Source organism: Cottoperca gobio, chromosome 16 (genome assembly GCF_900634415.1).
Source record: "Cottoperca gobio chromosome 16, fCotGob3.1, whole genome shotgun sequence".
Lineage (NCBI taxonomy): Eukaryota > Metazoa > Chordata > Actinopteri > Perciformes > Bovichtidae > Cottoperca > Cottoperca gobio.
This window is the reverse complement of record NC_041370.1, coordinates 24,743,883-24,882,876: the sequence shown is the minus strand read 5'-3', so window position 1 is coordinate 24,882,876 and position 138,994 is coordinate 24,743,883. Positions and strand designations below refer to the sequence as shown.

The 138,994-nt window shown below is 41.4% G+C and overlaps 2 protein-coding genes and 1 long non-coding RNA gene across 18 annotated transcripts; 2 read left to right on the top strand and 1 right to left on the bottom strand.

Moving 5' to 3' along the window:
- The first annotated feature begins 34,299 nt into the window (after window positions 1-34,299).
- On the top strand, window positions 34,300-66,743 carry cep162 (centrosomal protein 162). 16 transcript variants are annotated; one of them, XM_029451929.1, is made up of 31 exons: window positions 34,300-34,432; window positions 36,419-36,522; window positions 38,877-38,988; window positions 46,051-46,107; window positions 48,426-48,674; window positions 49,910-50,047; window positions 50,503-50,680; window positions 51,641-51,717; window positions 51,797-51,867; window positions 52,149-52,179; window positions 52,646-52,720; window positions 53,390-53,596; window positions 53,952-54,033; window positions 55,144-55,390; window positions 55,703-55,907; window positions 56,026-56,192; window positions 56,782-56,916; window positions 57,583-57,705; window positions 58,425-58,537; window positions 58,653-58,752; window positions 58,864-58,990; window positions 59,088-59,251; window positions 61,128-61,232; window positions 61,335-61,574; window positions 61,904-62,137; window positions 62,230-62,548; window positions 63,735-63,867; window positions 63,945-64,086; window positions 64,168-64,266; window positions 65,534-65,668; window positions 66,262-66,743. In XM_029451929.1, the coding sequence occupies exons 2-31, from the start codon at window positions 36,463-36,465 to the stop codon at window positions 66,451-66,453; spliced, it is 4,317 nt and encodes a 1,438-aa protein (XP_029307789.1). In that variant the 5' UTR covers window positions 34,300-34,432; window positions 36,419-36,462; the 3' UTR covers window positions 66,454-66,743. The 16 variants fall into 16 exon arrangements, with proteins under 16 accessions (XP_029307789.1, XP_029307790.1, XP_029307799.1 ...); XM_029451930.1 differs by having other exon boundaries at window positions 46,048-46,107; window positions 51,806-51,867; XM_029451939.1 differs by having other exon boundaries at window positions 46,048-46,107; window positions 56,029-56,042.
- A 10,769-nt stretch (window positions 66,744-77,512) lies between these two features.
- Window positions 77,513-96,938, bottom strand: cyb5r4 (cytochrome b5 reductase 4). The gene is given in 16 exon segments (XM_029452177.1): window positions 77,513-77,860; window positions 78,297-78,458; window positions 79,229-79,315; window positions 80,822-80,972; window positions 88,417-88,560; window positions 89,777-89,917; window positions 90,268-90,352; window positions 90,354-90,388; window positions 90,503-90,535; window positions 91,390-91,483; window positions 92,494-92,551; window positions 92,651-92,732; window positions 93,351-93,426; window positions 93,932-94,032; window positions 95,954-96,107; window positions 96,446-96,938. Coding segments are annotated over 16 exon segments (1,542 nt in total). The 5' UTR covers window positions 96,530-96,938; the 3' UTR covers window positions 77,513-77,805.
- Window positions 92,384-98,999, top strand: LOC115021631 (uncharacterized). Its single transcript, XR_003833746.1, has 3 exons — window positions 92,384-92,485; window positions 92,630-92,771; window positions 98,801-98,999. It is a non-coding gene; the product is annotated as an uncharacterized LOC115021631 (long non-coding RNA).
- The last annotated feature ends 39,995 nt before the right edge of the window (window positions 99,000-138,994 follow it).

The window sequence follows — 138,994 nt, the reverse complement described above, 5'->3', positions numbered from 1 at the left end:
CTAGCATTGTATAAATAACCAAAATACTAGACAGTAACAAATGAATTAATAAAACAATCTAAAAGTAAGTGCTACAACAAATGATAAACTGTGAAATAGTGAACATAAAAACTAATATCACAATTTAGCTTACAAAAACCACAAGAATCGTCATACTTACGAGTTTGAACAATACAAAAATACAACCAGAAAACCTGGATCATTAAACCAAAAATATTTAAAAAAATTAATCTGATAACTAATACAAAATTATCAGAAATTAAAACAATAAACTTTTAATAAAAACAGTAATTAGTATAATAAACCCACTCATCATATAAAAACATAAAATACTAAAACCTACAACACCAAAAAACGTAAAAAAAAAAAAAACAAACCAACGGAAATACAAAAAAAAAAACCATGGCCGGTGGTTTACGAGTTAGGTACAAGTTAAAAAATTCTACAAGAATATCACAATACCTAACTACATACCACAGATTGTCATGCCACATCTCATTTATTGTGAGAAGCTGGCGGAGTCCCCCCAGAGCAGCCATTCCATAGGCCAGAAAACAGTGCTCAAACACGATTGCATCTCTCAAACAAATAAAGCCATAATGAAAATTGTGAGAGGAAAGGAATGCAGTGGAAACAATAAGTGACATTTGCTCCTGTAAGCTCTCTCCATCTGTGCAGAGTAAATATGAAGGGCATAATGAAAAATACATTTCAATTTAAGAATCATTCCTCCGTTTCACAAAACCATGGACGTTGTGTCAGACGTGAGAAATTAAGTTACAACAAAACCAAAAACATTGTTTGTACAGAGGCTTTTTAGTTATGCAAATAATGTGTCAGACTTGTTCTGAAGGAGACATTAAAACAGAATAAAAAATAAATCTCAAATGTTACGATAAACCTGATGAGTAGATATAGAGAAACACAAAAATCCAAACTTACCAAGTGGCAAACTTAAATGTCAAAGATGGAATCTCAAATATGAAAAAACAATAACACAGACCAATGGCTTCTTCCATTCATCCAAATCAATGCATTCATGCATTGGAAGGTCAGCAGGTCTCTGTAGATCAAATGTTGATGGATTTGTCCTCCTCCCTCACACTTTCACTTAGTTTGGACATTTTCTGGGACTTAGGAATTTTTTCTTCCTGGGACTGGGCAAATAAATACTGTATTGCAATCATTGCACAGTGTCCCATGTGTAAGAGAACTGTGTGCTGTCTGTGTCTTTTATAGACAGCCAGGTTGTGATGTTCCAACAAAATTGACGGTAATGTGAGACCAAAGCACCAAAACTGAAAGCATTTGGCTTTTCATCTTTGAAGCCTCATGAGCAATGTAAAGGGTCGCTCATAGTAACTAACAGACAGATAGACAGAGGTTAGTTACCGCAGAAAATCTCCTCACTTTCTTACGTCACTAAGGTTTTTCCCACCACCAATAAGATTAGATCTGCCTTCAGAACAGCTATTTGTCAGCTAAATGTGGCACTTAAAATCCCAGCGTGTCATTGTATCATACAATGACAACTTTGTTTCTGGTCAGTGAGAGAAACTTGTCCTGAAACTGAACTCAAAATGATGTTTGTATATATATTGGAAGTGTGTGTGTGCGTGTGCATTTGTGTGTGTGTGTGCAGTGTGTGTTAATAGGGCTCAGTAAGTGATTGGGAAGTATCTGGCTGGAGGGCTGCCAGCTCTGTCGATTCTGTAGATAAAACCAATGTGAAGAAAATGAGAGCAGGGGCTGATTGGACTGAGCGGGCCCTGGCCATAAAAGGAAAAATGAAGGCTAATGGGTATATGATTGGCCTTGGAGATGGGACACAAATGAGAGGCTGCTGGGGAGGGTGGCCAGCCTGGACAATGACTAATGACAACTCCATCCCACAATCAGGACATCCACCTACTGAGAGGATCATGGCCTTTTGGGCTGGATGGCAGGCCCATCGACCGCAAACCCCCTACACACACACACACACACACACACACACACACACACACATACACTACACACACACACCACACACACACACACACACACACACACACACCTACACACCTACACACACACACCTACACACACACACACACACACACACACACACACACACACACACACACAACACACACACACACACACACACACACACACACACACACACACACACACACACACACAGACGTACGCCAGATGGACACAGCATGAAGGAGAGACTAAACACATGCACACCACACTCAGCATTTCACTAATGTCAGTTAATAGGAATATTTGTCACCACTTAAAGTTATTGTTAACATCACTATCTGATACAAGAGCCTGCCCTCTTCTTCACTATAATCACCAACAGAGAGTCAATAGAACATTTTAAGACCATTATTATTCAATGATACATATTCCGAATATGTTAGTTCTTAATTAGATTATCAGGAACTAATTTGACACAGAGAAAAGCTTGGCCCAGGTAACAAAGTGCCACAGGGCGGGTGTTAGAGATAAAGCTGTATGCACATTTCATATCACGATTATAGTGACCATTATCTAGTATTGTCGCTGTATTGTTAAAATGTGATCAAATGTTCAAAAAGTAATGATATACACAGTTACATTATTATTATTATTATTATTATTTTTTTATTTTTTTATTTTTTTATTTTTTTTTCTCACACTCATGTCTATATTCTGTGTTGTATTGAATAATTTTAATGAGCACAACAATTGACATAAAAGCAGAGGGGTACTGCAGGTCCAACTTAAAAGTCAGTCCACCTTAAGACTACATTCTAGCTCTGGGTACAAGGTATCCACAAAATACTTCACTTTCATGATACAAAAATAAGTGATGAAGTTATTAAATCCAAAATGCAGCTAATCCTTGTTGCCTTCTCTGAAGATAGCTCTAGCATGTGTGCTGCACTTTGTTCTTGCTGTTCTGTCAACATTCATTTTTTAAAACGTACACAAATATATTTTCATATCAGCCCGGACACACAGGCAGCTATCATGTTGACTTGTTTTAGTAAAGGCCGGAATATTGCATCCTAAACAGATGAGATGGACTCTGTATAAACTGTGGAACTGTGTAAAACTCTGTAATATCTCATGAAACATCTTTTTTTTATGAATATGCCAAACCCCCAATCCTCCTTTTTCTCAGCTCGCTGTAACATTAGGTACAGAACTCAAAAAACACTTAACTAATAATGAACTATACATTTATATGACCTTGATTGTGCATAATAAGGTTTAGATCAGGCGTCGGGAACATATGGCTCGCGAGCCATATATGGCTGTTTCGATGACGCCATACGGCTCGCAGACAATTTTGAGCTCTGTTCAGCGAAGGGTGGGGCTTCGCTCCTGACACAAACACACGTGCACACACACCTACTGTCAGAGACAGAGCGGAGGAAAGGAGAGAAGTGAACAAAAAAAATATCCACGCACACACGCACAAAATCCTTGATGCGTAGAGAATGGGGGTAATCAGGGGTCACTTGAGCCTCACAGGTCATCTTAGCTTGAAGCCCCCATTATAGTTTAACAAGCTTCAAAAATAAACATAAGCATAAATTCGAGCTGCGCATAAAAGCAGTTGCACAGAAACATAATTTTGTGTTTTGTTTGATTTGCAGGTGAAATGTTTGATCATGAGCAGTAAGATATACAACAATGAGTGCTTAGCAGCACCGGGAGGGAAGAAGCAATCCATCTTGATGATTACCATTTCAAGGATGAACATAATTACACATATTTCGTTGTCATGTTGCACTACACAGCATATAATATATTCCGTCACTGTAGACTTCGAAGTGTTCTGTAGCTTTAAACACACTTCCTGTTTACTAAAAGCAGAGCGTGACAGAGAGCAGACAGGAGGATGGATCCTCTGCTCTCTTTGTCACTTTTTACAGGCTGTTTTTTTCAATGTTCCATGGCCCTCTTTCTCAGAGAGCCGTCTGAATGTGCAAAACTTGTCATTCTCTCTGATTAATTAGCTGGGCTTTTTCAACACTCTGGCCTGATAGCAGCAGTGGGAGCTCAGTAATGGCAATGTCATTTTCATGCTGCTTTAAGTGGGACTATTATCGGAAATGAAGTGGCGAGTACAGCTATAAAGTAGCTGAGTGAAGAGAGTGGCATTCTGCTCTTATATTCCTGCTATACATAGATCAGGACAGGAGCACATTTGTTCTCCTGTTGTAAATGGAAACTACATGTACTGGAGCAACAGTGGACATACAGTTTAGCTGTAGTAAATAATAACGTGAGAGTGCTCTGAAGGGGATAACTGCTCTCTTTTTAATAGAGGGAATAACTTCACAGACATTATTTTCTTGCAATCTCAATGATTTTGTTCTATGAATGTGAATAGTGAATGCAACAAGCAGAACTGTTAGGACGGGTGTGCTCTCTGCACAGATAGGGTCAATGAGGAGTTTACCATGGAGGTCATAATGTAAGTGTACTGTGTGTTCCACCACACACAGCTGATTATTAAGTCCCACCTCAATGCAGCTTAGAGCAGACAGCAGCGTAGCAATATGAGTATGTTATGAATATGGCTTTAATTGTGACATTTTGCCTTATCATACATTTTCAAATAAAAGACTGTACCCAAATAATGGCAAGGGATGTGGTCTATATAAACAATCAAATGTCAGTAACTGAATGAAGGTGAAGTAATTCTTATAGTGCTCTCAAGTCAATTTCACAAATTTGCCTCAAGGGGCTTTATGGAGGAAACTACACACCCGGTAGTTAAATGGAAACTATCAAGGTTCTTACTATACTGTATGTAACTCCTCAAACAGGAAATAACTTGGAAGTTGGCACATAAACACTGTGAGTTCTGTGCCCTTACTTCATTGTCACCTTTTGACCTTCACATTCTTGTGAGCCTTATTTATAATATGGTTCTGGCTTAAGGCAGGATTATGTTATAATTATGTTGGTAAACTTTAGAGAGTGTACATACTGCTGTGTAACTGACATTACTCAGACAGTTTGATGACTTTATGACTCTTCTGTATTTGTGCTACTGTTTGTTTCACTATGTTGATGTATTACACTGATAAATAATCAATGGCTTTATTACAAAAGTAAAGTAAGAGTAATCTAGAGAAGTGTATTCACTAGAGTGCAGATCTCGTGTCTGACTCTCAGGGTTCAACACAAACTGTTTCCACCATCCTGAAGTGAATGTGAACCTTTGTTATGATCATCTATAGTTGTTAGTTGTTATTAGTGCCATAATAAAAACACCATCAAAATGTTGTAATAAATAATTGTATTTATTGTGTAGCCATATAGAAAAAGAGTGACACTAATACATAAGTATTTAACAGGATTGATTGTCGTTTTATATTTAGTTCATGTAAAGCCAGAGATCAGCTGTTGGAGTGTTCCACCAGCTGTCTCAGCTTCTTTAGTATAATGAATAAATACAATAAACTCACAAATTCAAGAAAACAAATGTTCTTACATTCTTACTCCTTATTAAACAGAAAAAAACAAGTGTAACACTGCACCTTCTGAATTCAAGTTTCTCTCCTCCACCAAACTAAGACCATCTTATTTGCCTTGTTAACTGATCATAAAACTAAATAATTAGTCTTCCCACTGATTCCACAATCCCCAACTCTGCTTTGATTGAGATAAACATTTAATTCACCTCATTAGATGTGGAAATATGTTTTTCTCTACAGGCTGCTTATCCCACACATAACAACCAGATACTTTCCTGGAGTAAATAAAGATGTTGTGAAAAACGTTATGTTGAAAGATCTTTTTCTCACACTAATACTATCAGACTCACAATCAGTTGAATGCTTGAAGCTTGAAGTTCTTTTCTTCACACTGTATCGTTCATTGTATTTTAATTTCTTTTTAGCAAAATGCATGTGTCTTGGCACAAGTGCAAAAATACAATTTGTTTACAATTTGCACAATAACAGCTTATGATGATGATTTTGTTGATCAAAACTGATGAGTTGATTCTCAGTGTAATCTGTGAATTACAATATTACTTAACATGGAAGGGCGGTGTTCTGTTTACAGTGCATGTAACACATTGCCACACAAATACATTCAGTAGCTACAGCAGATTTGTATTTAAAAAAACATTTCAAGGTGAAAATACATCCAAACGATGACAAAACAACTTTTCATTTTGGTGGAAATTAACTGACAAAATATTTAGGTTTTGAAAATAGAATGAACTCTAATAGATCAAACCAATACCTCAGCTCTTATCTTTCTCAGAAACCTTTCAAGTACACAACAGAAACCAGAATGACCTTTCAACTCCTGTTACTCAGTCAGTTTCCAGGGAGCAGGCCACTGCGTCATGTCTTGCTACTTTTCCAACCTGAAAGACATATGCACATGAAAAATTTGGAGTTACAATTTATTTTTGAGGACTGAAAGAATGTAAATGTGAAGGATGGAAGCTAAAGTAGATAGTTAGAGTGGAGAGGAGACAGAAATGGTAAATTAATTCATTAATTCATTAAGGGTGTGATATGACTGAATTCTGGACTTTCTCTTGACTCAAGAGAATCTTGGGAAATGGGGAGAAATGTAATGTTCCAGAATCCTGTCATTTCTATCACGGTGACCAATTTCAGCAAAAGTGACAAAGGAACATGACACACACTTTAAAAGGGACAGCGTGAAGGTTTTGGCAGCGTCGAGTGTTGCGGCAACTGAATGCCCCCTGTGACAGCCTCAGAGGTGGCTTTCCTGTCCTTCCCAGGCTGTGTGCTTAACATGTGTTTCAAAAGGTTGATTGGTGGAGCTGAGACCTCGTCAGTGATGCAGCACACCTGAGCAGGCTGGGCTCAGGCTTTAAAGCAGACCTGCAAGATCTTCTCGTCTCTTCTTCACCTTGGGCTGCTGACTGATCCTATTATTTGCTTGTGCTTTGTGCTTTGTGTTCCTGTCATTCACTTAATTAAACCATAGAGCAAAGTTATGGATTGTGTGGTCTCCCTCCTTGTCGTCTCCTTACGAGCCAGGTTGTGACACCCCCCTGCTCACCCCTTCCTTTAAAAGACTGCGGTAACGAACTGCGGAACTCAAATCTATCACGGAGTTACTCAGGCACCAGCAGGAAGTGGACCCAAAAGGATGACGCACAGACAAAATGCTTTAAGTAATAGACATTACTTGCAAGGAAAGAAAAAAAAACCGAAACAGACAGAACGGAGTTACAAAATAACACTTGACTAACTATTGTTAGTTATTTCTTGTGGAGATCAGGACAAACATACAAAATGATAAAGACTTTCAGATATGAAATGAGAAGATTTATTAAAGATAATATAGTAGATGATATAGTAGATGATACAAAAGATGATATAATAGATGATATAATATGATGATATTATAATATGATGATATAGTAGATGATATAATAGATGATATAGTAGATGATATATATAGATGATATGATATAATAGATGATATAATAGATGATCTAGTCCTTATGCCTCTCCTCGCTGCTATCCATCTCTGCTCGTCGCTGCTCTCCTCGCTGCTCTGCTCGCTGCTCTCCTACCCGGCTCTCGTCCCTGCTCTCCTCGCTGCTCCTCCCTGGCTGCTCTCCTAGCTTGCTCTCGTCGCCCCTCTCCTCTGCGCTCTCGTCGCCGCTCTCCTCGCTGCTCTCCTCGCATCCTCTCCTCGCTGCTGTCGTCGCTGCTCTCCATCGCTGCTCTCGTCGCTGCTCTCCTCGCCTCTACTCGCTGCTCTCAGTCCGCTCTCTCCTCGCTGCTCTCCTCGCCTGCTCTCCTCGCTGCTGCCTCGCTGCTCTCCTCGCTGCTCTCGTCGCTGCTCTCTCGCTTCTCGCCTCTCTTCCCGGCGTCGGCTGCCTCTCGCGCGCTTCATTCGTCCGCGCTCTCGTCGCCGCTTCTTCGCGCTCTCCTCGCTCTCTTCTCTTCTCTCTTCTCTACTCTCTCGCTGCTCTCTCGCTCTCTCCTCACTTCTCTGATCTTCTCTCTCCTCTCTCTCTCTCCTCTCCTCTTCTCTCCTCTCTTCTCTCTCTCTCTCTCTCCTCTCTCTCTCTCCTCTCTCCTCTCTCTCCTTCTCTCCTCTCCTCTCTCCTCGTCTTCTCTCCTCTCTTCATATCCTCTCTCTCTCTCCTTCTTCTCTCTCTCGCTTCTCTCCTCTCTCCTCTCACTCTCTCTCTCTCTTCTCCCCTCTCTCCTCTCTTCTCTCCTCATCTCTCTCTCCCTCTCTCTCCTCTCTCTCATCATCTTATCTCCTCTCTCTCTCTCCTCTATTTTTCTCCTCTCCTCTCTCCTCTCCTCTTGATGGTCTAGACTATCATGATTAAGATTATAGACCGCTGTATATCATATGAAGCTCGTTATTCATCTCGATTCTATGTTCCGATTAGAGTCTAGGCATCGCGAGCTAGCACTACAAGAAATAGCACATATCTTCATATCAAGTCTCATAAGAAGCATCAGTGTAGATCATGCTAACTCCTATCCGTGGCGGGTAGATCTGGCGGCCTAAAGGAAGGTAGTATAAGCTATTTGGCGGGACCTGGGGCAGGCCATGGTGAGATATCTCTATGTAGATCCATCTAGGCGTATTCCAGTCATTTTAATAGCAGGAGTAACTAGGGGTTTATCACTAATTCACTGCTAATCATCAGTATTCAGTACACCATATTCTAGACAACGAGAAAGGTCTATATTCAAAAGTCATATCAGTAATCCATCAACTTAATATCTCATCTACATCATATCATCTGGCTCATATCATCAAGGTACTACTATCTTATCTCATAATTCTTTATAAATTATCATCTTGACATCATTCCATATACCTAATTATTCATCTTAATACTAAAATCATTTACTCTATATTTCTTTAGATCCGTACTACTAAACTACATAAGACTACAATAAATTCTCTAAGTTCTAATCCTCATTCATTGGAAGGACGTTCTAATGTTGTTGGGACAAATCCCACAGAAAACAACAATATGTAGTGGATTTTACGCTCGGTGCTGTGTTTTTTCTGGCATTAGGACTCGAAACGGTCCGCGCATGGGTGCGGGCTAGTACCGTGATATAAGTTCCATTCGTACAGGTCTTTAGAAGGTCGGGTGGTCACTGCCTAGAACGCAAGGCCTAACTTGTTATGGATATTAAGAATGCGACCAAGCCAGCACAAGTAATAGATCATGAGCCATGTGAGGAGAACTAGAGCGTGCAGTCTTGACCTGGCCAGCTGTCAGTGCTGTCATGCGTGCTCTAGCTCCACCATCACCTTTTGAAACACATGTTAAGCACACAGCCTGGGAAGGACAGGAAAGCCACCTCTGAGGCTGTCACAGGGGGCATTCAGTTGCCGCAACACTCGACGCTGCCAAAACCTTCACGCTGTCCCTTTTAAAGTGTGTGTCATGTTCCTTTGTCACTTTTGCTGAAATTGGTCACCGTGATAGAAATGACAGGATTCTGGAACATTACATTTCTCCCCATTTCCCAAGATTCTCTTGAGTCAAGAGAAAGTCCAGAATTCAGTCATATCACACCCTTAATGAATTAATGAATTAATTTACCATTTCTGTCTCCTCTCCACTCTAACTATCTACTTTAGCTTCCATCCTTCACATTTACATTCTTTCAGTCCTCAAAAATAAATTGTAACTCCAAATTTTTCATGTGCATATGTCTTTCAGGTTGGAAAAGTAGCAAGACATGACGCAGTGGCCTGCTCCCTGGAAACTGACTGAGTAACAGGAGTTGAAAGGTCATTCTGGTTTCTGTTGTGTACTTGAAAGGTTTCTGAGAAAGATAAGAGCTGAGGTATTGGTTTGATCTATTAGAGTTCATTCTATTTTCAAAACCTAAATATTTTGTCAGTTAATTTCCACCAAAATGAAAAGTTGTTTTGTCATCGTTTGGATGTATTTTCACCTTGAAATGTTTTTTTAAATACAAATCTGCTGTAGCTACTGAATGTATTTGTGTGGCAATGTGTTACATGCACTGTAAACAGAACACCGCCCTTCCATGTTAAGTAATATTGTAATTCACAGATTACACTGAGAATCAACTCATCAGTTTTGATCAACAAAATCATCATCATAAGCTGTTATTGTGCAAATTGTAAACAAATTGTATTTTTGCACTTGTGCCAAGACACATGCATTTTGCTAAAAAGAAATTAAAATACAATGAACGATACAGTGTGAAGAAAAGAACTTCAAGCTTCAAGCATTCAACTGATTGTGAGTCTGATAGTATTAGTGTGAGAAAAAGATCTTTCAACATAACGTTTTTCACAACATCTTTATTTACTCCAGGAAAGTATCTGGTTGTTATGTGTGGGATAAGCAGCCTGTAGAGAAAAACATATTTCCACATCTAATGAGGTGAATTAAATGTTTATCTCAATCAAAGCAGAGTTGGGGATTGTGGAATCAGTGGGAAGACTAATTATTTAGTTTTATGATCAGTTAACAAGGCAAATAAGATGGTCTTAGTTTGGTGGAGGAGAGAAACTTGAATTCAGAAGGTGCAGTGTTACACTTGTTTTTTTCTGTTTAATAAGGAGTAAGAATGTAAGAACATTTGTTTTCTTGAATTTGTGAGTTTATTGTATTTATTCATTATACTAAAGAAGCTGAGACAGCTGGTGGAACACTCCAACAGCTGATCTCTGGCTTTACATGAACTAAATATAAAACGACAATCAATCCTGTTAAATACTTATGTATTAGTGTCACTCTTTTTCTATATGGCTACACAATAAATACAATTATTTATTACAACATTTTGATGGTGTTTTTATTATGGCACTAATAACAACTAACAACTATAGATGATCATAACAAAGGTTCACATTCACTTCAGGATGGTGGAAACAGTTTGTGTTGAACCCTGAGAGTCAGACACGAGATCTGCACTCTAGTGAATACACTTCTCTAGATTACTCTTACTTTACTTTTGTAATAAAGCCATTGATTATTTATCAGTGTAATACATCAACATAGTGAAACAAACAGTAGCACAAATACAGAAGAGTCATAAAGTCATCAAACTGTCTGAGTAATGTCAGTTACACAGCAGTATGTACACTCTCTAAAGTTTACCAACATAATTATAACATAATCCTGCCTTAAGCCAGAACCATATTATAAATAAGGCTCACAAGAATGTGAAGGTCAAAAGGTGACAATGAAGTAAGGGCACAGAACTCACAGTGTTTATGTGCCAACTTCCAAGTTATTTCCTGTTTGAGGAGTTACATACAGTATAGTAAGAACCTTGATAGTTTCCATTTAACTACCGGGTGTGTAGTTTCCTCCATAAAGCCCCTTGAGGCAAATTTGTGAAATTGACTTGAGAGCACTATAAGAATTACTTCACCTTCATTCAGTTACTGACATTTGATTGTTTATATAGACCACATCCCTTGCCATTATTTGGGTACAGTCTTTTATTTGAAAATGTATGATAAGGCAAAATGTCACAATTAAAGCCATATTCATAACATACTCATATTGCTACGCTGCTGTCTGCTCTAAGCTGCATTGAGGTGGGACTTAATAATCAGCTGTGTGTGGTGGAACACACAGTACACTTACATTATGACCTCCATGGTAAACTCCTCATTGACCCTATCTGTGCAGAGAGCACACCCGTCCTAACAGTTCTGCTTGTTGCATTCACTATTCACATTCATAGAACAAAATCATTGAGATTGCAAGAAAATAATGTCTGTGAAGTTATTCCCTCTATTAAAAAGAGAGCAGTTATCCCCTTCAGAGCACTCTCACGTTATTATTTACTACAGCTAAACTGTATGTCCACTGTTGCTCCAGTACATGTAGTTTCCATTTACAACAGGAGAACAAATGTGCTCCTGTCCTGATCTATGTATAGCAGGAATATAAGAGCAGAATGCCACTCTCTTCACTCAGCTACTTTATAGCTGTACTCGCCACTTCATTTCCGATAATAGTCCCACTTAAAGCAGCATGAAAATGACATTGCCATTACTGAGCTCCCACTGCTGCTATCAGGCCAGAGTGTTGAAAAAGCCCAGCTAATTAATCAGAGAGAATGACAAGTTTTGCACATTCAGACGGCTCTCTGAGAAAGAGGGCCATGGAACATTGAAAAAAACAGCCTGTAAAAAGTGACAAAGAGAGCAGAGGATCCATCCTCCTGTCTGCTCTCTGTCACGCTCTGCTTTTAGTAAACAGGAAGTGTGTTTAAAGCTACAGAACACTTCGAAGTCTACAGTGACGGAATATATTATATGCTGTGTAGTGCAACATGACAACGAAATATGTGTAATTATGTTCATCCTTGAAATGGTAATCATCAAGATGGATTGCTTCTTCCCTCCCGGTGCTGCTAAGCACTCATTGTTGTATATCTTACTGCTCATGATCAAACATTTCACCTGCAAATCAAACAAAACACAAAATTATGTTTCTGTGCAACTGCTTTTATGCGCAGCTCGAATTTATGCTTATGTTTATTTTTGAAGCTTGTTAAACTATAATGGGGGCTTCAAGCTAAGATGACCTGTGAGGCTCAAGTGACCCCTGATTACCCCCATTCTCTACGCATCAAGGATTTTGTGCGTGTGTGCGTGGATATTTTTTTTGTTCACTTCTCTCCTTTCCTCCGCTCTGTCTCTGACAGTAGGTGTGTGTGCACGTGTGTTTGTGTCAGGAGCGAAGCCCCACCCTTCGCTGAACAGAGCTCAAAATTGTCTGCGAGCCGTATGGCGTCATCGAAACAGCCATATATGGCTCGCGAGCCATATGTTCCCGACGCCTGATCTAAACCTTATTATGCACAATCAAGGTCATATAAATGTATAGTTCATTATTAGTTAAGTGTTTTTTGAGTTCTGTACCTAATGTTACAGCGAGCTGAGAAAAAGGAGGATTGGGGGTTTGGCATATTCATAAAAAAAAGATGTTTCATGAGATATTACAGAGTTTTACACAGTTCCACAGTTTATACAGAGTCCATCTCATCTGTTTAGGATGCAATATTCCGGCCTTTACTAAAACAAGTCAACATGATAGCTGCCTGTGTGTCCGGGCTGATATGAAAATATATTTGTGTACGTTTTAAAAAATGAATGTTGACAGAACAGCAAGAACAAAGTGCAGCACACATGCTAGAGCTATCTTCAGAGAAGGCAACAAGGATTAGCTGCATTTTGGATTTAATAACTTCATCACTTATTTTTGTATCATGAAAGTGAAGTATTTTGTGGATACCTTGTACCCAGAGCTAGAATGTAGTCTTAAGGTGGACTGACTTTTAAGTTGGACCTGCAGTACCCCTCTGCTTTTATGTCAATTGTTGTGCTCATTAAAATTATTCAATACAACACAGAATATAGACATGAGTGTGAGAAAAAAAAATAAAAAAATAAAAAAATAAAAAAATAATAATAATAATAATAATAATGTAACTGTGTATATCATTACTTTTTGAACATTTGATCACATTTTAACAATACAGCGACAATACTAGATAATGGTCACTATAATCGTGATATGAAATGTGCATACAGCTTTATCTCTAACACCCGCCCTGTGGCACTTTGTTACCTGGGCCAAGCTTTTCTCTGTGTCAAATTAGTTCCTGATAATCTAATTAAGAACTAACATATTCGGAATATGTATCATTGAATAATAATGGTCTTAAAATGTTCTATTGACTCTCTGTTGGTGATTATAGTGAAGAAGAGGGCAGGCTCTTGTATCAGATAGTGATGTTAACAATAACTTTAAGTGGTGACAAATATTCCTATTAACTGACATTAGTGAAATGCTGAGTGTGGTGTGCATGTGTTTAGTCTCTCCTTCATGCTGTGTCCATCTGGCGTACGTCTGTGTGTGTGTGTGTGTGTGTGTGTGTGTGTGTGTGTGTGTGTGTGTGTGTGTGTGTGTGTGTGTGTGTGTGTGTGTGTGTGTGTGTGTGTGTGTGTGTGTGTAGGTGTGTGTGTGTAGGTGTGTAGGTGTGTGTGTGTGTGTGTGTGTGTGTGTGTGTGTGTGTGTGTGTGTATGTGTGTGTGTGTGTGTGTGTGTGTGTGTGTGTGTGTGTAGGGGGTTTGCGGTCGATGGGCCTGCCATCCAGACCAAAAGGCCAATGATCCTCTCAGTAGGTGGATGTCCTGATTGTGGGATGGAGTTGTCATTAGTCATTGTCCAGGCTGCCACCCTCCCCAGCAGCCTCTCATTTGTGTCCCATCTCCAAGGCCAATCATATACCCATTAGCCTTCATTTTTCCTTTTATGGCCAGGGCCCGCTCAGTCCAATCAGCCCCTGCTCTCATTTTCTTCACATTGGTTTTATCTACAGAATCGACAGAGCTGGCAGCCCTCCAGCCAGATACTTCCCAATCACTTACTGAGCCCTATTAACACACACTGCACACACACACACAAATGCACACGCACACACACACTTCCAATATATATACAAACATCATTTTGAGTTCAGTTTCAGGACAAGTTTCTCTCACTGACCAGAAAACAAAGTTGTCATTGTATGATACAATGACACGCTGGGATTTTAAGTGCCACATTTAGCTGACAAATAGCTGTTCTGAAGGCAGATCTAATCTTATTGGTGGTGGAAAACCTTAGTGACGTAAGAAAGTGAGGAGATTTTCTGCGGTAACTAACCTCTGTCTATCTGTCTGTTAGTTACTATGAGCGACCCTTTACATTGCTCATGAGGCTTCAAAGATGAAAAGCCAAATGCTTTCAGTTTTGGTGCTTTGGTCTCACATTACCGTCAATTTTGTTGGAACATCACAACCTGGCTGTCTATAAAAGACACAGACAGCACACAGTTCTCTTACACATGGGACACTGTGCAATGATTGCAATACAGTATTTATTTGCCCAGTCCCAGGAGAAAAATTCCTAAGTCCCAGAAAATGTCCAAACTAAGTGAAAGTGTGAGGGAGGAGGACAAATCCATCAACATTTGATCTACAGAGACCTGCTGACCTTCCAAATGCATGAATGCCATTGATTTGGATGAATGGAAGAAGCCATTGGTCTGTGTTATTGTTTTTCATATTTGAGATTCCATCTTTGACATTTAAGTTTGCCACTTGGTAAGTTTGGATTTTTGTGTTTCTCTATATCTACTCATCAGGTTTATCGTAACATTTGAGATTTATTTTTTTATTCCTGTTTTAATGTCTCTTCAGAACAAGTCTGACACATATTTGCATAACTAAAAGCCTCTGTCCAACACAATGTTTTTGTTGTTGTAACTTAATTTCTCACGTCTGACACAACGTCCATGGTGAAACGGGAAATGGATCTTAAATTGAAATTGTATTTTTCATTATGCCTTCATATACTCTGCACAGATGGAGAGAGCTTACAGGAGCAAATGTCACTTATTGTTTCCACTGCATTCCCTTTTCCCTCTCACAATTTTCATTATGGCTTTATTTGTTTGAGAGATGCAATCGTGTTTGAGCACTGTTTTCTAGGCCTATGGAATGGCTGCTCTGGGGGGACTCCGCCAGCTTCTCACAATAAATGAGATGTGGCATGACAATCTGTGGTAAAAGGCTCAGGTCATAATAAGTGCCCTCATACATAAATTACCTAGTTAATGCACAGCTAATCATCCAGACAGACGGAGGGCAGCACCCGCAGGCAATGTGTATTTGCAGTTACATTGCATGAAATAGGATTGACATCAGCAATCAGACAATAATGATGGAGGTCTGCATGTGTCTCTGTAGGCAACTCTTATTGCTGGCTACATGCATCCACAAAGGAAAACAATAATTGGGCTCAAAGTTTGTGGAGTTTATTGTACATTTAAGACATTTACATAGTTTCACTAAGTACATTATTTCGCATAAAAAAACAAAAGTTTGATTTCTAAGCAATAAAAATGATGTACCACACCCTCTCCACTCTCTGCTTGGACTCACTCCATAGCAGTAAGTGGTGGTAGTGAGTCACTTCATTGTTTGTCAGCCATCATCTGACTATCTAACTATAAAGCAAGGTATCTCAGTCTGCATGTCATTACGTCCTTCACATTTCTCTCGAGCCGTTTATCCGATCTACTTCACTTCACTTATATGGGGCTGAAGTGAGGGATTGGCTATCCTCCTGTGCAGGGAACAAAGGTGGCTGAGAGCCTAAAGAACGCTCAAGGGTGACATACCTGTCACGTCACTTGATAAGAAACTATGAGCGTATTTGACCCAGGACAAGTGACTGCTCCAGGCTTTCCAGGAGGGTTTCCAGGCTGTAACAGAGTGGAGCTCCAAGGTCCTGGTTGACCTGTTCCTCCTGACTTTTGGTCTGTGGATGATAACCAAATGACAGACTAACAGTAGCTCCTGGAGCCTTACAGAATGCATTCCATACCTGGGTGATGAATTGTAGGCCTCGATGGAAGGTTTTGGAAAACCTGTCAAGCACGGTGAGAATGACTGGTTGAATGAGAACAGATGAAGTGGAAACTAATCTCGTAAGCTCAATAAGAGCACCATCTGGGGTCCAGGAGAAGGGGATAGCTGAAAAAGTGAGCTGGGTAAGAGGAGCGGCCATATGACTGTAGTCTTAGATGAATCGTTAGTAAGAGATAGCAAAGGCTAGGAATCACTGGAGCTGTTTAAGGGATGTGGGTATGGGCCACTCTGCCACCGCAGTCTTTTCAGGACGTCTACTCTTGATGATGTGACGTAGAATTCACATTTCTCAGCTTTGATAAACGATTCATTTTCAAGAAGTCTTTGGATAACTTGCCTCATATGCTGGATACGTTATTCCCTGTTCCGGGTGAAAATGAAGATGTCACCCAGTTAGACAAAAACTAAAACTGACCAGTGCGTTGGGCAGTCCAAAAGCCATGAAGAGCTGCTTAACCAGCCCCTCTGGGTCGGGGGACTGAAATGGAGGTGGTTTGGCTTAAGCCTTGAATTTCAGCCGCACTAAATGCACTTTCCCCCTTAATTATTATTATTTGTCATTTAGCAGATGCTCTTATCCAGAGCGACTTACAGTGAACTAACTACAGGGACAGTCCCCCTGCAGCATCTCAGGGTTAAGTGCCTTGCTCGGGGGCACAATGGTGGCTGCCCTGGTATTGAACTCACAACCTTCCAGTGTTCCATTTGGAAGCCTAACCAGTAAACCACTAAACCACCAACCAGGGAGGTGTTTAGCTGGTGTAAGATGAGCCCTGCCCAGTTGCATTGGTTCCTTAGTTGGGTGGTGTGAAGACAGGAGAACTAGGAAGTGGACTGAGGCTAGGAGAAAGATCATGACTAAGACTCGTAAGAGGTGGAGGGAATGAGCAAGAGGGAGGAAGAGTTAAAGGACTACTAGCTTTCTCCCTACGACTCTCACAAAGGAGATTATCAAATTTAATTGCCAAGCAGAAAAGCTGCAATTGCATCTAAAATTCATGAGTCACCCCTGGCCACTAACTCATCCTTAACTGAATCACATAACCCATTGCGAAAAAACCCTTGAAGTGACACATCATTCCAACCTGAATCTGTCGCTATGGTTCCGGAATTCAAGCCGCTGGGATATCAGTGCTTTGGGCACGATCTAGTGCCTGCCCCGCTATCATTGTCCATGGAAGGCTCTACACACACATATATATATAAACTATACCTTTTCACAATAGCTTTATCTAGATCTCTTAGAAATTCACGCAAAGTTGATGGAATATTAAGTATCCTGTATGCTTTGTTAAAACAGCTAAACTTTAAATCGTTTTAAATATTTCATGGCATCATCTTTTGTTTTACAACTTACATAACCCATCACAGCTGGATCCAGCATCTTGTTTATTTACTATAGAAGTTGGCTGTAAATCCAGTTCCAGGTGGTTGTAGTAGGAAAGCCTTTAATTTGGCTTTCTGAAACCTGCAGATACCCTTTGCAAACACACACACACACACACACACACACACACACACACACACACACACACACCATTTGCAGTTCCACTCCGCAGTGTCATCATGTGCAGTGATATTAAACACTTTGGCGTCATTATTGGGGCTGACATGTGCAGCAGATTTAATGGGAGTCCATTTAGTGGGGGGAAAACATGGTGTAAATCGACTGTGCTGGGTAATTTCAGAAGTGTCTGTGGGAGCAGGCTGACACTGCAGTAAAGGGATGAGGTATAGAGCCAGCCCCGGGGTGCCTGGCAGCTCCTCAATAGAAGTATCAGACTGAGTCACAGGGGAAGTTTTACTGCCAGTCTGACTCAGTCAATGTCGATGCTCCATCGAGGAAGCACAAAAAGCACAGATGTACTTATGTCTGCCAAGTGTGACAATGTCAATGAAATCCTCTCTCCCTCTCTCTCTCTCTCTCTCTCTCTCTCCCTCCCTCCCTCTCTCTCTCTCTCTCTCTCTCTCTCTCTCTCTCTCTCTCTCCCTCTCCATCTCTACCTCTCTCTCTCTCTCCCTCTCCATCTCTCCCTCTCTCTCTCTCTCTCTCTCTCTCTCTCTCTCTCTCCCTCTCCATCTCTCCCTCTCTCTCTCCCTCTCTCTCTCTTTCTCCTGCGTACACAAACACAAACCAGTGGAATTTTTCCTTTTTATTGGCTACATCCATCACCATGAACCTAAAACTTAAACCCTAAGTAAATCGTATCATAAAGGGCAATTCTTCACTGATTTAAATTCTATATTGGATTCACATCCTTATGTTTGGCAGTGCTCTCTGTATCTTGTTAGATGGTTCCCTCTGCCACTTCAAATCCTACACCTGGTGACATAAGCACATGGGTTACTGAGCTAGCTCTCTGTTAGAGGTTTGAATTCATCTTAAAATGTATCTGGAGCTTAATTACTGAAGCTCATATGAACCGTTCCTATTAAAACAGGACTGATGAAATAACATTTCAGAATAATGAATTGAGTTTTAATAATCTTTCATTCATTATTTCACAATTTAGTGGTTCATTTAAGTGTTTCAAAAGAGAGCAGCAGAGAAGAGGTCTTGAATGAGAGAAACAAGAGCGTTGTAAAGAAGAAGAAGAGAGTGATCTGTAGGCTTCTTATTTTATAGTCTTCTGTCCAGAGGGTCCAGTGTCATTAGTCCAGTGTCATTGATGCAAAACATTACCCCTCCTATCAATAAAAGGATCATGCTTGATTTGTTCCCGTTAAACTGTCTATCACACACATGTAGTTTTTCCAGATTTGGAAGTTGGGCTCCCTCAGTTGCTGAACGATACCAAACATCTGATGTCACCCACTGAATAAAACCTGATACATTGAATTTAATGAATTACACAGGCTCATAACGCATAACGTACAGCCTCTGTTATTAGACAATACATATACACATATACAGTATATGTGTATACTTGGATATGTATATCTATATGCACAGCAAATGAATAAGTTCTAAATATATTAGTATTAACATTAAACACAGGTCCTTCTCAGCCCTCAGTGTCCCCTAATCCATCGCATGCTGTTCACTTGTCTTTGAGTCCACTTGTAATTCCCTCTACCCACTCAACACCTTAGGGTGCTGGTTGACCCACCACAACCTGTCAACACCGGTTGAGACAACAACAGAAGAAGAAAAAAAGTGTGCTACACTTGCACAATAATTGCTGTGGGCAGAGACGTTACCTAGAGATAGATGCATCGCTCTTTCATGTATTTCCCAGGAGAATGCCTTTTGGTGACCAGTCAAAGTTTTTCCACACAATGTGATTTAGCTCTTTGTCCTTGCAGCTGTGTGTTAGATTGTTATCATAGAAGCTGGAGTTGTTTTAGCAATATCCATATTGTGCATATCAAAATGATTTAAATATGCCATGTGTGATTCCCCTGCATGTCTCCACAGCCAGGTGTCAATTTCACTTTCCTTTTTGTGGCTAATTTTGCATCACGCCCTACCGCCCCGCTGTGAATAACGAGCATAGCCTCTGCGGGGCGAGGTGCAGTACGCGGCGATGACATCTCATTTAGAGAAGAGGTGCAGGTTCAGCCCATTAGCCTCAGTCCTCTGAAGGCTACCCCATTGTAGGCTGTGTCTTTTAAAGGACAGTCTCTCAGCTCAGGACGCCTGAGTGACACAAACTCATCCTGAGTAACTATGCCTGACTTACACCAGAAAACCCATAAACTATCAAATACAATAGCTTGATTGGAGAAAAGATCATTGCTGCACTGACTTCTACGGATGGTAGATGGTAGATACCTTTTTACACTCAAGTGAATATGCACGTTTCATATGAATGTTTCCTTTTAATACTTATATGGATTTTTGGATTTAAGTAATCAATATTTTCAACATTGGATGAAATGAGTATGTGTAATGTGAATGGTGTTGCTTGCAATGACAAGAGTTGTCATCTCCTCTGCAGTTCCCCTAAGCTCATCGCTCACATTAACCTCAATTCAAGAAGTAGCAGGCAGCTGTTTTCAGAGAAGAAGCTCTAAAAAGCCACGTCCTGCACCGAGTCAGAGACTAGCTGGTGAGAACACAGTGGAGTATTTCAAAGCTAAGGAGAGTTGGAGTCTAAAGCAAAGCTAAAAGGAGAGTGAATATTAGAATAGTGTATGCTAATGTTGCTCTTTGTATGCTAGGTGTGTACATAGGCATATGTGTGCTGACACCCCAGGTAACAGAATCATGTGTACACTTGTTTGCCAACATTAACTAACCAAAGTGTAATCCTGACTATTTAAACATTAAACTGTGGCAACCAAAAAAGGACATTTCCAGGATATATTGTGTGATTTGGTTATTTGGTTATGGTTAAGTAGTGTTATAACGTGGCCAGAAACACGACTCCAAATGAATGCTCCATGTCTGCTGGATGTGGAGATAGGCGACTCTAAACATGTTCACCAACTTTACATCTTGTTCTGCTGCCAAAAATGGGGAAAAGTGGGATTCTGGTTTAATCTATTTATTATTATTACTTATTACTAAATGTTCTCTTATGTCCTAAGTTGGTGCCTGTATGTGAGGTGGGATTCTTATTGTTATTTGCTCATCAACCCAAATTCCTGTTTACTATTTTGAAATGGCAATAAAGTACTGAATCTAGAATCTTGATCTTCAAAAACTAAACTATTGCTTCTTTAATGTGTCCAGTTGAGATTCTGTGTCCGGTTTAAACCTGCTCCACAGCAAGAAATTGGATCACACAATGTGCTTGTTTGACATGCAGGGCTGCACTACGCACTGTGGAGGTTAGGAGGGTGTTCTTGTTGACTACTATGCAAGCCTCTGAGAACTACATTTACCCATTACATTCTTCTCTGCACAAGTCTACAGATGAAACAGTGTTTTTACAAGTATAATTGCTGCAATAGTGTCTAACTTGATTTGAAAATACGGTCAAGACTTTGTCTTTATAAAAAGTCTTTTGAGATAACTTCTGTTATGATCTGGCGCTATCTAAATAAAATGTGACTTGACTTGTCTGACTTAAATTGATGTTAAATTATAGTTGGGTGCTCTCCCACCAAGGGTGTTAGCACACGCAGTTACTGTAAGTAGGTGGTGGATGCTGGTGTTATGCTGTTGTTATTCTTCTATGTGATTGCCGAGCCGTTGTGCTGTAGGCTTATTCATTTGACAGCAGATGTGGGAGTGACAGCGGAAGTAAAAAATTATACCATTCGTGCTCTCAACCACAAAGTCATGTGAGCCTGATTCTTGCTTGTCCCCCTCAATCACAATGTAAACTCAGTGTCTCAATTTAAACCACACTTTTTTGCAGATCCCAGCTGCATAGCAAACACAGAACTTCCTCTTTCATAGCAAATAGAGAGTGAAAAAAGTTCTTCCTCTGTTCAAAATAACAAGGTTCATCCTGCACACACAAGACAGTGAGAAGTCAAACACAGGGCCCAGCAGCTCTTTCATCTGAAGCAGAACGTATAGACTTAAACTGTAGTTGCAGGCCCATTTGGATACAGCTCTTACAGACAAACTTGCTTCTTTTATTACCAACTAAGAGGTAAGTTGTGAGAGGATACAACTGTACTGTACACTCATGTACAGTGGAAGGCTTTCAACAAGATATTGTGATGTTTTTGTCTTCATAGATAACCTCGAGAAGATGAAGCTTTTGTTTCATTTTGCGTTGGTGTTGTCAGTTGTTCTGACCTCAGCTCTGAAAACCTTAGACTCCGACCAAGAGCTGCAGAAAAGCGGGTTTGGTCAACCGCCGCCTCGCCATGGCCTCAAGTTGCTGGTGTGGTACGTTCAGGACTGCCTGGACAACAACATGTTGGCTCTGTGTGATCCCATTCGAGGAGAGTACGGATTTCACCCTTTTCGGAACCGAGGGCCCAGGAATCTGCTTCCAGTAATACAGGATAAAAAGCAATACAACTACTACACCATTGGAAACCTCCACGCTTCCCATGCCGAGGACCTGCCAGATGCAGTCAAGAAGTACTACAACCATAGCAACCCTGAAAGTAACAAGGACAGAGTTTTGGTGAGATACAACAACAACAATAAACACATTGACCAAATCTACGCATCTGCACATTATGATCCAAAAGAGACCTACATAATTGGCCCGGATCTTCTTGCCTCTCTTCGACGTCCCACATTAGCATATAAATGTAATGTCTCCTCAAAACAATTGTGATGCAATTTCAAAATGTTTTGGTTGGTTGACATATTTGGCTGAAAGAAAGTGCCAGACTACTTTTGATGTTCTTATTTCAAGGCTTGAGTATGAGTCAGGAAAGTACCCCTGCACAGCACGCCTGCTTGTAGAATATAGTATAAAATGCAACAGAGAAAGTTTCTTTGACCAATAAAATGAATTTTCAAATATATTGCCTAAGAATACTTTTTCTTCAATAACCAACAAATGTGTGTGTGTGTGTGTGTGTGTGTGTGTGTGTGTGTGTGTGTGTGTGTGTGTGTGTGTGTGTGTGTGTGTGTGTAGGGGGTTTGCGGTCGATGGGCCTGCCATCCAGACCAAAAGGCCAATGATCCTCTCAGTAGGTGGATGTCCTGATTGTGGGATGGAGTTGTCATTAGTCATTGTCCAGGCTGCCACCCTCCCTGTGTGTGTGTGTCTGTGTGTGTCTGTGTGTGTCTGTGTGTGTGCGCATCTTTTAGTTAAGATAACTGTATTATTCACAAAGGTTGAGCTCATCAAACTGTTGAGGTCTGGGAACAACTATTGCATCCAATGGGTGGAGCAACATCATATGAACTAGCACGTTTGATTTGCTCAACTTCTCATTGAACAGAGAAACTTTGCATACACAACGCTGGTAAGTACAGTGGGTCAAAGATAAACCAGAGAGTTATAGTTTGGCAGTTTGGATAATCATGTTACAGTTCACCTTCGTGTTCACTTAAACAACTCAAACAGGTTTGGCTCACCCAGGGATTAAAAAACAGCTTTACAATGTTTCAAGACTAAAGCATCCCAATGATATTAAACCAATGATATGATTGTAATCACACAACCCACACACTCATCTGTAACCGTGACCAAACTACTGCCGTTTTTAAATTATAACTCCAAATGAGAGTTATACATGTAACTACAATTCTTTGTTCTATTTTTGCCTTTTGCCTTTATTTGATGGTAGAGATAGAGGCAGGAAATGAGGGGTAGAGAGAGGCGGCGTTGCAGTTATGTCTCAACCATTAGGGCGCCTGCCACAGGCCATACACCTGCAGTTTTATGAATTTTGGATCACTGCCAGTGATGGTATATGAAACATCTACACTTCCACCATCTCTGGCAGAAGAATGAAATGAAAATTTCCACACTGCAGATTTGGATTTTTTTAATTGTTGATTTTGTGGGGGAGAGGTGTCAATAATATGGATTATACTGCTTATACCATGAACCTTACCATAACTTTGTAACAGATCAAACAGTAAACCTTTCTGGTAAGATCAATGATGAGAGCACCAAACCTAAGCTGTGCAGTCATTTAATGTATACCCTCCTGCCAATCACAATGTATTATTATTTAGCTTTTTCTTCTTTAAAACAGCCACTTAAAATACTTGTACAAGCTTTTTCATAATTGTAAATCGGTGCTCATCGCACCCTAACCAGCATTTTGTTTCCGATATCAGGACATCTTGTTGTCGATCATTACTAACTTATTACACCTGGACACTCAGAAGCAAGTGTAGAAATAGCTAAACTAGCTTACAAGTAAAGGCAGAAGAAAAAAAACTCAAATGAATGATGTTATAGACGAGAAGTAATGATGATTCTACTACTTTTAGATGTTGTGTCCTTCACAGTAAACATGTACCAAACATATAACTCTCAATATGAACGTTCCACAGAGATTTAGAAATGTGTATGAACTCCAATATCAGCTTGAATAACAGGCAGTCAATCAAAGTGTTGACTCTAATGAGTTGTGAAACAAGGCAGCGCATACCTTCATGGCCAAAAGGCACAAACTCTTGCAGAACTCACTTTCAATATTATGATGACAAAGCACCTTCATGCCTGCAGTCCTCGAAACCCCCAGAAAGGCCTCATTCATCTTCTTCTCTCCTCTGATGCCAATGGGAGGACACCATTTGGACCGCTGTGCGCTCACAGGTTGAATTCAGATTTGATTTGATACTCCCACTGAAAATATACCAGGGATCTTAAAAAGGCCCATGAACAAGCAGCACCAATCTTAGGAGATAAGAGAGATTTCTAGGCTCCTCGCTTTGTACAGAAACATGTGGAACACTGTCTGATTTTGTTATCATACCTACAGATCCTAAACTCTATCAGCTTACTGTTGATATGTTAAAACTTAACTCTGAACTTTTGTGTCCATGCACAATTAAAGTTAAACTCCTTAAGATGAGGTTTAAGGTTGATTAGGCTACACCTAAGGTGTTGCAACGAACAATCCCCATTGAGCCAGAAAGCCTTATTCTATAGACCTCCAGCTATAAACATGGTCAACTATTAATTGTTCTTTTTCATACATCTATGTATTTAGATTTTGCAATTATTAGTCACTTTGTTCTCAAACTAAATTATTTTCTTAATCTATATATTAGCCACAGATGTTTTATAATTTACAGTTTTCTTCAGGGTATTTTAATTATGTATGTACTGTCAATTACCTCATATGTGATAGTTTATATGAAATGCATGTGCCAGCACTTTCTCACCCTTGTCTTATTTCATAAAATATATTTTCTCTAAATAATATTTTATTTTTGATATTTTATTTTTGCATGATTTGTGATTTAAATGATGTTAGTTTAAGGTTATGTTAAAGTGTGGGGTCAGACATGCATCAATTGTAGTTAAGCTTACAGTAATCCTCCAAAGAATGAACGTGAGTCAATGAAATGTCCCCTAAAATGACACATATGCAAATGCTTGTGTGTGGGTGTGTCATTTTATGGCATGTGGACATGCATGGCTGTTTCCTCTTTGACAGCAAGTCTCTTGCTCCATAAAACCAGCCGAATGCAGATAATGGCACTGATTTACACACTGCACTCCTTTCCCTGTCCCCCTGTTTTGTTCATCTTAAATGGGCTTGAATGGAAATCAAATTGAAGGCGTCTCTTAGTGGAGGCTGGCTCTGATGTTTCACTCTGCCTGTCCATGCTTAACGGAGGACAGGTTTTCTCTGAGTGGATGGTTGGGGGTGGGGGGAGTCCGAGCTCTTTGACAGAATTGTAAAGCGGCAGAATGAACAGATGTCTCCCAATGATTAATGTTCCTCCCTGCCTTGCCTCAGAGGAGCTGCGTGCCCATGCATCTCTTACCGCACACCTCCTCCCCAGCACTCTATAAAGCTAATTCCTTTAACTCACAGCTTTCTCTGTCTTTTCTTTAAGTGTATATTGTCTCTTCATCTTTAATATCTCTCCCTCAGAAACATCAACTTCAATTCCTTGCATGTTTTTGGAGAAATTTGAAAGCGGTGGTACCTGCCCTGGTGGAAGAAATTCACGGGGACATTTTTGCTTCCAGTTAATACATTGGACCTGAACGACATTGCATACGGTCTAATTTATACCTACTGTAGTGTAAGGCTTTAAATGTAAATCCCCTTGTACTGTAAGGTTGCAAAACGTATATACTGTGTTGAAGGGATCAATCATAGAGAGAAACAAATAGAAAGATCCAGGTGCTCCTCTCTCTCCCACTGTAACTTAAAGAACATGAAACACCTTTGTCAAGCAGTGTAAGCCTGACCCCTATTGGAAAAGTTCTAATGAAATTCATTTTTGCTTTAATGTGCATACAATGAATTAAAAGGAAAGTGTGTGAATTATGTTTAGTCAGTGTGTTATCCTCACCAGTTTGTCCCTCAGTAGTGTGAGTTTGTCCCAGCATGCATTAGATGGACAACACACTGCCTCTCACACAAAGACTGCATGTGCCATATAATTTCTCTCATTTATTATTCTCCAAGCATACAGCTATAGAATTACCTCAACTCTGGACATTTGACGTATGACTTGAAAGAGAGAATAAAAACACAAACTGCATCTTTTAGTTACTCCAAACATGTCCCTGACTTTGTTTCCTCCTTTCTTTAAGATGTATTTATTTTTAGATAAGCTCAGCAAAGCAACGCGGAGCAAAAGCGCCCCCTGCTGCAGCTCTGAGGGGAAGAGGAAACCCACACAGTCTCTGGGGAAATTGGCCATTAAAATCCAGCACTGCATGGTAATGAATACCAGGCCTATGGTAAAGGGCTCACATTAAATATTTACACTGTCGGTTAATATTTCATATGGTAATTTTGTATTTAAATTGGATTTAATATTTAATATAAATACAGAGCTAAGTGGGGTATACTATTCTCAAACACCAATCCAGACACCTTCCATATGACTGCGGGAGTAAATATGACATGGACAGCATACATATGTATATCCTCAGAACACACACACTCACAAACCAGGACACACAGACACAATATGACTCTGTCTGCAGCACTGGCTTTATGTTTTCTCCTCTGGGATGAAATGGGCTGTATGAGCAACCAGTTTCACGTAAAGAATCTTTAAGGTGGGGACAGTGATGTCACCAGGTAACATCCTTACAGGATGTTATCTTTTAGAGACTCATCCATTGTGCATTTCTTTAAATGATCAGATTATTCTAAAATAAACTTGCCAGTAGTGGTGATTAGTGTCAGATTGAAGATAACATAAACTAAGATTTTACAACTTCCAGCATTTGGATCTTAAGAAGGAAATACAGCACAGGGCGCCTGCTCTCAATACGCCTTTTATCACAGCAGACATTTTGTTTTGTATTAGGTCCCATCACTTTTCATTTCAAGTGTGTTGTATCCAGATAAAATCCGGATGAGATAAGAGTCTCTGTTAAGATCACAAATCTGATTCTAATCTTTTCCTGAATGCATGTAAATCAGGATCCAGGTAAGAAGGTGGTCTTGCACCTGAAGCTGTTTGGTAACTAACAAAAGACCACAAGAAGAATAACTTCTGAACTGTAGCAGTTAAGTCACAACAATAGCTGTTTATGAACTACGAGCGAGACAAAAGTGTCTTTTTTCATACAGATCAATGTTCTCGCGCCCAAGCAGATCATTAAGTGGTCGAACTGATCAGGGGCCAGATGCTACAAAAGGACAGTACACCATCTGTATGATTGCATGTGTCCCTTTATTGAGATAACGACAGCTATTTCCAGTGTAACTTTAGCTTCCATTATCACAGAGGACAGACCCTGTTTGGCTATTTCCACCGACGGCTTACTTACAGTTGGGAGGAATAGAGCTCTCATGTGCATTTGAGAAAAGGATGCATTTACACATTTTAAACATCTGGCTAAAATGTGTCTCAAACCTCCTAGCCAGATGGTTGGAATAATCATGTTGCAATCTGTCTTGAATTTGGTGCATTTACTCCTAGTTTCATTTTTTTTAGATCAGTTAGCTATTTGATCCATAAATGGGGTCTGTGCAGGGAAAGCACAGATGTTACTAATAATATTACTGATGACTCTGTTCCATTCAAGCGTCCCAATTAGCCAAAGCAGTGTAGCATGGTGTTACCAAAACCCTGAAGCTGAGGCAGCTAAGTGGAATTCAGTTAGCCAAGATTTTTTGCCAAGATTCAAGATTCAAGTCAAATAGAACTGTATCTGTCCCCATAGGGGCGATTGGTTGTGCAGCAGTGAAAACTGTAATAACAGAAGATCAAAAACAAGGCAAGATTACTTTATTAGTCCCTAGGGAAATTTGTCCTTGACATAAAGGCTGCCACATAAAAAACATACAATTATAGTGCAGTGCAGACGTAAAGTGCAGAACACAGACACAGCCCCTCAGTTCACACCCAGCTTATGTCCTGCTTTAGTTTAAAAGATTCACTGAGGTGAAAGAGTTTTACCTATTCAGGCATCTTCATCTGTATTTAATTGGAAACCTATAGTCTACCTGATGATAGCAGATCATATTCTGAATACAGGACACTTTCATTGCTGTGTGGACCAGTCTGTTTATTTGTGACTATACTGATGTGTTACCAAACCAAGCTGAGACTCCTAAACATAACGCCACATCATCGGTTGTGCCATCCCAGCCATAGAGTTCCAGCCTCCTTGTGTCTTGATATCCTGCCTGCCTTGTTATGTTTTTTGCTTACACAATGTTGGACTTTGGCTGCCTGTTTTGACTCCGTGCCGATTGCCTTGCTCTTCACCATCTCAACTGTGCTTTTTACATAGCTGTCTGCTGGGGACTCCACGCCTGCTTATCTCAATCTATATCTAACCTTTTCTCCAGAAAAATACTGTTTTGCACTGCTAACTTGCTTTGCCAAATATGTTTGAAGGAAACATGCTGCTTGGATTAGGCTGCAGGGACAGTTAAGGTTATGGAAAGATTGTGCTTTTGATTCAATATTCAAAACGTCAACTTATCATGTGTAATGCTTTAACCAAGATCATGTATGACAAATGAATCAAATACCTAACTATAATGTAAGGTGTCACTTGTTTTAGCTAACAACCTCTGATAAACTCACTGTACACATCGTGGAGCCTTCAGCATCTAAAGAGCCAGGTGTTGTGTCAAGTGTTGGTGGAGACAAAGACAGAGCAAAAACAGAGCGGATATTGGAACTACATCACAAACACAACTCCTAAATGCTAAAAGTTGAACATTGTAAAAGTATATTCCAGATGTTGTGTTTTCAGCTTCTTTTGCTGCCCAAAGTGGTCAAAAAAGGGAAAAAATAATTCAGCTTATATTTGTCCATTATTGTTGACATTTAAGGTCCTGACTCAAACTGCACAGTGTATGTTTAACCTTCAATGTGTTTTCCACTCTCCCTGTACTTCCCAAATCAATTAAATATAATGAAGGACTCAAGATTTTGATTACAGTTTTCTGGAGACGAGAGGCGGGTGGCACCACTTCTCCAGCAGTTTAAATCACCACACTTTCTCCTCGCAAAATAAAGCTAATCCCTTCCCCATATGGCATTGGCAGGCATCAATATGAATTATAAATGGCAAGAGATAGTAAGAGAGAATTTGATCTGCTTTTGATAAAATTCCAAATAGTAATTTCTTGGATAATACAAACAGCACAGATTGGTGATTAGATCAAATTAAATAAACGTTTGACCTAATTATCTGTGGGGACGGCACTAAAGTGTGAGTGACGGCATCGGGAAGACTTCTCAACACAACAACAAGAGCTGAGATAGCACCTGGGGATATGTGAGGGCATGTCATCCTCGTCAGTGGCCATCGGGTTAGCTGTCCAACATCCAGCCCAGAGGAGCAGCAGGGAGCGCAGGAGAGATCTGTCTCTGGGAGGAAAGTGTTGATCCTCCCAAAAATCTTCTTTTTGCTCTAAGCTGACTTTATGTGGTTTGCCCAAGAAGAAAGTGATGGAGAGGACTCACCAGGCTTGAGCTTTTCCCATCAAAGCGAATAGTGCAGACAGAACTAATCAATCACTGGAATGAGCTTCAAGCTGATGAGGTTCAGACAGGTTGTTAGTTCTCCAGTGTGACACATTTTCTTACCCATTTATCTCTTGATTGTTTCATTCATCTTAATGTTATCCTTCACCTCAAAGATCAGTATTTTCAGTATTGGTTCCTAAAACAGCTGAAATACAAGGACAAATCTCCTCACATTTCCCTCTGGAGTTATATATGTGTAAGCTGCTCATGTGTGTCACTCTGTGTGTGTTATTTCCTATTATCCACCTATAATGTGCCCATGCTTTGTTTAGCACAGTCACACCTACTGTATGCTTTCTTTAAAGCAAGAACATGTAGAGAGGAAATAATGCATTCTCCTCCTTAAAAATTAAAAGTTGAATTCATGAGAATGAAACACAACCTTTCTCAGTTGAAAACACAACTTATTTGGTCTATGACCTGTAGCTCATGATGGTTTTGGCTAATGTTGATAAGGTAAATATTGCATCATGGACATTAATGTGCCAGTTCAACAACTGAATGGCTATTACAGTGGCATTTAACATTAATTGTTGTCACTTGTGGCTGGAGTTAACACTGCTCAGCTAAATGTTTGTCTTACTTTAATCTCCATAATTAAGCACATTGATGTTGTGTTAGGTACATAAATCAACTCTAAAAGAGTTCATTATTCACATTTCCTGAATGGCCATGAATATCAAAGTATTTTCCACATCAAGAAGACAGTTGGTCTGCTAGCTATAATATCAGAGTCACAGCTCAGTGGTGGCAGTAATACACGGTATTTACAGTGACCACTGCTGCCGAGATGAACTGCTTTATCCTGGCACTCCTGCGTGCAGCTCCCAGCTAGCTTCACTGTGAAGCTAGCAACAGTCTGATGCTAAAATGACACATGCTATACATTTAAATTTGGGTTGTATAATCTGTTCTGAGCTCCATACCTAGTATCAAAGGTGTAACTTAAGTCCTACCTTATGAGTTATGACTGCATCTCTGCTTTGCTAGTTTAGTATTCAGCCGGAGTAGTGTTGTATAAAATTGGATAATGTGACATTGCCTCAATTGGAGACTCCTCCCTGTTAGATTTTCTTTCAGAGGTCAACATGTCTCAAGCAGCACTTCACTCTGCTGTGCAAATGTAATAGGTTCAACTTCTCCACATGCTTTACAGCTACAATTGTTTTACATTCCCCCTTTTCTGTCTTTTAACTCCCACTGTGCTATTTCACTTTTAAATGACTTATTAGGCTGTGTCGCATTTCATGCAGAGATTTCATTAGTCACATTTTAAGACAGCCTGTTTATTTAAAATGTTGGAATGTAGACTGAATCATTTCCGCACTATCCCTGTTTTAGCAGATTTAAAAGTAAAGTTTGAAGTTGAAGCGATAACCTGTGCAGAGATGTCTTCCTGCCTCTGTCCAATGAATCCAGCGTTGTTCGGATATATCTGCAAACATAAAGCATCCACTCTGGATTCAAATACCTTAAATCAAAAACAGGAAGTTGAACGCTGATGAAGGTGCACTTACATCTCACTGACAGTCACTCCAATTATTTTTAATGGAAGTGCTTCCTCATAAGCCACTTTTCTATAAGAAGTGTCTACTCATGAATATGAATCCGAATAAAGAGCTAGTGGGTGGGAGGATGATGTTAGCTGTCCAGTTTTCACAGTGGAGATGGTAATCCCAAAGTCAGTGTGACAGGAGAGGACGAAGCCTTCATTAGGGCAGGGAAGTGGTGCATTTACATCCGAGATGCACATGAAAAAGGGTGTGTGCTGAGCAGCATTCCCTTCTCAATCAGTCAGCCAGTTATCATGGACACAGTTGGAAACAACACTTATGCTCTTATCCAGCCCTAAAATGCAATTATTAGAAAATGTTAGGCATTCATTTAGCTGATGGAGGAAAGCGTTGATCATTGTTAGCTTCTCCTTGTTATCCTTTAATTCCTCCCCCTTCTTCACTTATTTGTGTTTAAAACAAGGGAAATGCAGGGGATATTTTTATCTGACTGCTTCTGAGAAATAAAAGGTCACAAGTATTCTATTACAACCATTCAGCATCTGCACTCAAGAACTGGTCACAGATCTCACTACTACCTGCCATTGGAAGTGATATGTTTAGGTCGGTCTGTAAACATAGTGTGAGACAATCCTGCTCTCACCCAGATGAAATGAAGGAAGGAGAGCAAGTTGAGTGTGGAAATAACAGGATTTATTGACATGCAGCTGCGCCAGGTCTCGCACACAGACACTTCCTGCCGTCACTCTCGTCTGGCCAGCTGTCTCTCTCTCTCACACACACACACACACGGACACACGTACACACAGACCACTCTACTTGTCTCCCTGGACCCAGCCTACCAGGTTATCACCTGACTCTGTCCAGCTGTTTGATCTCTTTAGCTGAGACACTCTCTCTCTCCATCTCTCCCCCAGCAGCCGGCGCCATTACCACACCCCACTGCCACACACTGTAATTCTATTAATCTATCAAAAATGTGTTAATTTGATTCCTTTCCAAAAAAGCACTGTATAACCAGACATTGTGTGAGTGTGTGTGGCGGCAGAGCAGTATCTTTGCTGTGTGATCTGTAGATATCTGACCATCAGAAGTGTAAGGCACACAACTGGAATGGGACTGTATGCAGGACAGATCAGCAAAAACAAAGCGTCCTAGGATGTCTCTTTCCCTCCTTCCTTGACACACAGTGAGTGTTGGAGGAGTGTGTGCAAGGTTATGAGAGACATGCAGGGAGGCTGGTGAAAACAGAGTTTATATGGATCCGCTCTGACCTCTGAAAGAAAGAGAAAAGCGAGCAGGGCATAGTTTATTAGATTACTACTGATCTCTGGTGACGGACTGCCCTTCCAGGCCCACAGACACAGGGAAGAGATAGACTGATCCTCAGCTCACTACTGCCACCAAGTGGAGAGAATATGAAGAGTTACTGCTACAGCATCACTTATGCCACTGAGCTGCTGCTAAAACAACTGTGTATAATACTTTGAGATATTTTTTACTGGCAAAATCTCTGAATTAATCAATGATTGATTGAGTGTGACTCTTAAGGAGGAAGAAAACTTTAGCTTTAATTAGCTAAAATGAATTGGCAACATAAGAACATATGAATAACTTAGATTTGCTGTTGTCTATATCAAAAGACCTGTCAATCAATGAAGGAGTGATAACTGTGCCCAATCTTGTGTTTTGAGTCTTACCATTTGGATCATAGGTGTGACTTCAACTTTCAGTTTTAAATCAACTCTTTTTATCTGCACAAAAACGCTTTTAAAAAGTACCTTCACAATGCTGGACATTTACCAAATCTTTTTTATTCTCCATGGATATGATGGACAAATGTTTCAATCACAAATGGTCTTCCACAGTGAAGGTGTTTACTATACAGAAAATAAGTGATCTATAAATTGGGTAGCTGATAACATACATGTGAGGAAATATGTCCAATCATTCAATAATCAATTCATCACATTATGAATTTGAGCTGCAACTCACAAATATTGCCATTATCGATTAGTCCTTCAATTACTTTCTTGATCAGTCGTTCAGTTGTGTCTGAAAGTAGTAAAACATTTACATCACAATTTCCTAAAGCTCAAATTAACATATTCATATATTTTGTAGTTTTTTTTAAATAGTCCAAAACTCAAAAATCTTCACTTTACTATCACATAAGACAAGAGAAAAGCAGCAAATCCTCATATATGACAAGCTGCAAATAGGTACTTGTCTAATTATTTAAAAAATCAATCATTTATCAAAAAGGTTTCTGATTTATTTCCTGTCGATTGACTTATTGTTTCAGCTGTAAACGTGTCACATCACCTTTACAAGTAGGCTAAGTACATTTAAATAGCCTATAGCATTACCTTCATAAGTCAAGTTAAGGAAAGGGAAAACAATTGTAGAATGAAAAAGTATAATTTAGTGTCCTATAATTGTAAAAGAAACACACTTTGTGCACTCCATGGTCCCATTGTGGTGGCTGGCAGCAGTGCTACTGCAGAGTCTATGTGGTGGCCTTTTTAGTTATGTCACTTTACATTCAAAATAAGCCTATATGTTGAATGTGTTTATTTGGGTTATGTTGGTCAGTTTATCTTAAATACAATGTAATCCACCAACAGAATAGCAGGGCAATGGTTATTGAGGGTGAATAAATAAATGTCTTATTGTGTGTCGCATACTAGTGTGTTACATAGCAGAGTTTTATCTGCACAGGGTGTCCACATACTTTTGACTACGAAAAGCGTTGCGCTTCACAAACCTCTCGAGCCGTCAGTCCATTGGTTATCGTTTCTTATGACGCATTTCTTTCTAGCCAATCGGGTTTGTTCTCTCACCCGATGATGTTGCGGGAACAGCCAGACACTCAAATCAACAAACCAACGAGGAGGACGTTTCAACAAGTGTTCATTTAAGAGAGAGCTTTCAAAGTCGAGTCTTTCAAGTGAGTGCTGTCGATGCAAGACATGTACGCTTATGAAGTAGCGAAACGTGAACTTACTTTTCTAGCCAGCTAACGTTATTAGCTAAGGAGATAAGCTGTTATTACATCCATGGATAAACTACTTAGCTACTGTTAGCTGTGTCAATTTTCCTGATAAACAACAGGAAGTAAGGCAACACTTTCTTCCAAATAAAAAGTGATCGCTCACGTTACTACGTTACTGCGTTACGACAGTTCCATTTGTGCTGCACCAAGTGACACACTGACTTCAATGGGGTGTGTTACGTTACCAAACTTAAATGTCGATTTAACGAAAGATTATACTAATATATATACTAATGGACGAGCTTGGGGACGATTTTATTTTGACTGTTTTGACCGGAAGTGGTACATCTTTTATTATATCTCATGACTCCTTGCTGACAACGTCCCGTTCTCTTGTAAATGTATTTTAAAATGCCAATCCCTATTCTTAGATCTGTTTGCGGTCTTTCTTTTTATCCATCGTTAGTTTATTTTTGAAAGATTTGGCATAAGATGTTTTTTGCGAGCAGTATTTTCTTTCCGTAAAAATGCACCTTTTTACTAATGGTTTAGTGATCGCCAGCGTCGTATTCGGAGCATTTTGACAAGACAAGGAAGAACTAGCCTAACGTTAGACCTGTTATCAAAGCTCTTTGGTGTATTGCTTTTTTAGCTAAGGAAATTATATCTTGAAATATATCATAGCTGTGCTTAGCTTGCTATTTACAATTCAAACATACCGACAATAAGACATTTGCATCTCCTATCACATCTGAATGAATAGAAATAAACAGCGACACTAATATATGACATTCAATATGTTTTCCAAAACACCTGATGAAGGCTGTTTCAGGGATGTGTTTCTTTGTCTGGCTGATGATAACAAAAACAAGTCACACCATAGTGGTATTGTGACAATATGTTGGTGGTAAATGTTAATGCCTTTATAAAGAATTTAGACTAATCTTCCTTTAGGATGGGTGATATGTTTCTGAGAAACACAAAAGTATGTAGATATAATGGCTAAGGAGGGGAGATGTTCACCATTTAATTCACTCAAATACAGGTGTAGTTAATTAACATTAATAATGGCTGCATTATATCCAGGTGAAGCAGTTGCCAGTGCTACACCTGTTACACCTGTGCTTTTTCCTGCTTTGACAAATCACACAAGGCCATATTTTCAATTTGCGCATGAACAAAACAGTGGCATATTGGCTGAGGTGGAAAAGTTGTTGTATTGGTAAAATGTGACAAAGTGTAATGATACAGACGTGGCAAATTAATCATGACTAGTGATGCAAAATTCTGTGAATATTTAAGGTAGAAACTTTTCATGGGAATTAACAGGAATTTCTTTGAAAAAAAAAAAGTGAAATAACTGTATTTACTGTCATATGCAGGTAGAAACAAACCTTTTACCATATCATAAGCAGACATAATCTATTCATTTGTCAAATAAATGAAATTTTAGACAACAATGTGGGCTGTGTGCAATCTTAGGGTTTAAAGTGAACAACTTGCCTAATTTATCAAATAAATCGTTTACAATAAAGAATGAAGGGAAATAAATAAATTAAAACTCATCAATTAGCGTGCTCAACCAAGCTATATCCCACATGCTAACAGCTAGCTAGCAATAACCAATGGCGTTAGCTGAAGGTGTTAACATGTTATAAGTATGGACAGTGTAGACGTCATACAAAAACTTTGATCATAAAGCTCAGTGTTACTTTACAAGTCTGGTTTATCAGAGTCATGGCTGACTCGAATGAACGGATCCCACGTGGGTTGAATACGCATCGGCAGGACCCTGTTAGATATGATGAAATAAATGATATATAATACCTGTACATAGCATATTTGACCTCATCACATTAAGCAATAACAAGTGTTTTAAATATACTACACAAATGAAGTTTGACATTTCTATCCTCAACATGTTTTTTGTCTTTATGTCAGGTGTCTGGGTTCACATAGCTGATGGAGTGGAGAGTAGTGTCACTATGTCTCACAAACTGACCAAGGAGGAGCTGGATGAACAGTTTGAGCTGTTCATGAAGGAGGTAATGTAACATTATGTACAGGCTACTGTTCATACATTATCATGCGATCCATTAAGGGTTGCATGAATCAGATCATAACCAAGCTTCATAAGCCCTTTTCAGAGATCTCTGTTGAAGCCTTTCTGTCATTCAGTTATAGATGTATTTCAGATTAATGTTCTCATAGTCACTGAACATCACTGGACAATTTAGAAACTTTGCCTTTGATGCCTTAATTAATGACCATTTTGTTCCTATCACCATTTTGAGTCACAGATCTGATACATTTTTGAATCAGCAAAAAAACAAAACAAGGGAGAAAAATATAATTGTGCTTTCCATTTATAATTTAAAGAACACTTAGAAAGGATCTTATGCCCTAGGTCTTCAGTGTTTTCCCTAGGTTTACTTCTTTGGGGGGGCGCTGTGGTCCGTGCGACGGGGGGGGTTTATCAGTTTAAGTGTACGCTATATTGAGAATATTTTCACCGCTTTACCTTGTCGTTATACAGCCCTTTCCAACGGGGAACTGAATCCGTTATATCACCATATTCTCTTGCCAAACACAAAGAGACTCTATTTACAAAAAGTAATTGGTGGTCGTCCAGTGGTCAGAGGGTCGGGGGTTCGATCCCCAGCATGTCCAAGTGTCCTTGGGCAAGATACTGAACCCCAAATTGCTCCCGATGGCCAACGGTGTGTGAGTGTGTGTGAATGGTTATCACTACCGACCAGCTGATGTGCACCTTGTATGGAGCCTCTGACTCTGTGTGAATGTGTGTGAATGGGTGAATGCTGACATGTGTTGTAAAGCGCTTTGAGTGATGGCAAAGATTGGAAAAGTGCTGTATAAATGCAGTCCATGTAGTATTTAATGCATAAAGGTGGCGGTTTGCAGGTTGGGTTGAGTTCGGGTGATTGATTAATGCACATTTTTTGGGCGATGCTGATTGGCTCTCATCACGGGTCTGGTGGGTCTTGAATCCCTGACCCAGCTATCTCTACTTAGTTTTAAATTTGAGCATATCAGTATTGGCATATTTCAATAAATAATTGGTCTAATAAATTGTCTAATTGTTTTGTTTATAATACAACTGCTGGTGCATTTTCATAAATCATATGAATATGGGCAGGTGCGCGCTGTTTGTAATCAGTTTAAAAGAATTAGATAAAACATAATTGAATATGCATTAAATAGCTTTTTATGTTTTTATAATTAATTTAGGCTAATAAGTAGAGTGCACTCAGTGGACTGTGGCCAATTCAGTTCATCAAGAGATAACATGAAGATTGAATTAATTCCATTATTCTTCTACCCCATCGACCGATCGTTTGGTTGAAGGTAGAATTTCAAGATTTTCTTTGGTTGACGACACAAACTAACGGACCGGCAGCGTGTGTGTGTTCTGCAAGGTGCAAGGTTTTTGTCAATGAAGGCTGGTGGCTCTGAAGAGACAGATAGATAAAGGCTTCAGCTCCCCAAGGTAAAGCGGTGAAATAATACCAGATAGACCAGACACTTAAACTGATATTGAATTCTTTAAGTGGCTAAAATCCATTGTGATGCTGCCCCGGTGGTGCACTACATTACTTTAACTCCTCTCTGCTTCTCCAGACTGGGGCTCGTCAACATTCATCTACTGTAGTAACACACTGACCATGGATACATTCCCACTTCAAACTATCCTAACTAACCCTTTAGTATTTTCAGAGAGCACATTCTGCTGCCTGTATTATAATATCAGTGCACATGCATTGAATGACAGGACGTTAAGTTTGGACTCAGGTTTCATTCCTATAATATGTCATGTTGTATGTTAAGAGTTTTGCTGAATATTCATGTCACCATCCACACTGTTGAAATGGACACTAAAAATAAAAGACAAGAGTGCAGGTCACATTGGTACAACAGCTTTTGTAACGTCTTTTACCCCCGTTACACAATGATAGGAAACATGTTTTTTACAGACTCATCTGATATGAGAAGATCTCCTCAACAATTTAAAATGTACTCTTTCACAGTGTTTCCTGGTTTGACAGGCAGCAGACACACATTTACTCTCTCTGTTAATCTGACGGCATTCAATTCAGACTTTTGACGTGTTGAAAGTGTTACAGAAATGTAAATAGTCTGACCTAAACCGCTTCATAGGCACACAGAGGCTGGACTGGACTGAGTCAGCCTGAATTCTCACCAGTAGCAATCCAGTGTCCATCTGTACAATCCACACCAACTGGAACTCTCTTACAGATTATAACACTGACTGTTGCTGACTTAAATGAACTTATTATTATTATTATTATCTCATCTCATGGGTAATAATACAGTGTTCTCCTGAAGGCACCGCTCTGACTTCAATCTGATTTCCTGTCAGTCTGTTTCAGATGACTCTGAGAAGCAGCTCGCTGCTAAAAGCAGTCAGAAATCAGCCCAGAAACAAAGATGGTGGCAAGATGACGAACCCAGCGAAGGAGGAACAAGGAGAGGTAATAATGAGGAGAGGATTCTCCATGATACACCCGTCATGCTGGACATGTTGGCCGGGCACTTCAGAAGGACAACGTGTCAGTGGCTGCAGTCGTGCCAGTGTGTAAGCTCTGCAGTCCAGGGAGGATGTGAGAGGATTTTACAACTGCAATCGTCAGCTGGCAGTAACCAAATGCCTACACATGCAGTCTGTAGTGGAACAACCAAATAGAGGACACTGGATCACTGGGGAATATCTTGAGAGAGAGAGCAGGATTCAAATTCCTACTTCTTTATAGATCCATTGTGTCAAATTGGCATGCCTACATATAGTCCACCACAGTCGACTCATAACTTTATGCTTGTTATAATTCCAAGTTGAATCTGAACGAACACGTAGTGGCACTATTTATGATGATATGTAGTATACTCGTACAGTAGTAAACGTCTACATCCCGATTAGGGATGTCACAAGAACCGATACTTTGGTACCACGTTAGAGTCTGAAAGGTAATAAGACATTAAAAATGTTGATTCTGTTTATCATTTCTTATAGTACACGAGTCTGTCTGTGCGCCCTGCACCGCAGGTGTTCTGCTCTGCTCCCTCTCTCCTTAACGGCCCTGACACACCAAGCTGTTATCGGCTGTCGGTCAATGTCTGGCTGTCGGTGAGTGTCTGTCGGCCTTGTTTTTTGCGCTGTGTCCCGCACTGTCAGCACTTTTCGGCCCTGCCGACAATCGGCGCCGGAGACTGTCGGCAAAAGAAATCACTCTGATCGGCTGTTCAGCTTTAGCTAAATCAGTGCACGAGAAGAGAAACTGACGTGAGGAAAACCAACAAGAGTGCACACACACACAGTCTCTTTTCATTTTACATCTTCATCTCATCTGATCATTCCAATACACAAACATTTTCACAACCACATGGCCACCTGGAATGAAGCTCAGTGTGAGCACGAGTGGTGTGAAAATAGTTGGCAAACACTGCTTTGTTTTAATATATGTATCATAACAACGGCTTGTTTATTTACACTCTTAGGTCTTCCAGTTTATTTGTTCTACTGACCAACACAGTCGACCGCCGCCTGCAGGTGTGGAGAGTTATTTCCTCTGACGCAGGCGCAGAACGTAAGTGCTAGTTTGCCGTTGGCTGTCGTCTTTGCGGTGTGTTCAAACGCGACTTTTTGGCGAAGACGCAGGCAACGTGAGGGGATGCAACAGTCTTCTCTGTCGCCACTAGGTCTTTGATGTCTGTTTGGTGTGTCTGGGCTTTAACAGCGGTTTGCTGTGAGCGGATCCTCTCTCTCTCTTTCGCTCCGCACGCAGGGGGCGCAGTCATAAACGTCATAAATCCGTGTTGAAATCTTCAGGAGGGCTCGTTAACGTTAGCTGTAAGCAGCTGGTTTCGGAGATGCAATTGACTTGTATTAAGGTGTATTCAGGCTCCATTCAGTAAAAATGTGGCTAAAGTAAAACTTTCTAATGTGGTGTGTTCAAATGTTATCTTGTAAAATGTAGTTTTTGGTGAGAAACGTATACATGTTTACAGTTGTTTGAAGGAGATGTTTTTAAAGCAATATAAAAAAGATATTGGAGAGAGAAATTATGATCTGTTTAACTTCCTAACAAAACACAGTATTCAACCTTAATAAAGGAGTAAGGAGTGGTATTGAATCAGTATTGAGAATCATGGAGTTTCACTGGTATTGGTATTGAATACTCTATTTCTGGTATCATGACATAATCCTGATCTGGAATCAGTGCTTTAGTTTTGGTCTTATTGTGTTATGTAGCCTGATGATAAATAAGGTGTAAAGGCCCTGAGGGATGTGTTGTACATGAGAGAACTATTTTCTTAACACATTTGTTTGTCATTTCACATGAGACATTTGAATTGACTTGTTTGTTGACTGGTTTGAAGTGGTTGAGATTCAGTTGGAAAAAGGTGATGTCACATCCTGCTGTGCACCATTTAGGCTTTAGCAACATTGGAATCAGAACCTGATGACAGTTTGCCCCTGTACAGCAGGGGTGTCCAAACTGTGGGCCAACTGCGGCCCGCGGCCCATTTTTAATTGGCCCGCAGCAAATTCTAAAAGTATAATGAAATATGGCCCATATAGAAACTTGCGCTTGAATGTTTTGTACTTCTTAGTTCTAACACAGAAACACAGTTTTGACTTGTCAGCTAACTTAAAACATCAAGTGTCAGATAAAGCTTGTGCTTTAGATTTTTACTGGATTGCATGTGATGAGAGCACTGATGCGACAGACATCGCACAGCTGTTCGATGTTTTTTTGCGGGGAGTTGACATAACTTTTGCGTTACAGAAGAGCTGCTTAGTTTTAGGAGTCTAAAGGCCACAACATAATTCCAGCACGAGGACTTTACCACAGAGAATTCCAAGCTTTCTTGTCTGATGTCGATGCTGAATACAGGGACGTACTCTACAGTTCTGATGTGCGCTGGCTGAGTCACGGCTCCGTGCTGCAGCGGTTTTATTCCCTCAGATCAGAAACCGACCTGTTTTTCAAAGAGAAGGACCGACCTCTTCATGAGCTGAGAGACCCTCCATGTTTGGCAAACCTGTTCTTTTTAGTTGATCTTACTGGTCATCTCAACACTGAACAATAGCCTACTGTGCACGTGTCTCTTTGAGACACAACTACGCAACTTCAATGTTGTGCACTTCCCCACGCTGTCCGAAATCAAATGTACTTTTCCAAAGACAAACCTTTCTGATCACGTCTCTCATGACAGAATTCAGTCAGCACTTCCAATATTTTTCTATCGTTGAGAAAGAAATGGAGTTGATTAATGCAGAAGACGTTTAAGAGAGTCTGCAACTACAGTATATCTCAAAAGTGAGTACACCCTTTAGATTTTTGCAAATATTCTGTTATATCCTTTCAGGGGATAACATTATCCTACTGAAACTTTGATATAACTTAAAGTAGTCAGTGTGCTGCTTGAATAACAGTATAGATTTATTGTCCTTTGAAAATTACTCAGTACACAGCTGTTAATGTCTAAACAGCTGGCAACAAAAGTGAGTACACCCCATAGTGAACATGTCCTAATTGTGCCCAATGATGTTGTTTTCCCGCCCTGGTGTCATGTGACTCGTTAGTGTTACAAGGATTCAGGTGTAAATGATAAGCAGGGCTGTTAAATTTGGTGTTTTGGGCACAATTCTCTCTGAATGCTGGACAACATGGCACCTCATGGCAAGGATCTCTCTGAGCGGCTGAAAAAAAGGATTATTGCGCTTCACAAAGATGGCCTTGGCTATAAGAAGATTGCCAACACCATGAAAATGAGTTGCAGCACAGTGGCTAAGATCATACAGCGGTTTTCCAGGACAGGTTCCACTCGGAACAGGCCTCGCCAGGGTCGACCAAAGAAGTTGAGTCCACGTGCTCAGCGTCATATCCAGAGGTTGGTTTCCAAAAATAGACGTGCGAGTGCTTCCAGCATTGCTGCAGAGGTTGCAGAAGTGGGATGTCAGCCTGTCAGTGCCCAGACCATACGCCGCACACTGCATCAAATCGGTTTGTATGGCCGTCGCCCCAGACAGAAGCCCCTTCTGAAACCGATGCATAAGAAAGCCCGCAAACAGTTTGCTAAAGACAATGAATCCAAGAACATGAGTTACTGGAACCATGTCCTGTGGTCTGATGAGACCAAAATAAACCTGTTTGGGTCAGATGGTGTCCGGCGTGTGTGGCGGCACCCTGGTGAGGAGTACCAAGACAAATGTGTTTTGCCTACAGTCAAGCATGGTGGTGGCAGCATCATGGTCTGGGGCTGCATGAGTGCTGCCGGCACTGGGGAGCTGCATTTCATTGAGGGACACATGAATTCCAATATATACTGTGACATCCTGCAGCAGAGCATGATCCCCTCTCTTCGGAAACTGGGCCGTAGGGCAGTTTTCCAACATGATAATGACCCTAAACACACCTCCAAGATGACAACGGCCTTGCTGAAGAAGCTGAAGGTTAAGGTGATGGACTGGCCAAGTATGTCTCCAGACCTAAACCCAATTGAGCACATGTGGGGCATCCTCAAGAGGAAGGTGGAGGAGTGCAAGGTGTCCAACATCCGTGCGCTCCGTGATGTCGTCGTGGAAGAAGATTCCAGAAGCAACCTGTGCAGCTCTGGTGAATTCCATGCCCAGGAGGGTTAAAGCAGTGCTAGATAACAATGGTGGTCACACAAAATATTGACACTTTGGGCACAATTTAGACATGTTCACTATGGGGTGTACTCACTTTTGTTGCCAGCTGTTTAGACATTAACAGCTGTGTACTGAGTAATTTTCAAAGGACAATAAATCTATACTGTTATTCAAGCAGCACACTGACTACTTTAAGTTATATCAAAGTTTCAGTAGGATAATGTTATCCCCTGAAAGGATATAACAGAATATTTGCAAAAATCTAAAGGGTGTACTCACTTTTGAGATATACTGTATATACACTTATATATAATAATTATATACGATAATTCCCTGAAGAATCAACATCAGCTTCTCTCCCTCCCCGACTTCTACCGGAGCTTGGAAAAGTTTTCTCCGATGAGACGCCAAGCACAAAGAATGATGAGTCTGTTCGGCTCATATATGTGAGCAAACATTTTCTCTGAACAAAAGCAGATTGAGAACCGAAATGAGCGACAGCTCTTAACCACCAACCTTACTCTTCACCTGCAGCATACTTCAGTCCAAAGCGCAGCATCACTGCTCCCACTGAGTGCAACGCTGTTCCCATTATAGGAGAGTTAAAACATATATTACAGAGTATTATAATAATAATAATAATAATAATAATAATAATATTAATAATAATAATAATAGTAATAAGCTTTATTTGTATAGCACCTTTCATACAAGAATTGCAGCCCAAAGTACTTGACAGCAAAAACATAACAATTAGTACAAGGACAGAGTAAGCAAACCCTTATTGTTACAAAATAAATTAACCTCATTAATAGAAAGCTGTGATGGAGTCATCATCAATTAATATTATAATAAACCATATGTTTTCCAAATGCTTTTGATGATATTGTTTGAACTGAAGCCAGGAGTTGACTGACGGTTTGCTGCTTTCCCTTGTTTCATAGTGAATTGAATACATTTGGGTTCTGGACTGTTGGTTGAACAAAACAAGCATATATGCCTATTAAATACAGCCTCACATGGCGAGGCTTACTCGCTTGCCTCTCTCTGACTAACTTGTATTCTTCTACTTAGCACTGTTCACTGATCTCTCCTTGATTCATGTCCCTCGTGTTTCATGTTTCATTTCTTTCTGCTTTTAATAACACTGTCCTGTCTGCCTGACTCGTTCCTTTGCTATGTTTACTGAGTAATGAACACACGTATATCCAGCATCGTGTGTGGAGCGAGCAGAGTGAAGAGTTATTTGACTAAAGTTGGTATTTAAAGGTGCAATGTGTAAGATGTGGCCAGACTTAAACCATTAAAAAAAATGAACTAACATTATCATCCGAATGTGAAGAACGACTACATATACATATACAGTTAGGTCCATAAATATTTGGACATTGACACAATGTTCATCATTTTGTCTCTGTACACGACCACAATGGACTTGAAATTAAACAAGTGCAGACTTTCAGCTTTAGTTTGAGGGTATTTACATCCAAATCAGATGAATGGAGGAATTACAACACATTGTATACGTGGTATCCCCTTTTTAAAAGGGACCAAAAGTAATTGGACAAAGTAACATAATCATAAATGAAATTGTCACTTTTAATATTTGGTTGCGAATCCTTTGCAGTCAATGACAGCCTGAAGTCTGGAGCCCATAGACATCAGCAGACGCTGGGTTTGGTCCCTGCTGATGCTCTGCCAGGCCTCTACTGCAGCTGTCTTCACTTCCTGCTTGTTCTTTGGGCAGTTTCCCTTCAGTTTTGTCTTCAGCAGGTGAAATGCTCACTTGGATTCAGGTCAGGTGACTGACTTGGCCATTGCAGAACATTCCACTTCTTTGCCTTAACAAACTCTTTGGTTGCTTTCGCAGTATGCTTTGGGTCATTGTCCATCTGCACTGAGAAGCGCCGTCCAATGAGTTCTGAAGCATTTGGCTGAATATGAGCAGATAATATTGCCCGAAACACTTCAGAGTTCATCCTGCTGCTTTTGTCAGCAGTCACATCATCAATAAATACAAGAACCAGTTCCATTGGCAGCCATACATGCCCACGCCATAACACTACCACCACCATGCTTCACTGATGAGGTGGTGTGCTTTGGATCATGAGCAGTTCCTTCCCTTCTCCATACTCTTCTCTTCCCATCATTCTACAAGTTGTCTTATCTTATCTTTGTCCACAGGATGTTGTTCCAGAACTTTACAGGCTTTTTTAGATGCGTTTTGGCAAACTCTAATCTGGTTTTACTGTTGTTGAGGCTCACCAATGGTTTACATGGTGTGGTGAACCCTCTGTATTTACTCTGGTGAAGTCTTCTCTTGATTGTTCACTTTGACCCAGATACACCCACTGTACCTCCTGGAAAGTCTGCACTTAAAGCACATATTGATTGTTTAATTTCAAGTCCATTGTGGTGGTGTACAGAGCCAAAAGGATGAACATTGTCACAATGTCCAAATATTTATGGACCTAACTATGTATACTAATAATAATAATAATACATTAGATTTCTATAGCGCTTTTCTTGTAACTAAAAGACGCAAATACTACATCTACAGTATACAGTATATTGTGTTGCAGAGAGGGTCCGTGTGCGTTTTCCTGGACCCCCAAGAATGAAAATTTTATTTTATTTGGTGGAGCATGTGGCCAGGAATTACACATTGCACCTTTAAGAAGGTCTAAATTTTTGACTACTGGTAACCTTCTTATAAAACCACAACATTGATTGATTGACTGTCAGTCGACAAACGTCTCTTACTGCTACGATGTAACATCACGCCAGAAATCTACACTTCTGCAGAAAAGTGCATGTACGTGTCACAGCTTTGTGTTTGTCTGTTGATTATCTCCTGTTTTCAAAGACTCCCCTTCTGTTTTTCCTCTTTCCCTAGAAGAAATGGCCAAAAGCAGATTTATCAAAGCCAAAAAGTCTCACCCCGAGAACACCAATGGTGAGAGCAAGGAGGAAAGGTCCCACTACAGAGAGCTTAGAGTTCTCTTAGACTATGTCCACATTAAGATATTTAGTTTCTCTCTTTTCAGCACTGCGTGTGAAAACGTCATGCATCAACAGGAGCGTTCCAAGGTTGTTCAGTCGCCTCCTGCTCTGTGAATTCAGCTACACTTTTCATTTAGTTCAAACCCTTTGCATATGTTTCTGTTTTCAGACAACGTATGTAAATATGAAATAGCGATATGATATTGACTCGTAAGAAGCCAGGCAGTCGTTCTTCAGCTGATCAGATCATCATCATTATTCTTAGGATTGTGATTGTGAATATTTATTCAATTGAAATATAATAAGAGATTCCAACTTAACCGTTTACATGGACGCTAATTGAAGTCATCTGATAAAATGTGCATTTACATGCCCTAAATAATTAAATCAGACTATAACTGATTTAACTTTGCTCGTTGTTATGCGTCTAATCATCGGTAAATATAACGGATAAAGAAAAGGGAACTTGCGGGCTCCCACTCCGCAGCTGCTATCAGAGGCATTCCAGAAAATGTTGGAAACATGGAACATAGACAAATCCAAAGTTCATGCTGTCGTGGGCTGTGGGATGCATGGCACACACCCTGCAGCTGGCTGTACACGATGGTGTACTGAGCCAACGCAACATCTCAGATGTGTTGTGATAGGGCAAAGGATAGTCGGACACTTTAAACACTCACCTCTTACTCGCGCCAGCAGGCTGCGCAGATCCAGTTAGGAATGAAACCAAAAAAGGCTACAGCAAGACGTTACCTCTCGTTGGAATAGTATTCTACATGATGGAAAACCTTTTGGAACAAATCTTTATTGCGCATCTTTATCGCACTTCTTTCCCCGTTTGAACAACTGACAAGAGAAGTCAGCTCATCAGAGGATCGGCTGCCGACGTCATCCCCTCGGTGAGAGTCCTAAGACGTCTTTTGGTCAAGGATGCTGATACAGACCACGCGTGAAAACAACAAAGACCGCATTGTTAGAGGCCGTAAACAAGCGCATCGATCACATCGCTTTGATCCATGTGCTGCATTGCAACCTCTTGATCCCAGATATCAGGAGCGTTACTTTGACGAGGATGTTAACCAACACACTACTATTCAGATTATTAGTGGAATATTAGGGTCCATGTAAACGCATCTATTGTCTGAGAAAATCAACATAAACACAGATGCTTGGTGATTGGCTATATTTATATTTCAAATGAATGATCAAACAGAAAGTAAGAGGTAACACCAAGGTTTGTTTCCTTAACTCTACTGCCACACACCAACCTTCACTGACCAGCCTTCCATCATTCCATGATTTCCTTATTCATACTAAACCGTCATGTTAGCGTTCTCAGATTTGTTCACTCAGTTGTTTTGCTTGAGGGAGAAACATGCTGGTTCAATGTGCATGAAGTGCTGAAATGGAGAGAAAAGCATGCGTTTTTGTATTAAGACTGATTAATGTGGACAGCAATATCAGCCAGTCCTACATTACCCACAATGCAACTGGACCGCAGACAGATGGCGATTCGGGTGTGTTTGGTAGTTGTGGCTAATGTGACCTTGAGCCTTTAGTCTCGAACAGAGATGAGGAGCGGGCACACGTGTTGCACTGTTACATTTATCAGACGACACACAGATCCCTCCACAAACGGCTTTATACAGCTTTTCAATTCATGTTTGTTTTTACATGTGCAGTAGTACAGAATTACAACAAGAACATGTTAATATGATCCAACTGTTAGGTTGATGTTGGTCCAGCCTTGTGTGTTGACTTGATATGTTTGTACACTGCTCTGGTGTAGAGATGTAGTGTAGTGTAATAGCTTTAAAGGTGGCCAAAGGGAAACGGGCTCTAAAAAGGAGTTGGTGCCACGCACGCACGACCGACCACAAATTGTCCATTAGTGACCTCCTTGAGTCGTGCAGGCTGTTCTCTGACCCAGAACTCAGAGTTCTCTGTGGAAGATGACGAATTAAAGTCCATATTTGCTGCACACCATCGTTTTTACACCAGCAGCAAATGCTGTGGCAACAGTAACCTCTTGCTGTTTAAAGTGAAATTGAAAGGTAGACTGATTTGTTTAACTTTGCCCTCTGTAGAAATGCTAAATATTGACTTTTTTTATTTTTATGTACAACAGTCCATTATAAAAGCACAATCAATAGCAGGACATTTAATGAATGATAGCTAGTGTGTGAAGATAAATGAAAAGAAGGCTAACTCCGTCCCACATTTCAACAGTGCACCAATATTATTATCTATTTTTGTTCTTGCTGTCTGAAGTTGCGGAGGCCTTTTATAAGCCGGTCCCCAAACCTCGGTGCAAACCTCTTGATAAACCGGTTCAATTGGACAACACCCACAGAGATGCCGTTGTGGAGGTTTCCCAAGCTGTTGAAAGACACAGAACTCCTTCTGATGGCTCTGACAGTCTGCAGTGTGTGTCAGGGGAGAGGAGCCCTGATGAGACGCTCTCTGATGATGCTGCACCAGCCAGCTCTGATAGTCAGTCCCCGAGGGACAGGGGAGATGGTAACTTCAGCTCAAACCATTTGCTAGTATTGCTTTTGTCCCTCAGCAGTAGATGTACATCCCTAGCACAACTAGTCCTCCTAAGTTTGCCATAGTCTCTATTAAGTGTTTAGTTGGTATTTCGTACGTTAAAGTTGTTCTGCCTGCCATATAGACATGAAGACAAAATAGGGTTGTATGTTTACTGATATATTAGAAGTATGTATTACATAGGAGATCCTTGGTTCAGTCATTGTTATTCACTGTCTTCACTGGAGTCCATGCTTGCATTCTGATGAACTGCTAATTCCATTTCATTTCCTTTTGAAGTTAAATCACATGTCAGGAATGTAAACTTAAAGTGTCTTATCAACGTCATCTGAACAGGTGGCATTTTTCTGCAAAGCCTCTATAACTTGACACTTAAAACAAAGCTTTCATTTTAAACAGAAATCATATACATTCACTTATTCAAGAAGAATGCATCCATAACAATAGACAGTGGGGGGCAGTGTGGGCCCATGAGTAGCAGTGCACTGCGTGTCCTTTATGACTTTAGTTATTATCCATCTTAACAAATTAAGACACAAGGAAATCAGGCCATTTTCAGCATTTAGCATGTGGTTTAGTAGGGACAAAACAAGAAGTCAACTGCACTGACAGACGGGGGTGCAGAAAGGAGAGGAAGGACACGTCTTAACTATCCACACGCTGTTGTTGGTTTTATAGACGTTTGTCAGGCGTCAAGGCTCCAGTCCAAACACACATTCATCCAGGTCCATTAAGCGGTAATCACAATTTTCACCTGCTGCTGATTTTAATTGATAAACCAGTTACCAAATCTATATGCACTAGAAACAGAAATGTAAAAGGACTTTTAGAAAATCTTTGCAAGAATGTGGTGGGGACACCGCAACATGTGTTAAATGTAATGCAGAGCAATACATCTGTATCAGATCAGTGCTGCCTTCCTGAAGTCATGATGTGCTGAGGATATAGTTGTGATTGTGTATTTTGAATCCCTTGCATGGTAATCCAGGTTGTGATTGTGTATTTGTCCTCACATACAACTTGTAGTACCAGTAGTGTGTATATGAAAAGTCCTCAGTGTTAAGCTAGAATAAATATGTGTAAGTATAATACATATCTACTACAGGTGTTATTCACAATCTCAGAGTGTTTAAGTCACCTGACCGAGTTCGACCTGCATTCACTTAAACAAGCTTCTCTGGCTTCTCTATGACGTTTCTCTCCAGGACTGCTGAGATCTGGGATGCCTTTCAGGAAGTCTTTGAGGAAGTCTGTTCGAGAGGAGGAGGAGGAGGATCCAGGAGGTTTGGAGGAAGACACGCTGGGAGCAGCCGTTCTCAGCAGAGACGATATTGAGCTAGAAGGTGAGTCGAGCAGAGACGCAGATTTCAACCCTGCTCTACATCAACTGCGAGCGCACCGTCCTCCGCAAGCCTTCATACTGTTAAGTTTACAGATGGCCTCATTAACTTTATCAGGTCTCCATCAGCATTGGGTTTGAAATCTGAAATGCTTTGACACCAAAGCCTCCGCCGTGGTCTTGTCGGTCCACTGTCCTTACTCTCAGCCCGTGAGGAGTGAAATCCTGCTGACACCTGAAAATGAAGTAAATGGTTGAACACGGTGTAACACGAGTACAGCCTACTTCACACAGCAGGTCATTTGAGGTGTACAGCAGCCTTTAGCATTGCAGTCCCTCTCTTTGGTGTTCCACCAGGCTGAACAAGCTTTGCATCTTCCTCCTTTATCTTCACACACGTGTTCCTGTTTTTTTAGTATCACAGTTGTGCTTTGCGTGCATGCTCTCTTGTGTGTGCAGATTCAGTGATGGTACCAGCTGCGAACACGACCAGTATTGGCTTGGACACTATAGAGGAAGAAGAGGAGAAGGCCAGGTTCTTTGCCCAACTTGAGGCTGGGGCTTTATCCACTATAGATTACTCCAAGCTGAACAGGGAGCTGGACTCAACAAGTCCTGCCATCGCTACTAACGTCAGGTTTGTAAACATGCTGCAGTATTACACTAAGCACTAAAGGTGGAGAGATCCCGAAGGTGTCCCTCTACACTCGATGCTCCTTTTTAGAGACAATGGGCCTCATGCAGCAACATCATCTTACATTTCTCTTAATGTTAAGAGAAATGTAAGATGATGTTGCTGCATGTTCTTAACCATCCACATCTGCTCTTCCCCAGCTGTGCTGAGCGATGAATCACTTGATCATAAATTAGAAGGGCGGGGCAGATTATTAACTATTAGCATAGGCCCCGCCCCTAAACCCTATATAAGGGAAGGTGTTGTGCCGAGTGCAGACAGGAAGTGGAGAGAAGCCACCAAAATCAGTCTGTAAGAAGAAGAAGAAGTTCAGCAGTAGAGACTGAGGTACTGTTGAATAAATATAGTAAACATGTGGTTTTCCAGAGCGTCAGTACTGGTGTTACAGGGAAATAAAGAAGCATCAAAGAGCTGTTTGTAAGATATTTAGAAGATGAACCCACGCAGTGTCCTCCGGAATCAAATTGATCAACGTTTGATGCAGATTGCCAGTGATAGCCACAGCGTATGAGAAGACGATAAATATAATGTACTGTCATAACATCTGTGAGCCAATCAAATGAAAACCACAGTATAAAAGCAGCAACATCTACACTTCTAGGTTTCAGTCTGGATGGTTTGGGTTACGGAGTCTAATCTGGTCATAGAAGGACAAACTTGGAGATATGTGTGTGTTATGAATCATGAGTTTAGTTACTGCGGTTCATGGTAAATATTATACTTCCCTCGGCTTGGTGGTAACCTTTTCAACAGTTCATCAGCCTTTGACGAGTTAACCTTGAACAGTGGAACTGCGTCCTATCAGACCTCATGCGTGCTCACAGGCCCTCAGATTCTGCTGCTCTGCCATTGAAGCTCAAGGTTGTGACTGAGCTGTAATAAGGATGAATATTCTGCCTCCAGGAAAGCTGATGAAGCAGTGGAGCAGAGTGATGATCAAAGAGAGGCCAGAGTCACAGAGACCATCAGACAGTCTCCAGGTAAGAGTAATGAACCGTCTCTTCTCTGTTGTCTTTGTCTCTGTGTTCCTGAGTGCCTCAGTCAGGTCTCTTCTCTCAGCGTACACAGGATCTCCACATTACAGTGAGGATTTTGAGGAAGAGGAGGATGGAAAAGAGCCACTGGAGGAGGTTTGTTGCTGGAATTGACAAATTACTGAACAATAATGAAGACCTCAAAGCCACAGAAATGAAATAAAAAAAGAAATGCATAATCTGTGTTAGATTGCAAACTAATTACGCAACACCAGCTGCTCCACCGCCTCCAGAACAACATATTTCAGTTTGCTTTGCATCCAGTTCTCCGCTGCTCACAGATATTCTGTTCTGTAAACTTTATCTTTGTGCTGAAATATCACAAACTGACATCTAGCTCCATATCTCAGTAATCCTTGCTATTATCTGTTTTTCAGAAGTCTAAAATGTCTCCAATTCTCGCCAAAGGTAAGAAGAAACCCCGGAGATTTACGGAGGTCATGGGTGGGTGTTTGGAGGAATTCAGTCGTGGAGGATTGGGGATGGAGTTTGACAGTCTCAGAAGACAAGCAAGCTGTACACAGCAGTTACACAACAATAATAACAAAACTCATATACCTAGAAAAACATAGAAAATATACAACTTTCAGAATAACGGTTGAGCTTCAGCAGGACGCCACAGTCACTGAAGAGTTAGATGCCACTGTAGTCCCACATCATGTAAGTGCCAGGAGCCTTCATAGAGCATAAACTAAACAAGGGATCATTTATTGTTGTCATGCAGGGGAGTTTCCACACTGTTACATGTTCTATCAGTATAGTTAAAATGAATCTGTTTGGTGATGGGGAGTACGAGAGGCCTCCTTCATGATGCATGACCAAACAAATAAGTAACAGAGAAACTACGCCCTCTATAACTTCCCTTTTGTTTCAGTGTCTCTCCATGATTCGCTGGATTCTACTGGTAGAGAAGACAGAAGAAAGGACACAGCAGGCTCACTGGACAGAGGTAACACTAACACTGAGTTCCAGACAGTATAATGCAAGTATAAAAAAAGATAATTTAGCTTCATGACATTTGCATTCCTTTTAAAACGATACGTTCCAAATGTACAGAGAGCAGGCATTATTTCAAGTTGTGTGTTTGTTTGTTGAACATGGTGATGCACAGTACTCTGCATGTGTCTCTGAGACATATGAGATGTATTGTATTGTAGTACACTGAGGAATACAGATTAAGAGGTTGTCATAGCAGCAGGTGGCATACTATTGCCCAATATTTGTAAATATATTGCTCCACGCATTATTAAGATTAGTTTAGCAAACCCAGACGGAGTCCACAGCAGAGGGACCCAAAACAATTGAGCTTGTACGGCTACCATCCTGAAGACTTAGCACATCCTGAAGGGAATGTTACGAATGTTATACTGCAGGTTAAACATGTCAGCCAACGATTTGCAGACACGTGTAGTGTGAACATTTTGCAACATTGCAGATTCATGATCAAAAAACAGACCTCAATCTTGCACCCTGTTTCAACGTGTTCACATTTTATACACAACAAATATCCTTCCATAGACATTTGAGTCTTAACCAGGGGCTAAAAGAGAAATGTCGAACATCCAAACATTTCCACTGCAGACATACAATCACACAACACCACGTGTGTTCTGTACAGGCCAGCCGTATGTGCAGAGTGGAGGCTCAGAGATGGAGGCTCTTCATGAGGCCTACAGACAGATCCAGGTTGTGGAAGATCCAGATGACCACAATCACCATTATTCATCTCTGGAAGGGAGGGGGTGGCTCAACAGAGCTGTGTCTCCATCCTCCCCGCCTCAACCTGCCACACAGTCTCTTCAGCCTGCTTCCACCAATGAGTCAGGTCAGACACCATTGTACTGTGAACTGTCTCCCTCTGTCTGTTTACTGTTTGGTTGGCTTTGAAGGGAGTAAAGATAACCGCTGCTGTTCCTCGCCGGAGGGCTGTGTGACGACAAGGCTGCCCTCGTCCTCAGCAGTGTTGCTACGTGTTCAAACATCTCTAACTCTCCCTTTAAGGGTCCGACTCTTCTGGAAGACACCATCAGAGTGTCCTTTACAGCTGTCCGCTCACACACCATCATGCTGTGGAAGATTCTTCAGTGATACAGTCAGGCGGTCCTAAAGTCATCAGTCACTGGTAAATACTGAATGACAGGACTGATGTATGCTGAATACTTATCTTGCTTGTGTTCTAGAGTTACCCACTGCAGAAGAGTTGATGAGACCCATCCGGCCAGAACTGGAGCGCAGCAGAGGCTTCACCCTCCAGCCTGTCAGGTTAGGACCACGACGTCTTACTTGGAATCATCCAAAATGAAGATACCACAAAACATTTGCCCTCCCCCAGCCGTCTCTAAGAGACTGTAGCAGGCTCATTTATTTTAAAGCTAGAGAGAAAATGCGGACATCATTTAAAACTACAAAACCTTCCAAGTCCATCACTACCAGCCATGTTATGCCAGCATGTTGCAAACGAGGCTAAATGAGATCTCTCACCTCAAGATATGTGCATGGAAATGGGTTCTATGGATTCCCATGAGTCTCCCCTTTACAGACATGCATACTGTATGCTATGATGTAAGATTCTGCAGTTTAATGTATAAATGTGTTATTTTTGCCTGTTCTAAAAATGGTGTATTTGCAACCATTTTATTGTTATAAGAGCATTTTTCTTTTACTTGACCTCGCTGCATAAAATGAGCTGTTTGTGAGCCGATCGCTGAGAAATGCAATTCTTGCCTAAATCTCCAAATGTCAAAGGTTTTTGATACCAAATCACAGCATTCATTTTTATATTGTGTTCCACAAGGTCTTGGTGTGTACATGTTTTATTTTGAAAGGAATTTTGACCATTTTCATCAATTTTCGAGTGGTCAAAATTTTTTAAATATTGCACCAAAAAACCCACTTATGAAACATAACAGAGCATGGGGATGGCCTTCATATACTGTAACCATAATGTTCTACACCCTTATACACTCTGCTATTATTCTATTACTATTCAAATGTGAACAGGTGCCTAACCAAAACACAATGTTTATTACAGATGTATGACAGTGCTGAGCTGCATCTTGTATGAATCTAGTGTTGTCCTGCTACATCCTTCTAAATATCCCCTGTCCCCCTAACAAAGACATCAGTGGTGTATGTGGTCAGGCAGTCTGTTCTTATATATGTATAGGTTGGTCTTCCTCACTGGAATAATGTCTCACACTTCTGGATCTTGACTCATTTGGGGACATAATGTATGTAACCAATGAGATCGAGCATTGCTAAATCATTGATTAATTAAACTTTCATTGCCATCTAGTTAGAGATGAAGATTTTACAAATAATGTAGTTACATTTTTTGAAACAGTTTGTGTGGTTTTCATTTTCTGAGTACAGCGCTGTGGGAAAGACACCCCGCTTCTCAGAAACAACTTCTTCAGAGTCCCAACTGAAGCGAGCAGAAAGGACGGCCCCCGCTGCAGGGAGAAAGGGAGCCAGGGTATTAACTGGCCACAAGTCCAGCTCCCAAGACCCTCCCAACCTGACATGGAGCCTCAGACAGGAAGTAGAGAGGCTGATGCACGATCCCAACAATTATTCTTGTTCCACGTCCTCTCAGGCTGCCAGAGCTAAGAAACAACAGGTGAGGAAAAGTTCAAACGTTTCTGCTTCTCAGCATCAGACGGAACACTTAAAGCAGCAGGGAGCAGTAGTGGGATCCAACAGAGCCAAAGCTGCAGTGGTTCTGACTGACAGCCTAATCAAACATTTGGAGCACAATAGTGAGTTGTGTTTTGTGATGTGCTGCCAGCTTCCTGTTCTGCATGGGTTCATATGTAGAAGGATCACGTTTTGAAAGATGTATTCAGAAAATAGAAGTTTACAGATTATATAAAAAGTAATGGTGAAAGGTTAACCTGGAGATATAATGATGCTGCCTGGACATGTTTCCCAGGCCTCCCGTGGCTCCACTATTTCTCATTCCTCTACGTCTTCAATGAGGAAGCCCGCTGTGGCTCCTGTAAGAGGCAGGAGGGCGAAGGGGAGACCAGCAGGGACCTCCAGGTCATCAGGGCTGAGTAGAGCTGCAGCTACAACCAAAACCCAGCCTTCTGTTTCCTGTCCTCTGCAGCATCCACAAGAAAAAGACAACTACACAGGTTATTACTGGCACTCATACGCAACATATCAAGTCATTACACTGCTCAGAAACTAAATCCATCTTCTGCTGAGTTTGACATGTCTGTGTGTTTGAATACGTTGTGTCTGTTCGATCAGCAGAGCCGGGTGTGAAGGTGAGCAGTGAGTTGGTGGCATCTGTTCAGTCCTTAGTGTCTGTCCTCCAGCAGCAGATAGACATCAGCATCCACCAGGAGGTCACAGGCACGCAGGAGGTCAGAGGTCCTCAAGAAACCAGACTGACGGACCATCCTCCAAATAACAATGTGGGAAAATACTACAGCTGACATTTTAGTGTTTACAAGTGACATCTTATTCCTACATGTGTCAGTGTGGTGCGTACACCTCCACTCACTGCTGGCTTCATGTTGCATAGTTCTACAAGACTTTGTATACATCTAGCATCTTTTGTACATATTTAGCTAAACAAGGGAGATACAAAGTCTCACGGCTGGGGATCTGTGTAGAGGTGTGGATAGGAAGGAGGGGCATTGGGAGATGCCGTAGTTGGCCCTAATGTTTTAGCACTGTGAGTCACATGTGAGTAGGAAGAGACTTTTAGTTGTTTGCATATCACTTTGCTAGATTGATGGCAGACCTGCTATGTGTAGGTATTGTTTGGATTATCACTGCAGGATCAGTTCTCAGTGTTTGGAGACGGGATGTTCGGGCACCTGAATGGATGAGATAAGAGAGGGAAAGTGTGACATCATGTGCATGTTAACAGTGTATGAGGCTTTTCTTCTATGACCATCTGTCCTCTACAAACTCTATTATTGATGTTGGGTTTGATTAGACAAAAGCGTGAGCTAAATGAAGTGTAATGTAAAGTCGGTGTTGATGTCTGCCTTGCAGAGGGAGGAGGGCAGCTCTCTGGTGGAGGAGCTGAGGGTACAGCTGGCTCACAAAGAGAAGGTGCTGCAGATGATGAAGGAAGGTGCAGAGGAGCTCAACTCCCTCAAAAAGCAGAACTACCTCCTGCAAAGCAAGGTGAACACACACCCACAACCAAACATGTATTCCTTGTAGCCATTATAGCCGTGGGGGTTGGCTGTACACTCTTGTGTTTGCCTTTTGTCTGCTACCTACTTTATGGTTAAGAGCACACAAAGTTTTGTGCGATATTTTATAAATTTGGGTTTGTCAAATAACACTTACCTCCTGACCATCCACCACATAACTGTCCAACAAGTTTGTAAAACTGTAAGAAAAGCCCTGCCAATACATTTGTAGTATTGGTTGCACAACAATAACAGCCAGGCGTTTGAATGAATGTGAGCAGAGCTGCTCTGGGTTTATAGATGGTAGCTGAGCAGCTCTTTTCTCCGTGTGCATCACGTCTCTGAAGAGCTGCTGTTGGTGGAAAACTGCAGTTGAACAGTGTGTTGTTGATGCTGGAGAGAGCTTATCCAAATAATGTCCAAACGTTCCTGTCAGAACAGTCCAAACACTGCAGCAAGCTGAAGAAGCAGAAGGGAAAGCTGCCTTTAACTGTGGAGCAGTTAATGACTTTAATGTAGGCTTATTGTGTACTGTGTAGCTGTACTGTGTGCCGATGATTCATATTGAAGGACTTGTAATTCCATGCAAAAACAGGTGTGGACGGCTGTAGTAGCAACAATGAGAAATCAATAAGCAGTTATTTTCTCTCCTCAGCTGCGGAGTGCAGAAGAAGCCAGTCAGAAGAAGAAACAAGCATCTGACTCTGGTGCTGAGGGGAAGCAACACATTGATAAAGAGATACAAGAGCAGGAGATGCTCATCAAAGGTTACCAGCAGGTTAGTTTCCCTCAACACTCATCTCTTAATGTTATGGTCATTTACGTGCCTAACTCTCATTTGTCCCAATATGAGTCTTTAAACACCATCACAGTCACAGCATCCTCACTGCTGAACAGCTGCTTTGGTTTCTCTCTCAAATTATTGTGTTTTTGTCTAAATGAAGCCTAATGTCATGAACTGATGACTGATCTCTTCTCTGAGACGCTTGATGAATGAATAAGAGTCCAGATTGAAACAACAATGCATTGCTGCCAGTGTGTTGCTACATGTACCGTGAGAAGATGAATTGCCATCCAGAGAGCCCTGTTAGAGAGGTTACCACATTGTATCCTCATAACAGTTAGTATTGTCCCTGGCATGTACCCTGGATCTCAATGTTCTGCTCACTAGAGTAAAGTATCACGTGTCTGTGATACAGTGAACGTCTCAACCTAGAATGAACTTCAGATGTGCAAATCCATCTGACGAGCCAAAGCAGTGCGTTGGCAGATAACGTGGGTAACACCTTGTTGCTAACTAACCTGGGTTTTATTCTCCCTTAGCTCTCTACGCCTGCACCTGCAATGTGCCAGCTCATTGTTAGTCAGTCTCCATTCATCATTCATGGGGAGTTTTCTTTTTTATTATTTCCTTTTTTGCTTTGTTTTCTTCTTTTTCCTCTTGTGTTTTGAATATTTGTGCTTTTCCACTGCATTAAAACCAAGAGTGTTTCACAGGAGAACGAGAAGCTGTGTTTGCAGATGAAGGCTCAGCAGGTTAAGAGTAAATCCAACGAGGAGGATATGTTTAATGAAAACCAGAGGCTTCTGAATGAGCTGGCTTTCACAAGGTGGGTTCACTTAACGTTTGTCCAAATTGGCTCTGACCTGCATCTTTCCTTTTGCAAAAAGAATGTGTTGTTAAATGTAGTTTGTATTCTCTATGGCATTTTCCATCTTCACCAGGGAGCAGCTGAGTAACACCTCAAGGACTGTGGGAAATGTCTGCTTAATGGATCACACTCAGCGCATTACAGACTTGTTAGCTCACATGAATACATTTCAGGTAAGTCCCACAGTCACTGAAGCACTGCTTCTGAAGTTGTGTTTCATTTACCAACGTGTGCGTGTGTGTGCGTGCACGTGCGTGTGTGTGTGCGTACGTGCGTGTGTGTAGAGGAACGAGGCCAAGTTGTCTGCAGACTTCCACAGAGTGAAGCATGAAAAGCAGGCTCTGGAAGTGGACATGCTGCTCATGAAAAAAGAGAGGGACCTCGCTAAAGCTCAGACCCTGTCTGCCTCAGGTAACACTGGAGGGAGGACAGAGCTCGTGGTAGAATTCAAGACTTTTACACTGTGTATGCATAAGTGATGTTTGGTGTTACTGACATCCATTGTCAGGTGACAAGACTTTTGAGATGTGTGTGTTGGAGGAGAAGCACAGAGATGAAGTGGTGGCCCTGAAGAAGAAGCTGCAGTGGTTTGCTGAGAACCAGGATTTGCTGGATAGAGATGCTGGCAGACTGAAGGCTGCTACAGCAGAGATCCATCAACTCAAAGAGCAGGTGAGTGTCTGCAAACAGTGATCCATGCACAACAATGGCTCAAGCTTAAGGTGGACTGACTTTTAAGGTGGACCGGCTATTGTCAAGTGACAAGCGGCTTCTCTGAGTTTTAAACAGACACAGAATGTACAGCCTCAGGTCCATATTGTACGTGTTAAGGAATGTTGGATGTAGTCCTATAGCTGGACCAGGTTATATAACTCTTCTTAGTATAAACATGTGGATATGGTCAAACCTCAGTCTCTGTGCATATTTTGAGACAGAGTCTTACTGATGGCACAGGACATACAAATCATCTTTAGGTCAAAGGTCAGCCTACAGAATGTTCCTTCTCCCAGAACCATCTGTAGCTCACCACGGTTGACCCAACAAACCACAGCTGCCAAATAAGAGATGTGTTCAGACTGGAGGTCAGGCAGATGCTGTGACTGTCTCACTCACAATGTGTTGACGCGGATTCAGAGCCATCTAGCTGATCCATCTTTAGGTAAACAGCTGATGGAAGGCCTGGTGTAGGATACATGTCCAGGGAAAGCGGCTGTTCTCCAGAGTGGATGGTGGCAGACAATGTGACTGCATCTCTGTATTCTCTTGTACTGTTCATCATCTATTCTCCTGGATCAAGATCTAATAAACTTTCAGTGTAGGACATCACTTTGGTCTCCGTCGGCTCCTTCAAGAATTTCCTTCACAGTCTACAGCTCCTCTGGACAAATACTACAAATCAAATCAAATGTATTTGTATAGCCCAATATCACAAATGATACATTTGTCTCAGTGTGCTTTACAGACTGTACAGGTTACGACACCCTATGTCCTTAGACCCTCGCATCGCACAAGGAAAAACTTCCTAAAAGAAACCCCATAATTAAAGGGGGAAAAAATGGAAGAAACCTCAGGGAGAGCAACTGAGGAGGGATCCCTCTCCCAGGACGGACAAACGAGCAATAGATGTCGTGTGTACAGGATAAACAACATAGTACAAATACAACATTTGACAGAAATGATGTTGTGTTGAAAAAGAGAAAGTTTGGATGAATCCAGGAAAATGTCAATAAGGCTTCCTGATGTCCAGCAGGACCAGGTCAGCAGGCGCTGTCACGATTCATGATCCTGACATAAACTTTATCAGTGGCAACCTGCCACATGAGACACAGACACTCCGGGGATGATACCCCGGATAGTGAGTTAGTAACATACATTTATATAAATGCATACAGATAGAGAGGGAGAAGAAGAGAGGGAGGGGAGGAGAGAGGAAGAGAAGGAAGAGAGCAGGGAGGTGTCCCCCGGCAGTCTAAGCCTATAGCAGCATAACTAGGGGCTGATCCAGGGCAAACCTGAGCCAGCCCTAACTATAAGCTTTATCAAAAAGGAAAGTCTTTAGCCTACTCTTAAATGTGGAGAGTGTGTCTGCCTCCCAAACACAAACTGGAAGCTGGTTCCACTGGAGAGGAGCTTGATAGCTGAAGGCTCTGGCTCCCATTGTACTCTTAGAGACTCTAGGAACTACAAGTAACCGTGCAGTCTGGGAGCGCAATGCTCTAGTTGGTTTATAAGGTACTATGAGATCTTTAAGATATGCTGGAGCCTGACCATTAATTGCTTTGTAAGTCAGGAGAAGGATTTTGAATTCTATTCTGTATTTTACCGGGAGCCAGTGCAGAGCAGCTAATACAGGAGTAATATGATCCCGTTTCCTTGTTCTTGTCAATACACGTGCTGCTGCATACAAAAGCATGTTGGTCTGAACACTCATGTTTATTGTGCGTGCTGTGTGTAGGCATCAAGGGGCCGCAGCTGCTAAAGGAGCTGAGTTCTTACCGTTCTAAATGTTGCTTCCTGTGTTGGATTTGACAGCCTGTCTCTATTCCAGGTACAAAAACTGAAAATGGATGTGGGAAAAAGAAGCAGTGATCCCCAAACAAAGGCCAAAGAGAAAGCAGTGGACAATAAGAGGATGCAGGACCTTGAACGACAGGTTTCTCACACAAACAAACAAGCTAACTAATCTACCCTCCCCCCCAGCCCCTCCAGTTTGTGTGTCTTCCTTATTTATTAAGAGTATTTCTCTCTTTGCCAGGTAAAGGAGCTGGAACAGATACTAAGACGTAGAAACCCAAACTCCCTGCCTGCTCTGATCTACGCTGCAGCCGCGGCTGGAGGGTGTGCAGAGGATGTGAGTGACGGGACGTCCCCACCCAGCAAGATCAGTGCCCTGCTGGAGCGCAGGATTCAGCGTCTGGAGGCTGAGCTGGAGAGTCATGATGACGAGGCCAAGCGCAGCCTGCGGGCCATGGAACAACAGTTCCACAGGATCAAGGTCATTTTTATTACTATTATTATATATATTATTATTAAAGCAGCACTTTTTACACTGTAAACATGTTACCTATGCTCACTGAAGTTGTACTAACACTGAGTTACAATTGAATGACCAGGCCTGTTTTTATCCAGCTTATACTGAAAGGAATACTTCACCACCAACATTTGTATATCAATTACTCTCCATGTGTTACCTTGGGTTTTGCAGAAATCTGAACTTTTACTCACTTGCCTCCACGGTAATCAAAGAATCCAAAAAACGTAGCGCCCCTACGCAAGTGTGAGACTCTTTACATTTCAACATGTGTGTCTGTTTTCTCTGTGTAGCTCCGCTACGAGCAGCAGATCTCAGAGTTGGAGCAGCAGCTGCAGCAGAAACTGCAGCTGGAGACAGCAAACTCAGCAGCTGAGCCCGAGCCGTGGATGTCACAGGTCCTAACACTGGAGGGAGAGCTGCAGCGTGTGAAGGGGAGCCATCAGGAGAAGGAAAAGTCCCTCCACCACCAGATTGAGTCTCTCCAGCAGCAGCTCAAACTCAAGGTTGTCCCAAGACCTGCCCAGGTCCTTAACATGCAAAAAGCAGACACTGGACATTTGACATATTGGTATTTGTGTGATTAGGACAGAAAATGAAATCTTTCTTGCCTTTACAGCCCCAACCAAGTCCAGGCCGACACCAGCGTCAAGCCGAGGCAGCGTTTGGCGCCCGGATAGAGCGGCTGAACAAAGATCTCGCCTCCAAGACACAGACCATTCAGGAGCTGTGTCGCACTGTGGAGAGACTGCAGAAGGAGAGGAGGAGCATGCTGTCTGTCCCCAAACCACAGGCAGAACCCTGTTCTACAGAGACCAGGCGGCAAGCAGGCCTAGCCAAAGCACTCTGCTCTGCTCCTGCAGCAGACACACGTGGAGGGGAAGAAACCTTTCCAGCTGCGCACTATGAGAAGACCTACCAGCCGACTGTCTTTACAGGTCTGGAGCTGTTGTTCTGCTTGACTTTCCTCTCCACGCTTAGATGAATATTTCAATATGTTGTATAAGCTATGATATCCAAAAATAATTAGGAAATCGCTGATGTGAGCAATGCTTGCTTCATCTGTGCTAAACTGTCCCTAAAGCCCTGTCACACATATCCGTACGACAGAAACGTATGCCGGCCGGCGCATACGAACATTTGTCAGAGTCCAAATACGTCCAACTTTTCATCGGATCGGAAAAGTGAACATCCAGATACAGATACGCATGTCTAACCTATTGATAGAGTATCACTTCCTAATACAAAATGTATCAGACGAATGCATAACGTATGCATAACGTATACAAAATGCATTGATTTGTTTTGTATAAGTAAGTGATACGCTATCAATGTTTGACATACATATAATAATTTGTTATGTATTCGTTATGTATACGTCAGCTACAACACCGCTGTGGAAAAGTTGGACGTATTTGGACTCTGACAAGTTTTGAGCTCATTTTCATCATCATTTCAATTTTAGCTTGTTCACTTCAATGATTGCATATGTGTCTGTCAGTCAGGGTTCACTTGATGCAGCATGATATAGTAGACTTTATATATTGATGCATAAGAGTCGACTAAGTTGAGTTAGATAAGCAGGCAGGAGCTCTGCATGTCACTCTGATAGTTGTGAGCTGTGCTTTGTGTCTCTTTGACTCAAGACCAAACAGTTTAACAGACGAGAGTAAAAGCAACACGCAGAACAGTTCAGACCAGTCCAGCATGATACGAATGATACAGACTAACATTTGAAGATACTTACTTAGTTTGTCTAATTCAGACAGCTGGAGCCGAACACTCATTTAAGCAGAATCTAATAACGCATGTAGATGTGTTCCACATCTCTCACATCATGTTAGGAACAATTACAATCACCAAAACATTGTTCATGTACATATGTGCATTAGTATTATTTCGATAAAAAAAATAATCCTTGGAATAATAGTATGACAACATACAGCAGCTCTTAAATGAAATAGAATGTTAAATGCATACAACCTTTTTGACTTTTATCATAGTCAGAGGCTCTGAATGATGAATATACACACACACACACACACACACCATGCCTGGGGGAGCTTCAGTTATGCCATTTGAATTTGAATACTCAATTTTATTACTGTTACTACTTTTTGACAGGCAGTCACATTTCTGAGGTTCTGCAGGACAACGAGGCTCTGAAGCAGCGTCTGGAGCACCTGGAGTTGCAGACTGAGCAGGAGGGAGAGACACTAAAAGCTGATGCTGTACAAGCCAAGGAGGAGCTGTGCAGGTCTGTGAACACATCCACTGAGTCTTTCTGCAGAGCATGGGTGTGATCACAGAGCTGAATTGAATGTGATCTGTTAGGCTGAAGGAGCACTCTGCAGAGCAGCTGTCCTCCATGAAAGCAGAGCAGCTCAGGGTGTTGGACCAGCTGCGTGCCAGCCATGCTCTGGAACACTCGTCCTCAAAGGTTGCTGAACTGGCCAATAAGCTCAGTGCTCAGGAGGTACTGGCACACTAACTAAACATACTCACATCAACAGTCCTGAAAGTGATCACGTTGCTTTAACCTTCACATTTCCTGCAGATTATGGTGAAACATTTGAAAGAGCAGCTGAAAGAGATGCAGGGAGCTAAAGATGCGCTGGCAATATCCAGGACCCGAGAGGACGCTCTGCAGAAACAGGTGCTGGTTCAATTCTGATGCTTGTCATTTAATAACATAATTTACAGAAGATTTTGCTTATTGTTTCACTTCTGGATTTTTATTTTTATTCGCCATACATTATTTATTGATTTTAAAAGGAGCAAATAAAGACCCAATCCCACCTTCACCCCCAGTACCTACCTGCCACAACACCTCTAGATAAAGTCAGCATTGTCACAGTAACAATAATCAGACTCATTTGGCTCATTTAGCATTTCTTGAATGTACAAATGCACAAAAAACATGTTCTACCAAAATAAAGTATGATAAGCTCTCAGAAGATCCAAACACTATATACAACAGATTAAATAAAAGTGTGACAAATAAAATGTGAGGGAGTGGGAAGCTTACCTACCATCTTTTTAACAGCTGTAACACCAGCTAGCAATATTATTTTCTTACAGGTTGAGAGATTCAAAGGAGATAGTTTGGAACAATTTGTTATTTTGGTTTTAAAAAAATGTACTCAAAGCTGAGAGAATTCTTCCAAAAAACTACTTCCCATTGGTACATCCCCTGTACATGTGCAGAAATAAGTGTGTTAACTTTCATGGCAAAATGGTTTATTTATATATATATTTATTTATATTTAGATTTATATTTATATTTAATTATATTTATATATATATTTATATAATATATATTATATATATAGTATCTATATAAATATATCTCTTTATATATCTTCAATATATCTTTATATATTCCTCTCATTAACTCTATATTCTCTATCATTCTCCCTCTCTATCTCCTCTTCTCTCATCTCTTTCTATTTATCTCTTTATATTTTACTCTCTATTTTATTTCTCTTTCCTCGTCTCTATTTTATTTTCTTATCTATATATCTTTCTCTATCTCTTTATCTTATCTTTCGCTATCTCTCTATCTTTATATCTCTCTCTATATCTATCTCTTTATCTAATCTCTCTCATCTCCATATCTCTCTCATCTCTCTCTTCTCTCTCTCTCTCTCTCTCTCTATCTCGATCTCTCTCCTCTCTCTTCCTCATTCTACGCTCTCTCTCTCTCTCATTCTCTCTCCTCTCTCATCTCTACTCTCTTCTCTCTCTCTCCCTCTCTCCTCTCTCCTCTCCTCTTCCCTCTCTCTTCCCGATCACATGGGTCTCTGGTGTCTGGGCATGGATGTATCCAAGTCTCCTTTAAAACTAAAACCCATATTAAAAAGTCACTTCTTTGTTTAAGTACATTTTCCCCATTGTACACTGCGTCTCTGCTCTGTGTGTAGCTGAGCAGACTGCTGAAGGATCTGAAGGAAGCTAAAGATGCTCAGAGCCCGGAGGTGAAACTCCTGTGTAGCCTGGAGAGCAAGATCCTCAGTATGGAGCTCAGACACCAACACAGAGAGAAAGAGCTGCAGCAGGTGCACAGGATGCCACTATGTACTGTTCCTTTACTGTTTAACCTGTGATTGTTTGCTGCTTTATGAAAAATCATGTTTGAGGTTTTTGTGTCTGCTGTTCTCGTGAGGCCTTCTCCACTACAGGAACTTAAGGCCCTAACCTTCGAGCTGTGTTACCACTTCAGTATCATTACATTAATAGAAGCCCCCCCAGCGGTGGGGTTTTGTTGGTACATTTTCATTCCAGTAGCTTTTTTTTCATCAAGAGAATATAAAATGTAGTGATGCAGTCAAAGGTCTACTGTCCTGCGCTATTATTGCAAACCAGGTGTTCCCCCTAAAAACACCTAGACTTGGATTTCGTCCCCCCCACCGGGGCAGAACATCATTTTGTGTTCAGGAAGTTGGTTCAGAGGACAGTGGAAACGAAAGCTCCACTTAAGTTCCTGTAGTGGAAAAGGCCGAACAGATACTTTGATGTAACATACTGTCGAAGACAGAAGATCAGAGATGGACAGTGTATCATGAGGGGACTTATTTTTAGATCTACTAGCCAACACATTGAAGACACTCGCATACTGAACACACACACACTGGCTGAACTCTCCCTGCAGGTGATTGGTGGCTCGTGGCAGAGGTCAGACGCTGATCAGCAGTCGGAGGTGGAGCTCTGGAAGCGTGTGGCTCAGGATAAGAGCAGAGAGTTGGAGGTTTTCCGTCTGGAGCTGGACTCCATCCTGGACATCCTGAGACACCTCCAAAGACAGGGCGTGGTCCTGCCCACTCCCGACTCCCTGAGGAGTTAATGCACATGCAGAAAGAGGTCGATGATGCTTCCTGGTCCACATCAGCAGCTGCCTTAATATCAGCAACACTTCACACGTACAAGCAGAAACAAAGCGTCAGTTTACTCAGAGAGGTGTTGGGGTTCAGAGACGGAACCTTTCAAATCAAAAGAACACAGAATGTATTTTTACACATACTGTTTCTTATTTTTGTGTTTATTTTGTAGCTAGTTTCTATTTTTTATTTAAAATATTGTAACTTATTTAAGATGTAGTGAAAATAAATGCTTTCCTTCCAGTTTAAACTGATACATGTTATTCAGTTCCTCCTTTCATGTCCTCCACACTGGACCCGGTCCTGGCAGTGTCCACTTCATCCTAATGTACACCAATTATCATGTAAAAACTGCACCCAAGACTTATATAGGGATATTAATGAAGGATTTGTGCTCTTTGGATGCTAAACAGTGAAATCAGATGTTTAAGGTTTGCCCTTGTTAAATGACACCACTTCAAACAGCTAGTTTGGGTAAACGGTTAAATGTATTTAAGGGCGGAAAGAAGTTTAGGAATTTGATATGGAAATGTGTACAAATTGCTGCTGCACCTCATTTATCGTTGCCGACTGCAGCAGGAATATATTTCTAAAGGTTTAGACTTAACACTAGAATAAAGAAGTGTAACACAAAATGGCTTCACGAAACTGAAAAGTCACTTCAGATAGTTTATTCTGTCCAGAGAGGGACTGAGAACAGTCCCAGCCTTGTTTCATCACTACAATATATGCAGCGTTTTCCACCAGTTTGCTCCCCTTTATCATATTGAATTAGATTTTGTATTATTCATATATGTAGAGCAATGATAAAATATGTTCAAACTGACAGCATGAAAACTATTTTGGCGTGCTAAGTGAACCTTGCTCCATTTAACATCATGTCCCGAATATGGACAAAACCGGGATAAGCCTTGTAGCTAAATTCTCACGTTCTCTTGTGGATTGCCTGGTTTTTAAACTTGTGTTGCTAAAGTGTAAAACACTTTGTGCGGCATGCTGTGAATGAAAGGTGCTCCAGTCCAACGACATCTAAGTGTACAAATGGTAGTTAAGTAAATGTACTTAGTTACATTCCACTACTGAACATCAGGGTTTATGCTGTTAAACATATGTGGTAATAATGACCATTGACAACTGAGGGGCAGCAAACTAAAATTCCAGGAACTAGTGTGTGTGTGGGAAACCTACTCTGTAAATCATGGCAGGAAGCACCATCTCATGGTGAAACCCTGCATTTGAATGAATTAATGAGTTTGATAACATGTGCGATGGTAACATGGTGCATGGAAGGGATGGGAACAGGAGGAAATGGAGACGGTCCGACTGAGGAAGGACCTGCAGGAGCAGGCAAAGCCGAAGGGGCTGTTAGCCACAGCTGGAGGGAGAGAAGAAAGACGTCTACGACCTCTGAGGATCCAGTTCAGGTGGTGTCTGACCGGAGATACTGGATGAGTAGTTATGTGTAGAAGTGGAGGCGACTCAGAGACAACGGATCGATCATCAAACTCCAGCTCGTGATCATGGTAAGCAAAAAACTAACTTGAGTAAGCACTGGGGCAGAGAAGCTAGTTAAGAAGTTATAATAATAATAACAAACATCTTTAAAATTGTACGTTAATTGTAACTATCTTATATACTGTTGGATAGACTTGAGTAATTCAGTCTATAATTATGCTTCATATTTTCTAAGACCATCCTATGTTTTATATGCAACTAACTAACTAGTAACTAACAGTGTAGTAAAAAGGAACATATTGGTCTCTGAAATGCAGTAAGTAAGTATAAGTAGAATACAATGGAAAAACTTGTGTCATGCGTCATCATGAGAGAGATTTAGAGAGTCAGAGAGAGAGACCGGATTCAGCTACAGACACTTTCATGGTCGGTACGGGCAGAGGCACATCCTGCGTTGAGTGCTCGGATGTTTCTCTGGGGTGGCTCTTTCGCGTCTGAAGGATGAGATACCTGACGTTGACGCTGCAGTAGGCAGGGCATTGCGTGCCATTTCCTTAGACTTAGCGATACCACGTCGTTTACTGCTTGTGTAAGGATCGAGTCGGCACCTAGGATCTCACGGCTGATGTCCAAGTCGGGGATTCCGGCAATGAGGACGTCACGGATCATATGGAAGTCGACGTCTGCGTCGCAGCCATGGCACTTGGTGGTGTATGAGCACGTCTCTGCTTTACCACGCACGCGTGCTGCGAACAATCTGACAGGTTCATCGCACCCCTGTTGCATCTGAGTCAGCTCGGCTCGAAGGACGCCGGTGGCAACAGGGATGACGGCGAGCGTTCTCATGGCATCTACGACTACTGTAGGAGCTTTAGAAGTGATGTCCTGATCCATTTTAAGTAGGTTGTCCCCTAAAGCATTCCCGGCACATTGGAAAAGCTGAGCTGATACTGACCCTGTAGAGAGCTGTGATCTGTCCTTGAAGACGTCCTTGGAGAGGTCTTGAAAGGTGCAGTGATGTTATTGAAAACACTGTTCTAAGATGAGAAGAAAGGTTCCGATGTCATCTCCACTCTCTCTGATGTTACAAAGTTAGTGTTTGTACAAACAGGATATGATCTGAAGATGTGACAGTTAATGATTTCCTATAAAATGTTACAGAAGTGATACTTTGTACTAAAATATAACTGCTGTGATTTTGAACAAAATGCTACAAATGTTCTCATTCATACAAAACTGTCAATAAAGATATTTACAGAAATATCAGCGATGTAATAACTCTGACTTTCAAATGTTGAAATAGATTGAGAACATAAATACATAAAGTTGCATGTTTAAATATATCTGTGTTTCCTACCATGGTAAATCATTGTTAATAATTATTAACATGTGATCAGACAGTCACTTCACATATATGAATATTTATTATGATTATTATTATTAATGATAATATTATCATTAAAGGTGAAACGTGCAGCTACGTTATTCAGGAAGTTTGTGTCAAACAAGTAGCCCTTCGTATTATTCAGTACCCTTGAAGTAGCTCTCAGTATCACAAAGGTTGGTGACCCCTGGTCTAGAGCATAGATCTTCAACAGGGGGTCCGCGGAGGTACTGCAGGGGGGTCGCAAAATTGTTTGTAGATAAAGCACTTTTTTTTTTATAAAATAAAATCCTCCCCTCCCCCCCTCGCACAGAACTCCGACATGTATCTGCAGCATGAGGAGGCACACAAGGAGAACTGGTATCTGCAGCCTCTGGAGTCACAGGTGTCCCACTCTGACTGCCAGCAGCAGAAACACAGCAGCAAGGGAGAGGTCGTAACATGCTGCAGCAACAAGCATGTGTTAAAACCATCAAACCTACTGCTAACAAAGTAATGTGATTTTTATCTGCCAGGTGATGCAATCAATATTTGTCCTGGCAAGGAAATGAAAGAAATAACTTCCTGTGAGCTATTATTGTGTAGCTCATGATGGGAGGAACACACTTTGCATGGTTTCATGATGAGAATGCCTGATTACATTTTTAGTTTGCGTTTACTGGTATTTAAACCAGAGGACACTTCAGGGAAACACAACTCACAAATACCAGCAGGGATTGTTATGCTGACCTTCAGCGCATTTTTAACCTGCTTTACTAGCTTATAAAACCGTGGTTTGCACGGCAAGGATGGAGATCAGAGGGAACATAACAAGACATCTGCACATGTCAGGACTAACAAAGCTACTGTCAGGCGGCACACACATCTGTACATTCTTTGAAGGCGGTGGGTAACGATAATCTGCAGCAAATATGGAAAACTGAATATTGCACATTCCTATCTTGTTTCCAATTCTTAATTAATTCTACATGGATATATATTTAAATCACAGCTTGTGTTTATATATATATATATATATATATATATATATATATATATATATATATATATATATATATATATATATGTTTTTTTATATATATATATATAACACATGAGCTGTGATACCACGTCACACATCATCTGTAAATTAGGGGATCTATAACGTTCATGCGAGAACAATAATCCCACTCACTGCTGTGAAGTTTGCTCCCTGGATGTTTTGATGTCTTTGTTCCCAAATCAGCAGCTATCAGCTCGTAACAGCAGCAGTACGACACAAATGGAATCCAACAGCATTTAGTTTTAGGCTTTTTTGTTTTGTTACTTTATTCTGAACAATTCAGTTAAATAAAAATGTATAGTAGGAAATATTGATTTTGCATTTCTTAAAACAATATAAACATATTCAAGACAGCAAGGCTATATTGACAATAAGTACAAATAGAGGCATAGATAAATAAAAGTACATGTTCATAATAAATAAATATATGGCACCTTCACATGTCAGTCAATGTAACAGTCTCAACTAGATCTCTACACAAAACATACCATTGTATCAAACATCATGTATATAATAGCAGCACAGTCCACACATGATAGCAGAGCCAATTAATATCACATTTTTACATTTACATGAATGAATGTGAAATGTCCCCATAATTATGATGATATTGATTAATCAGATTGGAGAGGTTATCCCCAAAACTAATCTTTAAAACCAAACCAATTTCGTTTCAGCACAAAGTTCAGGAGTTTGATCCAAATCATAACATGAGCACATATTCTACTTCCAGACAAATGGTAGCAAAACATTTCCTTTGCAGAGGTGATGAAAGCACACTAACAACATAACTGAATATAACTTTGGGAAGATATTACAGTTGGGTTATCGAGTGTACATCAGCTGCAGGTGTGCAAGGATCCAGAGAGTTGTACCTGACCTAAGAAACACCCAGATTCATCCAACTAAACGTGAGAGTAAAACAAAACAGAAACGGTTATAGGAGTTCTGAAACTTTAATCGGGTTTTCTTTCTTGATCTATCTTCTTTCCAACACTGTACTTGTCATACAGTGAAACAGCAGAGGAGACCATCATCACATTTAATCAGTAAGATGCTAAACAGGGTTCACACTATATATGTATATATATATATACTGTATATATATATATATACACACAGTATATATATATATATATATATATAACAGTATATATATATATATATATATATATATATATATATATACTGAGTATATATATATATATATATATATATATACACACAGTATCCATCCATCCATCCATCGTCGACCGCTTATCCGGGATCGGGTCGCGGGGGCAGCAGCTCCAGTAAGGAACCCCAATCTTCCCTTCTCCGGGCCACATCCTCCAGCTCCGACTGGGGGATCCTGAGGCGTTCCCAGGCTAGTGAGGAGATATAATCCCTCCACCGAGTCCTGGGTTTTCCCCGGGGTCTCATCCCAGCTGGACGTGCCTGGAACACCTCCCTAGGGAGGCGCCCAGGTGGCATCCTTACTAGATGCCCGAACCACCTCAACTGGCTCCTTTCAACGTAAAGGAGCAGCGGCTCTACTCCGAGTCTCTCACGGATGGCTGAGCTTCTCACCCTATCTCTAAGGGAGACGCCAGCCACCCGTCTGAGAAAACCCATTTCGGCCGCTTGTACCCGTGATCTCGTTCTTTCGGTCATGACCCAGCCTTCATGACCATAGGTGAGGGTAGGAACGAAGATCGACCGGTATATTGAGAGCTTTGCCTTCTTGCTAAGCTCTCTTTTTGTCACAACGGTGCGGTAAAGTGACTGTAATACCGCCCCCGCTGCTCCGATTCTCCGGCCAATCTCTCGCTCCATTGTCCCCTCACTCGCGAACAAGACCCCGAGGTACTTGAACTCCTTCACTTGGGGTAATGGCTCATTCCCTACCCGGAGTAGGCAATCCACCGATTTCCTGCTGAGAGCCATGGCCTCAGATTTGGAGGTGCTGATCTTCATCCCAACCGCTGCACACTCGGCTGCGAACCGATCCAGTGACTGTTGAAGGTCACAGACCGATGATGCCATAAGGACCACATCATCTGCAAAGAGCAGCGATGAGATCCTCAGGTCACCGAACTGCAACCCCTCTCCTCCACGACTAAGCCTCGATATCCTATCCATGAAAATCACGAACAGGATTGGTGATAAAGCGCAGCCCTGGCGGAGGCCAACATTCACCGGAAACGAGTCCGACTTACTGCCGAGTATACGGACACAACTCTCGCTTTGGGCATACAGGGATTGGATGGCCCTCAAAGGTGACCCCCTCACCCCATACTCCCGCAGCACCTCCCACAGTATCACCCAGGGGACCCGGTCATACGCCTTCTCCAGATCCACAAAACACATGTAAACCGGATGGGCGTACTCCCAGGCCCCCTCCAGGATCCTTGCAAGAGTAAAGAGTTGGTCTGTTGTTCCACGACCAGGACGGAATCCGCATTGTTCCTCTTCAATCAGAGGTTCGACTACCGGCCGAACCCTCCTTTCCAGTACCTTGGAGTAGACTTTACCAGGGAGGCTGAGAAGTGTGATACCCCTGTAGTTGGCACACACTCTCTGGTCCCCCTTTTTAAATAGTGGAACCACCACCCCGGTCTGCCAACCCCTAGGCACTGTCCCAGACTTCCACGCAATGTTGACGAGGCGTGTCAACCAAGACAGCCCCTCAACACCCAAAGCCTTCAGCATTTCTGGATGAATCTTATCAACCCCTGCGGCTTTGCCACTGTGGAGTTGTTTGACTACCTCAGTGACTTCCATCAGGGAAATTGACGATGATCCCCCATCAGCTTCCAGCTCTGCCTCAACCATAGAGGGCGTGTTAGTCGGATTCAGGAGTTCCTCAAAGTGCTCCTTCCACCGGCCGATAACCTTCTCAGTTGAAGTCAGCAGGGTCCCATCCTTGCTGTACACAGCTTGGATGGTTCCTCGCTTCCCCCTCCTGAGGTGCCGGATGGTTTTCCAGAAGCACCTTGGTGCCGACCGAAAGTCCTTCTCCATAGCTTCTCCGAACTTCTCCCACACCCGCTGCTTTGCCTCTGACACGGCAGAAGCTGCCGCCCTTCTAGTCCTTCGATACCCTGCAACTGTTTCCGGAGTCCTACCGGATAACATAACCCGGAAGGACTCCTTCTTCAGTCGGACGGCTTCCCTGACCACCGGGGTCCACCACGGTATTCGAGGGTTACCGCCCCTTGAGGCACCTAAGACCTTGAGACCACAGCTCATCACCGCAGCTTCAGCAATAGAGGTTTTGAACATCGCCCACTCAGGTTCAATGCCCCCAACCTCCACAGGGATGGCTGAAAAGCTCCGCCGGAGGTGTGAGTTAAAGATTCCCAGGACAGGGGCTTCCTCCAGACGTTCCCAGTTCACCCACACTACCCGTTTGGGTTTACCAGGTCTGTCCAGAGTCTTCCCCCACCCCTTGATCCAACTCACCACCAGATGGTGATCAGTCGACAGCTCCGCCCCTCTCTTCACCCGAGTGTCCAAAACATGCGGCTTCAGGTCAGATGATACGATTACGAAATCGATCATTGACCTTTGGCCTAGGGTGCTCTGGTACCACGTGCACTTATGAGCATCCTTATGTTCGAACATGGTGTTTGTTATGGCCATTCCATGGCTAGCACAGAAGTCCAACAACAAACGACCGTTCGGGTTTAGATCAGGGAGGCCCTTCCTCCCAATCACGCCTCTCCAGGTGTCTCCATCGTTTCCCACGTGTGCGTTGAAGTCTCCCAGCAAGACTACGTCCCCTACTGGAGCCCCCTGCAGGGCTCCATTCAGGGTCTCCAAGAAGGCCGAATACTCAGAACTGCGGTTTGGGGCATAGGCACAAACAACAGTCAGAGTTTTCCCCCCCATAACCCGAAGGCGTAGGGAGGTGACCCTCTCGTCCACCGGGATAAACTCCAACGTAGCGGCGCTCAGCCGGGGGCTAGTGAGTATCCCCACCCCGGCCCGACGCCTCACACCTTGGGCAACTCCGGAGAAGAATAGAGTCCAACCCCTATCCAGGAGTACGGTTCCAGAGCCAAGACTGTGCGTGGAGGTAAGCCCCACCAGATCCAACTGGTAGCGATCCACCTCCCGCACTAGTTCCGGCTCCTTCCCCCACAGAGAGGTGACGTTCCACGTCCCCAGAGCCAGCCTCTGCTGCCCGGGTCTGGTCCGTCGAGGTCCCTGACCATCACTGCCACCCGTGTGACAGCGCACCCGACCCCAGCGGTTTTTCCCATGAGTGGTGGGCCCACAGGATGGATGGATGGGAGGCACCACGTAGCTTCTTCGGGCTGTGCCCGACCGGGCTCCGTGGCAAACCCGGCCACCAGGCGCTCGCTGTCGGGCCCTCCCTCTGGGCCTGGCTCCAGACGGGGGCCCCAGGCTTCCTCCGGGCAGGGTCTCTCCTTTCCTTTCCCTTTCTTTCATGAAGTTGTTTTTGAACCATTCTTAGTCTGGCCCCTCACCTGAGACCAATTTGCCTTGGGAGACCCTACCAGGAGCACTAGGCTCCAGACAACACAGCTCTCAGGTTCATAGGGACACACAAACCTCTCCACCACGATAAGGTGATGGTTCCCAGAGAGGTATACACACAGTATATATATATATATATATATATATATATACTGTGTGTATATATATATATATACATTTATATATATATACATATATACACTTCAGTACATTAATAATCTCCAGGGTGAGAGGCGGGCTTCTTTAAACGGGATTTTAAATGTTTGTATGAAGTAAAGCTGCCAATATTCACCATAATCACTTAACCTTTGTCGTGCCAAAAAAAGTATTCAGTAATTTCTTGTGAGGGTGAAAAAGTCTTTAAAACAGCATTTTAAAGCATAGAACACATCTCTGTACTGCATCATATTGTCCTTACAGGGCTGGACTGTAGTGACATGTTTAATGAAACACCAATGATTCACTGTATATCAGTCTGTACATGAAATAAGAAGTTAACGATGGAGATACAGCATGTAGCATATTAAATATATTAATAACACCATTCCAAATGAATAGTCCACACAGAGCAACCAGTATGTAACATTACTATATCTGAGAGTTTTCCTTCCAGTCCAGCAGCTCATGTCTCGGGTGTCCCCATCCTCTCTGGTGTTGAACAGAGAACTGAGCTGCTGTCCTGGTTTGGCTTTTTATGGCTCAGGATTGGATGCTACTGGCTTCATAAAACTGGCTGTAACCTGAGAGCAGATGTCTGGACCTGATGTGTGAGGGATTCAGCATCTCTGGCAGGAGCTGGATGTGTGTTTAAGCAGAGCACCACGGGGGGGTTCAATACCAATCTGTTTTGCTACTCTTTATATATCTGGACATTTCCTGTCCTTAGTATGCAGTGTCTGGAGGGTCAATACCAGGTCCAATCTTTGTGTGTGATTTGTTTGGAATAAAAGGAAGAACTGAGCAACAGCTCAGCACTGAAGAAAGCCACCATTAGAAACTCACAGGTTGGCTATTTTCTTTGCCCAGGAGCAGAGAAAATTGAAAGCTGTGGCAAAAACGAGCTTTTTAAAAGTGCAATGAAAGCAGTTTGGTCTGTGATCATCGCAAGGACAGGTGTGAAATGACCCTGAAGCCAACAACACAACTACAACATCAGTCTCACAAGAGAGAACAGCCAGACGTTTGGAGACTCTCTGCACCTTCAAAACAACGTTGTGCTGTTAGAACGTTTGTGAATGCTGTGGCGTTCTTATTTGCTCACTATTGTGATGTAGCAATCTTTAGTGAATGTGGACTTCCACCTTTATCAAGAGGGAAAGAAGGATGTCACAGTGGTGGCCTACATGTGATCTGTGGGAGGTGCAGTGGAGACGTTTCATCTCTTGAGATCCTTTTTTTTCTGAGCCACAACTTTGGTATCATCCATTTAAAGAGTAACTACACACTTGCACTGACGTCTATGGGTTGAAATCAACTGTAGCTTCTGACCACATCCAACAGTGATACAATCTGTAGTTTAGGCACAAAGGAGACACGATGATGCAAACTACAGCTTCAGAAGCCTCTGCGATGCTCTTTAGTTTATTCTGTTTTCTTCTACTTTTTCTCGTTGGTAACGAAGATCTTTTACCAAAGTAAAAGTAGTATGTAAAAGTATTTATCTTAACCTATAAGATGATCAATTATTTTTTGATTATATACTGTTAATATTATATACTATTAATCTGAATATAGTAAAAATGATTAAGTATAAAGTAGCAGGAAATGAAAAAACTGATGTGAAGTACAAGTACTTTTAAAATTGTACTCAAGTACAGTACTTGAGTGAATGTACTTAGATGCTGTCCCCGACAGGAGACCATGTCCGGTCTTTGTGGAACAGCTGGCCAGCTGGAGCGAAGGTGTTCATTTGTGTTTAACCTTGGGATGTTCTCTAAGCATGGAGAGCAGCTGTGTGCTGCAGAATGAGTTCCACCTCCTCTACTGCAGTTCTGTGATACTCAGTGTGCTGCACTTCTTCTTTTCCATCCAGATTGTGTTTAATGTTATTTCCTGTTGACAGGAGTTGGACTGAAACACTTTGAGCAGCATAAACATCAACCCGCCTCCCTACAACTAAAATGGAACATCAGTGTGTCGTTGCAAACAAGGAAATATTTGTGCATTGTTTGTTGTAATAGTTTATTTGACAGGGACACAGGCACGGCTTCTTAGCTGTACCAGAGTTCGCTTCATGTATAGTCCCTGGGCAGGGAACAGAGAATAACATCTGTTATGATGTTCAGTCTATGATTACGTAACGATAACATTGCACCAAAGTACAGTTACCTCAGTGTTTCCGTTTCAGCAAAGTGACATGGTTCAATGTATATGAGGCAGCAGGAGCAGGTTCTGTGTGTAGTTTCTCTTTAAGAAGATATAAACGGACAACTTAAGCACTCAAATTAAACTTGGGTGAGACGAGGCCCCAATAGAAGTAAATCGGCCAAGTCTCAAAACGTACACCATAATGCATTTTATTTCAGTGCAGCGGTTATAACTCTCCTGCAATTGCATCCATGTAACTGAGACATTAATATCTCGAGAAGATCCTCTTCTACATCATTTGAAGCTCACGTTAATTTGTTTATTTGCATATACGTCATCAGTCTTATTCATGTCTCAGTATACTTCACTGCTTTTATTTGACACATCTTTACAATGTTTCAACTTATAGTTTTCATGAACTCTATTGACCGAACTGTCCACAATGATAATAATCTTACTGCACTGTGACTGTCATTTTCTTTACAGCCCATCAGTCTGGAGGTGTGTTGCCTGCTGTCAGCATCATCAGGTCCTTGGTGCATAGAAATACAATGTTTAAATTAAAATGGACTCTCTCTCTCTCTCGCTCTCACTCACAGGCACACAGTCTTTGCAGGGTGGAGTAGGTTCTCGAGGCCGAGCTCATCAGCCCTGGAAGGCGTGGAGCTCCTCTTCACTGAAGCCCTGCTGCTTCAACAACCTGAAAGGCCAACAAACAGGAAGTGAGTATGACTGCACTCTGAGGGCCACAGTGCTTAACATTATACAAAGTGTCTCATGTATTGTGAAGGTGTGTATCCAGGGCTGGGCCATGAATCCAGAACTACTTATCATCCATACAATCATCATAACCATCTCATGGCAAGTTTCTTATATGGAGACGTCATGGCTCACAATTCTCATCTGTGAATACCTCACGAGAACCATTTTTGAATACTCTAGATGTTTTTTAATAACTGATGAATTTAGACTATATGGACCCAAACTGGCAGAACATTGACGGTGCCATAGGCAGCTCTCGCATACATCCAGTGTGCACCTGTGAGCCAAACTATGGAAATAAGACATACATGGTAGTAACATGTAAATATCCTTTAAGATGCACTAGGACAGTGAGGCAAGCTTAAATTACACACCCTATTGTAAACTCTGTAAAGGCAGTGGGGCCGCACACACACACATAGCATTTGGACCCATCTGGCCTGTTGATGAAATCTTTGAGCATGGACTCATCCACCCGACCCGTCCTGCCGCTCCAACCTTCACAGGGATCAGAGAGGACGTAATCCACCTGAAACCTGACACACAAACACACATTCTGAAGATGTACAAAGACACTGAGAACCAGATGTAGCAGAATAATCTGCAACACTGAACATCATCTGCAGCTCACCCTTCTGCCTGAATACCTTAATATTGTGTCAAGTGTCCATTAACACTGCAACTCAATGTGTCCCTCAGTTTGTCCCATTACCCTTTGACCCACCTCATAATATTGTATGAGCTACATAAAGACATATTGCCTATTCTCATGTCTTCTGGTGTACTGAACAGAAACATACTACATAAATGATACCAAACAAAGTGTGTCTCTGTTGCTAACCTCCAGAACTATTATTATACACTTCCAATGTATCCCTCCTTATTGAAACTATGCTGAACCATTCGGCATGTGCACCAGGCAGCACATCATTTATTATTGCGAAGCACCAACCAAATTGCCGCAGACTGCAGCTGCCAAATCTTACTTTCTTAATGTGACGCTGCACCTGTTGAAAGTTATCACGCATTGCTTCACTAAAGACCCCAAATGTGCTTAAAATCAATAGAGGGGTGTTTAAATTAGGTCAATCATTTCAGCGTCTAACCAGAAGTCTTTGTAGGCTTTCAATGCCAAACTATACTTACCTTACCTTACCTTACCTTACCGCCCTATAAACGTTTCAATTCTGCCTCATTCTCTCCTCTCCGTCTGTAAACTGTCTCTTTGGCTTCCTCTAAGAGTTCTTTGTGGTTATCTTTTTGAATAAATAACATTGTAACAGGGACAAACACACAGCTGCAGTACCTCTCACTATTAGCAGCCAGTCCATCCAGTTCACAGCGCCACAGAATGTCCTCCTCACGTCGGTTAAAAAAGAGCAGCTTGGTTTTTCTGAGGACAAACAAACATATTGTGGATCGTCAGGCCTTGGACACGAACACAATGGAACACACTGTGCCTGTTTTCTCAATACCGTGCGTGGATGGGAAAGGCTGAGGACGAGGAAAAGGAGTCTTTATTTCAAACAAATAATACATTCTCGAAACAGGAAATACACGTTTATGTGTTTCTTCAGTTAAATCATTTAACGCTTATTGAACGTAAAGAGTTTCGTTGGATGTTAATGTATTCACACTGTTGGTCAGATGTGTTGTTACTGTGTCAGGGTTCCAGAACCTCTTTGGCCCGGTTACACTGTGATGGGAAATAATCTCCTCAGCAGCTCTTTTAAAGTGTTTTATAGTTTATTAAACTGATTGTATTCTCTTTGTGAATAAGAGAAGAAGATTATTAAAGTTATTACAGGAATCTTAGATTAGGTATGAGACACGCATTGCTCTCCCTCTGCACCTTTTCTTGGCCAGTTCCAATTTCTTAAAGTCTGACTGCCGATTCTGATTCTTTCTTTCTAAGAACTATAATTAACAACATACTCAAACATTTCTGTAACCTTTCTTTAAGTAAGGGATGATGACCGAGGAGGTTTCCACCATCAGGAATGATTTGATCTTAACTTTGTTTCCCTGGTAACACCTGAGGGTTTGACTAATACCTGGAACAATCATTACCATCCTAAAGGGTTCTTCTGCAATGGAAACATTGTTGACTGCTCCGGTAAAAAGGAAGACCATTAGATACACCTTGTCAACGGGAGACATCTCTAGTCCGCTCGGCTCACAGAACGCTTCGGCTCAGCTCCGAGCCAGAAAGCTAACATTACATTATGCTGGCAAGATTCAGAGTCTAATATTGCCATCGATTGACAATGACTATGATTAACTATGATTTGACTAGCTAGCTATCCAGCCATATCATTGTCCCCAAATCAGTATCAAGATTTTCACAAACGGATGTGTATTGCCGGCCGCAGCCTGCAGTAGCGAGGTCCTGTGTTGTACATTTAATTCTCCCGGTGTTAACTCCTTGTGCTGTTTCTCCTTTTTCTTTAAAACATATCTTTCTTCAGCTGCATCCTAGTCATCAAAGTTGACAAATTCTCTTGACCATTGCTATGGTTACTCATTTTAGATACAGCCAATGCATTATTTTAGAACGATGAACAGACTGTTTCACTGGAACTACTTAGTATCCATTTTCAGGAATTATTGGATACGCTGCAGCCAATCAGAATCAAGTATTCACCCAGACTATAATGGAATTAATTTGTATGTTCATACATATCATAGAAGATTCAGAGAAAATATGATTCTGTTATTCTACTGTGTATGTAGAGTAAGCCTATATTATCGATCCAAAAAGGTTTATTTTTAGCATTTATTTATTTATTTATCCAAAACCATCTATGAAACTGAGAATGAAATCAAGAGAAATGTAATCTGTGTGTATCATATTATATTAACTCCTTCGGCAAGTGTGTAAGCATAGACGAGTTCCCACCTGATGGTGTCGATGTCCTGCAGGGCCTGTTGGATGAGGCGAGCCATGGGTGTGAACCCTGTGCCTGCTGCTAATAGGTAGAGGTATGTGACATCACGAAGGGGGCGGAGACTGAAGGTCCCCTCTGGACCACTAACGGATATACAGTCACCTGGAGAGTAACAACAGATCAGTGAAGAATACAGAATTAATATAAAAACATTAAACTTTTGAACATTCTGAAGTGCATAAACACTTGTATAGGCCTATTCAGGGACAATCTTTGCATTAGAGTTACAGTAACCACACAGAGAAAAGGGCATTTCCACTTGGCCCCTTAGCCCACAATGGCTCCTGAACGAGAGCATATGAAGGTACAGCAAGAGATGAGTATTAAGTAACATCTTCAGGAGAGCTGTAATGGAAAATAAACGCCATTAAAGCTCATATAATGCTGGTATTTAAAATAGGGCTGCAGAGCAGTAGGTCTGTTTATGAGAAGCTTCGGCATGTTTTAGAGTCAGAGCTCTCTGTCCAGGTGCAAATGGAAAGTGAGAGTGCCGTTTCCTTCCTCTGTGCTTCTGCATTAAGGAGGAGATAAAGAGAAACATGGAGAGGGTGGACCGAGAGGCAACTAAGCCAGCTGGATGAACAGCAGACACATAAAGAGAAAAAAACAAATGAGTTTACTAATTCTTCAGCTGTTCACAATGAGTAGGCAATTATGGCAAAGAAGGCCCTGTAGGCAGGGCCCTCTCAACCCGCCGTGGTTACGGAAACATTGTGTGCAATAATCTACCCTCCACCTTCTCTTCCCAAGTCTTTGTCTCTTTATCTTAAACGCACACACGAGTGAGCCATCTCGCTTCCTCCTCATCTCTGTTGAGAGTTGTCAGTAGATCAGGCAGGATGTACAGTTCAGTCAGCGACACCTCTTTCTCAATCACATCTTTCACAATTAAACTTTTTCCTTTGTGACACAGTTCTGATCACGCTTAGTAACGTTTCAAAACAGTGGGAAGTGCTCTACTGGAAATATGTCTCCGTCCAGCCTGAAATATTGGTGTTATGGTTCTGTGCATTGATAGCTCTTTTGTGTGTCTGGCTATTAACATTTCCTGGTTTTAAAATATGGCCCAATAGAATTTGTAGTTGAATAGTCCTGGTGTGGACAGTTAGATTAATTCAAATAGAAGTGTATCTATTCCATCAGACGTACACGGTTGACTGAAAAAACTGGCTGAAAAGCGACAGGTTTTTTAGGTTTTAGTAATTCTTTAGCTGTTTACAATGAGTAAATATGTCCTTTGAGTTTTCCACAAGTTAATCTACATTAGCACATGTACATATCATATTGTAGATTCAATATTTCTTTGAAAATCCGCACCACTTTACCAACACTACGCACTGGGATACATACACCTGTAATCTGGCCCACCTGCTACCAGCATAAACAATAGCTGGCACTAAGACTAAAACTCTCCACAGTCCAAATAAGAACAACCTACAGCACTTATACATGTAACATACCGAAAATCCCAACAGATCATCCAACTTAACCTGTTCAGCCAGACAAAAGCAGAGTCCCTTCCCTATACGCTCACTAACGAACAAACAAATGTTTACTGCAACCGGCAACAGCAAAACAACAGAATCAGCCGGGTCACATACTCACACTTAACATGAAATCGAGCTTCAATGCGCCACCGGACTATTCACGATTCATAACCAAACAACGGCAAACGCGCAACTAGTTATTATATGCCAGAGAGTTACCCCATACATTTGAACCACTCCATAAATGTTTTTAACTAGATTGCTTGGCGCAAACAACACAGAACAAGCCCCCAATTTGTCACTACCCAGGCTCTAGGGCATGACAACCAAACGGGAAGGACACGAAATGCCAAAATATATGATTTATTTATTTACAGCAAAGACATAAATTGCGAAGCAAGTTATGAAAACAAAAGACAAAGCCAAAACAACGGGCCTGGCTCAGGCAGGGAGAGAGAGAGAGAGCATCGCGGATGCTGGGCCTTTCATATCCTGAGGAGCGCTGCGCCCAGGTGCTCCAGATCTGACTGGATACTGCCATCAGCTCCACTGACACCTTAAAGATATTCAACACAATGACTGACACAAGACAGGTTAAGCAGGGGTCATCAAAGGCTTCATTTAGTTTTTGTGTCATACATCATTCCATCCGTGTTTAATTTCCTCTGAAGTTCATTTAATGACTTGTTGCATTAATAATAGAAACAGGTCGTCAGACACTGACTGCATAATGTGAAAGTTACATATGTAACTATGTTTCTATGAATTGTGGATGACCATCCAGTGGCAGTGCTTAACACTGGATATCTTCCATTTCGCGCATAGGCAGGTAGAGTATTTATATCAACAAAGTCACTTGTGAGCCCAGTCTGGTATAAATTCCGGTGTTATCCACAAGATCAGTCCTACAGAATCGTCTCACAGGATCACAATAATCTGCCAAAGGGCACCCCTCCCATGACGTGAAGACACTCCAAGTAGAATGGCATTTTACTCAGGATGGCACAGAATGGTTAATCCCCCTGTATGTGTAGACAATGACGTCCACAATCCAGTAGGACAGGTGCTGTTGTGAAAGAACCCTTCTCAGGACCTTTAACCCATTCACACACACGTTCATACAGTGTGGCAGAGGCTACCATACAAGGTACCACCTGCTTATCAGGAGATTAACATTAACACGCCTTCACACATGGTTGGCTATTCCATCGGGAGCAATAAGGGCCGTGTATTTGTCCACAGAGTGACTCCTGAGCCATCTAAGTTCCACCTCAAACATAAATCTTTCACAGACAAAGCATGTAGCCTGCCCACACAAGTGATGGCAAGAAGAAATACAGTTCTGGCTGACAGCCACCTCTGCCTGTGCCAAGGGTTTAAATCAAGGCAAGCATACGGTGTCCAACCCCAGGGCCAGGTCCCATGCAGGAGCCCTTGGAGCGCTCGAGGGATACAACTTCGAAGCCCCTTTTAAGAAGAGGGACAAAAGCCTGTGGCTCTCCACTGTGTCATTATCTACCCTAGCATATTGCGGCTATCAAGAAACAGAATGTAGGGCAACAACCTGCCCCTTCAGAAGAGAGGAGCAATGTGGATGATGTCGTCCACGCACTGATGTGAAGGACAGGCCCTCATAGTGATTGTGTCCAGAGCCACATCAACAAAGATCTGAGAGGGGTTCCAAGAACTCTTCTCCATGTTCACCTTGAGACCCAGTCAGTCAACTTGAGAGAGAAGGAGAGCAGTGTCCTGGCCAACTAGCCGAGATGGTGCATAAATGAGTCGTCTAGGTACGGCAGAATCTTCATGCCCTGTGACTGCAGGGGCAGGAGCACAGGGGGCCCCCCAGGGAACAGTTCTGGCGCCGTTTCTCTTCAACCTCTACACTGCAGACTTCACCCACAACACAGCAAAGTGTCACCTGTAGAAGTTCTCTAATGACTCTGCTATTGTCGGCCTCATCTCTGATGGGACAAGGAGTACAGAGAGCTGACAGGACTTTAATAATAATACATTTTATTTTATAGGCGCCTTTCATGGCACTCAAGGACAACGTACAGAACATAAGGTTAAAAACAAGGAACAAAACAAAGTCAGACAGTCATTCACAAACAAAACTAAAACTGAGAACAGAGAAAAATAAAACTTAAAAACAACAATCAGTTAACAAATGAGTATTTAAAAAGATGAGTTTTTAAACCAGACATTGAATGCGGGGAGGGAGTGGATGTTGCGGATGTTTAGTGGGAGAGAGTTCCAGAGACGGGGGGCAGAGTGGCTGAAGGCTCCGGGCCCCATGGTGATCAGGCGGGCAGAGGGAATAGTGAGTTGGGAGGCAGAGGAAGATCGGAGAGAGCGAGAGGGAGCGTAGGTGTGAAGGAGTTCAGAGAGGTATAAAGGTGCAAGATTGTGAAGGGCTTTGAAGGTGAGGAGCAGAATTTTAAAATCAATACGGTATTTAACTGGGAGCCAATGGAATTGTTGGAGAACCGGAGTGATATGGTCTATGGAAGGAGTTCTGGTGAGGATACGGGCGGCCTAATTTTGGACCTGGAATTTAGGAGGAAGGCCATAGGATAGGATGGAGTTGCAATAATCTATACGGGATATAACAAGGGCGTGGATGAGAATGGCGGTGGTGTTGGGTGTGAGTGACGAGTGGAGACAATTAATGTTGCGGAGGTGGAAGTAGGCAGACCGAGTGATGTTATTTATGTGAGCTTCAAAAGATAGGGTGCTGTCAAGAATGACATCCAGGCTCTTTACTTGGGGGGAGGGAGGGACTGTGGAGTTATCAATGGTAAGGGAAAATGTATCAGTTTTGGCCAGAGTGTACTTGGAGCCAACTAGAAGAATCTCAGTTTTATCACTGTTAATTTTGAGAAAGTTGGATGAGAACCAGGATTTGATTTCCAGTAGGTAGTCAGAAAGGAAAGTGGTGGGGGAGAGCGGATGTGGGCTTGGTGGAAAGATAGAGCTGGGTGTCATCCGCGTAACAGTGGAATTGGATACCGTATTTCCTGAAGATATGGCCGAGAGGTAGGAGGTAGATGATAAATAGGAGGGGGTCCCAAGACAGAGCCCTAAGGAACACCAGTGAGGACAGGAAGGGACTGTGATTTGAAGTGTTTGAGTTGAACAACGTGGGTACGGCCGGAGAGGTAAGATCTGAACCAGGTGAGTGGTGTGCCAGTGATACCAATGGAAGCTAATCTGTCAAGAAGGATGTGATGTGAGATGGTGTCAAAGGCTGCAATCAAGTCAAGCAGGATGAGTATGATAGGAGCCCAGAGTCAGCAGCCACCAGGAGATCGTTTGTGATTTTGACCATGGCCGTCTCTGTACTGTGTGAGGAGCGGAAACCAGACTGAAATTGTTCATAAAGATTATTGTTGTTGAGATGAGTGTGGACCTGAGCTGCAACGGTTTTTTCAAGTATCTTGGAGAGAAATGGTAGGTTAGAGATTGGGCGGAAGTTATTCAAATTATTGGGGTCCGCACCAGGTTTTTTGAGAATAGGGGTTGTTGCACCTGTTTTGAGGGATGAGGGCGACGAGACCAGAGGTAAGGGAGGAATGAATTATGTCGGTAATTAGAGGGGAGAGGGAAGGTAGACATGCTTTAACTAGGTGGGTAGGAAGGGGGTCAAGCTGACAGGTGGATGATTTGGATTTACGGATGAGATTAGATATGTCAGTGACAGTGGGAACGCTCGATAGTGGAGAAGAGAGGGGAGCATATAGAGTTGAGTGAAGTGATGTATAGTTAGAGGAGGCCAGTTGCTGGTGAACATTTATGATTTTGGCATTAAAAAAGGTCATGAAGGTGTTACATTGAGCAGTTGAATACAGGTGGGGTGCAAGAGAGTCCAGTGGTTTCAGAATGCTGTTGACTGTAGAGAATAGTGTCCTAGTGTTACCTTCACCTGACCTAATTAAGGTAGCATAGTATAATGATTTAGCAGAGGAAAGAGCATCCTTATATTGAAGTATGTGGGTGTTATACATGTCCTTATGAACTACAAGGCCAGTTTTAGCAGACAGGCGTTCAAGACGACGACCTTTAGCTTTGAGCTGGCGCAGCTCAGGTGTAAACCAGGGGACAGAGCGGGTGAAAGAGACAGACCAGGTTTTCAGAGGTGCATGTATGTTTAAAAGGTTATGGAGTCCATCGTTGGTGAATAGGCAGTCTTTGCTAGGTAGGTTTTTTATATATATATATATATATATATATATATATATATATATATATATATATATATATATATATATATATATATATATATATATATATATATATATATATATATATATATATATATACACACACACACACACACACACACACACACACACATATACACTTTGCCCTCTGGTGCCAGAGGAACCACCTCCTGCTCAATGCAGGGAACACCAGGGAGCTGGTGGGGGACCTCAGGAGGCGCCATCATTGTCCCCCAACACCAGTGAACGTCCTGGGAACGGACATTGAGCATTGTAAAATCTTAAAAGTACCTGGGTGTTCACCTGAACAATAAACATGGACTGGTCAGATAACAACTGCTCTGTTTAAGAAGGGACAGAGCAGTTGTTATCTACAGAGCCTTCTTTGACTCAGCTATTTTTTATGGAGTGGTCTGCTGGGGCAGCAGCATCTTAGCCGCTGACAAGAAGAGACTCTGGAGCCCTCTGGACACTGTGGAGGTGGTGGGAGACATGAAGGTCAAGCTGTCCTCTCTATTGGACAACATGTCCCACCCCCTCCAGGACACTTGCACTTGCGCTGCACTGTGCAGCTCCTTCAGCGACAGGCTGCTTCACCCGCGGTGTCTCACGGAGAGATACCGTAGGTCCTTTCTCCCTGCAGTGGTCAGACTGTACAATCACCACGGCCCCTGGTAGACCACCACACCAACAACACACTGTTACACCACTGTGTGCAATTATCACTGCCATGTGCAATATTCACTTTTACAACTTTTATCAACAAGTTTGTACTTGTACTACCTTTTACTCTATTTATTTATTGTGCCTCTTTACTTTCTTGTTATTTTGCTGTAACAACGTAAATTTCCCCATCGTGGGGCTAATAAAGGATTTCTGATTCTGATTCTAAAGATTTTACCCTCATCTGACCTTTGACACCCACATCAAAGATCTGTGCAAGACCTCCTTCTACCACCTCAGGAACATTGCAAAACTCCTTCCCACACTCTCCCTGTCAGATGCTGAACAACTCGTCCACGCCTTTGTCTCCTCAAGGTTGGACTACTGCAACGCTCTCATCGGGATTCCAAGCAATATATCCAGAACAGCGCCACTAGGATCCTGATGAGGGTGCGAAAATATAACCACATCACACCCATTCTCCACTCCCTCCACTGGCTTCCTGTCGCATTCAGGATCGAATACAAAATCTACCTACTCACCCATCAGTGCATACATGGAAATGCTCCTCCGTACCTCAAGGAACTCCTCCCCCAACAAACCTCCACACATAACCTCCGCTCCTCTAAAGAAACTTTGCTCCATCCCCCCAGGATGGGCGATAGGGCCTTCTGCTCAGCCGCTCCTCACCTGTGGAATTCCCTCCCAGAACACCTGAGGGCTCCACAGGCCACCGACTCCTTTAAGAAGGAACTAAAAACCTTTCTTTTCACAAAAGCCTTTCCGTAAAATCTTATGTCTGTTGTTGTTTTTGCTGTTGTCCTGCATGTCCTGCAGTAGTGCCTTGAGATTGCTTTTAGCTTTGAAAGGCGCTTTATAAATACAATTTATTATTATTATTATTATTATTATTATTAAGTCAGTCAGAGCGATAGCAATCCGCTGAATGTAAAAAAACAGGACAAGAAACAGTCCATGCAGTGACAGGGGAGAGAGGACATTCTGTTCACTAGCGCACATTACACACATTGGCCCGAAATACACATGCACAAATAGGACCTATACACATGCATTAATGAAGAGATGTCAGAGCAAGGCGCACCGAGAAGTTGGGGGTTCGGTGCCTTGCTCAAGTGCACCACACATCTCACTGACTCATTGGCTGTGACTTACCGATGTGCAGGCTGTTGAAATGTGGGGTGAACACTCCGTCAGGGTAAACTTTGATCATGAGGTAGAGGTCGGATTCCTGCGAGTGGCAGGAGGCTGCTGCCAGGTTCTGATCTACTACAGTGTATGGCCTCACCACCTCCGTGTCTGGATATGGACAAAAATTATAAAAATTAAAGACAACTTCTTATAATCATATCAAATATCTTGTTCAGTCATATCTGTGTTCCTTCAGAGCAGCTTCAGTCCTCCTCTGTCCATGCATTAACAATGTTTTGAGGGAGTCTGAGTAAAGCGTACAAAACGTTTCAAAAGTTTAGAATCAGCTGTTAGATTAAGGAAGTTTGAACTGTGATTTGTCAGTCCATATTATGTTCAGCTGATATTCCCCGATCCAGTTCCAACAGTGCTAACCCTAGACTAACCTTCTATTTCTATTGTCAAGTTTGAAGAAGAGCTATGCTAAGGCAACATGTTGCCTGTTAATTCCAGCTTTCATAGATGTATTATTGTGCACTTGATCACCCAAGCAACAAACTGTTCTGTCTGCTGCCGTCTGGCAGACGGTACCGCAGCATCCGGGCCAAGACCAGCAGACTCAGGGACAGTTCTATCCCACACGTCTTAAGACCGTTCAACTCCTGAGCTCAGTGAAGTTCACTACCAACATATGTTTACAGTACATACATCTGTTCATTCCACATATTTATATGTACAGTATTTCATACCACTGTAAATTATTTTTACTTGTTGCATTTTACTTGCACCATTATGTCTCTTGCACTATTTTATTACTTATTGCTCCAACATTGTTGGAGAAGCCTGGGACTTAAGATGTGCATTGCCAACAACTACTCTGTGCATGTGACAATAAAGCCTTTTAAATCACATGTGCTTCATGAAGAAAAATAGTTTCATATTCTGAACTAACATCTGTGGGGAAGAAGCAAGCCTGATACACCTGATAAGCCAAGGAGTGCCAAGGATTTGAAGGACAATCGATACCAGAGAGATGGTAACTTTAGGAAACTCTAGATGGACCTTAAAGAAGACTGTTGAAAGAAGCAGTCATGAGACCTACTGTACTTAGTGGGTAGGAAGCACGCTCACTGATGTACAAGATAGGAAGCCGAACAATTCCCCTTTTCTACCACCTCAGTAAACCATCCTGAAGCTCTGGCAGGGCGAACTGTAATCATGTGCACTGCACCCTCAACACAGAGTAGCAGCATATATGTTTTCCCTTGCTTGTTATAAGTTTATTTCAATAGGTGAAGTGAACAATGTTTGAAAAACAACAGTTTTTGCTTCAGCATAGAGGACAAGATTGTCTGTGTTCAGTACAGTGTAGTGTGTTGCTTACCTTGAACGAGGGTTTTGAGGTAGACATGTTTTCCAACAGGCACATGCATGACAGTCCCACATGGAGGTTTCAATCTGAACAGGTGCGTGTTATGATTCACCTCAGTCTTAGACACCAACACACAATCCCGATAGTGGAAAACTGTAAAAAAAAAAAAAAAAGAAGAGATCATTGATGTAGACTCATTATTAACTTTAACATTGTTAACTTTTTCTTGGGTCCCTGATAAACAAGCAAATGTCCAATGTTATCTGATGAAAGATGAAAAAAAGATGCAGAATGTGGAGGAACATGATTGAGATGAGCCTACAAAATCTTGTAATCTTGCAAATTTTCCAACTTAACGATGTACCTACATTCGCTGTAAATGCAGACATCATTAAAGGTTCAATGTGTAAGATATGTCAGTAACATTCAAATAATAGGCTACAAATAAGAAGAAATGAGTAAAACATCCAGAGTGGAATGATTTCTTTGATCTGGGATCTTACCTCTGTCTTTTTTGCGTAGAAATGTATTGTGAAATTCCATTGGTTGACCAAGACTTGTCCATTTTCCTTTAGTATGTTTGCGTATAGGTGACTTGGATCTTTCCCACTAAGGCAGGGTGGACTGTTGAAGAAATGACATAATAAGAACATAACAACAACACAGATTTTGCAGATTCTATATATATATTTTATCTATATCATTTTTTTTTTTTATCGAATCAAGATGTTGTCTTACCAGCAACGTTTTCTTCAACTTCATCAGCTAGACCTGAAAGAGCATGATCATGACACTAAGTGAAACATATTAGAAACATCGTACAACATAAAGCATTCTAATACAACACCACAAACTTCAGTCTGTAATCCTCACCTCTGCGGCACAGTGTAAATAACAATTAAAAGTTTTGTAATGGTCGTGTTTCTTGCAGGACTCCTAACGTTCTGGTGACTCAGCACAATGTAGGATCTCAGTGAAGATTTTCATCATTGTTGACTTGGTTGCAAAACTATTTCCTACACTGACAACTTCCCCTCACAAAGCCACTTAAATAACAAGTACAAAGATCAATAGATATATATGTAATATGCTAGTTGCTCAAGCAGAAACACAGACTTGTGCCTTGATTATGATATATCACATCATGTTTGTTGCAAAGATAGTTAGTTCTATGTTACAACTAAGAATGTGTTTGTCATTATTTTAGAAAACCTGTTGTAAAGACGTAAGACCACAAGCAACTGTTGCAGCACATTGTTAGATGTGGAACCAGGATTGATGGTAACAAACGTTACTGAGGGAGTTCACTGATGAAGACTCTGAAGTTATCTTTATAGAGTTATGTGATATTAATCTGTCAGCATCCACTGATTTTCATTCTATACACATACAGTACTTTCTGCAGATGAAAATAGGAATTTAATTGTACCTTATCAACCCGGACAACGGATCCCATGACTACCCTTTAAACCACTAGTTAATGCTGGCACTAACAAGCAGTAATGTGCAGAGCCTTTCAAAAGCAGAAGTTACAAAGGGCTTTACAGTAGAAAGAAAAAAGAAGAAGGAAGCTAGAAACTATATGTGTGTCTCTCTCATATGTAGAAAGTCATATCTCTGCTCACGTAAATGTATCATGTAGGACATTTTCCCCAGCAGCACTTCCAGTCGTAGAACACCTGCCTCGAGGTCAACAATGGTACAGCCTGAGCTGGGGATCTGAAAACAATATGCAGAAATATATCTTCAAACATTAACCCAGGCACCACTTTGACTTCATCCTTATTATCAAAATCTAACTTTGTCCTTAAATCTTTCATTAAAATCTAACTTTGCTTTAAACTTTTATTAAAATCTAACTTTTTCCTTAAAACCTTTATTAAAATATAACTTTATGCTTCAAACTGTTGTTAAAATATAACTTTTTCCTACAAAATGTTATCAAAGTATAACTTAAACTAAATACAACCACATCGTTCAAACATGTATTAAAACAGACTAGTTACAGGCTTTAAAGTAATAATCATTTGAATAAATGTTTGTGCAGTCACTATCACAGAGTGGTGCTGGAGCCTACAGCTCACTGATGAAAGCTCTTGCATTTGAAATATTACAAACTGGGTGTCTGTGGGGACATGCCGTGTTATGCCGTGTGTCCACCATGGAAGGCACAGATCTACTCAACTCTACTCGCTCTATTTTGGTGTTCCATTAGGAAAGATGTGGACAGTGCCTGGTACTTTGTTTTGGTACCACCTCAGCCAAGGTTCCAACGAGCTGAGCCAGAAAGTGAGGTGAAAACACTGCAGACCACTGATCAGAGAGAATCGTCACTAGCATATAACGGGGCATTCTTCACAAACCTGCCGTTTTTAAATAGAAAACTAGTGTCAATAGCGATTGCACTTTTTATTAGCATTAGTGTGGGTTTCCATCAACAAGCATTGGTTGGTCTGCCAGAGAGGGTAGGCGGAGCTAATGCAACAGCCTCACTCCTCGACTCACTTGTATGTCTCACTCTCACTCTCACTCTCCTCTGGCTTCCAACAGGGTGGTTTTGTTGTTTTTGTAGTTCTGTAGTTTGTCTTTACAGTAAGTTCCCTTTTAGTTAAACTTCATGTTCAAATTCATGTGTGGTCTCCCTTCTTTTGCCAGGCTGCGACACTCTATATCTCATCAACCCCCTACCGGCAACAGAACTACAAAGACAATGGACGATGAGTAATTACCTTTCTTTTAACATAAACGACCAGATGAACAGTCACATCAGTTTGGAACCAGTCGAACCTGCACAAACAACAGACAGCAGATAATAATAATGAGTATGTATAAATGTGTTAAACTTCAACATGTCTGTATTTTTAGATGTACTATGCTCTTTCATACCGAGGCCGAGAGTCTTTGTCTGGGGGAGGAGCCACTGACTTAGGTGGGGCGAGGCTATTCGCTGGTGGAGAAGGGATGATAGCTGAGAAGAGAATCATCATATTTTTGAATGCATAGGAAAGTAAGTTACTTGTATTATTTGGCTTAACAGTGGTGTATATATAAGTGGTGCTATTTTTCTGCATTTCAAATGTTTCCAATGTCTAATACCTCAAACAGCAACTGTCCAAAAATCTACAATACGTTGTCATAATTTCTACTTTGTGGCTGAAAGGAGCCATCCTTTTCCTGCCAATAGTAAGTGTACATGGATTCAACGTCATAGATGACTCTCAGTCATCCTCTGAGGAGGGAGTGTTTATAGACCTAGTTTAACTATCAGTGCACTTCCTGGGAGGGATTCTGAGACACTTGGCAAATACGAGCCATGCATTTTTGTTAAAGAAAGAAAACCTACAGGGATTGAATTAGTGTGACTGTGACACTGAGCTGCTGCTGCCCTTGTGCTATCTACTGTGTGCTACAGACATCTGGTTAACACTGAGATATGGCTGCAGATCACCAACATTAGACACAGCATGTGAGCCAACTGGTGCAAAGATGTGTGTGTGTGTGTGTGTGTGTGTGTGTGTGTGTGTGTGTGTGTGTGTGTGTGTGTGTGTGTGTGTGTGTGTGTGTGTGTGTGTGTGTGTGTGTGTACCTTTAATAGTTATTGTGGCCATCCTGCCCACCAGGCATTCTTTTAACATGGACTCATAGTTTACCCAGCGATGGACCTATGCACAAGCACACCATAGCAACACATGAAAAGACATCAAGTCGATATTACTGCTTGGGCGGGCATGCTTTAGTTTGGCCCAGTGAGTTACAAAGAGCAAGCATATCAGTAGTAAATTCTTTCCCAGCTTGACACTAAATTCTATTATATATGTGAAATGCATTTTGAAAAAAACAAACAAAAGCAGACTAGAATTAATTGTAAATACTTTCTTACCAGTAATTTAAAAACTGGATTAAAACTTTTCTAATCCAGAGCTGCCACTATAAAATGATGCTACTATGCTTAACTTGTACATTGGTGGTCCACTGTGAAGTTGCCATTCATCCCCCATTGTTAAAACTAAACCAAATTAATGTTTACCTAAATAAACTTCACATATACATTTCAGACAAACAAAATAGTTACAGTGTCCTTAAAAATATCTGCACCTTTACATTTGTACCTTTTAGTTTTAAAAAGTAGGATGAAAACGACAGTGCTTTCTCCATCACCTCCCATACCTGGTCAAACAGGTCAGTGCCATCTATCCCAGCTGCCTTCATCAGCTCCTCTTCTCCACCAGGGTGGTAGTCCATGTAGGGGGTCACATTGTAAACCATACCTGAAAACATACAGAGAAAAAAGTTGTAAAGCATGTTCCCATGCACTCTGCTGACAAAAACTGATAACAGTACAGACACTAATGTTCGATGGTGACAAAAAAACAAAACGTTTATTTATCGCTGCAGAAAACCCATATAACTGTCAATGAGACGCTACTTTGGGTAAAAAGAAAGTTGGAAAAGAGTCTATGAAGAGCCCTGGTAACCAGATGACTCATTCATACAACAGCAGAATATTGAGTTCTAACGGTCTGATGGGTGTACAGGTCTGTATTGTTGTAGCAGCTTGGTGTCATTTTCACACAACTTAATGAAGGTAAACACGTTGAACGTCCCTGTGTAACGGCACAGCACTCTATCTAGCTAGATGTTTGACTGACTGCTGCATAACATTCTCAACATGAGGAATCTATTCATAAAGTCCATCTAACATTTAAATGTGTGGTCATAGTTGATGTAAACTTTAACCATAAGAACAGTGTTTACATAACCTTCGAAAGGGGTCAAAACTTAACTTTGCACGCATCACAGGTGCCCTCCGGTACTAAATAGCAGTATAATTGTGTCAATGCCAGTAAAGCAGGCCATCACAAACAAAATACTAGGGTGTGTGGATTGGAATCAGTTTAATACATTGTTAAGAGGCTACACACACTGGTTAGCTCAGCAACTGCCATTAAACTGGTGGACCACAAATCAGTGTAGTGGATGAAGAATTCTTGGAAGGATAAAGAACCATCTCATTACAATTGACCACCAGATCAAGAACACCTTTAACACAAGAACTGCCAACATTTCATTACCCCTAGAACCACCATTTTCCTTCAGTGACAGTGGTTTTCCGTTTCACTTCTCAGTCAACGTTTTGGCGTTAAGACAGGGGTTTGAGGGCAAGGGGGCTGTCCTTACCATATGTCAAAAAACACCGACAGAGAGAAACAGACTTCCCTGCGGTTTGGGAGTTCCACGTGAAAAGCCATTGCCGTAATTACGCGTTAATGCTAGAAAATTCAGAGGGGGCAAGTTCAGGAAAAGTCTCTTTCTCTCAGTCGTATGCAGTTTTTATGTAAATAGTTGGCGGTGGTCTAGTGCAGTGGTTTTCAACCTTTCTGTGGCCAAGGCACACCAAAAAACCAAACCAAAATCTCAAGGCACACCTGTATTCATATCTGGGCTAAATGGGGGGGGAGTGCTGGTGCTGGTGCATAGTTCACTCCTCCCCTTTCCTCCGCTCTGTAGGTGTGTGCGGGAGGAGGGAATTTGAATGCGCAAGGCAGGAAGAAAACAAAAAACTTGAATTTAAGGGCGCGCAGGGTTCTGTTGGAGGAATATATATGTATGCTGTCGGAGCTCCGGTGCTAGTGTGCCGCGGCACAATGCTTGAAAATCAGTGGTCTAGTGGTACAGCTCCCAATTACAACACCAGAAGGTTGCGAGTTCAATACCAGGGCTGTCCCCATTGAGCCCCTGAGCAAGATACTTAACCCTGAGCTGCTCCAGGGAGACTGTCCCTGTAGTTAGTTCACTGTAAGTCGCTCTGGATAAGAGCGTCTGATAAATGACCTGTAATGTAATGTAAATCACACTGTCCTTGTCCCCTCCAAATATAAAATCACAGCCCTAGCTTCGTTTATGCACAGGTGAGACAGTGAGGTGAAAGTGTGAAGAAAAAAAAGGAACAGCTCGTAAACCATCCCATCTGTCAAACAGGATGGATGATGTCATCAGTGCTTAGAGAAATGCACAACAGAATGTCTGCCATACAAATTGGAGGTGTGAAGTATAAAAGGCATGGGCTTTGAACAGGCACTACGATCATAACCAACCTGCTGAATACTACAGCTACCATGCAGGTTCACTTATTCATCCGTTTCCCTTAAGTATGGACCTGTCCCATGTCAGACTACCATGCAGGCTCACCTCGTATGCATGTCCAGCAGTCATCTTTTGTGTTGTGCTTCTGCAGCTCGTCCTTGGTAACTTCTATCAGGCGCCCTCTGAGCCCTGTCAGATCCTTTCCACTCTTGGAAAACCGAATCCAGTCCATTAGACTGTGGCCAGGCTTCAAGGACACCTAATTAGGCAAGGGCAGAGAGGATAACCTGGTTATTTATTCTCTTCTGGAGATGTATGAAGGCATGTTAAAACCAGATTTAAGACAAGTTGATCATATGGCGATAGAATATATATAACATAACAGTAATTATAGCTTCTACTTTTTTGTACTATTCACACAGTTGATTATACGTATGTTGAAATGAAGATAGGCTCCGAAGGATTTAGCTCGCTAACCTAGACATTATTTTCACTATTAGTATGAACTTCTGTCACTCCAACAACTTTGGAGAAGTGTTCGGTACACTGTCTATAGAGAGGAGAACTGACTTTCTTCTGTTGTGGTTAGAGTGTTACCTTGTTCCTGCCGGACTGGCCGGACGGAGCGACCCGCTGCTGGGAACACGGCGCAGGGAACGACTGGGTGGGAATGTTCAACATGTTGTGAACGCTTCGGAGGCAGCCCCAGTTTCGAAGAAAACCTATTCAACCAAAAGTCTATTTAGCACATGAACGACAGTGTTGTAACTTAGTCACACTGGCTTGAAGATATTACTGGTACAAGTGTCTCCCTTATTGTGACACATCTCTGTTGAAACTGTGTTGAGCAATGCTGTTTAGCTAAAAGGCTAAACTAAGCTAGGCTAAGACACTAAGTGCTGACTACCTTAGGAACTAATAACAGCAAATTATACATCGTCACATTAAATTAAAGATAATATGTGCCGTGTTAATTAAATAATTAACAAGCTAATTGATTAGTTGCTCGCTATATAGTGATACATTGCGAGCTAACTCCTGCCTCCGCGGTTCCGCCACCATGTAAAGACTACAATAATTGTCGCACAATTTGACGACGACGTCAACAAACGGTGTCATCAAGCTGCGACGGTTCTCCGTTGCCCTGTTTTTTTTCCTTCTTTGATCCCCTGTACTGTTCGTCTCATACGTTGCAGTTAAGGCCAGCATTTACAAAGATACAATACGAAACAACAAAGTAATTTGAGTTATTTTAGCAATATTGTCTTTTTGTTATCACGCAGATAATCTGACATGTGATATTGGTAGTAGCAAAGGTGTAATCACATTAATAATGGTTGGATTACTATCAGGTTTGCCAGTTCACTTACTCAATTGTGTGCATGCTGGATCACTAACCTAGTTGAGACCCTAAAATGGAGCACAATCATGATTAACAGTACTCTGATACTTTTAACTCAAACTGACTGAAATGCCAGTAACCCACCTGAAATTAAACTATTGAGTATAGTAGTGAAAGATGAACCATTTTGTCCTCTGCTTGATCCTCTCTCACTGTCATCATTATCGCCATCCTCTTCTGAATCTCTGATTTTCACCTGACATTCCGAAAACATGGTATCTCACACAGCGTTGCTGTTGTATACACCTGTATTGACAGTGTAACACAGAGTAGGCCTACCTCGGACTTCCATCGGGGCAACCTCAGGGTTTGTTTTTGAAAGGCTAATCTGCTAAGAGGATTCAAAGACAAGGACTTCAAAATAAAGGTTAATGTGCACCTATTAAAGACTTAGCAGAGCTGTTGTGTAATGTTGATTAACATGAAATAATCTATTAGACCTGTTTTCATGGCATATATTATTACTTATCATTGCAATAAAAGCATAAGTGGGAATATTAACATTAATGATGACTCTGTCATTTCAGTAATACAGCAAGCCCAATACCAGAGCCCTGCAAATAGCTCACCTCAATGGAATATGGTCGTTGTTACACATGTGCTTTTCTTGCTGTAAAAAATGTATAGGCACAATTATACAATAAGACAGCAATGGAATTATGTGTTATTGATTGGATGGTCCAAGCTGTCTCATTAGTTTTCTTGTTTTTAGACAAAACAATGCAAGCTGTCTAACAATTTATACATTTATGATTTCCTCAAGGTCTGTGTAATATGATATACTTAAACCAAAGTTGATACAATTCTATGCTAATGTAGGTATTATTATTATTATTATTATTATTATTATTATTATTATCCTTAAGTCAACATTACATATGGTAAAGATAGCTTATTTGATTTCTTGTGATGGTTTTATAGCAGTAGTTCCAGCCTTCAAGTCTGGGTGGTGTCTTGGAAATGCCATCTGGGTACTCCATAGCTCTACTGGGGGATTTTAATGTCAATAAAGTTCACATGTAACTCCAACATGGAGTGCAACATGTTCTTCAATGCAGCTTCCTGCAGATGGCAGCACAGATCAACAACACTGATTCAAGGTTGTCTTGGTTTTGATAGACATTTAGTCGTCTTCCTTCAAGGTTCGATGTGTAGTTCTGAGCCACCTGCTCCAAAGAAACACGTATTTCACCTCTAAACAGGCTCCATACAATCTCTAATGTTTATATTTTAGTTGTAGTAGTTTGATATATTTATTGTATTCTAATGTATTCTTTATATTGTGTATTGCATTTACTCCTGTGTAATGCCAGTCAGTAAGTCAGCAGGGCAAGAATACCAAACTTTAACCAAACTCCTGAAACTCTGGTCTCTGGTCAGAAAACTCTGCTGTCTGATAATCTTCACGTAGAGCTGATCATCTGTGTTTACTGCACACTGATGTTAACCAGGGCTGTAGTCCGTGTGACGTTATGTTAGTTTGTTTACTGGACTAAATCCAAAGTGTCAGAATCTATAAAACGACCCTCACATTAGTCTCATCTTCCTAGTGGCGGCGCAGCCAGGAGAGCAGCCCGCCAGGGAGGAGAGAGGTCGACAGAGCCGCCACTCTGCAGCCTCGTCCGTCAGAACCAGGTCCAGCCCTGCAGTCACAGCTGCTGGACCTGTGTAACAGCAGGAACAGGGAGTCTGCAGTTCCCCGGTGGAGTGGCTGAACTCCTGCTAACTGCTAACTGAAGCTACGCAGTTTCCCGGGGCTCCCGACAGATATACACTCAGACAAACAGCCTCCTGGCAGCTGAGAGAACGTGGGGAGGGTTCGGGTCGTTTTCCTGTTTCTGTCACTTTGAATTTAATCCAATAAACAAACTATAAAACCGGAACACGGATTTATTGTTTTAATGTTTTAAATTTAAATTATGGCATATCCTACACATTGAACATTTAACATGGCAACATCAGAACAGATACTACTAGTCTTGTCCTGTTACTGTTAGACATTGCCCACACATAGAGGGCTATATTATAAGTACATTTTACACATTGGACATGAATGCTCTGCCGGTGACATGACTAGTGCATCTAAAAGTGTCATGGTTGTTGGTTCCTACAGTGCTATTTTATACCTCTTTTTCTCACTTTCTTTTGTTACCCTACCCATATCTCCCTCTCTTTGTGTAGATCCAGCACTGGGCAGATAATTATTATTTTAAAACCATTTGCCAGATCATTACCAGCTAATCCCGTGTTTGGTCTGATGAGTCACGCGCCTCATTTGCCACGGTACGGGGCAGCTTGGGGCCCTTCACAAACACTGGCTAAGGACCAGCGGCCTGCCCTGTGGGGCCAGAAGACCGGTGGGGGTGGGGTGTCCCTCGGGGACAAGCAGGGATCACAAGACCCAGCAGAGTGGAAATTAGAGGACAGTGTTAAGTGTGAATCTACACAAGAGTTTTAATCATTTAGACTTGTGTTTGCCTGAAAAGACTGTATCCACTAACTGTTATCATTTTCTTGTCCAAAGCGTTGTACTTAAGCAGTTCTGCAGTATTGATAAAAAACAATTAATTATTTTTTCCCCTTGCAAGCCCTTTATTCATATAAACTACATCAGTTTACACTATTTACCAGATGAACACTATAACATTGTCAATTTCCCTTCTCTCTATTCCTTTTGAGCAATGCAAATGGGATGGATAGAATAGTAGTAAAGTGTACTGCAGTTATCTGCTACATTGGGATCAATCTTTATCATAATGAATAAATCTCTCCAGGATTTGGAGTTGGTTGATAAGGTTCTTGATACAACTGCAGTTATTGGCAGATACTTATGTTGGGAAAATTCTAGAAACATGGGTACTAGGGTACATGAAACATAATAAAAAAATGTTTAAGTGTGCCCAAATGTGTCATTCATGGTAGTTTTATAATCCATCAAAGATAAACAATTTGTTGTAGAAAATTACTACAAAGATATTTTTAAAGCTGCACTTGTGGTCCAAACAACTGCTCTGGGTCGAATATGCACACAACAGCCATCCCAGCTCTTCTACCAGCCTATTTCTCTTCCATGGCTACCAAACACCTCTTCTCCTGGAACAAGAAAGAGAATCCAACGTCCCGTCAGCTTTGTGTTTGTTGCTGTCGTACTTGGATGATGGCCCGGCCCACACTGTGTTCCCTTTAGATAATGTGAAGTAGTTAAGCTCATGTAGGCTCAGCTTTCACATATATTTCAGCAACAAGTTGCTACAAATGTTGGATTATTGTATGCATATAGTATAGTATACTCGTGGATTACAGCTGTATTACTAGGTGCATAAAATATATCAATTGAGTTTTTCCCCTGATTTTAATTTTCAATCAAAATCGTGTTCAACATATCTTTTATAAAGTGATGATCAATGGTTCCCTCTGACTTCCTGCTGGACTCTCCATCTGGGCCAGAATGTTACATTGTAGCTGTAAAGACAGGCAGCATGAGAAACACTTGCACTAAAGCAACCCATTAGACCTTAATGTCCATCTGTTTCCGCCTCTCCGTGTTCAAGCCTTATTGCCAGTTCACACATTCAAACCCAATGGACTGTTTGCTGTTGTTGTTGACAGTGGAACCCACACTGCCATATGGTTGTATGTGTGGCGTACCAGCCTGTTTTTCTTTCATTGGGTCAGTTGACCGGACAGTTTGTGATACCACAGCACACTGAGTTTCCATGGCAACGCATGAGGCTGAGGTGGGTGGATCAACAAATGGTTTTGGCAACCATTTTATTCAATGTGGTGCACACTTGCTGTCGTCACTCCAGCACTGTCAATGGCATTTGCCAAACATATCAGTTGTTATGGTTTGTGTGCACAAGTGTTCAAATTGATCTGTCATATCAAAGTCTTGATTACAAGCCAAGATATTTCCATCTTTATGTGGCATCCTGGTTTTAAACTACAATTACAACCATGGAAACTAGTTTGGAATGATGTCTTAGGTTCTAAATTGAGATGGAGATACTATTGGTCTACAACGTAAGTGATGGGTTGAAAAATGCCTCTAAAAGACAAAAAAAATGCATTAATGTTATTATTAAGCAAATATGTATATATATATTTTATTTTTTTTAAATAAAAAGGACTGTTTGCAATGATGAACCCAGATGCAGCTTGGTGTGACTGTATGTCTACTGGGAACATTTGATGTTTGTGTGCTTTACTTAGATATCTAATCTTTGACATTGTGCACCGTAACGTGTTAGCAAATATTTGCAAACATTTGCCTGTTTACATATCCACCAGACATAGAGCATCATCAAATCAAATCAACTCTTTTATTGTTACACATGTACACACATGCACAGCACAGCACATACACTAATATTCTCCACCTTGAGATAAGTAATACTCTATAGTTTGCCACAGTTAAATATGCCTCTTTTTCTACCTGCTAGTTTCTAACTTTGCTGCATGGGTAGCATATAGAGGATTTATATTACCTTTCACATTATTGTGTACATGAATATATTCATGAGAACACCTTTATATATCTGATCAGAGAAGTCATTCCAGGGTAATGACAGAGGACCTTACACAACAGTACTGAATGTAAATCCTCCTTCACCCTGCCTTTAGGAGCAGCAGCTAAATAAATGTTACTAGTATATAGTATCTAAAACTATCTATCTTTACTGGTTAGTTAGCTTGTCCAGTTCATATACATTTGTGTGAGAGGTGAGATCTCTGAACAAGCAATGCTTCCCAGCTTTGTCCTGGCTGTCATGCTGACCCTTTACCTCTGACCCCAGCTCCGGGCTTCACTCATCATTGAACCTATCTATTCTACCACAAATGTTTGAAGTAATTCTGCTCAACTCCATTGGCTGTGTCTAACACTGATCCATGTTCATAGCAGGTCAGCAACTAATAAATCACTCAGACAACTCAGAAATGTTTTATTTTCCATTCACTTGAAATGTCATTTATCAAATTCATCTTCAAAATGTTTTGCAGTGCCCCTTTAATGATTTCCGGCTGATCTTGCTAAGTGCTGCTTTATCCATTTGTAAATCTATAAAATACAGATCATTTCAGATCACAGCAGCTTAGCTTTAATTGTATAAATGACATGGAACGTTGTAGAAGAATGTTTGTGCTTGTGTCTCCTGGCAATCCTTTGTTCACCATGGTGGTTCAACAGGAAGTGAAGTGGCAGGAATAGCCCTGTCAGTGTGAGGGCTATATAAGCCACCCTGTAGAGAAACTCTCAGCAGGACAAAACCAACTGAGAGCCCATTAGACCTGCGGGACTGCAGAGCCGGCTGTCAAAGCAGGCTTCTGTTTCGCAAAAAAGTCCTCAGGGTGAGAAGTGTAGCACACACTGACACTGTAAAAATATCCTGATGTGAAACTGTTTGACTGGAACTCTTCCACTTTCAACACAACCTAAACATTTTAATAATTAATTTTATACAGCACTTCTCAAAACTCAACTTAAGAATATATCTTCATATGTATGCTCCAACAACTTAAACAATAAGAACAAAATAATAAAAATATATAATATATATACATAAAAGCATTGAATAATCAAATATTTAAAAGGGCAAGAGGGATGGGGATGGGGATGGGGATAGGGATGTGTTTTTGATATACAGTATATATATATATATTATATATATATATCGTAGACACACATATATATATATATATATATATATATATATATATATATATATACATAATATATATATATATATATATATATATATATATATATATATATATATATATATATATATATAATATACCAGGAAAGGTACAGACAATGTTCTTGTTTAGATGTACAGCTGTCAGTGTTGTCTTGCATGATCCATAATTTAGTAAAGTGCATGGCATACATGTGTACACACACACGTATTAGTTTCATAGAACACATTGGATTACGTAATCATTTATATATGGAAAATATGCACACATACATACAAGCCTTCCTCACTGACAGGGGACTATTGTTTTTCACCGACCAAGTGTGGACTTCTGTTTCATTTATTAAAAAAAATTAAAAATGCAATAGAATCTTTAAACTATTTTTTAAAAGGTATCTTACAATAATACTACTTAAAATGTGCTTTTTTAATTTCAGTAAAGACATTGTCAAGATGGGATGCTGCAGTGGAACTGTAATTTTTTCACCAGATGAGTTTTTGCTTACCACGAAGACTTTGTTTCTTTCAAAAATGGATAGCCAGGTTGTCTAGCTGCTTAGTGGATATTGTTACGAATTGGAAGATAAACTCCAACCTGTTTTAGCATGAGCAGTTGGTTGGAAGAGTTGATAGATTGAATATGTATGGAAAGAGCTGCCGCCACAAGGCATCAGTTGTTAACTACTCCTGGCACAGTAATGCTTGCAAGATTCTTGCTGTTCGGAGTTGTATCGTCATGATTGTTTGCACTTATTGTAAGTCACTTTGGACAAAAGCGTCAGCTAAATGAACTGTAACGTAATGCACATATTCTTTAAAAGTTACTTCCAAAATTGGGGGAAATGGGTTGGTGTTATTTTGGATAACACTGATGAGGACTTCCTACAGTTGTAATGGCTCATGTTAATTGGATCAGGGTTTCCTCACATAGTAATTATCATGATCAGTACTTTTGACTTTATACACTATGAATATGGATATGTTATTCATCCGCCTCTCTCGGAACCAGTACAGAGAGCTGTACATGACACTGAACGTCAATTTAAAATTTGTTGAATATGATAATCCCTGTTTCCTGCATCTAAACAACTTTACGACCTGCTATCATGTGTCCTCTGATGGAGCTGCCTAGAGTCTCAGAAACAGCACAACAGAATGCTTTGAAGAAATCTTTGTGTATCAAATATTGTTTAAAACATTGTGCTCTCAAAAGGAAAAGATAGTTCCCACTTGTAAAGAATGACTGAAGTCCCCTCTTTGTCTGAACACAATGACTCTGGTCCCCTGTTAATTGGTAAGGAGCGGCACTCACACTCCTGCATGTATTGCATTAGAACAGAAAAAGACGGTTTCATTGGCAATAAGCTTTTATAAAGTTGAACATAAAAAGCATTGTTAATGTCTGCTTTCATCTGTCTTCTTTAACATGAATGATGAAATTGTGCAGGCAGACCAGATGTACTGTAGAAGCTACAGATACTTCAACGCTCTGAGAAGGTTTACAAGCAGTGGGAAAGTCACAGAGACAGCATTTAAATACTTAATCAGATAAATCTTAGTTTAGGATATTGTCTGACCACTGTGGACAAAGGATTGAAATGTATAAGATATAAGATGTAAGGCTTACATATATGGCCATGCAAGTACACCACAAGCATTTTATTAATGTCCAAATATGAACCTGAAACACTTAGGTCAATAAAATATATTTATATAAGAAATGCAGAGGGGCTTCAAGTGACAATGTTTCACAGTGGGATACATGCAGAGGCTAGAATGTGAGACTGTTAAGCAAGCTGACTGTGGATCAGAGCACAAATAACTAGTAGTTGTATTCATCTTTTAACAATTGCAAATTATTGTCAATCAGTTGTGTTGCAGGTGATGTGTCTGGTCAATCACAGAGTGAATAACCATTTAATCAGAAACCAAAATGAAAAGGCAGCCCTCTTTAGAGACACATTTCAAAATTAGATCCCCCCCGCCAAACAAATCTGAATATAGGGAGGAAATTAGGAGGACAAATAGGGATATTAACAACGTACTACTGAATCTTTATAGTTCAAATGGAATTTCACGATTGTTAATTGTTAAAACATGTTAATGTACGGGAAAGGTTTAGTAAAACCAGTACTCAAGCTAGTTTGTAATACTCAAGCTCTCCCATTAACGCATATCGTGATTTTTTTCCAGCCCCTGTGACAAAATGCTATGTCACTTTATATTATTACAATTTTTTATTTTGTTTATTTCCAGGAGTTTGTTCTCTAATTGAGAAGAGAATGAAGCAGCAGCTAGTTTGACAGTATAAAGCGGAAAGAGAACCAGACTGGCAGCCGAGCTGTCTGAACAGACTACAGCTCTGATAGCTGGTCAGCTGGGTAATAATATTAATAATAATAATTATCATCCTCATCCCTCTGCTCCTTTATGTCCATTTCCTACCGCAGTTTGGGTCAAATACTCAGACATACAGAGCCACGGAGAGCCAAAAAGCTCTGCTGCTTTAAAGAGCCAAGTTACTCTCAATCACCTTTCAATTAATACAATGATATTAAAAGGTTAACGCCAGCTCTTTTATGATGTACTAAATCAATGGTCCCCAACCACCGGTCCGTGGGTCATTTGGTACCGGGCCACACAGAAAGATTGAATAAATTTTATTTTTATTTTGAAAGAGGTTTTATTAAAAAGAATCACCGGATACATCTGTGCGTCTATGTCTCTTGACACATGTCAAGACACTCGTCTGTCACGTGATACTTTACTTCAAAAAATGAAGCCCACAAGCAACAATGAGTGGAAAACAAACGTCTTTAAAGAGCTTTTTTGGAAAAGGGGAAAAGACCCAATGAGACACTTAAAAGACAACATCAGGAGTCCTACTTAAAATACGTGTTTATCACTACAGGTGATTCTCATGCGTCGCTCTGCATAATATACAGGCTCGCACATGAGGCAACGAAGCCTTCATAACGGCGTTAAAAGACAAGCCCTTGGAGTTTTTTGAAAGAAAAAAACATGAACAAAAAGGACATAAACAATTACTGATGGCCACCACATCAACACATGCGAGTGCACTGAGAGCATCATACTTAGTGACCAACTGTATTGCTAAGAGAAGAAACCTTTTACTACTGGTGAAGAATTTATACCCCTGTATTGGACCGGCTCGTTGCAGAGACACAAGCTCTGGGCTCCCACTAATTCAGCGTAATGGTGAGTTTTTTATGAACTTTATATTTTTTTTTATGCCGGCCGTATCATTTTATTCCATCATATTTACCCCCCCCCCCCCCCCCCCCCCCCCCACTTTGAAGGCCGGTCCGTGAAGATATTTTCTTAAATGAAACCGGTCCGTGCCGCAAAAAAGGTTGGGGACCTCTGTACTAAATGATACATACATGTGGGCAGTGGCGGGCCGTGCATTTCACACCTAGGCCTTCAGTGATGTCCTACACAGTCCTACCTGAATTCTTCCACCTCTTAATACCATCATTATGACACCGTGGCTCTAGAAACTATACATTTAGACAACGCAGTATAAACGGGCGTTGCATCACCCTAACAACAGAGTTATATTAATATTTACGAAACATTTAGTTGTAAATAGCAGGCATTCCCAGCAGTACAATGTGCAGTGCCTCTCGGAGGCTGTGAGCCGGGGTACCGCTCGTAGTTAGTGATTTGAAAGTAGCAGACAAACCCTTTTCCCGGCTGTGATAGGCTCGCTAGCATCGGGGTTGGCCGTTCTCTTCTCACGATGTCTAGTTTTTCTTGAAAAGTTCGTCTTGAAAATGGTGTTGTAATTATATCTGCGACCAAATCGATCTCTTGTCCTCCTTCAGACATTGTGGGTTGAAAAAAAACAGCTTGTAGAAATCGACACAAATTAGCTCGTTCAAGTTCGCTAGCTCTGCATAGCTCTGCCTCTCAATAGTGCGTATCCAATCAAAAGACGTGGACGTGCTGACATTCTGATGATGTTTAGGCCAGCAGAGAAGGCCTTGCTGGCCCTGAAGGCCCACCACTGCATGTGGGTGATATGCCACTTCTCAGTAGATGTTTTTTGATGTGAAATACCTTGTATAATTACTTTTTCTGAGTAGCTTTTAGTGTATGTTGCCTTTTTCAACAAGAGTATTTCTTGTACCTTCACTCTTTACATCTTGAAAGTATCTTCTCCAACTCTCCAGGGATGTTGTGTCGACAAAAGGCAAGCAGTGTATGCTACACGTATAACCCAGGACAGGGGAATGAACGTGGGTTTGGGTTAATTCAAAAGTCATTCAACCCCAGCTTTTTGTGGTCTGCTAAATTATACGTACATGTGGTTGTTATGCCACTGGACCAACTATTCTTGTTTGAGCGCAAAGTTTCAAACAAAAGTCAACATATAAAGCCCTATCCATAGATGTGTATCCTGTGTGATGGTTCTGAGATGAGCTACTTGTATAGACCAAAGAAATTCCAACACTACTACACTTTTATCAGGCTGTGAGAATCCTGAACTCATCCTCCAAACTCGTTGCACAACCCTATATTGTACAATGATAATAAATGATCCTTGTATCTTTGTATAGCTGACCTTGTTTTTCTTCTTACCACAGGTGCCCTGTTAGGTCCAGTCTCCATAGAAATAGTTTAATATCAGTGTTTGTCCTGACAGTGTTTATTAGTCTTGAGCACCAACAATAAGCAGACATAAATTGACAGTGTTACTAAATGACAGTTTACTGTAGTTTACTTGTAACTGTAGCGAGAGGAATATCTCTGCTGAATACTGAATAACTATTTCTCCAGATGCAGCACACGTCTTTATTCAACTTTTGTTAGACGCCTCACACAACTGTTTTTGTAAGTAATAAATGATATTTGGTTCTGCTTACAGCGAAGCCAATGTTACCAATAAGTGATGGTGAAATGTCTCACCTCTGGAAAGGTAAATATGTACTCTCCCACACTTCAGTATCACAGTGAGATAAAGAAGGGTAAAGAAAGCCTGATACGGACATAAAGAAAGCGAGAGAGGGGCCATATTAGGGGTGTAAACAGTGGTTGAATAAGCTGACAGTGTGAGCACAGCTGATAGTGTTTAAGTCACACTGTCTCCCTTCGTAGGTCCTGCATTGTTCTCTGCTGCCTCTGGCTGTGTTTTACAGCACAATTAGAGCTTATTTAACTTGAAAACACCCACGTGCTATACATTCCCATCTGCGTGCCTCTCACTTCCTCCATTATCCACAAGTTAGAAGAGATTTGGATGGTTTTCATGTCATTTTATTTCCATGATGCCAAAAATCTGTAGTTCTACATGTTCATATTCTGTTAGTCGATATGCCTGATCTCACAAGCATAGTGGGGTTTTAATCTATAGCTGTTTCAAGATAACTTTTGTGTATGTATGGAACATTCATAAAGTCCACCAGCCCATTCATTTAATGTACACATCTGGTTTCTCTGGAATAAGTAGAAGTGGGTGGTGGGACACAAACATCACAGCAAAGCCTGCTATGAGTCAATGCTTTTTCTCGACTGATTGCCTCAATTGGCACCAAACATTAAAAAATATATATAATAAAGATGTTTAATGCATGCATGCTTATAAATAAATATATATAAAATATCCTTTTTACAGATTTACTCTATTTTCATCATCGGGTCAAACTTTTATTTTGTCCATTACTTTGGTTTGCAGAACTAATGCTCCCATCAGCCTCAGCTGCACTTTGTGTTAAGTACTAAATAGAAATAATTATTTATGGTGCATTTCCACTGCATGGTAAGGCACAGCTCTACTTAACTGGAGTCGCTCTTTTTTTGTTTTCCATTAGAAAGTTGTGGATAGTACCTTGTACATTTTTCAGTACCACCTCAGTCGAGGTCAAAGTGATCTGAGCCGATACTAGAAGGTAATGTTAAAACATTGCAGACCACTGATTGGTCAGAGATAATTGTTGAATGCAGTTTCATGCAGCGTCACTATGGTGATCAGATGAGAATAAGGGGAAACAAATTAGAAAAAAGGAAATAGAGAGAGTCCAGTCGAGCCGAGCTGGACCATGCAGTGGAAATGGCAGAGTTCATCCTGCTTCAGAGTTCATCCTGCTTCAGAGATCATCCTGCTTCAGAGATCATCCTGCTTCAGAGTTCATCCTGCTTCAGAGTTCATCCTGCTTCAGAGATCATCCTGCTTCAGAGTTCATCCTGCTTCAGAGATCATCCTGCTTCAGAGATCATCCTGCTTCAGAGATCATCCTGCTTCAGAGTTCATCCTGCTTCAGAGTTCATCCTGCTTCAGAGATCATCCTGCTTCAGAGATCATCCTGCTTTAGAGTTCATCCTGCTTCAGAGATCATCCTGCTTCAGAGTTCATCCTGCTTCAGAGTTCATCCTGCTTCAGAGTTCATCCAGGGATTGGACATTTGCCAGAAGAATACTGGGTAGAGGAGGCTAGTTTTACGTTTCCTCAGTCTGACTAGAAACCCTGCTTTTGCGAGAAAAAAAAAGTAAAAGAACAACAACAAAGTAAAACAATAGAAATGCAAAGAATTGAGCTTGAGACACAGCAGACATCCATGGCGCCATCTTGCACCTTGACTCCTTAGTGGTATACAAGTCTAAAAGTCACCCTGTCCTCTTCCATATAAAAAATGCTGTTAAAATGTGTATTTTAAGGCATTTGAACACACAACAAATAAAAAAACAAATATTTTGGGAACAGTCATTAGAACGGGAAAAAGCACCTTTACTTATAGAAGACATTATTACTATTATACTATTATATACTACAGAAAGGCAGGAAGATGTAAACGTGGAGGGTTGGATGGACATTGGCTGCCAACAGAATGTATCTGTGTGAGTTTTCCTCCACCAAGCTGTTGGGAGTCTCATAATCACAACTCAAACATGGCCTCAGAGGTCAGTAAATTGGATGACGTGGCTTAAAGCAACTGTTCAGAGCCAGGCAAATAAGACCAGCCAGTCCTTGTGGAAGTGCAAATGCTGGATGAGTTGAGACTATCATCCCTTGATAAAAGTGTGTACACAAAACATTAAAACATCATCGCTTCCACAGCCTTCTCGGAGGAATGCAGTGAGAAGATATTAGCAAACATAAAGATCACCTGAAACTATATTATCTCTGTCTTTTTTTGTATTTACCCAACACATTTCTAATTGAGGGATTGAAAAAGTTATTTAAACTCTGAAATGTGAGTTATACAGGTATTCTTTATCCTCAACAATAAATCCCTTCTCATTGCAACAGCAACGATTCCACAAAAGAAGATGGGCTATCACCTAACAAGAGAAGTACAGAAACCAGGGTGTGCCGGGATGTTGAGCACATATCACTTCCCCCTATGACTTACCACCACTGTTGTGTTGGTTTTGAAAAAATCGTCTTTACACAGTCAAATCTGACTTTACTGGTTGTTTGGGTGGATCCACAGATTAAGCATGGTCCATGACGAAGCGGTTTTGGAATATATTTCCTTCAGTCAATTTAGACCAGTGGTAGGTTTTATATGTGTTTGGTGTCCGAAGCGCCTAACGCCAGAAGGCTTGCGCTTTCCTACTCTTAGTGACCCCTCAAAGCCCTTTACAACACAAGCCAGCATTCACCAGTTCACACACACACATTCATACACTGGTGGCAGAGGAGCTCATCAGGAGCGATAAACATTCACATGCACTCACACACCAATGACACAGGAGCAATTAGGGTTCAGGCTGCATGGGCCAGGGGTCATACCACATAACACCCTTCCTCCTGAGCCACAGCCGCCCAAATAATATTTTATAACAGTTATATATTATATGTTTCATATATTGTATGTTAATGGGCAAAAAAGTCCACCGAGTTTGAGTTTTTCCAATATGCAAATACACATAAAATAAAAAAGGAGAACAAATAACCTAACAAAGTTGTTTTTGTGCCTAAACTTCGTCCACAAAGGCGAGTAAAAACACACAGGAAACAACAGACAGGAAACAACTGATAGGAAACAACAGACAGGAAACAACAGACAGGAAACAACAGACAGGAAACAACTGATAGGAAACAAATGATAGGAAACAACAGACAGGAAACAACAGACAGGAAACAATCGACAGGAAACAACAGACAGGAAACAACTGACAGGAAACAACAGACAGGAAACAATCGACAGGAAACAACAGACAGGAAACAACTGATAGGAAACAACCGACAGGAAACAGCAGACAGGAAACAACAGACAGGAATCATCAGACTTAAAACAACAGACAGGAAACAACAGACAGGAAACAACAGACAAGAAACAACGGACAGGAAACAACTGATAGGAAACAACAGACAAGAAACAACATCCATGAAACAACAGACAGGAATCATCAGACATAAAACAATGGACAGGAAACAACTGACAGGAAACAACAGACAGGAAACAACAGATAGGAAACAACGGACAGGAAACAACTGATAGGAAACAACGGACAGGAAACAACTGATAGGAAACAACGGACAGGAAACAACTGATAGGAAACAATGGACAGGAAACAACAGACAGGAAACCACAGACAGGGAACAACGGACAGGAAACAACTGATAGGAAACAACGGACAGGAAACAACTGATAGGAAACAACGGACAGGAAACAACAGACAGGAAACAAGTGATAGGAAACAACCGACAGGAAACAACAGACAGAACAACAGACAGGAAACAAGTGATAGGAAACAACAGACAGGAAACAACAGACAGGAAACAACAGACAGGAAACAACAGACAGGAAGCAACTGATAGGAAACAACCGACAGGAAACAACAGACAGGAAACAACTGATAGGAAACAACCGACAAGAACAACAGACCGAACAGCACAGACAGACATCTACAAGTAAGGGAGTTGTAACTATGTTGGGCTGAATTTGTTTTTAAAATAATAAATAATAATCATAAATAAAAGTCTTACAAATTAAATTATCAGCACCTCTATCTGAGTATTTAAGGCTGTACTGAAAACAGTGTTCTGATGTGGCAACATGCCAAACGAACCATCTGGTATCTTTCAGAGAAAGAGTTAATCTTCATCATCCAACGTACTCCTGGTCCATCGTCTTCCCTTTTCTCCATTATGTTCAATGCTGTAAATGTCAATATCAAGGAGGGTTGACAGATGATTTCAGCTCCCCACCACCCCCCAACACACACACCACCACAATGCACACATCAATAGCAAACCCATGCTTTACTAATCAGCTTAACATTCTCTCGCTCTGTCTGTCACCCCACTTGTAGTGTAGGATTGATATCTGATTATGTTGTGTCACTCATCCAGATGGACCCACGTTCACACACACACCCGCCCCACCCTACACCACTTCGACCTCTAACCTCCCGAAGTGTTGCCTTGGAAACCTGTTCAGTGGGGATGAGGAAGGCCGGGATGGAGAGGTGGGAAGGACCCATGAGGAGGAGGAAGGGGAGGAGGAGGTATCTGTATTTGGTATTCCGGGCCAATCTCACGGCTGGTTAAGATCCATGAATAGAGAGTGAGCTGGCTGTGAACGTCTCGACCCCCCCCATGCCTCACTGTCTCTTCTCTGCGTCTTTACTTGGGTACTCCACCATGCTCATCCTCGTCTGTCTGTTCTCTTTCTCTCCTTCTTTGCTCTGCTGTGGTGCCAGACAGATGGTTCAGAAAACAGACATTTGTCTGAAGTTCAGAGAGCATCCTTTACCACTGTAATAAATAAACTGGAGGAAGCGAGAGATTTTGTAAATACGACATGTTCTTTGTGAGTACAGATGCACTTCCATTGTACTTACACATAATGATACCGGCTGCTTACCAGTTTTTGGACAGGCACACTCACTGTCATTGTACAACACAGCGAAACACAACGAAATGCAGTTATACTTCCTTTATGCTACATATTTAAGTAAAAACAATATGTTGGAGCGTGAAAGGATGCGTTAAAGGAGCCTCTCAGTCTGAGGAAAGAAGTTACTCTGTAGGCTGGGGGTACAGCAGCAGATACTTTTTTATCTCTTGCCAGATGGCAGTGGCTATGGTGGGTGTTTTCTTTTAATATCCTTTGGGCTCTGCACACCTCACATCAAAAGGCTTTGTTGTTACAACTAGGAACAAAGCATTAGACTATACTTGTCAAATATGCCAAATGTGACCCAGAATACAAATATAAAGTGGTTTTAAGCAGCTGATTGTATTGTCACGTTTTGAAAAGGTACTCAGCAGAAATAACGGAAGTTTCCTATTGAAATGTGGGAGTCCTAGTTAACTTATCTCTTTGTTTTAAGTCCACATGCTTGTACTTTTGTCTTTTTATGAGCTAACTAGAGGTTGTTTGGCAGTTGCTAAGTGCTAACTGTTCAGAACCATGAATGCCTGAAATAACTGTATTACTGAAGAATGTTGGCTAAATGGATAAAACCTCTGCGATAAATCAAAAATATAATATTTATATATAACCCAAATGTTCCATTGAAAGCCATTCAACAACAGTTCTCTGTAGCACCACACAGACGTAGTTTAACATATGATCATGTAAAGAATCCCTATACAATCCTATAATTTATATTACATTAGGAGTATTAAAACATTTAGAGAACCACAATGGCTCCTTTATTATGATTTCTGCTTTTTAGTTGTATGTTAACATGCCACTCCACTAACCAATGCCCTCCTGAAGAACGCCCCCCCCCCCCTCTTTATGTAATTTATGTAGAAGAAGAATAACTTTCAGATGTGTGGGCGATCTATTCAAAAACTTTTTTAAAACTAATGAGGTTTACTCAAATAATTTTGAACTCTTAAGTACAACACATTTAAGTAAGAACTGTACTGTACTTATCATATGTCATCAATTACACCCCCACTTCACTGCCCCCCACCCCTAACACACACACCTGAGAATGTAAATACATCACTAACATAGCTACAGAATAAAGTCATTGTAAAGATGAAGAGTCTTGCATAAAGTCAACTGTGAATTTAAAATGAAAGAATAACAACAATATTTTAACACAGCCTTTGTTAATTTACTCATAAACATCCCACGTACAACATTTCCAAAAACCTCCTAGTTAGACCTTTTATTTTGTCCCATGCAGTGCACACACGCACACACACGACGGCTAACAGTAACAGAGACATGTTGACAGCAGCCTCCTTAGTAAATATTTAGCCAAGCAGGCTCAGTCTAATCTCCCAGCATGCACTGGGCTGATGCTCAGCTATCCAGATGGACAGCTTTGCTGGGAGTTATTTGGTAAACAGCTCTCATATGTTCTGCTATGTTGCAATCCAGACAAATACATGAATAACACAGCCAACAAGTAGAGCCAACAACTCCCTCTTACTCGAGTCCTATGGAAAATGTCTTGATTCAGTTTATTTGTAATAATACAGATGAGTTATGTATTGCAATTGGATCTTTATACTTGAAAGGAGCACACACAGCAGAGTAAGATGATGACTGCCTGGCTGGCTCCAGTATCACGACACCGACATACTGTACTGTATATAAAGAATGAGCAACAGTCAGAGGTAGTAGCTGAGATATACAGGGACCACATTAGTCTGGTGAATTGAGCCGTGCAGTTTGGTTGGTTGCTACTTTCTGTCATCGCTTAGCTTATCTTGCCATGTCTGTTCTTATGTGCCTGCATATACTATATGTAAATTATTGTGACCTCACTATTACTGTGCCAGAGTGGTTTATGTTTGCTTTTTTAATGTATAATTTTTACTTATTAACATTAGAAAGTAGCATAATGATGTCCTGTATAATAAGCTTATTATATATTCCCTTAATATTCTTGGTCTGAAAGCTTATAAACTATATCAATAATTGTTTTAAATGTAATCTGATGCTCTTTTTAGGGTGATGATGTAACATGTATCTTGCAACTACAGGTGAAAAATGTATGTTGTGGTTATGAGTCATATTTCTCTGAAATGTCTGCCTCTAATACAATTGCAGTGAATGGACATTAATATGTGGTGTTCACAGCATTAAAAAAAATATTTCCAAGATCAATTTCCTCATTACTTAATTAATAATCCTCAGATTTACAGTTTTTATTTGAATCGAAAGGACACTGTGAAAAACATTTTTTAAATAAAAAAACAAGTCTACCTGCTGCTAGGGGTAAGTGAAAGTAGGAATATTTGTTTGCAATTATGGTAAACAGTGAGACTTCAGTAAGACTGTGTCCGATCAGGATCTATGTCACTGTTTTTAAAAATCTGGATCTTATAGATGGAATCGGAGTTTCGGGCTTCCGGTGGAATCGCAATGCATGCTGGTGTGGCAGGGCTAGAAAAGTGAGCACCATATCTACAAGGGCCGCCATTTTGGATTTCTTCTCTACATGTTTACATTGTATTTAGCTTATTCTTCTCCGCGTGTTTACATTGTATTTGGCTAGTTTTTAGTGTGGAATTATCGCTCTTCTAGTTATGGGATTTGGACACCGAAATTGTGTGGTGAAAGGATGTTCAAACAGTGGGGAAAAAAGCTAAATAAATGGGTAATTACAAAATACAATGTAAACACGTAGAGAAAAAATCCAATATGGCGGTCCTTGTAGAGTTGGTGCTCACTTTTCTAGGCTTGCCACACCAGCATGCATTGCGATTCCACCGGAAGCCCGAAACTCCGATTCCGTCTATAGGATATAGAGGGAGATGCAAAGGTTTCCCCTGGAGAGATAGAAAATATAAAAAACGATATCTGCCACAGACTTTTTGTAAAACAGCTTATTTTTAATGTAAATTGTTGTAATTTAAGGTTCTTGTTTATTCCTAAAGTTTAAGTCTATAAAAAAATGTATGTGTGTCTGTGAAAACTGTTGAAATGTCTCATATTGAGAATTTAAATGAGTGTTATTCTGAATTTGACAAAAAGGTATCATGAACACTAGCATTATATTTGTGAAAGCACTTTTGCACATACCTTTTTCAGAAATTGTTGGGGACAAACCAGAAGTTTTTCCATTTCTACTCTTTCTTTAAGTAGCTTATGGAAAGAGGAACAAAATAAGGAAAAGAAACAACATTCTGGATGAAGCACAACAGCAATTATGGTCGAGGTTTTCTCACATCATCTTTCAACAGACTTCACAACACTCAGAGAAGCAGATCTGTGCAGCAGCAGAAGAATTATTTACTGCTTCATTCCTGCCAAGGTTGAAATTTCCATTGCTAATATGAACTTTGCATAAGTGCTTATAATGGTAGCGTCGATTCAGCCTGGTTATTGTTTTTCCACTAAAGTAAAGCAAAGCTGAGAAAATTCCTGGGTAAATATAAACTTTGCTTAAGTACTTATATGGCTGTTTTCTCTCTCCCATATGGCGGCCAAAGGCACAAAGCCTCGGGGGGAATACCAAGCAGCTCAGCTAAGCCCCCGTCCCATCCACTAGACAAAGAGACAGCTCTTCAAAGCAGCGCCGGGCCTTTAAACAGTTAACAGCAGCGAGCGCTTTTAAACGTGACAGTGTTTGAGAATACTTTGCACCACTGAACCCCTGAAGATCTCCCACACTGCTCACTGCCGTCAAAAAGGGGAAGTTGACAAGATGAACTCGTATGAGCTTAGTTTCAATTTAATTTTTTCGTTTCGTAATTAGTAGTCTTGTCTTTAATTTGTTGTCTGTTGAATTTACATCTGAGGCATTGTATTCATATTTCAAAATTGTCTTCTTCTCTGATCAATTGTAAATAAGATCATTGTGATTGCATTTATAACAGTTTTTTGGCAAAGTAATCTAAATCATTACGTTGTGTGTAAAATGTATATTTATACTGTCTTCCTCTCACTCTCTCACTCTCTCTCTCTCTCTCTCTCTATATATATATATATATATATATATATATATCTATATATATATAGATATATATAAATGTATATATGTATATATATATATACAGTATATATATACAGTATATATATATATATATACCTCTCTGGGAACCATCACCTTATCGTGGTGGAGAGGTTTGTGTGTCCCTATGAACCTGAGAGCTGTGTTGTCTGGAGCCTAGTGCTCCTGGTAGGGTCTCCCAAGGCAAATTGGTCTCAGGTGAGGGGCCAGACTAAGAATGGTTCAAAAACGACTTCATGAAAGAAAGGGAAAGGAAAGGAGAGACCCTGCCCGGAGGAAGCCCGGGGCCCCCGTCTGGAGCCAGGCCCAGAGGGAGGGCCCGACAGCGAGCGCCTGGTGGCCGGGTTTGCCACGGAGCCCGGTCGGGCACAGCCCGAAGAAGCTACGTGGTGCCTCCCATCCATCCATCCTGTGGGCCCACCACTCATGGGAAAAACCGCTGGGGTCGGGTGCGCTGTCACATGGGTGGCAGTGATGGTCAGGGACCTCGACGGACCAGACCCGGGCAGCAGAGGCTGGCTCTGGGGACGTGGAACGTCACCTCTCTGTGGGGGAAGGAGCCGGAACTAGTGCGGGAGGTGGATCGCTACCAGTTGGATCTGGTGGGGCTTACCTCCACGCACAGTCTTGGCTCTGGAACCGTACTCCTGGATAGGGGTTGGACTCTATTCTTCTCCGGAGTTGCCCAAGGTGTGAGGCGTCGGGCCGGGGTGGGGATACTCACTAGCCCCCGGCTGAGCGCCGCTACGTTGGAGTTTATCCCGGTGGACGAGAGGGTCGCCTCCCTACGCCTTCGGGTTATGGGGGGGAAAACTCTGACTGTTGTTTGTGCCTATGCCCCAAACCGCAGTTCTGAGTATTCGGCCTTCTTGGAGACCCTGAATGGAGCCCTGCAGGGGGCTCCAGTAGGGGACTCCGTAGTCTTGCTGGGAGACTTCAACGCACACGTGGGAAACGATGGAGACACCTGGAGAGGCGTGATTGGGAGGAAGGGCCTCCCTGATCTAAACCCGAACGGTCGTTTGTTGTTGGACTTCTGTGCTAGCCATGGAATGGCCATAACAAACACCATGTTCGAACATAAGGATGCTCATAAGTGCACGTGGTACCAGAGCACCCTAGGCCAAAGGTCAATGATCGATTTCGTAATCGTATCATCTGACCTGAAGCCGCATGTTTTGGACACTCGGGTGAAGAGAGGGGCGGAGCTGTCGACTGATCACCATCTGGTGGTGAGTTGGATCAAGGGGTGGGGGAAGACTCTGGACAGACCTGGTAAACCCAAACGGGTAGTGTGGGTGAACTGGGAACGTCTGGAGGAAGCCCCTGTCCTGGGAATCTTTAACTCACACCTCCGGCGGAGCTTTTCAGCCATCCCTGTGGAGGTTGGGGGCATTGAACCTGAGTGGGCGATGTTCAAAACCTCTATTGCTGAAGCTGCGGTGATGAGCTGTGGTCTCAAGGTCTTAGGTGCCTCAAGGGGCGGTAACCCTCGAACACCGTGGTGGACCCCGGTGGTCAGGGAAGCCGTCCGACTGAAGAAGGAGTCCTTCCGGGTTATGTTATCCGGGAGGACTCCGGAAACAGTTGCAGGGTATCGAAGGACTAGAAGGGCGGCAGCTTCTGCCGTGTCAGAGGCAAAGCAGCGGGTGTGGGAGAAGTTCGGAGAAGCTATGGAGAAGGACTTTCGGTCGGCACCAAGGTGCTTCTGGAAAACCATCCGGCACCTCAGGAAGGGGAAGCGAGGAACCATCCAAGCTGTGTACAGCAAGGGTGGGACCCTGCTGACTTCAACTGAGAAAGTTATCGGCCGGTGGAAGGAGCACTTTGAGGAACTCCTGAATCCGACTAACACGCCCTCTATGGTTGAGGCAGAGCTGGAAGCTGATGGGGGATCATCATCAATTTCCCTGATGGAAGTCACTGAGGTAGTCAAACAACTCCACAGTGGAAAAGCCGCAGGGGTTGATGAGATCCGTCCAGAAATGCTGAAGGCTTTGGGTGTTGAGGGGCTGTCTTGGTTGACACGCCTCGTCAACATTGCGTGGAAGTCTGGGACAGTGCCTAGGGGTTGGCAGACCGGGGTGGTGGTTCCCTTATTTAAAAAGGGGGACCAGAGAGTGTGTGCCAACTACAGGGGTATCACACTTCTCAGCCTCCCTGGTAAAGTCTACTCCAAGGTACTGGAAAGGAGGGTTCGGCCGGGAGTCGAACCTCTGATTGAAGAGGAACAATGCGGATTCCGTCCTGGTCGTGGAACAACGGACCAACTCTTCACTCTCGCAAGGATCCTGGAGGGGGCCTGGGAGTACGCCCATCCGGTCTACATGTGTTTTGTGGATCTGGAGAAGGCGTATGACCGGGTCCCCCGGGTGATACTGTGGGAGGTGCTGCGGGAGTATGGGGTGAGGGGGTCACTTTTGAGGGCCATCCAATCCCTGTACGCCCAAAGCGAGAGTTGTGTCCGGATACTCGGCAGTAAGTCGGACTCGTTTCCCGTGAATGTTGGCCTCCGCCAGGGCTGCGCTTTATCACCAATCCTGTTCGTGATTTTCATGGATAGGATATCGAGGCGTAGTCGTGGAGGAGAGGGGTTGCAGTTCGGTGACCTGAGGATCTCATCGCTGCTCTTTGCAGATGATGTGGTCCTTATGGCATCATCGGTCTGTGACCTTCAACAGTCACTGGATCGGTTCGCAGCCGAGTGTGAAGCGGTTGGGATGAGGATCAGCACCTCCAAATCTGAGGCCATGGCTCTCAGCAGGAAACCGGTGGATTGCCTACTCCGGGTAGGGAATGAGCCATTACCCAAGTGAAGGAGTTCAAGTACCTCGGGGTCTTGTTCGCGAGTGAGGGGACAATGGAGCGAGAGATTGGCCGGAGAATCGGAGCAGCGGGGGCGGTATTACAGTCACTTTACCGCACCGTTGTGACGAAAAGAGAGCTGAGCCAGAAGGCAAAGCTCTCAATCTACCGGTCGATCTTCGTTCCTACCCTCACCTATGGTCATGAAGGCTGGGTCATGACCGAAAGAACGAGATCACGGGTACAAGCGGCCGAAATGGGTTTTCTCAGACGGGTGGCTGGCGTCTCCCTTAGAGATAGGGTGAGAAGCTCAGCCATCCGTGAGAGACTCGGAGTAGAGCCGCTGCTCCTTTACGTTGAAAGGAGCCAGTTGAGGTGGTTCGGGCATCTAGTAAGGATGCCACCTGGGCGCCTCCCTAGGGAGGTGTTCCAGGCACGTCCAGCTGGGAGGAGACCCCGGGGAAGACCCAGGACTCGGTGGAGAGATTATATCTCCTCACTGGCCTGGGAACGCCTCAGGATCCCCCAGTCGGAGCTGGAGGATGTGGCCCGGAGAAGGGAAGATTGGGGTTCCTTACTGGAGCTGCTGCCCCAGCGACCCGATCCCGGATAAGCGGTAGACGATGGATGGATGGATGGATATATATATATATATATATCTATATATATATATATATATATATACTGTATATATATATACTGTATATATATATACTGTATATATATATACAGTATATATACAGTATATATGTATATATATATAGTATATATGTATATATATACAGTATATATGTATATATATACATATATACATATATAAGGACAATGAGATTTGCGAGACAGGCATCACCCTGATGAAAGCAAGATTGCTGAAAAAGTGAATGAAAGTGAAACGATGGTAGTAACTGGATTTGATGTTAAATGGAGAACTTCTCGACTGTTGAATGTGTGTAAAATGTGTGTGTGTGTACAGTGGAGACACACACACTCAGCCAGGCATCAGACGTTGCTGTTTATGTGTAAGAATAATTGCTGTGAGCTGCAGGGAGATTTAAGAGTCTGGGCCCTGCTGCACGACTTTATGGCAGGAGTGTGAAGTGTTATCATTAGTAATGTGATTAACACCTTCTCCACGGGGGCAGTAGGGCGCAGCGCTTTGTGTGAGTGCGTGTGATTTGTGTGTAAGGCAGAAAGGAGACAATTATGTGGTGGTTTTGGAGGGGGGATGTATCTTTTTTCATTCTCACTCAAGCCTGTAATATCTAAGAATGATGGTGTGTTGCATGTGTTGCAGCGGGGCCATCTCTTCCCCAGCGCTATAATTACCTTGTTAATATATTAGCAGCCAGCATTGATTACCCGGCTAATCCGATCACAGAGCCTACAATTGATCCTTCTGCAAGCAGCCCGACAATAAGCACTTTGAGAAAAGTGACGCTCAATAGTACATCCACAATTGGCTCTCTCACAGCTTAATTGGCTAAAATAAGCCAAACATTTGGGTTTCCTTCTCAACAGTCCGATCAATGGAGGGAATGAGGCCTGAATTCAGATTACTTTCTTAACAAGCTCAGCGCAGCTTTTCCCCACTCCACCCTCAACCCCTCTCCCTCGTGTCTTTACTTATTCATTTTTCAAAGATTACTTTTGGGGTATTTCCACTTCACAGAAAATACAGACAGGGATGGTCTCACAAAGGTCTCACAAAAACTGTGTAACTCTGAAACACAGATGTTGTTTTGTGAATATGGATTACCGTCTGAAATACATGTTTATCAGATTATTAAGTTTCTAATAATTTGTAAGTTTTCTTGTAAGCTGCATGCATATGAAGATCAGTTGACAGGAGAACTACATAACAGCATTAGTATGATCATAATGTTTTCTGAAGTCTAACAAAATGACTCTGATGACATCATCGGGGTTATTTGGGATAAGATTTGAGACTGAAGTGGTTTTGAGACTAAAACTCTCAAACAGAGATGTTGCTTTTCTGAGTATTTACCAGGAAGAGTGTAATGAAAGACACTATTGAGTGATGGGAAGTGTAGGATTCACCTGTGTACAGTAGGTCAGGATATCTTGTCCTTTGTTACTTCAGTTGATTTTTCAATTGTAAATTGTTTTCTAAATACGTCTGATATAAGTGTATAAGATAAGATAATTACGATGTGCCCCGCCAGAGGGTCTGTCTTCAAAACAACCCAGCATTTGATTGGCTAAAAGGGAGCGGGCTATCTGAAGGTCACGTGCAAATACATTTGTACTTTTAATATACTGATCTTACTGCCAGACAGAGAAGAGTGTCTGTCTCTGCGTCCCCCTCGCTCAGACACAACTTTGCTCTGTTTGGGACTGTCTCTCTACCCCAGGATGCTTCTCGTTATGACTATTCTTGTAATCTCAGAGAACACAGATGTGTTATGAATATGCAGTATGTTTTGAACATGAGCAGAGATCTTGCTGAAACAAATAAGAGCTATTAAAGTCTAGAGGCGTATACATTAATTCACATTAATGAAATGATCTTTGAGGTGAATAGGTGCCACATGCACATTTAAAGAGGTTACTTTCCCAAACAAAAGATACAAAAGCAGAAGAATCTACTGGAGAATAAATATTCAAAAGCAATCAGAATGCCTGAGAGCCTTACTGCGTTATGTTCCTTTTCATTTAGATTATCACAGACATGAGACATTATATGTGTCTTCACAAAGGTTGAAACCAAACCAAGGCAGCAAAACTAAATAGCTGGGGGGTATTTAGTCATGCCAGCAACTCTGCTGCTGAATATATAAACACTTGACACATCAGGGCAACACATTACTTAAAGAGCAACTGACTTTACACATCAGTGTACAGGTGTTGGGGAGTTCTTATGCATATGAAGAAGTTGTATTTGTGTCTCCAGAGGGAGATGTGTGAAGTCTGAAAAATGACCTCAAATGATAGAATCACTTAAATCAGCGTTGAGTGGGTCTGAAGACTACAAGTCTGAAAATGAAAGTGAGCTCCAGAGACTCGAGGCTACATTAGCTGCTAGCAACACACACATCCAAACTTCCCAGCGAACCGTCGGCCGTCCAGTTGTTGGATTTTATGTCATAGCTTGTCACCAGACTACATAGGAACATTTATTAATATGTAGCTGATGTGAGTCAGCCACCAACATACCTCCTTTCCTCTTCAAATTTCCTCTTACTTTCTTTTTCATATTGCACCACTCTTACCCAACTTGTCTGTCTGTCAGTCAGTCTGTCAGTCTGTCTGCTTCCCTCTGAGGCCCATCTAAAGGCCAGCTGGTGTCTGACAGCAGCTGAGGAACATAAATCAGATGTGGAGGCAGAATTCCTTACGCCGCGTTGGCATTCATTTTGTCAGCCATGAAATAAAGATGTAGCGGAGCAGGAGGTCAAAGCATACAGAATCCACCTCCCCTAAAGCAACAACAATCTAACATGCACCCTTCTAAAATCTTTATCCTTCCTCAGTGACTCTCTCTCCACAGGTAGCTGCTCTCGTCACCTCTTCATTTGTGTGGTCCGACTTGTCTAGCCATAATTTACGATTGTGTTTGAATGTTTGGCTTTCTGATGGTGAAAAGCAGTAGGCCCATCTCTGGAAGTGAAGGTGGTTATAAAGAATTCTTTGTTGGCACCTTAACTCAAAATCCTTTTCATATAAAAGCGCTCAAGATAACAAGGTTTTGGTGATAAAGTGATTTTGTTGTGTCAAGACGTCAAAACCTTTATCTCATTATCACAACTTTATTATGTCCTTATTTCAGCATAACATTCTGTTTGCAATAGTTGTGTTATGTGAAGATCTACTTTCTTTCATCTCGGTCTTTTCTCCTCTAGGTAATAGTATAAGAGGAATAAATCCAGAATGAAACACACTTCAAGAGTCCATGAAGTACAGAAATCTGTTAATTTGTTCCGTGCAGTTTCTTTTCTGTGAAAGGCAAAAGAAAGTTCCGTCTCTGGCCTGGTGTCCAGCAGCAGCAGCAGCAGCAGCAGCAGCAGCAGCAGCAGCAGCAGCTGTTTGCAGTGACAAAGCTCTGATAGACCCACTGCACACTACCTGCTCAGCACCACTCACAATTAGCTGGTGAATATAGTGGAGCATTTAGCAGCTAAGAAGCCATATATTTTTCTCGAGACCAAAACAGAATAGTATTAACATATTGTGTTCCCTTTATGCTGGATGTGTAAATCATAGTGCTAACATATTCACCATATCAACTTTAGAAGTTAGGTTAACCAGTCATTGTGTTTGTACTGCTTTCTTTTTTCTTTGTTTCATTTGTCTGTTTGAAAGTAGTTTTTTGTGTGTGTATTGTCATAGATAGTTGCTTTTGTCTTTGATTATTATATACACTTATTCTACACTGTCATTTGTCATCACCTAATCTATCAATGACCATCAAGGGACTGTTGTTGGAAATTAACTATTTACATGTGTACATATGTTGGACACATCATTTCTTTCTTTGTGCATCCAAGCAGTCAATAATAATACTGCTTTAAATGAGTAAATTGTTACACACAAATGACGAGATGATGTGGTCACCCTACACACACACACATACCAACATACACGCAAGTACACACACACACACACACACACACACTGCTCCCACTTCTCCTTTTGAAAGAGCTCATTGTTGCAGCACACCTGCCTGGTCTCCATCACGACCGCAGCAACATAATGGAATCCCATGTAGGATTTTTGCTTAATCCATGTCCTGCTTGTTCCTGCATTTGTCTGCGTGTCATGGTGACATGCAGCAGGGGGATTGTGTTCATGCGGTTTGCATGTCAACCTATATAACACATGTACGGCATACACGCACCAGCAGGAATGAACAACTGAACAAGGGAGAGATAATGTCGGTGGATGTGTGAGGATGCAGAGGCCAAAGGTCTAGTGTGTGTGTAATCACATTTATTTTGTGTTTACGGGCCCCATCTGATATGTTTGGAATACAGTTGATTGATAATAGGAAGCACCAATATTAAACTTTGTCATGAAGGGTTTCATATCAGAAAGTACAGTGTAGAAATTACAATTATTATGTTTCTCCACATTTTACTCTAATAAAAATGTAAAAGCTGGTGTAAACAAATAAACTACCGTGGATGTCACAATACTAATAATATAAATTATAAATGTTTTATTTATGTAATAATATAAGAACAATAATAGCTTTAGAAATGAGCAAGCCTTAAAGATTTTGAATATTAGTATTGTAGTAGTTGTGCTAATATTTGTGGAAGACAGAAGTTTGCTTTCTCACGGCCCTTTAGCTCAAGATCACGACTTAATTAACATCTGAACATATGAAACCAAACATTTCAAAATTGGAAAGTTCATTTTAATTTATTACATTTTTAGAAAATAACTGAAGAGGTTGCCTTGCTTAAATGATCATTATAACTCAGGGTCACATTACAGGCCATATGACCCAATGTAAATATAAAAAACATTGATTGGTGCAGCTCAATAATTTAAATGAAAGTTTGATTTTTGGGTTCTGATTTAAATGAGGTTTCCAGGAATGAATGTGATCAGTGGAATGTGTATGTAATACTGGTGGAAGTGTGTATCTGTATAAACATGGATGTCTCCTGTATGTGTGTGTAAAGTACAAAATGTTTCCAAAACGGTCTTTGTCTTTTTTTCCCACTATCAATGTGTTTACATCACCATGACGATTAGCCCCTTTTGACCTTGTTTCTCGTTACGTTCAACATATTCACTTATTTCTTTTCAATCTCAAATCAGAGTATTTTAACTTCCCACAGCAGCTCCCATCAATTCCCATCCCTCATTCCTTACGTCCTCTTTCCATCCCTCTTCTGCTGTTGGTGTCAGTGGTCAGGGTTGGAGGCCGGGGCCGGGGGCAGGGTCAAAGGTTAAAAGGATAGGTCCATGTTTGTCTAGTTGTATTGCCATGGCCTTGGTCCGTCTGACCTCCAATGTGTTCAGATAAGGGCACTGGGTGAAAATATCCCGTATGCTCGTGCTTGTGTACGTCCATGTGTATTTACATACATACAAAAGGAGCCACATAACTGTCTGAGTTATGCTAAAACATCAAAGGCAAAAGGAGAAAGAAAAAAAAGAATAAAAAGTGAAACTGTCATCCGGCCATTGAGCGTCTTTAATGGACTGTGGATACTGGTCTCTGGTGAGAGGACTTGTCTGCTCTGTCTGAGGGGTTAGCTCTGGTTGTAAAACCTGAGGTGGATATTTCCCTTTCAAAGATCCTTTGAAGAGGAACAAAGGGCTGAGCCAGTCGTGGGGATTACCGTGTTAAGCCATGGTCGGCCTCGCCCACCCAGGATGGCTGCAGACTGTACGGAGCTGTCGTATCAGTGGCAACATCCACTCCGTGCTGGCCTGCAGACCGGGGGAACATCCACATTAAGGGTATTTACACAGCACCCCTGTCTATGGGTTAGATCAACCTCAGATTGTCCATGCTCCCTGTTTCATGTTACAAGAGGTAAATTCCCTTTGTGGAAAACAGGTTCAGACAGCAATAAAAGGACATGACAGTCCAAAGGCAGAAACCAAGAACACAGGTCTAAAGCTAGTAATGTTTATTACGTCACGCAATATCAAAAGTGTTGGAAAAACTCAATATTTACAAACTGTGTCATAGATGGAGTGGAGATGGAAATTTTAATTGTGCCCTGAAGATTATGTCACCAAACAGGATTAACTCCTTGCAGGCAGACTGATACAGATGTATTGTTAAAACTGGAGGTACATAGGTTTACAGATTAATGAGGCAGGCAAGGGTCGAAACCAGAAAGGCAGTCCAAACAGGAAAACTAATTCAAAGGGTCAGGCACGAAATTCAAAGTCCAAACAGGTCAGGCAGAGATTCGAACCGGCTGGTTTCAGGTTGCAGGTCTCAGATAACAGAGGCTAGAATGCAAAGACAAGAAGCAACTTCTTGACAATCTGGCAACTGACTGGGGAAAGTGCAACTGCAGGGCTGATGAAGGAAAGTGGAAACAGGTGAGAGAGCAGGTCAGGTAACACAGGAGAGAGTTGCTGCATGTGAGAGTCAGGGGAGACAGGTGAGACAGGTGGATTGGCAAAGAAGGCAGGGAAATGTGTGGGCGTGGTGCAAGAGAGAGGTAACTGGACAGAAAGGAGGAATGAGCAAAAACACCACGGCACCAGATGTCGTGACAGACACCAAAATAAGAGGATGGGGATCGACATTAGTACATGTTGTGTAAATTGTACAGCGGTTTCAGAGATAAAGTGTCATTAGTCAAAGCAACAAATCCTCCAAACTAAAAGCAAGAAGCGCAGTTTGTCATTTCCCTCAAAACAACACAAGTGTGTTCTGATCTGATGGTTCTGTCAGCGGGACAATCATTTATGTTGGTAACTTCCAAAACTTTAGAAATGTCTGTTAAAAAAAATTATTCATATGACAATTTCCCATTGCTACGGTAAAGGTTTGGGTTGTGTGACTAACTGGTTAAGGTTGGGGTAAAGATCATGGTCGTGGTTAAAAGAAAAGAATGTTAGCTGTTGGTAGGAAATAGAAACAAACCTGAAGCTGAAACACAAAGCGAAGCTTCAGCAAAGATGCTACCAGCTGGGTTTGACTGCTTTGCTCTTTTATGAATCATATACTGTATGATTGTTTAATGTTTCATGCTCAGTATAGATACATTTCTTATAATGAATAATAATAATAGTTGGCGTATAAAATAAATGGGAGTAAATGGAAGTGAGCCCTAAAAGATATTTTACATATAGAAATGTAAAAATCATCAAACACACCACTATCATATTGAGCTTACATAGGGTGTGCCATATTGAACATTCCGCAATTTGGATGGAGTGTACGGGGCACTGCATGATTCAACACCTCATCCTGTAAAGCTCATAATAACTGATTGACTTTACATCAGAATGGCACACAGTTGGTTTGAGTGCATTAGTGACCATTTTGAATTATAAATGAGTTTGTACTGTATAAAAATGCTGAGTTATGATTACAGTGAATATATATTGTTTGTTTCCTCGATGCTTTCTATGGCGATCTTATAAAATACAACTCCCTATTATAGATAATCTACCAATTAGGGCTGGACAAAATATCGATATTTTATCTATATCGTGATATTAAACGAGAGAAAACTATATGTCGTTTTAGATTTTGGACGTCCTAACATCGTTTACAAACTGTGAAGATGGCAATCATCCATGTCTGAGTCACATGCTTTGTTGAATCCGTTCAGCTCATGGAGGAGGTTTTGTGGTGCTGATAGCGACATCGAGCTGCAACATAAAGGTAGTTCAAAGCCTTAAAGACGTCTCAATGTGTTGCTTAAGGAAAGATGGTGGCACTACATCAAAGGTCAAAAGGATGTGGGCCCTATGTAACCACCCTTAGTAGTCTGCATATTATTATTATTATTATTATTATCATTATTATTATTATAATTATTGCCCTCATAATCATTTTTATTATTGTTATATCTTTTTAATTGTTATTTTATCATTTATCTTTTTGGTATTTTTAGGTAAAGGGTTTTTTGGACTTTGTTTTTTTATATACTCCCGTCTCCATCTATTCCTATGTATTCTATGTTGCTACCTCAAAGCAATGATCCTCTGAGCATCGTCCTCTAGAGACTATGATCGTTCATATCAGAGTATTCTGTACGGTTTGTGATGCAGACAGATTGATCTCATCGCTACTCCTGTGTCAGAACACGTTGGACAGGATTTCCTTTAAGACTAGAGCTCTTGCCATTAGTAGAGATAATGAACGTCCTGAGAGGAGTGAAATATGTGCGAGAGGATGTGCAGTATGCAAGTTGGCGTGATGAGAGTGTGTCCATCTTGCTGTTCGTCTCAGGGAAATTTAAGATGTGTGGAAATGTCCTGAGTGGGGAATGCCGATGATAAAATGTCTGTGACAGTTTTATTGTGATCCAGGAGCATCCTTAGCCAAGACATCAGTCAGCCCGACTCGACAGGATCTCACAGCTGCTGTTATTTAGACGACAATTCACGACCACCGCACCACCAGGGACATTTGATCTGACTGGCTGGGTTACTGTGTGGGGGTTTAGATGAACATAAATAACCGAGCTTAATGAGGCCTATGATTTTAATATCTACAGGCTTTAAACTTTACATCTGTGCAGCCAAAGAGTGCCTGAAACAACACAGCTTGGTTTACGGGTAACGTGCAGAACAGTACATAGTGTGATCGAAGTTGCAGTCGGCACCCAATTGGACCACTTTGCACTTGCCAAGTTTCTGGTGACAACTTGAGAGGCTGTGCTGTGGGTCCAACACAGCTTAAGGTCTTATTTGTGTCAATCTGTTTTCTTGCAACTGAGTCTTGTTGTTTCCATCAATAAATCATTGACAATATTCTCCCCCTGCTTGATGGAAAAACATAAGCTTGTTTTATTCACTGCCAGACTGTTACCCTCGAGCCTTGTCTCAACTCAACAACGCTGTCAGTACTGGAGAATATCCTGTAGATATCAATTGGAGTTTGGAACTTCAAACTGACATTAATCAATACTTTTTAGATTAAAGGGGAACTCAATCAATTGTACACATCATAGTTTGCTTACAGGTGTTGGGAAGTACTACTGTATATGTAAAAAGGTTGTAGGCTGTAGTTGTGGCTCCAGAAGCTCCAAGTCTGAGATCCTCCGATGTCAGACTTGGAGCTTCAGGTGAAAACTCCTGGCTTGAAGCTTGAATCACAAGGCAGCGTAAAACACAACTACCTTTAGGTATGTTTTGTTACTGGCTGATCTAGCTTCGTAAAGATAATACTTTTATCACTCCCCCACTTTATGCCCCAGGCCCGATTTGGCGTCACAAAACTTTACAGATGTTTTCAATGAGATAAAAATAAGTTCAAAGTTGGCTGTGTCCAGGCGAGGGCGCCTGAAGTAGAGTATTGGCCTCGAGGCAGACTTTTGTTCATGTATCTCTGGCCACCTATGGCCAACAAGCAGTAAATACAGCTTTAAAATATACAACTATTTTAAGATTTTTTAGCTTTTCTCACCTTTTAGGTAGCCAGTGATTTTTGTTAATTCTATTTTTGGCAAAGTTGGCGCACAGTGTACCATAGAGCTGGATGCTGGTTAGTGCAAGATGAAAGTCAATGTCATCAGAAAGCCATACATGTTTGTAGTAATGACTGCAACGTGTACCATTGCCTTCATACAATGGTATTTGTTGTAAAACCAATGAAAGCATGCCATGCTTCCTATGTCACAGGGATAATTTAGAAGAAAGCCAAACATCATGAGTTTATCCAAAACAAGTCGTGTTATGAAGAGAATAGTCTGCATGTAAACACAGCATTGATACAACGACAGATGGCTGAGAGTCTGACAGTGTAGGGGACACGCAACCTCAACAGGCCGAGAATAGACACTCAGTGGTACTAAATTAGTGCCTCTTTTCTCCACCTGACCATCCACACACCACATGTGTCAATCCCATCAGCCTCTGGCACCTCCTGCCCTCTGGTAACCTAAGGCAAGGGAGAAATAACCAGGCTCTGGTGAAATATTAGCTTACACATCATGCTCCAACAGGACAAATATGAAATGTATTTGCCTCAACAGAATGTCACTTAATCAGAAACTGAAGCTCAAAGCGGAGCTTTAGTTTCGTTTGCGAAAACTAAAGCAGGCTGAGGTTGAGAAATGGTGAAAGTAATAACGTGTGCATGGATACAGTTGAACCAGAGCCTAAATTAGACTGATGTTTCTGGTTCTGAGAGAACAAATAGCAGAGTGATAATAATGTTGAGATTGACTTTAACATGTTAAAAAACATTTTTCTGAACTTGTTTTAGCTTCTGTATTGTATATTTTGCCGTTACAAACTATCATTATATTCACTGATGATTATATTTCAAAAATAGCATTGTGAAAAAATGTTGTGAATGCACCAATAGACAACCCAACAACCCATTGTCTATTACATCACATACATTAAACATTATCGTCGCAATATCAATATCAAAGTATTTGGTCAAAATATTGTGAAAATAGATTTTTCTCAATATCACGAGCCCTACTACCAAACAGCATGTACGTGAGTTAAAGCGACATAACAACGCTACTTACACATTAATGCATAAAACCCAATGATAACATATATATCAATACTCAGAGGACATTATACATAATTATCATGTACTTTTCATAGCCTACTTGACATTTTGCTAATTGTACTTTTTTACTTTTTTTACGACTACAATTTGAATACAGGAAATTTACTGGACGTACGTTCCACTTTTGCTTCCTTTAGTAAAGGATTTTCATACCTGATACATTCATAAGTATATAAGAATAGGGTATTTTTAATTGAGTAAAACTGTTCTTAAAGTAGAAGTGAGTTTTGTTTGCATGGCACCTTAGTCAGAGATGTAAGGTGTCAGAGTAAAAACTGTTTTAGGAATTTGTACTTCACTCATATATTTCTCTTTATGATGGATGACATTGACTTTAACAAAGCTGCCACCAAAGTGTCTTAACTGTTACCTAAAGATAAACCATTTTACAGCACTGATCATGGCCTGGGCAACAGATCAGTCTCCATTAGAAAAAGCCACATAGAGAGGCAATCTTGCTTTCTGTTTCTCCACATCACTGACTTTAACACTCAGTAAGACATTAGCGCCCAACTCTCTGAGTAGCAAATAGACAAGAAATTGACAGTGGTGGTAGTAATGTCAAGGAGCTGAGGAGAGGCAGTTATGAGAGTGTGAGAACTGTTGTTGATTGTTGAAGGGCAGACGACGCCGTGGCGGCCCGTTCAGATATTTTGTGAGCGGTAGATAAGTGGGGTGTCAATGACAGAGTGATGTCTCTATCCAGAGCCAAGAATTTGTCAAGTTCGTCACCAAAAAAAGGAACGTGCATTAGCAAGCAGGGCCTGCTATTTCAATGTCAGTCTCCACACACACACACACACACACACACACACACACACACACACACACACACACACACACACACACACACACACACACACACACACACACACACATACACACACACTCACACAGCTGTGATATGCCAGGTCAGCAGAGAGGGCAAAGACTAATGGAGTGTATGAATGTGATTTTCCTCCACTCCTTCATTTATTAAAGTTATTGTGGTTTAAATATTTCTTTTTGCACACCAACTGCATGCTTGCCATGTTTGTCCACTGTTATGACATATGCACGTATGCATATGTGGATACGTCTGTTATTTTAAAATGCAACAGGTGTATTCGTGTACTCTTGCATATGTGTGTGTATGTGTGTGTGTGTGTGTGTGTGTGTGTGTGTGTGTGTGTGTGTGTGTGTGTGTGTTTGTGGCTCAATCCAACTGACTCCTGGCTTTTTTCCCCTCCAACGTCTCAGTAATGCAGACATGCAGTCTGAAGGCGGCCCTGTTTCTCGTGTCAGGGGGCCGACTCCCCACGATGACCTTTTTAACACCTCCAGGACCTCTGCAAGCATCCGGCCAAAAGTCACTTTTTACAGCTTGCAGGAGCATGATCCTACTGAGGAAGGGACGGAAGTAATCTTATCTCAATATCAGTTTGGTCCAACATTTCTCTACAATTACTAGCCAGAGTGCCATAACAATTTAGAAAATGTGCATATTGCGTGACATTTGTGCAGTACTGTAGCTGTATATTATATATTGTGACATAGTATATCAGTGTTACAGTAAACATAATCACAAACACTCCACATGGTCAAGCAGCTGTTATTGGTGTGTTCGAGTAATTGCAGTCAGGTTTGTGCACTTCATATCTTGTTGAGGTGAGAAAGGAAGCAGGAAGTCCAGTAGATAACCACTGAATCATAAACTAATAAGCTGTTTCCACTTGCATTATTTGTTGAGTCTTAAAAATGTACTATTGATAAATAAAGGATAATGTTTTTTTATGTATTCTTGATTTATAGTAACAATTTACAGTTACCATTTCAAATTAGGAAAAAATCTACATTTCATTCCATAATGCAAGATTATTATTATCATTCATTTTCTTTGGCAATTGCGTTTATTTTTGATAGTGCTAGTAGAGTTAGGGGAGACAGGGACATGACATGCAACAAAGCCCCCAGCCAGAACTGACTCCAGGACATTGCAGCCACATAGTATGTGTCCCATCCACCCGGCCCCCCATATCATGTTAGTAGCCGAAAGAGCTCAACACACTGCAACACAAATAAAGAAAACACAAATGAAACAAAAGCAGACACTGAAACGGGCTCTTTACGCCTTTTAATGACAGTATAGTGAAGCTTAGGAAAGGGGGGTGACATACAGCAAGTGGCCACGTGTCAGACTCGAACCCTGGGAGCCTGTGGCAAAGACTCAGAACGGGCGAGCGACTTTTAGACATGCTGCAAGTTGTACAGAACAAAGCAGAGCTGATTCAAGACTGTCCACTAATTATGTTTTACTGATTAGTTCATTATTTACTTTCCACTTAAAAAAGACTTATGACTGACCATCAACTTAATTGTTCCCAAAACATTTCTGCATGACAAGTAAAAAATAAATGAAAAAAGAGGACATATCCACCAAGTATCCTTTGGAATAACTTGGGTTCATGCACAAGTTTGCGTCCCATCTTAAATGAATGTTTTCTTTCCAAACCTTGACCGAGTATTTTAGTTTCCTTAAACTAACCTTTACCTTAGTTGACCTATCCATCCCGGACCCTAACCATACAATAGTTGCCACGCATAGATCTCGTAGAAAGAGACAATTACAATTACTACATTTCCTTTCAGCTAGAGAGTGAACCTGCAGACTCTCTGGATGTCATGGTTTACGACAGAAGAACATCTGTTTTACTGGATGTTGTGGTTTCTATGAACATGCAACATTTGCACTGTGAACTGAGTGAAGGTGGGTTCACCTTCCACTGAACTGCTCTTACTTTTTGGGTGCATGGAGATCTACAAACATCAAAAAATGCAACGGTCTTCAAGGTAAAGGAAAAAAAACTTTCAAGACTTTATTTCTAACATGTGCCCGTACAGCAGGGAGTGTGTGTGTGTGTGTGTGTGTGTGTGTGTGTGTGTGTGTGTGTGTGTGTGTGTGTGTGTGTGTGTGTGTGTGTGTGTGTGTGTGTGTGTGTGTGTGTGCTTGCAGGTCGTGGGGAGGCTGTGTCCAGGGAGCTGCTGCAGGTCTTGTTAGCACAATGAGCAGCAGTCAGGGACAGTGTTTGTGCAGGTGGAAGCCCCTGCTATCAGAGCACACATAAATCTGCCAGGGGTGGGAGTCCATGTGTAACCTGCACCTCAGCCAGGACAGACATGTTTACTGCCACAGAATAGCACAGCCACTGACCATACTGTGTCTGAGGTCGGACTTAGGTTAAACTGTTTGCATGAACCTCTGATTAACTGGTCACTTTCTCAACAAATGAACTAGTCACCAGATTATTGTCCCTCCTTTATTTACTGTGCTGTAATAGCTTACTTTTAATACATTATAATTAAACTATTGGCCACATTGGCAATTAGAAGTTATTTCCATTGAGTGGTTTGAAAAAAGTACCCTGGGCCACCTTTCTATAATGATGCTAGCATGTATCAAGTGGTCAACCCAGTCCTGGTTTATACACCGAGACGTGAGCGTGACCAAGACAAGTGCAAGGCTTCACACAAGTGGTGCTACAGCCCTGCTACAGGTATTTAACTAACTAAATATAAAGAACTTTATACATTCTACAAACAGTTGTTAATAACAGTATCAGTGCAATCAGCGGATCAGAGAAAATGTCCACAAGAATGTTTGACAGAATAGTGTGCAGACTGTGATTACTGAGACACACATTCAAGCTGTATTCTAAAACCTAATAACACAGTTCCTGTTTAAAAAATGCTTAACTGACCACTCAAACATCTACTAACGATTGTGTTCAGTGGTCGCTTCTGGGAACAGTTTAACATTTAACTGTCACTGGTGTGTTTTATTGAGGGGAAGGTTTAGTGAGTGTTTCCATTATTTAGCTGCCACTAGGCCTCGGGGGGATCACTTCAGAGTGCTTGTTTGTGTGTTCTAGTATTTCTGTTCATGTGAGAAGTGCTTTGAGTTTGATATTCACAGTACAACAGTTTTTTATGATTCACACACCTGTCAAGACCGAGCACAATCTTTCTGTGAGATGTTCTTGTTGGTTGACTTCTCCATCAGGTGATGAGAACAGACATCTGAATCCTCTAATGTGGCCCAAATGTGTCAGTTTGATGGAGGAGTTTGGTTAAAGGAATATCTTTGATATTTTGGGTAATACACTTATTTGCTTTCTAGTCAAGCGTTGATTAAGAAGACCAGTCTTCTCAGCTGAAGGTCATAGTTACGCGGTGTGAAACTGCCGTGACTCATCTTCGACACAACTCTCTTTTTTCATTGGCAAATGAACAGAGGAACGTATGTGGCTATGTGAAAATGTCAGCTTCGTACTGGACGTCCCGTGTCAAACTACTAATCAATGGTCTGCAGCTTTTTAACTCCACCTTCTACTATCGGCTCAGCTCGACCAAAGAGGTACCAAAAAAAGCGGCAGGTACTATCCGCAACTTTCTGCTAAAGGGAACCCATTAAAGGGCCAGTGAAGTTGAGTAGAGCCGTGCTGTTTTGTGCCTTACTATGCAGTGGAAATGAGGCATAACTTAGTTTAATAGTGGATAACAGCTATACTGGCTTTGACCAAAGGTAACACAACCCACCTAGCAGCACCTCTAAATCTCACAGATTACCATGTGCTTTAAGGATTAAACTAAAGATAAAGCATGTTCATGTGTTAGCTCTGGCTCTCACAGAACATGGCTACCTGTTTTTATTTTATTTAATGCTTCTTACTGAACACACAGACATAAGAGTGGTTTCACTTCTAAACTGCTATGTTGTCTTTAGTTCATGCTGAGGTTGAAGAGATTCTGTCTAAAGCTTAATGCCACAACAGATCCACACTAACGTCTTCCTCAAACACTAACGCTAAGCTTTTACTAAACACAAAGTACAGCTGAGACTGATGGGAATGCTTCTAGGAGAAAAGGTTTTGGTAGGTGATTTTTTTATTTGGTTAGGATCAGTGTTTGTTGTTGTAATGCTAATGTTAGCCACAAGAGCATTAAATGCACAACTGTCCCATGTTCTAAATAGGACTAAAAGCATTCATGGTATCTTCGAAGTAAGTTTTAATTTCTGAACACAATTTATATTATGTTATATAACATAACTGTCATGTCTTTCTTTTTCTCTTCCGTATAAACCCTATGATGGCACGAGAATAAAGGGTAGGGGTTAACAAAGTTATTACAATTCATCCTGAGGGGACCATGCCTGTATGAACCAAATTTCATGGCAATACATCAAATATTTGTTGAGATATTTCACTCAAAGCCAAGAATGTCGATATCATGGAGGCACGCGATGAAAATCTGGGTATCATCAGTCATTAGGATTCATCCTCCATATTTTTGGAGGAGATGCATTTCATCCTAAAACAAAGTGGTGGATTGACTGGCTGACATTTGTCATAAAATGCTATAGATGTAACCTGTTTGCTAGGATGTATCGTATGACCTGTAGCCTGTAGTTAAATTGGTGAAGCCATACATGTAGATGTATTATGAACAGCTGCACGGACCTGTTCACATTGCATCAAATTCATTTATGATGCAAATTTAGCTCCGGTGGCACCAGATCTGCATTGGAATATGTGATAGTCTGCTCTGCAATAACTCAGGAGTCTTTGTATGATTAGGTGTTTTTCAGCATGTAATGTAAATCAAGTGTAACTAAAGTGCTTGTTCATGTTTGTTGTCATTTGTATCAATGTCTTGATCAATGATGTTATTTCCTGTTTTATTTTGACCAAACGTCTCAAGAGGTTTTAGTAACCTGCTTGTGTGTGAAATGACAAGTGTGTGGATAGAATAGAAAGCTGTAATCTTAAACAACGAGTAGGACCTGGAGGAGAAGGTATGGATTACTGACATGTACACATTACTAAAACTTGTTGCTCACAGATGTTACTACAAGTATCTATTCCTGGTAAGAGTTGTATGTGTGCTGATTGTGTGTGGTGGAGTGAAAGAACAGAGTGGCTGCTTGGCTTGTCCCCATGAGAACCACCTGCTTCAGAGGATGTTAAAGTGTAATCCAGCCTGCCTCTCCACAGCCTCACAAAGAAGGCAGTGTAGAGTAATCTCCAGTACCTAATCTCTAACCTTAATCACTGGGACACTGTGGAGAAAAAAGGCCACAGTCTTTTTGAACAAGCACCGCCAAATGGTGTGTGCAATTAATCTCCAATTCAGCCGCACAAAACAGCCAATTTGTATGTTAAAGAAGGATGTTGGAGGAGGTAGAAAGGGCCAGTTGTAGTTGGACATTAAGGTTGGGACGTATGTGGTCTCCTTCAACTGCAATCTGCTGCCTGCTGAATGGTGGTGTTTTGATGGTGTGCCATGTGGTGGGACGTAGAAGGGATATAAGGCCTTTTTGGGTTTCTTTTGACAGAGGCACAGGGCAGGCAAACAGAGCAGGGAGGAGGCCCTAGTGTGGGATGGGTACATCTAGAGGTCAGAGGTCAGAGTAAGACATGAGGTATGATGGTTTCTCTTTTGTTCCCCATTATCTCCTGAAACACACAACTTGTTCTGGCACACTGCTGTTACACACTCTGCCATGGTGGTCCCAGCAGCAGACAGATGGCCAAGACCCTAACTGTGGTTCAAACACATACACTGCTCTTTCTTCTCTGAAATGTGTTACAACATAGTATATGTGGGGTTAATTACCAGACTTACTTCTTAATTGTAGAACAAACTGTCATTTTGAAGAAGAGTGGTGCGCTTTGGACTGTCTTTCTGTTTGATTTCTAAATAGCTGGTGAACAGAAGCACAAATATGAAAGAGAAATGTACTGATATATCAACATTTTGCGACTACTGATATGTTAAATAAAAACATCTCGATATGTAAATGTATTAAATACATGTAAATACATAATTTATTGGAGACAGGGTTTCTTTGGCTTATGTAATAGTAAACTGAATATATTTTTGCACTGTTTGTCAGATGGCAGTATGATTTGTTGTTGTGAAGATTTGCTGATCTCTAACAGTACGACCACCATAACATAGAAATATACATGGGGAAGAACAGACCCACAAATATTGTGGAAATTGTTCCTATGATTACATTTTTTTTAATGATATGGCTTTTGGTTGCAGAAGCCAGAGGTGAAGCACAGATGGAGAGGTTGTGTCACTGTTTTCACCACTTCTCCAGTCATATAAACCTGAAACTAGGTTTGTTACATGTCTGATATTCTCAAGCAGTCAAGTCACTTTGTCCTTTTCATTGTTTATACTGTCATTTTATGGTTATTCTTTACATCTATTGCATGTCAGTCTGGCCACAGAGAGGGATCCCTCCTCAGTTGCTCTTCCTGAGGTTTCTTCCATTCTTTCCTTGTTCAAGGTTTGCAGAGGTGTTCCTTCAGAAGTGAGGGCAAAGGACAGAGGGTGTCGTAGGCTGTGCAGATTCTAAAGCTCCTTGAGGCAAATGTTTACTTTGCAATATAGGGTTATATTAAAAAATATTGACTTGACTTGATCAAATATATAAACAAATAACAAATAAACAAATTCATCTACCTGGCAGGTGAAACAGCAAAGCAGCGAACAACAGAGGGGAGTCTATTAACACCTTTTCTAAAGGCAGATATATCAGTGACAAGGCAGCAGTTTGCATGTGCTCATGCATTTGTGTATAGGTTGGGTTTAGGATTCATTTTTATTTTAAACATTTTTTCTGATAATTGTGCAAGTTGACTGTCATTAAAAAATGGAAATCATGTTTTCGAATAGTGGTGGACCAATATACTGGAATAATTATATTATTTTAGGAAATGTTCTTTCAGAGAGCGAGATGAGACAATTGATTTAATTGGTTCACCTCTGATCTGACAGGTATGGTCAGAGTGTGTTTTGTTGTACCTGTAACCAACAGAACAATGATGTCACGGTTTAATGACACGATCTGGAGTAGACCACATCACCACTGGATGTCAGCAAAAACTATTTCAGGCGGTGTGGAGGTATCTTTAGGTCGGGAGCTGGAGCCTCAAGACCATCATGCATGAATTAAAAAACAATGCTACCAACAACTCTAAAGCCCAACCCATGCACACATAGAAATGTATAAATGAAAACATATGGAGTTATGTGCTGCAAATACTTCACCCTTCAATTCACTTCACTATTTTCGTTATAGTTAGACAAAGTAA

Excerpts from the sequence above, each read along its gene's own strand:
- cep162 (XM_029451927.1), top strand. The coding sequence starts at position 36,463 with ATGTCTCACAAACTGACCAAGGAGGAGCTGGATGAACAGTTTGAGCTG. Across the intron at positions 56,917-57,582 it reads ACTACCTCCTGCAAAGCAAG|CTGCGGAGTGCAGAAGAAGC; the intron begins GTGAACACACAC and ends TTCTCTCCTCAG. Across the intron at positions 65,669-66,261 it reads GAGAGAAAGAGCTGCAGCAG|GTGATTGGTGGCTCGTGGCA; the intron begins GTGCACAGGATG and ends CTCTCCCTGCAG.